The sequence below is a fragment of the Nomascus leucogenys genome, chromosome X, assembly GCF_006542625.1.
Source record: "Nomascus leucogenys isolate Asia chromosome X, Asia_NLE_v1, whole genome shotgun sequence".
NCBI classification, from domain to species: Eukaryota; Metazoa; Chordata; class Mammalia; order Primates; family Hylobatidae; genus Nomascus; species Nomascus leucogenys.
The window spans coordinates 53,035,530-53,139,080 of NC_044406.1; the positions used below are offsets into that span (position 1 = coordinate 53,035,530).

A 103,551-nucleotide genomic window follows, 5' to 3' on the forward strand; every position below is an offset into this window, starting at 1 on the left:
TTTGACAGGAATTCTCACTGGTTTACCGGAACAAGATTGGTTGGAGTTTGGTTATGCATTGCTAAACTATGGCTATGAATTATGGTGTCTAGCATATGGCATTTCATAGCTACTTGGCTTCAGTTAGTCTAGAACCCATATAGCAAGTGCCCTCAAGATGTAATTATTTAGTTCAAGTGGGAGTGAGATTTCACTGCTGTTGCATTTTAACACCTCTCTGGGCCTGATAACTGAAGAGGGCTTGCATTCGTCAGATAAAAAGTTTCTTTTCTTTCTGAAGGTCATCCTGCACTTAAGATGGGATCCCAAGTTCCAATTCTTCCAGGAGCAAGAAAGATTGGGAGGATGGAATACATTGAAAGACTAATAGGGAGGTGAATACAGAGAAGCAGAGGAAGGCAAGAATTAACAATGGAAAAATGAAGAGATAGAGTGAAGCATGAGCCAGTAAAATGGAGCTCAGAATCCTGGAGCTAGTTCTGCCAATACTGATTGTCCTCCCAGGTACCTATTTTATAAACAGATCTGTTGTACAAACTCAAAGTTGTCTTCACAGAACACTTTTGATGGATAGGTTGTGTCAGTGGCTTCCCATTGAACATAAAATAAAAACCAAACTTCTTACCATAGCCTCAAAGGCCAATATGGACTGATCCCTGCTGAACTTTTCAGATGGGTCTTGTGCTCCTCTCTCTCTTGCTCACCATACTGTAGCTATACTCTCTTCTTCCAGTCCCATGAAGAAGACAAGCCCTCTTTCATCTCAGGGCCAACCTGTGCACTATCCCCTCTAGCTGGAATATTCTTCCCCTCCATTATTCATTTAATTATGTGGAAATCAGAAATTAAATACCTTGATTTCTTTTACTGGCCTTAAAGAAATGTAATTTTTACAATTATACTTAATGAAAAGCCTTGAGGGGAGATAATCTTATTAGCATAAGCACTTTGAGAATTAATTCAAAGTGTCATGCTGGTTGTTAACTTCTTAGCAAGACAACGAAGAGAATTTCAGAGAACTCAGAATTTATCGTTCAGTGACTATGTAAAAAGACATTGTCAGAAAAAGAGCCAATTGCAGTGAAACGTTTTAAAGGTAAGGATATGTGATCAGTCCCTTGTTAATGGGATAAGTCTTTCAGAGAGATGTTCCATGGCATGGTTAGTAGATACAAAACGTCTAGTGTAACCACTCCTGCTCATAAAACACGTTTGTTATAGGAACCCCTCTAGTCGTTCACTTAAGTGATCAAATGTATTTGTAGTAAGAAATAGAAAGGGGTTAATTAAGCTATAAATAAACTTCTCAGCCCTACAGCTGAAGCACTGGCATCACCTCAGACAAATCTGATCCAAATCCAATGAAAAGCCTGTTTTTCCGAATTATTCTCATCAGTCAGGACTCAGCTTAAGGTCACCTTCTTTGAGAGGCTTGCTCTGGGAACTATATTTAAAGCAGTACTACTCGAAATTTGGAAAATCATTTGGTAAAAACACAGAGGCCCAGGCTTTCCTTACTTTGGTTAAGCCAGGACAACTGTATTCTTTATTAGCTCTCCAGTTAATTCTGATACCCATAAAAGTTTGAGAACTACCAATCCAAATGTTTATCCTTCCTTTCATCCCTTTATTTTCTATTATAGCATCCAATTTGTTTCCCACACAGCTCTTATCACAGTATCTATTTACATGTGGTTGTCAGTCTTCCCTATTAAACTATAAGCACCATGAGGGCAGTGATCATGTCTTTCTTGTCAATTACTGTATCCCCAGAACCTAACACAATGCCTGGCACACACTTGGGGCTCTAAAAATAGCTTTGTATGCATACAATTTTTTTAAAAAAACTTCAATGTGAATTGTATTCATAGTACAGTCAAGACTTGTTTTACAATAGTAAATCATAAACTTTTTATTTTCTACCAGAATGTTTTTGAGGTAACGCTAATAAACATTACAGATAAAACCAGAATGAGAGCTGGGCCTGGTGGCTCATGCTTGTAATCCCAGCACTTTGGGAGACTGAAGCAGGTGGATTACTTGAGGTCAGGAGTTTGAGACCAGTCTGGCCAACATGGCAAAACCCTGTCTCTACTAAAAATGCAAAGATTAGCCAGGCATGGTGGCAGGCACCTGTAATCCCAGCTACTCAGGAGGCTGAGGCAGGAGAATCGCTTGAACCAGGGAGGCAGACGTCGCAGTGAGCCGAGATCACACCACTGCACTCCTGTCTGGGAGACGGAGCAAGACTCCATCTCAAAAAAAAAAAAAAATCAGAATGGGGTCAGTTGTTCTTGTTTAATCAAAAATGGTTGTTCTTGTTTAATCAAAAATGGTTGTTCCAAAAATGGAAGCCAGAGTTCTGCCTTCTTGGCCTCTCTTGGATCCCTGAAGGCAGTATAGGGCCGTGCTTTACCAAGGGTGTTCCCTGGAACAGCAGCATCAGCAGATGATGCAAAAGAAATGGTGAGAAAAATTGCTGACACCTTAGCACAAATCAAAGCAGCAGAACCAAAAATCATTGTGTTCTTCACTATCACACAGAGGCACTTAACAAAAAAGCCGAATTCACTTAAGAATATCTTCGATGGCCAGGGGCAGTGGCTCACGCCTGTAATCCCAGCACTTTGGGAGGCCAAATCAGTCCAATCACTTGAGGCCAGGAGTTCGAGACCAGTCTGGCCAACATGGTGAAACCTCGTCTCTACTAAAAATACAAAAATTAGCTGGGCATGGTGGCGGGTGCCTGTAATCCCAGCTACTCGGGAGGCTGTGGCATGAGAATCACTTGAATCCAGGAGGCAGAGGTTGCAGTGAGCCGAGATCACGTCACTGCACTCCACCCTGGATGACAGAGCAAGACTCTGTCTCAAAAAAAAAAAAAAAGTCCTTGATGAAACAGTAAAAATTGTTAATATTAAATTTCAGCCCTTGAGGACACATCTTTTTAATATTCTGTGTGATGAAATGGGAGGTGAGCATTAAGTCCTTCTGTGGCATAATGAAGTATGATGGTTGTCTTGAAGAAAAGCACTTTTGCAATTCTTTGAATTGTGCATTTAACTAGCCACCTTTTATATGGGACACCAGTTTTATTTGGGAAAAAAGCAACTGACAAAATGGTCATTGAAACTTGGATATTTGGCAGACATCTTGAAAATGAACAAAGTGTACCTGTCACTTTAAGGAAAGCAGCTGGCATTATTTCTTGTCAAAGACAAAATTTGAGCTTTCAAGAGAAAACTAGAATTGTGTAAAATGTGTATTTACTTCTCAATGCTTAAGGATTTTTCTAATGAGATCAGCAGTGATATTAACAAATATGATTTTCTGATTTTATATAATGAAATGTGCCATTATTTGGAAGATCTGTATTATAACTCAGTGAACTGATATTTTCCAAATGATCAATGTGGAATCATGTGTGAGTAAAAGGTCCATTCAAAGGGCAAGATAGACATGAAATTGAATGTAACGGTGTAGAAAAGTTAATTTATATGGTTTCAGATTCCACATTGCAACTAATCTTTAAGGAGTTATAATCAGTTGTGGAGTTTTAGTGTAACAACAAAAGATATCCACAATTAGATGCAAAGACTATTAAAATAGTCACTTTTTCCAAAAACATATAACGTAAGGTGAGATATAAAACAAGGCTGGCCACTCCATTGATTAACTTTATTTTGTTGTGGAAAATGTAGGTATTTCTCATAAAATATGTTGCTTATGTTAACTTGTAATATGTTTATTATTGTTATAATAAATGAATCAATAAATAAATATTTCTAAAATTTCTGTTTTGCTTTCTAGTGTGGCTTATACCGATATATCCCACATAAATAAAAGCTTTTTAAGATCTTCATAATTTATAAGAGCATAAAGAGTTTCTGAGTCCAAAACTTTTGAGAACTGCTGCCTTAAGAACAGTGTGAAAACTTCCTCTTTTGAGCAGCGCAATTCTCAAAGATGGACAATAAACCTTGATGAGTTCTTCCTAATCTTTTTCCTCTTTTGCCAGCTAGACCTCAAGTTCAGCAATTACTAAATGCCCCTGATTTATTTCACATAAATACATATTCCTGTGATGCCTTTCTAAGCAGAGTTTAGTCACCTTGATTGGATTTTCAGACTTGTTGGCCTCCATGATTCCATTTGGCAATGAGCCAAGTCACTCCCCTGAGTTGCATATTTACAAACCAGCTCCTAGACAGAAATGACTAAATAAAGTGTCAGTTGCTGGGCTCTGCCAATTTTTGTACTTTTTTTATACTAAATATTCCACTCAATATCTTTCTGATGATGGTATATAAATTTTTACAAAGGGCTAAAGAAAAAATAGACAGTGTTAAAAACAATTGAAAAAATAAAAGGGGGCTAATATTTGTTTAGCATTTGCTCTAAGCCAAATACTATTATATATGTTACTGCATTTAATTATCCCAACAACTCTATGAGATGAGTATTATTCTCATTTTACAGATGAGAAGAGCAGGGTTGGATAACTGTTATACAGCAGAGGAGGGATGAAACCCAGGCCTCAGTGACTCCAAAGACAGAGCAATAGTCAGATAATCTGGGTTGTGTCATATACTTTATAGTGGTATTTTATGGATATGGGGAGTGAAAACCCTTCAAATAAGCCTTCAGAATTGCCTCAGACCAGTGATCTCAGTGTGGTCCCTGGATCAGCAGCATCAGTATCCCTAAGAACTTGGTAAAGTACAGATTCTTAGGCCTCACTTCAAATCTGCTAAATCAGATACTTTGCAGGTGGGGCCCAGTAATCGGTGTATTATCAAGCCCTCCAGGGGATTCTAATGCACACTTAAGTTAGAGAACCACGAAAACAAGCTTGTGCTTGTCCAACCCGTGGCCCATGGGCCGCATGAGGCCCAGGACAGCTTTGAATGCGGCCCAACACAAATTCGTAAACTTTCTTAAAACATTATGAGATTTTTTTGCAATTTTTTTATTGTTAGCTCCTCAGTTACCATTAGTATTAGTGTATTTTATGTGTGGCCCAAGATAATTCTTCCAATGTGGCCCAGAGAAGCCAAAAGATTGGACACTCTTGCACTAAAGTATGCCAACACAGCCTCAGGAAGCCAGGGCAAGGGGCAGACCAACTGAACAGCTACTGAGGTTGCCAATCTATAAGGATACTAAAATGCCACAGAAATTAATCAGAAATATTGTGGCAGTTAACTTAAATCTCCTCTTCTCTGGGGAAAGTAAATTGGTCTCATTCCTATTCCATGCGGGTAATAAATTTCCTGTTTTGAATTTGAATATGCGACAGAAAAATAGTATTTGTTATTTTTAATATTCTGCTGTCTTCTACAAAAGGTTGATCCTGGTAACTGGAAAAGTTTTTGCTTGTTGAACATGAGCTCTTCCACATTTGTCTAATAGCCTCTTAACTCTCTACTCCTCCTTGATGCCTGAAGGATGAGCAGTACAGACCCACAAAAAATCTTATTCATGGATCATCTTAGATTTTATTCCCTAAAATGTAGCCTGAGATGGGGATTCTTGTGCCAGTGATTTACTGAGGACACACTCGCAGCAGAAGGGAATCAGGTTGAGGTGTCAGAGAGGGGTGAGGGGGAGGAGTGGAGGGAAGCTAAGCAAGGACGTGGTCTCAAATGGTTACTAGCTTTGGCCTGATCCCACCCACGTGGAGTTCTGGGGCTGAAATTTCACCCACACACCTGGTCCTGCCTGGAGGGAAGGGAACCAAGTTTTTATATCCCTATATCAGTCACTCATTGACTGTGGGCTACTAGTGGCCAGGTCAGGGTGAGAGTCTGACATCCTGGGCTAATAGTAGTTCCTGGTGGCTGAGAGCAGCACTTCAAAGAAAGAGGCAGCTGTGAGGCATTAGCGCGCAACCCTGTCAGCAGCTGGGGGATGGACGAACCCAGGTGAAAGGCATCTGGATGGGGCACCACCAGCATCTACCACATGGATGTAATTTTAGGTTTCTGTTTGTATCTCTGGATATCAGTGTCCACCTCTGCCTAAGGTGTGAATTTTCCTCTCTATCCCTTGGCCTGATAGAGCCATAGCCCTGGACCAGCCAGCTTCCCATTCCCCATTCAGCCTATGGGTAAATCAAATCAAGCAGCTATACGTGTAGGATCCCAGATCATTTGCAGAGGGGCATTGAGCACATGAATTATCCCTCTCTATTGAATATATTTCTATACTAGGAAGATTGTTGTTATTTCCTAGTTTTTTCTTTTGTGAAATGAAGGGATAGACTGGATTTTTTAAAACCCTGTTCCAGTTTGAAAATTCATTTGCCTAATGACTTTGCTCCAGAAGGCAGTTGTGCTTGCATTTTCTCTGGGGATGAGTTTCACAAAAGTGTGTATTAGAGACTAAGTCTACTGTCATGGACATAAGTGAGGCATTAATAAGACTGTGAAATGTTTTAGCACATGTCAGGGAATTCAATTCCATTTTATCTGACCATGATTATTTTTATCAATAATTGATATTAATTTTTCTGAATAATTATTAGGGAAGAATTTCTTTAAAATATTAAATAACTACAGGGTTGATTCTCAAATACTTGTTTCAATGATTTGTGTCATGTGTTTGCCACACAAAATGGACAGACACTATCATTTTCACTATGGCATCTTAAGGAACCTAGCAGAAACTGAGGCAAGACACCAAAACTATCACTGCATTGTATGTGTCTCATTGCCCTCAAGTACAAGGTGATACTGAAATGTAAGTTGCTGATGGCAGGGTCTCCCCCACTAGACACTGATCCTTTGTATGATTTAAAGCAAAGCACCTATTGGGGAATATGAAATACTAAAAAGTGCCCCCTCTCCATGGACAACATACAAAAATGGCGTTCCTTCCTCCTGGCTACAAGGCCTGTAAGGAGACGCAAGGCTTGGTAATTGAAGTGCAGACTGGGTCTCAACCTTTATTCATTTCTTTCACCTGAGACCTTTACACAAACCACAACCTGCAAGGCAGTATGTGGCATTCTTGGTTATAGGAGTCTGATCATTGTGACTTGAGTGGTTTTCTGTTATTTAATATGACCCTTTATATTTGTCAAAGGATATCAACCCTACAAAATTGCCGAGCGGTACCATGTCTCAGATATGCCTCAATCATCTCCATGTAAGACATTGATGAGAGCTTCCAAGACAAAAAGGCTCAAAAGGAATGTGTTCTGAATACTTTCTTCATATGTAGTCCTCACTCATCTTTATCACATGAGAAGTCTTGCTATGGAACTTTGGCACTGGACCAAGGGGGCTCTGACATTTTAACTGAGGTTCTAGGGTCACTTGTATAGGAGATCTACGATGGCATTGCCATGCCGATTCTCTGTGGAGATCTTTCTACCCAGGGACATTACCAAAGTCAAGTAATTAGCACAATATCCAGATAGAAATATCTGATATTGAGGCCAGTTATGGCGGCCCACGCCTGTAATCCCAAGCACTTTGGGGGGTCGAGGTGAGTGGATCACTTGAGCTCAGGAGTTTGAGATCAGCCTGGCTAACATGGTGAAACCCTGTCTCTACCAAAAATACAAAAATTAGCTGGGCATGGTGGTGTGTGCCTGTAGTCCCAGCTACTCGGGAGGCTGAGGCAGGAGAATTCTTTGAACTTGGGAGGCAGAGGCTGCAGTGAGCTGAGAGCATACCACTGCACTCCAGCCTGGGTGACAAAGTGAGACCTTGCTTCAAAAAAAAAAAAAAAAGAAGAGAAAAAATAAGAAATATCTGACATTAAATTTTTTTTTTTTTGACAGAGTCTCGCTCTGTCACCTAGGCTGGAGGGCAGTGGTGTGATCTCAGCTCACTGCAGCTTTCACCTCTGGGGTTCAAGCGATTCTCCCGCCTCAGCTTCCTGAGTAGCTGGGATTACAGGTGCCCACCACCACACCCAGCTAATTTTGGTACTTTTTTAGTAGAGATGGGGAGTTTCACCATGTTGGCCAGGCTGGTCTTGAACTCCTGACCTCGGGTGATCTGCCCACCTCGGGTGATCTGCCCACCTCGGGCTCCCAAAGTGCCAGAATTACAGGCATGAGCCACCATGCCCAGCCCTGACACTGAATTACTTTTCTAAAGTACCTGGAAATTTATCACTGAAAACAAAAACTGATGACATTGAAATCATTGCAGTGTAATCACTTGTGGTTTCTACTCCCAATGTTATTGTGGAGAAATCCTGGAAGAAAAGAGCTCTTTGGCTAGTTATATTAGGTGACAGGATTTATTATGTACACCAAAGATGCAAGGGTCATTTCTAGAGTTTTCGTTAGACTTTGGAGTTGTAATAGCTATATAGGAAAAGGGGTAAGAAGAAAGAGGAGACAAAAACAGCTTTGCTAAAATTAAGGGTGAATTTTCCTCCTCTATTTTCTTTTTTCCTGACAATATAAATAATGCCTGATTAAGATGAAAAGTTAAGAAAGCAAATACATTCCTACAGAATTGGGCTGAGAATGAGGTTAAATTGTATGTACACAATAAAGAAAGCTATAGAGCTTTTTGAGGAAAACATGACTATATTTTGGCAAGAAAATTATTACAAGTTCTTTCCAATTGAGGGAAGAAGACTATACCATCCATTTAATTCAAAGAATAACCAGGAATGAGATGGGAGCTCGTTACTATGGCAGACCATTTGGCAAGTGGAAGAACACTTCTTTCTATGTAGGCAATTTGAGGGTGAGCCTTCCACAATCCATATGACACCTTGTTATACTCTCTGCTGAAAGATATTCCACTAAACTCCACTCTCTTTCTAAGTGCTTCCAATAAATTACCATGGACATGAAAGTCACCTTTGACATTTACTGGAAAATTTGATGTTTTTTTCTGTAACATTATGAGCCTCTTTCCCCCACAAAAAATGTTTTATTGCACCTTCATTGCAAATCTAATTTGTAATTCATCCCTTGCTTACTCATTTAAGTCAGAGCTGTGTGCTGAAGAATATCAGTCAACCAGCCTGGAAACATTTTTCTAATAGTAAATGTAGAATGTAAAGGAAATTACATTATTTTGTCTTCTGTAAAATGTATAATTTTTTTAAAAAACTTCACTTATGTTAACATTTTAACTAAAAAATTCAAATTATATCATAATAATTCAACAATACAAATGTTAATCACCTACAAGAGAAATCTAGTTGTAATTACATTATAATAATTCAATAATGTAAATTTTTATTACCCCAAAGAAAAATTAGAGGAAAAAGATTGGCTACAATGTTGCAAGTAGTAGATTTATGGAAATATTCAGCATATGGTGTGAGTAGATGCATGACAAGCACAGACGTGAAAAAAATTAAATTGTTCTTGTTGGAGAATTTGAACCTAAGAAAATGCTACTCTAGGTATCCATGGTTTTACCACTTGCTAACAAAAGCTTCTTATGGCTTGTAACAGTAAGTACTCATTACAGAGAAGAGATGCATGCTCTTGAAGGATTCCCCACTACCACATTCTCACAAGTTATTGGAAAACACTTCAGAGTTTGGGCACAGTAATAGCTATATTTTAAGAATTTCGTTATTTGCCTCCATAAATGAATGCCTGTCTACCTCATTGGCCTGAAAATTGTACCACATCGGCAAGATGAATCATTTGGCTTTCTAGTTGGTCCTAGGGGACAGGAACACAGCCCACAGATTTACCAGTAGCTGACTGCCTGGTACATGTTTACTTATAAATTAGCGTAGGTGATAATTTATTTAGGTAATAAGCATAGATTACACTTAATGGCTTAGACATTATACATTATGAACACAGTATTTTATGTTGAAGTAAATGTATATGATAATTAATATACCTAAATGTAACTCAGAAATTGTGTATTAGAGAGTTTAAGCAAAGTTAAGCGTGTATTACAGTGCATCAGCACTTCAATTAAAGGCTTCAGGAAAGTTTCACAATGGCAAAGCAATATCATACGGTTCACCCATACCATGTGTTAGGGATTTGTTTATTTTTTAGATTCTCTTCTCCTTTCCCCCATAAACCGACTCATTCTGTTACTGAAGAACATTGCTTCTTTCTTGACAAGTGACACAACATCAAAATTTAGGCTTCTGGAGCTGAGGTGAGTAATCTGTCAGCAGGGACACCATGACAGCCTGATGACACAACAAAGAAAGAAAGAAATGGATAAACATTAGCGACAGTCTGCTTAGGGACCTAGAGAAGGTGAATTAGGTTTCAGCTTTGCAGGGTTACAGTTAAAATGTGTTTTCTCAAGAAAATGGTAAGAGAACAGTTCTGAACTAATATTTATTTATTTATTGGAGGAGGGTATAAATGAAAGTCAACAGAGATCAGACTGATCCAAATAGACACACAAACACTGCATAATTAGGCCTAATTCCAGGACTAGTGGGTCACAGAATTGAAATGAGACGCTACAGTGGTGGCCGTGATTGAATTTTCCAGTCATAAGTAAAGTATTGGCTAGTTTTAGAGAAATATCATCTCTCCTATTCCCGATCCTTGTGTTTATACTGTGGTTTGATCTCTCACAACCTAGAGAAGTTTAGGATGAATCAGATGTAGAGTAATCTGAGCAATGTCTGCTCTCTGAAGCTGGGTATTCCTGAAAGAGTATTATCTCTATAGCCAAGAGTATACAGCTTCCCCTTGGTCTGTCAACCACAAATGATAATCTTTGCTTTTACTCTTCTCAACCTCCACAAGAATGACAATAATATCAGAAACTATGGTGAATGTTAACTGAGTGCTTACTAGGTATTAGATAGAATACTAAGTACCGTATCATGTATTGGTCAAGAAATATTTTTCAAGCACTGTGCCAGGAGCTTTGGTGAGCTAGAGGGAAATGTTCACGCATTATCTCATTTAATACAACAAAATTCTAAGGTAGCTTTTATTATTATTATCATTTATAGTTGAGGAAATCAATCCTTGAGATTGATAGTGCAGAACTGGGTTGGAACCCAGGTTTTCTCTGACTCTATTCTTTTTAAAAATTATTATTTTTTTGATTGATAAATTATAATCATATACATTTATGGAGTACAGCATGATGTTTTGAAATATGTATACAATGTGCAATGATTAAATCAAGCTAATGAACATATCCATCACCTTACTTACCTTTTTTATGGAGAGACATTTGATATTTCTTCTCTAAGTTATTTTGAGATATATATTATTATTGACTATAATCATTCTGCTGTGTAATAGATCTCAAAACCTATTCTCCCTGTCTACCTGAAACTTTGTACCCTTTGATCAACAACTCCCCATTGCCCTCTTTCCCATCCCCCATCCTCCGGTAATCATCATTCTACTCTCTACTTCTATGAGTTCAACCTTTTTAGAGTCCACATACAAGTGAGATCATATAGTATTTGTCTTTCTGTGCCTGGGTTATTTTACTTAGCATAATGTCCACCAAAAAACTGTTAGAACTGATAAGGGAATTCAGTAAAATTGCAGAAAATGAAATCAACATACATAAATCAGTAGCATTTCTAATATACTAATAATGAACTATCTGAAAAGAAAATTAAGAAATTCACATTTGCAACAGCAACAAAAAATTACTTAGGTATAAACTGTATCAAGAAGGTAAAAGACCTGTTTACTGAAAACTATAAAACACTGCTGAAAGAAAATAAAGACACAAATAAATGGAATGATATCCCATGTTCATGGATTGAAAGAATTAATGTTGTAAAAATGTCCACACCACCCAAAGTGATCTACAGATTCAATGCAACCCCTATCAAAATTCCAATGTCATTTTTCACATAAATCAAAAATACAATCCTTAAGTTTGTAGGGAACCACAAAGAACCCACATAGACAAAGTGATCTGGAACAAAAGGAAGAAAGCTGGCAGCATCACACTCCTTGGTTTTAAAACATATTATAAAGACATTTTAATAAAAACAACATAGCACTGTCATAAAAACAGACACATTAACCAACAAAACAGTAAGGAAAGCCCAGAAATGAACCCATGCATTTATGGTCAATTGCTTTTTGACAGAGGTGCCAAGAACACGTAATGGGGAAAGGACAGTCTCTTCAGCAAATGGTATTGAGAAAACTGGATATCCACATGCAGAAAAATAAAATTGGACCCTTGACTCACACCATATAAAAATCAACTCAAAATGGATTAAAGACTTAAATATAAGCTCTGAAACTGTAACACTACTAAAAGAAAACATAGGGAAAAAGCTCTGTCTTAGTCCTTTTTCACGCTGCTGATAAAGACATACCCGAGACTGGGAAATTTATAAAGAAAAAGAGGTTTAATGGACTCACAGTTCCAATGGCTAGGGAGGCCTCACAATCATTGCAAAAGGCAAAAGGCATGCCTCACATGGTGGCAGGCAAGAGAAAGAATGAGAGCCAAGCAATAGGGCTTTTCCCTTATAAAACCATCAGATCTTGTGAGACTTATTCAGTACCATGAGAACAGTATGGGGGAAACTGCCCCTATGATTCAATTATCTCCCACCAATCCCTTCCACAACACGTGGGAATTATGGGAGCTACAATTCAATATGAGATTTGGGTGGGGACACAGCCAAACCATATCAAGCTCCATGACATAAGTCTTGTAATTGTTCACATATGACCCTGAAAACACAAGCGACAGAAACAAACATAGACAAATCAAATTGCATCAAAGTTTCTGCACAGCAAAAGAAACAATAAATAAAGTGAACCGACAATCCACAGAATGGGACAAAATATTTTCAAACCATACATCTGTTAAGGGATTAATATCCAAAATATATAAGGAACTCAAACAATTAAAGAGAAAGAAAACAAATAACCTGATTAAAAAATGGGCAAAGGACCAGAACAGGCATTTTTCCAAAGAAGACATACAACTCATCAAGTTCATGAAAAAATGCTGAGTATCACTAATCATTAGGGAAATGCAAATTAAACCACAATAAGATATCACCACACACCTATTAGAGTGGCTTTTATTTTAAAAAAATGAAAGATAAGCGTTGACAGGAATGCAGAGAGGGGGGATCTCCTGTGCATTGTTGGTGGGAATCTAAATTAGTACAGTCTTTATAAAAAATGGTATAGAGGTTCCTCAAAAAACCAAAACTAGAACTCCCATATGATCCAGCAGTCCCATTTCCTAGTATATATCCAAAGGAACTGAAACCAATCTGGTGCGGGGATATCTGCACTTCCATGTTCACTGCAGCATTATTTACAATAGCTAAGATATGGAATCAACCTAAGTGTCCATCAATGGATGAATGGATAGAGAAAACGTGGTGTATATATCCAATGGAATAGTATTCATCCTTAAAAAAGGAAATCCTGTCATTTGTGACAACATGGGTGAATCTGGATGACTCTACTCTTAAAAGGTAGTTTTGTGGTCTCTCAGGTACTTGTTCTTACACTTCAACCACACTGTACATGTGTTCCTAGCCTATATCAAAAGTGCAGGTCTTATATTTCAAAGGTGTTAACTGAATATACTTATCAAAGTTATCACATGCCAGGCCCGGTGCTGAGTGCTGTATGTGCATCATACCATTTAATATCCTTTCCTACTGTATGAGATGGTAAGAGATGTAAAATAGAGATAGAGAAACTGAGATGTAGGAATTTTCCTGAGTGGTGCTGTTGAGGGGTAGATCTGCACCTACCTGTCCCTGGGTCCCGACTACAATGCTCACATGACTCTGATCTCATTGAATCCTCATAACCTTAAGAGGTTGGTTCTATTTTTTATCCTCATTTTTCATATGAATAAACTGGTCTTAGTGAAGTTAAGGTACTTGCATAAGTTGATTAGGAGCCCAAGATCACAGAGAGAGCCAGAATTTTAACCTGATTTCCAAAACTTATGTTCTAAAACCAATTCCCTATATTGCCTTTAGGCTGCAAAAATGTATTGAGTGCATCTTTAAAGTATGTGTCAGGCAAACTTCTAGGTATAATAAAGAACGTTACAGACAGGATTAATGCTTTCATAAAGAAGTTTTCATTATAGTAGGGGGACAGGCAACAAACAGACAAAAAAATATAAAAAATATCAAGTAGTGCCATTAGAAAATAAAATGTAAAAAGGAGATAAAGGAGCCTTGGGAACCACTTAAGAGTGGGTGGTGTGGGAAGATCTTGCTCAACAGTAACATTTAAGGTGATGTCTGAATGACAAGAAGGAACTAGTTTAGCCAGGGCAAACTTTGGCATAAGAATGTCTACCAGGTAAAAGACACTGTAAACTTCTTAATGGGTTCCTGGGAGCCCCTCTCATTTTTGCTTTGTTTTTAATTGTCTATGGATTGTGTCAATCTTATTTCCAAATAAAAACTTACAAATTCAACTTGGATTAGGATTGTCAGATTCAGTTAAATAAACACGGACAGACAAACAGTTAAATAAGAATTTCAGATAACAACAAATATATTTTTTACTATATGTTCTAAATAGTACATGAGACATACTTAGACAAAAAATTATTCATTGTTTATCTAAAATTCAAATTTAACTCGGTGTCCTCTATTTTATCTGGCAACTCTAACTTGGGGAGAAGTAAATGACTATAAAATATTGTGAATTACATTCGCAATGGTGTTTTGGACTTAAGAGTCATATGTGGATAACAGTGCTTTGAAGCGTCAGCCTTTTTTCTTTTTTTCAGGGTCCCTTTAGGTTATTTTAGCTCCAGTGTAAAATTTATAGGCAGAGGAAAAACATCTATCTACTTTTTGTGAGTCCTACTGCCTTATTAATCACTGAAAAATACAAAAGCAAGCTTCATGGGGAGGAAAAGGGTGATTTTTGTTTTTAAACAAAGGGATCCAAAGACCTGTGCACTATGAAGACAATGATGCGATTAGTGAAGCGTTCTGAACAGCACTACTGGAAATCTCTTAGCATGGAGGCCTTAAAAAGCTACTCTGAGTGCTTAAAGAGGGCACTTCTGCTTTAAAAAACGCTACACCATTAAAGAAAAAGCCCTTCGTCCTATTTTAGTGTATACCTTACATCAGTCATTACAGGCATCTCAGAACTGGAGGGCCACATTGTGGCTTTCCTTTCTTATTTCATCCTGATTTTAAATCAAGTTGCATGCGTGGAAATTATTCCCTAGAGTAGTGCTGTCCAATAGAGCTCTTGGCAGTGATGGAAGTGTTCGATGTCTGTGCTGTCCAATACCAATAGTGTAGCCACCAGCCACATGTGGCTATTGAGCATTTAACAACTTGGTTAGTATAACTGAGGAACTGAGGAACTGAATTTTCTCTTTTTTTTTTTTTTGTTTTGTTTTGAGACGGAGTCTTGCTCTGTCGCCCAGGCTGGAGTGCAGTGGCACGATCTTGGCTCACTGAAACTTCTGCCTCCCAGGTTCAAGCAATTCTCCCGCCTCAGCCTCCTGAGTAGCTGGGATTACAGATGTGCGCCGCCATGCCAGGCTAATATTTTTGTATTTTTAGTAGAGACAGAGTTTTACCATGTTGGCCAGGCGGTCTCAAACTCCTGACCTCAAGTAATCCCCCTGTCTCGGCCTCCCAAAGTGCTGGGATTATAGGCGTGAGCCACTGCGCCTGGCCTGAATCTTCAATTTTGTAAAATTTTAATTAGCTTAGATTTAAATTTAAAAAGTCATATGTGCCTACTGGCTACTGTATTGGATAGGGTAGTCTGGAGGAAGACAAGTATTAAAGCATCTTAGAAAAATGTATCACAGCAGTGCTGAACCTAAAGGCCATTCTAAATAAGCTGTATAAGAATAATTTATTTGCGGCCAGTTGCAGTGGCTCACACCTATAATCCCAGCACTTTGGGAGGCCGAGGCAGGCGGATTACCTGAGGTCAGGAGTTCGAGACCAGCCTGGCCAATATGGCGAAACCCTGCCTCTACTAAAAATACAAAAATTAGCCGGGCGCAGTGGTGGGCACCTGTAATCCCAGCTACTCTGGAGGCTGAGGCAGGAGAATCGCTTGAACCCAGGAAGCGGAGGTTGCAGTGAGCCGAGATCGTGCCATTGTACTCCAGCCTGGGTGACAGTGAGACTCTGTCTCAAAAAATAAAAATAAAAATAAAATAATAATAATAATTTATTTGCCTATGAAATAGGAATGTAGCGTGGATAATCTCTAAGGTCTCATCCCACTTGAAAATATTATGCTTCTGTGAACTGTACAGGCTGTGTGGTGGCTGCACACTATTCTCTTTTTTTCAATCTCCAATGCGTGGCAGAGGACCTGGCACAGAGTAGATGCTCACTATGTGGCTGCTGAAATGAACTGAACTCAAAGGGACCTCCAAATCATCTAGCTCAGAGACATAAAGAGCGCAACACATGCATCACCACCTCCTTTCTGGTGTCTGTGTAAGGCACGTTAATCAGTTATGCCACTCTTTCTGTCTCACACCATAGGCAGGCTCAAAATCCTTCTCCGCAGAATTCCTGTAGCCCGGTGATGAGATTAGGGATCTAAGAATTAAAACTCATTTGCCATCTCTATGCCTCAATCTGCTTATTTTATGGGAGAGGACACTGGGACCTAGAGAGTTAGCTAAGATGGCACACCTGACTAGTATTAAGGCCAGTTACAGAAGTCAAGTCTCATCACTCCCAGGTGAGCATTCTTTCTACTTTAGACCCTCTACTTTCATTTTAACATGATTCTGTCTCTTGGTTTCTTTAAAATACTTTCCTCTAATAATAGTGGGTAACTCAGGGGTATGGGGAATGGGGAGATGGCGGTAAGATCTAGATGGATGGAAAAATGGGTGGATGTAAGATTTCACCATAAATATTTCAACCATGTGAATATATTATGTATTTAATTTTTCAAGTAAATTGGTTTTAAAGATGTTGTTTAATAAGCTCTTTAAAAAATCAGAAGTTCAGAGCATCTCCATAATTGATGTTTTGGAAAGTTTCCCTTTAGTTTTCCCTACTGAATTTCTACAAAGGATCTACTTTGATGGATTTACTTGGTTTATCTTTGTAACTTCAATTGTCTTCTGATGAAAAACAGAGCTCAAGGAAAATGTTTTGCTGTGTCTCTTCCTGAGGTATGTGGTTGGAGAGCTCACATTTTCTTTGTCATCTAGATCTTTGCTACTCAAAATGTGGTCTGCAGGACAGTAGCACCTGCATTAACTGGGTCCTTATTAGAAGTGCCGGCCTGGCACAGTGGCTCACGCCTGTAATCCCAGCGCTTTTCAAGGCTGAGGTGGGTGGATCATTTGAGGTCAGGAGTTCGAGACCAGCCTGGGCAACATGATGAACCACCCCCCCCCACTAAAAATACAAAAATTAGCCATGCATGGTGTCACCTGCCTGTAATCCCAGCTACTCGTGAGGCTGAGGTAGGAGAATTGCTTGAACCCGGGAGGCAGAGGTTGCAGTGAGCCGAGATCACACCACTGCACTCCAGCCTGGGCAACAAAGCAAGACTCTATCTCGAAAAAAAAAAAAAAATATGTGCCAAATCTAAAGCCCCATCTTAGACCTACAGAATTCAAATCTGCACCTTAACAAGACCCCCTAGGTAATTTAAATGCACATTAAGGCTTCAGAAGTACTGGCCTAGATAACAAGGCAATTGACATTTTGGCCAAAGTTAGTGTCCTGAGGTGGCAAGCTGGAAAGATGTGGTGAAAAAAATCATCCCTGTTATTAGATATGACAAATTTAGGCCTAATATACAAACTTCTATTGAAAAGGGAGTCATGGTTGGCTGCCAAGCAGCCATAGTTGAGCTTGAACCCCTGCTTATTTTATAGGGTCTGTGTCAGATCAATAGTGAAGATGATGATAATGAGGGTAATAATTATGATAACAATATTTACCATGTGTTATGTACTATACTAAAAGCTTTACACATATTACTTTAATGTTCACAATAACCCTATTCCAATTTATAGATTAGATAAATAATTAGCAGCTAGTCCTTTCCAGCTTGCTTTTCTCTACTCCAGAGGCTGAAAGCTAAAAACTACATTTCCCAAACTCCCCTGCAGCTAGGGTACAGGCATCCCACTCAGCTGCATCTACTCCAGACTTGGATGCAGAAGTGAACAACATGCAGTGGAAGCCGTCTTCAGAGAGATTGGATCTTCTGCTACATATGCAGGTAGAGAAATCTATTTCAGCTGTGGTGGCTATAATGGAGTATCTGACATCTAGTTTCAAGGGCCTTAGGTACCAGGCTGTGTCAGTGGTGTTCTGGCTACAAAAGAACTACAGTGTCATTGGGCCATTTTTCTGCCTGTGTTGTCCCTGGCTACGTGGTGTCCAAGAATTATTCACTGCACTTCCTTTCCCAATAGATTCTGGGAGCCACTTAATGTCTCTTAATACATTACTTTCCATTTATCTACCTAGAGTGGACTCCCGTTTGCAAGTAAGATCCTGGCTGATACAGTAATTGAGACCAGTTAAGTCACTAAAAGCTAAAAAGTGGTGGAGCTAAGTTAGACATGTCAGTACTATTTTCCAGAGCAGGTGACATTTGGGATATTATAAAGTAGACATATGGTTAATATTTCCTAGAATGACAGTGATGAAGATGAAACTAGTGGCTTTATCTGAAAGAAACCATTAATTTTTAAAATAAGCTTTGCCATGAAATTTGGAAATGTTCTATACCTAAAAACGCACGTATCCCTATGGCCAAACTCAAAGAACAAAAACAAGTATCTAGTCCAGTCATAAAGTAAGGCATGTAATGAGGACAAAGAGAAGGGAAAAAGTAAGATGTTTTGAATGCCCATTTTATACAGGAACTGAATTAGGGGCTTCTCTAAACATGAACAAAGAGATTCTAAAATAAGAATTATACAACTTTTAATGGTTGACAAACTGGTGGCTGATGCTCAGGCAGATCAAGGGTGGTAAGAATTTTGGTTAAAATGGATTTATTTGAAAGGAGATTAATCTCACTCCATGCAAATACACTATAAATGCTAATAAGCACTAATGATGTATTATAAAGTTTCTGGAAAAAAATAGATGTTACATGAGCAAGTAATGTGGTTGGATAATCTCACTTGCTTATTATTTCCCCAAAGGCATGAATGACCAAGTTGGAACCACACAAAGAACGTATCCTCCATTCCTTGTTTCTTGCTTACCATGATTGTCCACTTTCTGTTTTCTGCCTCTGGGAACACTAGTGATCGTGGAGAATAAAAGACTTCATCGTCCACTTCTTCTGGCTTTCTGGGCAAGCAGTGTAAAAATGTCCAGTCAGAGGCAGCAACTTTAGCAGTCTAAAGAGATGGGGATAAGACCACTTTTTGACTATTATATGTGGCAGTCATATTTGTTTTCTTCAGTATCTAAAAACACACACGGCCTGTAGTCAGAGATCAATGCAAATGGGGAGACAAAAGAGCAGAGTGATGGTTTTATCTCAAGACACCTGGGAGAAATGTAGATGGTACTTTCAATTTTTTTTTTGAGACAGAGTCTTGCTCTGTCGCCCAGGCTGGAGTGCAGTGGTAAAATCTTGGCTGACTGCAACCTCTGCCTCCAGAGCTCAAGCAATTCTCCTGCCTCAGCTTCCTGAGTAGCTGGGACTAAAGGCATGCGCCACCATGCCCAGTTAATTTTTGTATTTTTAGTAGAGATGGGATTTCACCATACTGGCCAGGCTGGTTTTAAACTCCTGACCTCAAATGATCCGCCCGCCTTGCCTCTCAAAGTGCTGGGATTACAGGCATGAGCCACCATGCCTGGCAAGTCTTTTTTTTTTTTTTTTTTTTTTTTAATTTAGAGAGCATCACTTCAAGTTACACCAGTAACTCAGTTTTCTGGTATTCTATTTAGTGGAACAGTAGACCTTTCAGTAAAGAACTCTACTAATGTAATATGTGGCTGATAGCAAAAGTCACCAATTATAGTCTACTATATTTAAAAAGTTGCTTTGGTGTGATAATATTATATTTAGAGCTTATCTCCAAATTATTATTTTTAGCACTTGACACATACTCCATCACTAGTTAAAACAATTTAGATAAAAGTATTGAGGTAGGGGTGAATTAAACAGGATTATAAGCACTATGCATTAGATTTTTCACTCTTAATGCAAATGTACTAGCAGTTTTAATTTTCTCCAACAGTTAATTCCTGAAAGTTACATTTCCCTATACATTTCTATTGTTCACATACAGATTCAAAACTACATTCCTTCATACCTTCTTACCTCAAAATTACTGCCTTTGTACTAAAATTTTGTTTTACCTCCCACCCAAGCTCCAGGTTCAGAACATTTTGAATTCTAAAATACCAGCAAAATTACATGGAAAAAAGTAACATTTATAAATGCCATACATCAATAAAATGACTGTTCTTCAAGCCTACAGTTCCAGCACCAGAAGCACATATAAGATTGGCCAAGCAAGTGTAAGTATGAGGCGATTTATATAATTTAAAATATCTCCATGAAAATATATTCCACATGGTAAGGGATTAGCCATAATATATAAAGAGCTCCTATAACCAATAATAGAAAAGGCAAAAAAATAGAAAATGGGCAAAAAATGTAATAGCAATTTATAGAAAAAAGGGCAATGCCCAATTAACATAAAAAGATGCTTAACTTCATTAGTAATCAAGGAATTGCAAATTTTAACAAAGATGAGATGCCATTTTTCCTCCAGATTTAGAAAAATTAAAAATGTAAATAAAAGCTAAACATGGAGAGGATATGGAAAAATAACTATAATATACAGCTGCAGAAGTATATATTTTTAATCTTCTTTGGGTGAGCAATTTAGCAGCACTCTCATATTTTAAAAAATATATACCACTTCACCCAAAAATTCTTCTTCTCAGGTTCTTATTCTCCAGTAATATTTGCACAAAAAAATATGTATAAGCAAGTTCATTGCAGCATTTTTGTAATCAGCATTCTCAGAAATAGCCTAACTTATCAATAGGAAACATTTTAAGTAAATTATGGTTCCACTTATCCTTTGGAATTCTATGCAGCAACTAAAAAGAATAAAAAATATCTAAATGAATGAGCAAGAAAATCTAAGATCTGTTAAGTGGAAAAAGTAAGAATAATAATAAATAATAAATAAATAATGTCTAAAATATCATTTAAGAAAAATCAATAGTTATGTGTGTATTGAGGCATATATATGTAAATGCACAGAAAAGGTCTGCAAAGAGACACATCATCAAATTGTTAAACAGTGGCTACCTCTAGGAATAGTCTCTGTTAAAGAGATGGGAGAAAGACATTTTTACTTTTTATTTTTCAAACTTCTGTTCTATTTTATATGTAACAATAAAGAACTTGTATTTATGTATTACTTTATTAATATAATATTAATTGTACTTGCTTAATCCCTTTCTCCACCAAAGTAGATTTGTTGCTTTTCTGACAAAATCCCTGTGCATTTGGCTTTTAGGGTATTCCTCCAGAACATTGCTTCTCAAAGTGTGGCCCTGGAGGCAGCAGCATTGCATCACCTGGGAACTTGGTAGAAATGCAGATTCTCAGGTCTCAACCTGACCTACTGAATCAGAAACCCTGGGGGTGGGACCCAGCCAGATGTGTATTAACAACTCCTCTGGTGATGCTAATACCTGCTCAAGACTGAGCAGCACTGCTCCAGATCTTACTGGAAGACAGCCAAACAGATGAGTCCCCTGGGAAAGCCCTGGAGAGCATTAGCACAACTAAACTGGATTTAGAGGTCCTCGGAAAATAGAGGCAAGGACTAGCCTGAGGAGCATAGTTAAGGGGCTTTTCTTAGGGGAGAAACCATAAGAAACTGCATGCATCGGAAGTAACCTAATTTCTCTAAACACACAAAGAGTAAAACACTGCAATGCCTCGACTCTTGTGAGAGGGAAAAGCCTGCTCCTCTCTTCTCACTGGGTTTCAAATTCCTTCATCCAGCACAAAAATGCCTTTCCAAAGGACACAGCTAATCTTCGGAAGGAGAGAAGTCTCTAGGGGACACAGTCAGTGAGTCCTTTTATAGGGAATGAAAGGACAGTCTGCTCCCCCTAAAGTGAATGAGTGATTAGATGGTTCTGGCCTTTATGAATGGAATTAATGAACCTTCCGAGAGGCATCAATTTGTACCTTCATTGTAACCTGGTAACCTTGGAAAGCCTGGAGCCGCTTTTTCTTCTCCTCTTCTTGTCCCATGCTTATCCAAGTGTCTGTAATTAATACATTGCCTCCATGCGCTGCTTCCAATGGATCATTTGTCAGCAACAGCTTGGTACCATTCTAGCATACATAAGCACGCTGGTTAAATAACTTCATGGGACAGTAAAAGGCAATAATAGCTTTACATGTAAAGAGCATACCTCTTTGGCATACTGCTCTGCCAACTTGGTTACACTAGGATCTGGCTCATAACCCTACAGGAGGAAGAATTTAACTGTTATTTAGGTAATTTTACGATACATGTGTTCTTACATATATATTATTTTCTTTTCAATATCTCCTCTCTTTCCCTTTTTCAAGATGTGGTCCCACCATGTTCAGTAGAATATGGTTTTTACATCTAGAATTCCAAAACTCAGTAGTGCCTTTTGGAATTTAAAAAGACAACCAATTGCCCCATCTTTCACTGTCTCTGACTTCTTTCATCATAAAGGCAAACATAAGGCATGGTGCTTTCCAACTCTTGGAAGCACCTCTTCCGGTTTCCATAATGGCTTAAGAGGATTATATTCAGAAGTGTGCAAACGAATGCATGTTTGTCTGTCTTTGCACATGCTATCTTTTTTTGTCTGAAATTCTTTCTTCCACCCACTCCATGTGGATAACTTTTTCAGGTCTCAGTTGAAATGTCCCCTCCTCAGAAAAACCTTCCCTGACCATCCCAGCTAAATACTAACAGCTCCCCCTCCCCCATTACACACATCTCATTCTTTTGCATTCCCCAGCAAGCGTTTTGAGGGCAGGGTGCTTGTTTTGAAAGGCATTGACAGAATAAATACATTGTTTTTGCTAAGATTACATATTTGTTCAGGATGGTTTGGTGAGGGCAGAGTCGGACTCTGGAGAGGCAAGTGAGGTGCCTAGGGCAAAACATTTAAGGAGGCGCTAGAAAAAATTTAAAGAAACACACATTCTCAGGGTCATGCATGCACAAATTTTGCACCCTAGGTGACTCGCTTGCTCAGCCTAGTTCCTACTCTAGGTGAGGGGACATCATGGGAACAGCTAAAGCTCCCCAAGATATCCCAGGTTCCCACAGGCAGTCTCCCTGCCTCTACCCTCACTCTCCAACCTATTCTGTACACAACAGCAAGAACGGTTTTCTCTGAAGCCTCTGATGTTTACTACTTGCTTCTTAAGTCAAAGCTGATTAAGAGCATCAAGCCTCCCCACCTCCATCCCCTGCTTCTGTCTCTTTTAATTCTTCTCAACATCTTGCTGCAGGAAAGCCAATCTTATTGTCATCCCTGTACACATCTTGCCCTTTTCTGCCATCACAGCCTTTCACTCTTGAACACCTCCTCTCTTGTCCCCTCCTGGGCGTCTTCATCACAATGTGTCAGCTCCTCAAAACTCTAGCCCAGCCTCACCTCCAAGACCCTCCATATGGAAGTCTTGTCAGTTCAAACCCCGTAATTATCCTCACCTTCCTCTATCCTTCTCATTTTCCCAAGTTCTTAGCATTGATTATGAGTTGATTTTTATCACTTTTCACTGAGGCATTGTGGTGAACGCTGTGGTATGCTCCCCAGATCCCCCTCCATGAATAATCATGAATGAAGGACTTATTCCCCCAGCTGCTGGGAGTGCTGCCAGAAGATGGCTTTCAGCTGTCAGCCCGCTTTGGGCACTGCCTCAGCTGCAGAGAGCAGCCGCACCCAAGGTCACACACCCTTTCGGGGCAACCCACATTCAATGACTGACAGGAGGGTATGAAAACCTGACCCCCCTCTGCCCAACTCCAGACAGCTGAATGAACATCTCAGATCCAGAACTTTCCATAAGATCAGCCAAGGCTGTTGTTGGGCCTGCGTCACAACTCAGCTTCTCCCTCTTCTTACTCCTGCTTCCTTCCCTTCCTTTCCACGGTTGTTGATTTCAAGGGCACATGCTAATAAGCATCCTGCCTGTCCTGCACACTAAACTCTGAGTCTGCTTCCCAAGAAACCCAACCTGTGACAGGCATGTCTAGGTTTATTTGTGAAACTGTGTTTATTTGCACGATAGTCTACCATAGTTTCTTCTTCTATTAAAGCATTCTTGAAAGAAGAAACTACTCAGATGTTGATGAAGATGCCTGCAGATATTTTAGCAGCTTTACCACCCTCATATAGCCATGAATTCTGGAGCCTTGTTTATAGATATTTGGGGAAAGTAATTAATAAAGGCTAGCTAATTTAGCAACTAATGTTGTGAACAGCCATACTGGTAAACATAAATGAAGAGACTTGGATATTCCCCCAGATGCCTCCTACCCTGAAAATTTAGCCTTCCCTTTGGAGAGTAGGTTTTATACTCCCTAAGTATAATAATTCTTAGAAAAGGAATCAATAAGTACTTAGAGAACCAACAGAGAAGTCTGGAAATTAGAAAATCACCCAACCTTGCATGTACTGAGGCATGACTTAGAATACAGAGAGGAATTCTTTACTCACATCTCAGCTTTCAATACTAAATCACTCACTAGCCTTTACATAAATTTTAAAACCAGACGAAGAAGGTGATTAACACACCCAGTTCAGTCTAAGTATTTACTTAGAACAATGTTAAAATCATTACTATTGATAGTTTATGGAGCAATTTTACAATCATGGACAAAATTATTTTTTCTTGAATATGTAAGTTATTCTTGGTTAAAGAATGGGGAAATAGATTAATCATGTCCTTGGAAACGTTTCAGTGTTTCTAAAATTTACAATAAATCTCCTAGCTTTATCTTTAAAGGAAACAGGTCTACTAACAACTGAAGACTTACAAATTGATGGAATGACTTTTGCACTATCAGACTTTCCAGAAGACTTTGCAAAACTCTTACTCCCACCAAGGTTTAACCAGGTTTTAGTACTCTTTATCATTTAAATGAGTTTCTGCTTAAGAACAATACTGCAATTACTTTGTAATATTAGAATTTTTTCCTTTGATGTTAATAAAACATCTTTGGCATGCAATAAAATGTTTAAACCATATATTTCTTCAACAGAATAAAGCCTTCCAAAAGATCTTCATAGCAGGGAACAATTATTGTTAATGTATGTTTCATCTGTGGGAACCAAATGCAATAAGAGTTTGCATTAATACAGAGCCTTTCTTCAAACTAGCTTTGTATAGAGAGTGTACTCACCCTTCCCATAAAGTGAATAAAAGCCGCCTTAAGCACATATCGGATCTGACCCTTATTTCAGTTCACGCTGAATAAAAGAGGAGAATTATCTGTTGTAAGGGTCATCTCTCTGAGTCCCTCAAATTTACTATAATAGGATGACTTTCACTGCATGCAGTACATTTTTTCTATGGCAGGTGTACTTGGTTGAATAGTGTTCTTCAAAATTCACGCCCACCCAGAACCTCAGAATGTGACCTTATGTGGAAATAGAGTCTTTCCAGATGTAATTAGTTAAGATGAGTTCATACTGGATTAGAGTGGGCCTAAATTTAATATGGCTGGTGTCCCTATAAGAAGAGGGGGATTTGTACAGACAGACACAGACACAGAGGGAAAGTGATGGAAGCAGATATTAGAGAGATGCAGTCACAAGCCAAGGAACGCCTGGGGCTACCAGAAGCAGGAAGAGGCAAAAAAGCATCCTCCCTGAGAGGCTTCCGAGGGAGTGTGACCTGTCAACACCTTGATTTCAAACTTCTAGTCTCCAAAACTGTGAAAGAGTAACTTTGTATTGTTTTAAGCCGTGCAGTTTGTAGTAATTTGTTATGGCAGCCCTAAGAATCCAAGACAGCAAGATAAAAACACCCGGTGAAAGCATTTGGTGGTGGTTAGTTTTGTTTTGGCTGGATGCAGCAGACGATGCTGGTGCTCTACTCAGAGGCCCCCGGGGATCCCTTTTCATGGCTTCTGCTCCCTTCCCCAGTTTCAGTGTTTTTAACACCTAGTGCATGCAGTTTGTCTTCAGGGGACAGCTCTCTGGCTACCAGGCTGCTTTTCCCATCAAAAGTGCCAGGGGATTTACCACTCCACCTCTTCTGCTGCCCTTGACCAATGCTGGGATAACTTTAGGGCATAACTTACACTCCAGAGCTCACCGTGAGATCAGGCTGAAGCTACTTTCTGTGGGACTGTGCATGACATGGGACTAGGGTGACCAAATCACCTTGGTTTGCCTGGACTCTCAATTTTAGCACCCCAAACCCCATGTCCTCAGGAATCTCTTGATCTTGGGCAAATCAGGATGGTTGGTCACTGTAAATGGCAACCTTTCTTAGATTCTTCCCTTTCCCTGTCCTGCTCCCCCTAATCCCTTAGGGATCTCCCTTGGGAGTACTTCCTTAATAAATCACCTGTACACAAATCCCCACGATGGTGTGCTTGTGGGGAACCTGGCCTAAGGTTGATATTTAGTAATGGTGCTGGAATATTTATTTTTCCATGTGAAAAAATACATATAAATAAAAATACATACCATCTACATTTGTGTAAGTACACTGTATGATGTTCCCACAACGACAAAGTCATCGAAGGACCCATTTCTCAGAACGTATCCCTGTTATGAAGCCACACACGACTGTACGGTCAAAATAAAGTCTCCCTCCTACCTTTATCCTCAAACCTCCCAGTTCCTCTCCTCAGAGGCAACAATTATTACCAGTTTCTTGTGTATCAAAAGGGCTACATTGGGCCTATGAAAGAAGTCATGTATTCCATACGTGCTGTGAGAGATAGCAGCAAGGTAGGAAGTATGCAGGGGTCATTTTGATAGCCATGTGGGGCTCAAATTTTCTAAGCCAAAAGGCCCCCAGAGTTGAGTTTTGAAATACTAAGCTGGTGTAGATGCCATCACTGTGATCCTCACATTGGATTCACATTTTTCTACCAAATTGCAGCATTAGAAAAATGACAGTATCATTCCCATGGGTTGAGAATTCTATGCTGCCTGGATTTTATTGCTTTCTTCAGCCTTTGTGATGGTAATGCACGATGCCAGTCATCATAATGGCCTACAGCAGGGTATTCAAAGGGATAATTCAGACATGCTTTTAACACTAACTCATAGAATAAAAGGCATCAGCCAAGACTATCTCTTATTGTAGAGATGGGAAATTGGACTCTCAAGAGGCCAGATAGCTATTTAATAGTAGGGCTGGTAACGTAGCCTAAATTCTGTGGCCTCACCTGTGCTATACTTAAATGGAAGAGGCTTTTTTTGTCACTGGGTGATTGCATCTGAGGATGATTTAAGAGAGGGGTTAGTTTCAAGGCAAAAAGTTTCCCTACCTTTGGAGTAGCTGCCTGAAGGTGCATTCCGAATTTCGCTGCACTCATCATGATGGAGTGCAGGATATTGTTCCCATCCCCGATCCAGCTGAGGGTAAGACCTTTCAGAGAGCTATAGTGTTCCTAAAAGGCAAGGGATGAAGGAGATGAAATCCAGGAGTAAATTTGCTTATGTGTAGCGATTATTAAGGTTAAAATAAATAGTCTTAATCTCAATATTAGTGCCTTGTCAGAAGGAATGAATTCCCAATATTTTGCATTACACAGGGCAATTCAATAATATGAATGTACAATCCCAAAAACGTGGTAAAATGTCTTAATATCTTAAACCAAGACACCATAAGAACTTGAACAGAGACTAAGAGTTTCATACATTTCAAATCTGAGTCTTAGTTGTATTCATTCATTGGATACAAATGAGCACCATTAATATCCAGACACTGAGACACTGTCCTTGGCCCTGGAGATATAACAATAAACAAAGGAGATAAAAATCACTGCTTTTATGGAGCTGAAATTCTTTGGTATGAGAAAGGGGAAATACAGAATACCTGGAACAGTGTAGCATGGTGGCTCAGAGCATGTTCCCATTATATGAAGTTGACAAAGATGCTCAATAATACTGTTAGTTGGCTGGGTGCGGTGGCTCATGCCTGTAATCCCAGCACTTTGGGAGACCGAGGTGGGCGGATCACCTGAGGTCAGAAGTTCAAGACCAGCCTGGTCAACATGGTGAAACCCCATGTCTACTAAAAATACAAAAATTAGCCAGGTGTGGCACACACTTGTAATTCCAGCTACTCTGGAGGCTGAGGCACGAGAATCACTTGAACCCGGGAGGCGGAGGTTGCAGTGAGCTGAGATCATGCCACTGCACTCCAGTCTGGGTGACAGAGTGAGACTCTGTCTCAAATAATAATAATAACAAAAATAATAATAATAATACTGTTGGTTGTTTATGGCTATAGATATGTGTAAAGATACTAACATCAGGATAATAACATATTTGTGGAAGGGAAGAAATGAGATTAGGCAGAGTTACATGGTGGGTTTCAACTCTATCGTTAATGTTTTATTGAAAAACAGCAAAGAATTATAAAGTAACTTAACATCACGTTAAGAATTGACAAAACTGTGTGAACACATGAATGTTTGTTTTATTTTCTTGAAGTGTCTATAGGTTTCATATATTTTATATATTTAAAAAGATTAAAAAAGAGAAAGACTAAGCAATTTGGAGATCACAGAACTACTAGTTAGCTAAGCTAGAATTTAATTCCAGATCCATCTGATTTAGATTCCATGCTCTTAACAAGCTGCTATTTATTAATTCAGCTCCTACTTTAAGTATCTCCTATATGAAGGCATTGCACAAGGTCCTACAGGGGACATTATGATAAATAGGACAGCTCATTTTCCCTCAGTGAATTTATAATCTAGTAATGATAAAGCCCCAGGGGAAGCATTAAATTATCTGGTGTATATGTAAAGCCACACCCACAGACGGCCACTTTGGTATCTGACATAATTGTATCACCTTCTCTGCATGGATCTCATCCTCATGTCCAAAGTGTTTTATTTTGAGGTTAACCTCACATTTAAATGTGTGTAGTTTATTCAAATGTGGAAGAAGATGGGCCTATCCAGTTCATCTTGTCTCCTCAGAGTTATCCATAGACACAGAAACCATGGCTGTTAGGATTTCCAGGGGCAATATAATACAGATTGGCTGTGGCAAACCAAACAAGAGGAATCTTTCAAAGTTATTCAAGTTCCTAATTTGGGAGGACTAGAATGGCTAAATTTGAGCCCCAATTCTATAAATTCTGCATATTCTTAACCCTACTTTTAAATAACCAGTTTATTAAAATGATAGAAAGTGACCCCCTCTTCCAGAGTGACTTAGTAACCAACCTTTTTGAATATTCAAAGCACACTCCACCAGTCTTCACTCCCAAGCCACAGACTCTGATGTCTATAGAATCACATATGGCTTGTCCATTTTGTATGCTCCAGTGTTCTCTATTCATTCATTGTGTTAAATATGGCACCGAAAAATCAAAGGGATTGACAGAACAGAAGATGAGATACGGGCTAAAAGGGTTTGGGAATAGGGTTGAGTGTAGAGCGATCTTAGAGTCTGTTTTTAACAATGCCCTGTTTTCCCCAGAAAATGCACACATAAGCTGTAATTCTTTGTCAAGCTGGTATTTGAAAATAAAACACCAATACCATGATTTAAGTAAACTGCTTCACTTAAAGCAAGTCAGGAATTATTTGATTTTGCTCTTTTGTAAGACAAATAAATAAACCAACCTGGAGCGTGAGGTAATCAGCCAGGATCTGGATAGGATGGTACAAATCTGACAGCCCATTGATAATTGGGATGGATGCTTCTTTAGCCAGGGTGTCCAAATCTGATTGTTTATACACTCGAGCTAATACTGCATCTGTCATGCTAGACAATACACTGTGGCAAACCAAGAAAAAGATAATCTAAGGCAATTATGCTTAATAATGCCTTATTTAGTATAAGATCAGAAATAATAACAAGAAAAACTAATAAATAGAATTTTACTACATGTAAACAACCTACCAACATTGCAGGTTTAAAAGGTAATATTAAACATGTATTCATTACATAAGCCAGATGTTCTACCTCCCACAACGTATCCAGTGACCAGCGATTTTACATTTTTTATGGAGATAATTGTGGGCCCAGCAGATATAATGATGAGTTATAATTGATAAATGGCCATCGGTTAAAAGGGACAAGACCAAAAGCAAGATATACAGAGAAACATTAATGACCTGCCATATGGCTAATTTTCTTTCACGTCATCCAACAGAAAAAAGATACATTTTCACTGTGGAATTGCAAGTCCCAATGTGGCAGCCATGGAAGTGCACACACAGATCGCCCTACAGAAGAGAACTTGCTGTGAGGAGAGCCATTGGCTGACACTCTAGCTGCTACACCTTCGGATGCCCTGCAGCATTCCTGCCAAGGCCACCCTCCCCAGGCTGTTCCAACCTGATGACGGAACACAGTGGGGGAGAATAGCTCTGGGGCCATTCCTGCCTGACAGGGACCTCTCTGATGGGCAGTCTGTGCTCTGGGGCTCCCCATCAGCCTGGCTGAGACTTTCTCAGAGCTGCGCTACTGGCTGAGGCTCTACCTATCCACCCATCCTTCTTTCCCACAGGGGTCAGACCTGCCTCCCTGTCTGAAGGCCCTCTTGGCCCATTCCTGCTGCCTCTCTCTTTATGTTTCTTGGTGTTTCCCTCAATAAATCTCTTGCAAGTCTAATTCCTTCTTGAAATCTGCTTAGTGGACCTGAACTGACACAGAAAGCAATAAACTCTGGTGCTTACAAAATTCAAGAACTGCTTCGCCCCAGGGATTAGAGAATCAAAGATTAAAAACTATATTCCTATAACAATATTTTTCTAGACTTACGGATCAGATTTTTTCTAATTTTTAATGGATTTATCATGCCCATGGCTCCCAGATTTTTAAATTTCATGAACCAGCAAGATTTCCAAAAATAGGTGATCAACATAAGATTTGCAACTCTTTATTTACCAAATTAAGAGCATGAGAAAAGCAAATAAACAGGTATGATATGTTACTACCTTAATTAATTTAAAAAGGATATTTTAACATCAAAAAGGTGTGAAAGACAATTTCAAAGAATAATCCTTGAAATGAATTATTTGAGCTTTATGAAATTCACTATATAATTCTTATCCTTATTTTTCTTATTCTACCACTTCTGATGGAAGCTTCTCCAGACCAGGGTTAGTGGGGATAGAGATTTGTAAACCACTGCTTTGAACTATCTAAGTGCGCTGTATTTTATAGCACGAGGAGTGAATAAAAGAGCCATTTTAAAAAAATGTGATATTGGTTAACTTTTGATGGTGGACTAAGACAAGGGGTTTTCAAATTTTACTGCACATGAAAGTCACTTGGAGAGTGTTTGTTTGTTTTTGAGATGGAGTCTTGCTCTGTCTCCCAGGCTGGAGGGCAGTGGCTTGATCTCAACTCACTGCAACCCCCTCCTCCCAGGTACAATCGATTCTCCCACGTTAGCCTCCCAAGTAGCTAGGATTACAGGCTCGCCACCACACCCAGCTAATTTTTGTATTTTTAGTAGAGACAGGGTTTTGTCATGTTGGCCAGGCTGGTCTCAAACTCCTGACCTCAAGTGATCCTCCCACCTCGGCCCCCCAAAGTGCCGGGATTACAGGCGTGAGCCACCGCACCCGCCAACTTGGAGAGTTTTTTAAACTCTTGATGCCCAGGCCATATTCTCTATCAATTAAGTCAGAAAAATCAAAATCTCTAGGAGTGGGACCTAGGGATCATTATTTTAAAAAATATTCTTACTATATTCTAACACGCTGCCAAAGTTGAGAACCAAAGCTAGCACCTTGCTCCTCAGAGTAGCAACATCAGCATCATCTGAGAGCATATTAGATCTTCAGAATTTCAGGCCCCACCCAGATTTACTGAAGCAGAATCTGCATTTTAACAAGGTTTCCAGGTGATTCATTTGCATATTAAAGTTTGAGACTCCTAAGAAAGAGGGAATTGAGACCGCCCTATTTTTGAAAGCATCATCTATTATTTTCTTAAAATCCTAACCAGGCAATATATCAAGAGTAGACAAAGCTTCTGAGATGGCAGCCCACAAAAACAGAAGACTCTGTCTATAATATCCTTGGCAGGGAGGGAATTGAGGGAAAAAGGCAGCTAAACTCCTCTGAGCAAAGAATAGTTCACCACCTTCTGTTAAGGCCCTTCTCGTTAGAGAAGCAAGTACCCTTACTTATTTGATGCCCTAAGACAATGGTTCCCAGACTTGGGTGTGTATCGGAACTAAGTGAAGAACTAATACTAATAGATTACACAGAAATAGAGTAGGTCCTAGGCCTTTGTCCTCTTACTAAAACAGACATTCTGTTTTTCATACTATAAGAATGCAGGCTTCCATCATGGAAAAGTAACTTAAGTGGAGGTAGATATGTCAATAAGGTATATAATTATAATCAACTATCAATTCCCTATATCAGATGAATTGGTTAATTTTATGATGTCTAAAACCCCAAGAAAGAGAGAGAGAGAAGCAGAGGATGGGGGCAGAGGGGTGTTTAATCCTAGAGGTCATACTTCAGACTTCTTTAAACATGTAGCACTCCCTAAAGTGTGTACAGACAAATAAAAAAAGTCTGGATTAACATTGCAGTTGACCTTCTGGAATCTCATAGCCAGAAAAGCAGATTTGACTTCTATTATAGCCTCTCAAATCATTTTAGGCAGCTAGAACCTTCGGCTGCCAACCTGTTATGGTTTTCTCGAACTTTACAGTATGTTGTTGAATTTTGCTAGATTTAGTGTGTGTCACATGCAGACATTATCTTAACCTCAAAGATGAAGAAATCAAGGCCTTTTAAAACCTTGAAGTAATTAGAGCAAGGTTAGGAAAGAGTGAGGAAGATGAGACTGAAAGACAGAAATGCTAGCAGAGCAATTGGAGAAGTCAAGGACCTGTACACATGAGTCTTTCAAGAAGATTGAAAAAAGGCAGGTGTGTTTTTCTCTCTTTAACAAGTCCCCATCCCCAAAACTCCTGAAGCAAAGCAGTCAAAAGATAAGCATGCATTTAATTTTTCTGTTTATAATGTCAAGCTGGTAACCCTGGAACCTCTGTGGTGTAATTTCATGGGAGTGTGCCTGGTTGGCTTTATTCAGGTTGCAACACTTTTCTAGAACAGAGGTTCTTTACTTTGACTGCACATTAGTATCACCTATGGAGCTTTTATAAAATCCTGATGCTATATTCTGCTTTTTGGAAGGTTAAATCAGAAGCTATGATAGTGAGACCCATATCAACATTTTTAAAGCTCCCCAAGCTAATCCAATATGAAGACTAGGCTGAGAACCATTGTCCTAGAAAACAGAGAGTGAGAGAGGAGGTGGGAGGAAAGTGGGCTACTGTGCTGCTGGGTGACACAGTGGATCAATGTAGAGGAAGAAACTCTTAGTAATTGCTGAAATCTCATGCAATAAGAAAAGTAAGGGATAACGATATGATAAGCTATACTGGAAAGAACAAGATTTTACACACTTATAAAAGAAGTATTTTCTTTAAGCTCAGTCACTACCCAGAGAAGTCCCAAGGCAGCAGCAGTAGCTGTAGTCTTGCCCCACTTGACACTTGTAAACATCCCTAGTGACCAGATTTTTGTCTCTAATATTGTTCTATTTTAAAAAAAAAGAACCAGAAACCATTAGAGGATAGTCAATTTCATGTTATTGGGCAGAATAAAATCAGAATAGGTCTGTAACATTTTGTTCTTGCCAGGAAACAAGAGTGATTTGTTTTTTAAATGGCAGAGGCACTGCTGAAAGAAAAACAGTCAGCTTAAAGGAGCTCTCATTTTTCAAGTTGTGATCATTTGTAGTAATGAAAATCATGAAATGAAATAAATTATGCTTCTAAAGGGACATGATGCAGATAAGAAAAAAGTTAATGTAAATAAAATGTACAAAATTATAATAGCAATATCAAAGAAGAGTGAATATTATGTACATGTAAATTTATTTACTTAAATAAGTAGGAAAGTGTTTATATATCACTATATAGATACATATTTGTGGGGTTTTGTTAAGTATATTTCTGTTCATATAGTATAGATATGTATTGTTTTTATCTGCATAAGCCACAAATTACTAACATAATTTGTAAGCCAAACAGTCCTAGAAATAGTAGAAACTGTACCATGAATAAACAGGCCTCAGCAGCATTTGTGGTCTTATATATAAGTGAACTAGAAAAGGAGTCCAGCGGTTTGCCAGCACCAGTCGCATATGCAATTTCCAATGAGGAAAACGATAATAACCATTTACTCCAAAATACTAACTTAGTTAAATGTCCATAAAAAGAAGTCTAATTTTTTTTTTTCAGACAGAGTCTCTCTCTGTCGCCCAGGCTGGAGTGCAGTGGCATGATCTTGGCTCACTGCAACCTCTGCCTCCCAGGTTCAAGCAATTCTCCGGCCTCAGTCTGCCGAGTAGCTTGGATTACAGGCATGCGCCACTATGCCTGGCTAATTTTTGTATTATTAGTAAAGATGAGGTTTCACCATGTTGGCATGGCTGGTTTCAAACTCCTGACCTCAGGTGATCACCCGTCTCAGACTCTCAAAGTGCTGGGATTACAGGCGTGAGCCACCGCACTTGGCTAAGAAGTCTAAATTTTAAGATTCACTTTTCTGTTTCTCCGGAAATGAAATCTTTTGATGATTTAACTAATTAATTACAACACAATGCTATTAAGAAAGGTGAATGTTTTTAAATATTGAAATCAGGCCAGGTTAATATATTATTAAATATTGCAATGAGTCGTGTGCTGCCAGAGATTAAAAACAAACAAATAAAACTTAAATCTTCTAAATTTCTTTAAAAATCAGAATCCATGGCAGGGTGCAGTGGCTCACGCCTGTAATCCCGGCACTTTGGGAAGCCGAGGCAGGCGGATCACCTGAGGTCAGGAGTTGGAGACCAGCCTGGCTAACATGGTGAAACCCCATTTCTACTAAAAATACAAAAAAAAAAAAAAATTAGCCGGGCGTGGTGGCATGTGCCTGTAATCCCAGCTACTCAGGAGGCTGAGGCAGGAGAATCACTTGAATCCGGGAGGCAGAGGCTGCATTGCACTCCAGCTTGGGCAACAAGAGCAAAACTCCATCTCAAAAAAAAAAAAAAAAAAACAGAATCAATTTAAAAGACAAAATTACGACTGCTCTCTGTCATCCTCTGGCCTGCCTAAATGTTCAGGGGACAATGACAGAGTATAATTTTGATCATGGCCATTTCAAAAGCATTTGAACTGGAATTAGTTGGCCAGGTTGGGTTGGGCCACCATAACTTGCATGTCTATCTCAGGAAGACTTGGCTTTCAGAGGGGACAGCACTCAGCCCCAGGAGGAGCCTGCAATTCGTCCTTATCTCAGAGTTTGTGCCATCCATGGGGATACAGGACAGTAAGGAACGAAACAGAACCTGCTGTCTAAATGGGGGAACCTGCACGCTGGGGTGCTTTTGTGTCTGCCCTTCCTCCTATGGATGAAACTGTGAGCATGTTGTGTGCACAGAGAGCTGTGGGTCTGTGCACCATGACATCTGGCTGCCCAAGAAGCGTTCTTTGTGTAAATGCTGGCATGGCCAACCCCTCTGCTTTCCTGAGGCATTTCTACCTGGTTGTGATGGCCTTGTGATGGATGAGCACCTCATGGCTCCCAGGACTCTGGAATACTACCATCTGCATGTACCACTTTTATGCTAGCTGGCATGTGCCTTTCCATACAAAGTTACTCTTAACTGACATTTACCTATTTCCAGAAATAACAATTTTAGATATCATGCAAATTTCATGACCAGTAAAGTCTGCTGCTCCAATGTCCTAATTGAAAGAAGATCATTTGTTAGTTGCCTTAAAATAATGAATACAATTTTGGGAGTCCGAGGCAGGCAGATCACAAGGTCAGGAGTTCAAGACCAGCCTGGCCAACATAGTGAAACCCCGTATCTACTAAAAATACAAAAATTAGCCGGTTGTGGTGGCATGAGACTGTAGTCTCAGCTACTCAGGAGGCCGAGGCAGGAGAATCGCTTGAACCAGGGAGGCGGAGATTGCAGTGAGCCAAGACCATGCCATTGTACTCTAGCCTGGGTGACAGAGTGAGATTCTGTCTCAAAAAAAAAAAAAAAAAGAATGCGTTTCCATAATGGTCCCTAACACTTCCTCACTTCCTTAACGTACCAATTACTTCTTACCTCTGCCCTGCCCTCCCCTCAGAAACTACTTTCCTTTTTCAAAAGAAAGTCAGCCGTATGTATATTGTGCCCAAGTCCTGTTTTCTTGATACATGTAACTCTACCAAGGTCTTATTAACATGGTCTTTTAAACAATTGAATTATATCTTCAGATTATTAAAGGCTAATCCTAATGTGAAACTGAGGATAAAGTTTTGAGTAGAGTTGATCAAAATCAATTAAAATGGTCTCTTTCAAATGAAAGAAAGCCTCTTTAAAGGGAGGCGATGAAGGGAAGGATCAGAAAGCGCTGGGGTAATAGAAATCTGTCTGCATGTGTGCCACGGAGATGGGGTAAAAAAGAGGAAGCAAATGGGAGGGATGGACAGGAAAAGAGAAAATGAATTACTTGACTGATGATAAGGTGGATGTAGAGAAGCAAGTTAAAAGGCTAAATTGAAGGGCAATTTCCATCATCTATAGAAAGTTATATAAGACAGACTCTCCTTTTTTCTAACAGCATTGTAAAAAGAATGAAATCTCCTTGGAAAAAAATTATACCTAAATTTCCCCAACAAGATTGCTTAGTAAATTATGTTTTCTCCAAACTATGCAATTATTTTAACTGTTACAAAAGAAAATGTTCACAATATATTTAGTTGTAAACCAGGCAATAAAATTATATATTGTAAAGCCTAATTAAAAAATACATTGTGTATATGTGTATGCACAGTAAAAATGGGAAATATATTGACAAAAAGTGTCATGTGGTAGACAAAATAATGGTCCCCAAAGATGTCCATGTCCTAACCCACAGAACCAATGAATATATTGCTTTACTTGACAAAAGGAATTTTGCAGATTCGTATTCATAAGTTAATGATCTTGAGATGGGGAGATTACCCTGGGTGGGCCCAATATAACTCTAGAGAATAAGAGAGATGCAGGAGGTTAGAAATGAGAGGAGAAGCTATGAAGACACTGGGTTTGAAGATGGAGAAAGGGGGTCTCAAGCCCAAGGATATAGGCAGCCCTTGAAAGCTGGAATGGACAAGAAATTGGATTCTCCTCTGGAGCCTCCAGAAGGAACACAGCCCTGTACACTCATGTTAGACTTCTGCCCTCCAGAACTGTAAGATAATATATTTGTATTGTTTTAAGCCACTAAATGTGTGGTAATTTGTTAAAGCAGCAATGAGAAAACAATATAGATTCCATGACAAAAAAACAAAAACTATGTGATAAAAAGATATTGTCTAGTAGCCAGCAGCTTGAGTTTAAGTCACCTTGAATTTAGCAACCAGTTCCCACTAACCAATCAAAATTAAGTGGCCAGTCATCCACTTAACCTATATCCCTGACTTCCTCAGGCGATAGGTTTGTTCTTTCCAGTCTGGAAAAATTACATAAACTCTGAGAAAGTATAAAGAGTCTCTTGTAGAATTCCCAACAATCCAGCAATGTACAGAAGTTTAAATTCTAGAACCATACAAAAGTAAAAATAAAAGGAGATTTAAGAATAAAAAAATTAAATCTATGCTATTAATAGCTTTGTGCCCAGTTTTGTTGTCAAAATAATAATCGTCTCTGTAATCAATGTGGTATTTTATGTGTATTTTTTCCTTTGTAAATTGTTTAATGCAGGGAAATCTGAAATGTTAGGCTTGTGATTAAGTTAAATGTTTAGAAGCATTCCATTAAGTTTGCAATCAATGTGTAAATGGTTGAGTAGATTTGTTTCGTTCACTTAATATACATTTGATTTATTGGTTGTATAAGTAGTGTGTGAATATTTAAAGCAATGATAATTTGAACATGCATCAGAATTACCAGGAGGACTTGGTAAAACACAGCCAGCTGCTTCTGATTCAGGAGGTCTGGGTTGAGGCCTGAGAATTTGCATTTCTGAAAAGCTCCCAAGGACTATTTATGCCGTTGACTTGGTGGCTATGCTTTGAGGAACGTTTATTATTTTAAGTTTAAAAAATGCTAAATGTTTGACAAATTCATAAGGTTATGAAATTGGACTGTAAACAAAGGACGAAGAGTGCGGAATATCCCTGTAGGCACAAAAAGCCCCTTGGACATTAAAGCACCTGTGGGCAAAAGGGAGCATGACAAAGCCTGGCAGAAAATGCCACTTTAGTCCCCTTTCAGCCACAGGAGCTTCAAGTAAGGTGGAATCCAATGATATGGGGGTTGAGAGGGAGCAGCTCCTAGGTTGCTTTCACATTGGACTCACTTAGGGGAACAAAGATATTAAAGACACTTAACTAGACAGTTCATATTATTTTGTGAATGACATTGGTATCTACTTCATGCTTAAAATTGCTAGAAATCACCATTTTAATTCTTCCAGGCTACTAAAGATCTTTAAAAAAAAAAAAAAAAACCTTTTCACTGCAAACAATGACAACCCTGTAACTAGAGCTGGACTACAAGCACATTAATAGTAATCCGGGATTTATAGAGCTCTCTATCAATCTAAAACCCCAGCTTTAAACATTGTTAAGAGCTTTATTATACATGCTACAAATGAAAAGTTGATAAGTTAAAAAATTCTGTCTGGTTCTGTAATGACTTTTCATTTTGGCCTCTTTTCATTTCTATTAATATATATATATAATGTATATATTAATAGAAATGAAAAGAGGCATTCTTACAGCTCTGCAGACAATCTTTGGCATTAGCCAACAATGGTAGCAAATCCAAATTACTCAGATTTAAAGTTTCCCACATATACCAGCTTGCCCTGGAAGTTTAATGGCCAATATTAGGATTTTTCAAAAATGATTAACAAGTTAATACATGTGTTCGATCTATTTTGTCTAAATATTTAAAATGCCTAGTTTCATTCATCATCCCTTTTCCTACTGTTTAGAAAAAGGAAAGGCACGGCATGAAACTTTAAATGGAAAGATGGTTCCAGAGATAAAATGTTAACATCCATTATTTCTGGATGATGGTGGTATCAGTGGCTCTATTTTTTTAATCTTCTTTAGTATATTCTATCAAAAGGAATATTATTTTAATAATCAGACAAAATATCATTCAAGAAAGGAAATTTCTCCCAAGTGTGACTTTGAAAGTAATTGAAAATGCCCCAAGTCTTCTTAGAGCAATGGCTAATTCTTGGTCTTAATAAAGAAATGTACAAGATGAGCCTGGAACATCTTGTCACACTACAAAGCAACAGAGTTATCGAAGACTGATGGAGTTAGGTCAAAATGACCCAACTTGAACAAAGATGACATTGACCAAATATGGGACAATTTGATAATTAATAAGAATAAAAATTATAATAAATTGAAACCTTCAAATGTATTAGCATCCAATGAGTTTATAACGATACTAATAAAATGGGAGAGCAATGAGAAGAATCATAGCAAGACCAATTCTAACTCAATTTCAAAGATAATTCTCAATCAGGTTGTGTAAACTTTTGATGAGAACAGTCAGACTACACAGATATCAGACAAAATAGCTGAGTATGTAAAGAGTGCCTTAGTACTGGGTACTTTTTTTTATAGTTTAAGTTTTAGGGTACATGTGCACAACGTGCAGGTTAGTTACATATGTATACATGTGTCATGTTGGTGTGCTGCACCCATCAACTCGTCATTTAACATTAGGTATATCTCCTAATGCTATCCCTTCCCGCTTCCCCCACCCCACAACAGGCCCCAGTGTGTGATGTTCCCCTTCCTGTGTCCATGTGTTCTCATTGTTCAATTCCCACTTATGAGTGAGAACATGCGGTGTTTGGTTTTTTGTCCTTGCGATAGTTTGCTGAGAATGATGGGATGATTTATGCAGGGCTCAATGACCATTTTGAGAGAGTGATGGTCACTCTCTCCATGAAAAGGATGGTGGCTATAAATAAATCCTTTCCAACCCTTAGTTTCTGTTGTTGTTTGGTGTTTTTTCCTTTGGTATAAGATTGAAACTTATTTAGGAATTAACGAAAACACCCTGAAGGCTGAAACAAAACAAAGCAAAATGAAACAAAAAAAGACAATAAACAAAGCCTCTCATGACCCCAGGAAAAGCTGTGCAGAGTTAGTGTGATTGGGTGAACAAATACTAAAAAATAAAAAACAAGTAGTGTGCTGGGCCAGATCAAACATGGATGTTGATGAGCAAACATGGATGTTGATGAGATGGACAATCATACAGCAATCCTGGTGCTCTTAAAAGGAGTTGAGTTGTTCCTAAAGTATTGGAACATGGTGAAAGCGTCTCAAAAGCCAAAGGCAAACAGAGGTTGTATTCTCATAGGGTCCTGTTATCCATTTTCTCTTTTGTCTCCATCCTGCCTTGTTTGAATCAGACTGCATGCCCTCTAAACTCCAGTTTCTTTCACTGACAACTCTTACCAGTTGAACAGCTGACTGGGAGATAGAGGGAGGCTGTTTTGGTTGTGCATATTACATCCTTAAGAACCCTGTAATCACTTAAAAATGGATGTTTCTGATTTTATTTTTTGTCAAATTGGGCCAAGTCCCAAAAGGAGACTTAAGCAGACTTAATCTCTATCCCCAATGTAAATTGGTTATGAGATAAACCCTCTGAGTCTCCCTCTAGGAAACAGAATATTCTAGCCCTCTGACATCTCTACCCAGATGATTTTAGTTATATCAACATAAGAATGATGAGGAAATAAGATAGATAATACTCTCAGCAAACCTAGATGGGTTCTTGTCAAATGAGCTGGTGTTGGTAGAAGCCAGAGATGTTGAATAAAATTGCCGTATTCAATTTATTAATGAAGGATCTATAATGGCCAGGTTGTTTTGATTTAAATGTTAGATCCCAAGTTTGAAGACCTTAGAGAAAAATGAATGGGGTATAATGGCATTTAGAATAACTTCTTCAAAATGTGCTAATGGAAGTTCAGTTGGTCAGTGTAAGCTGTTTAGGAAAACCACAGAGATAGCCAAAATTGAGCCAGTGCTTGTCTCGAGATTGGGTTAGATCGTAACTTGATTCAACCAACATTACTTGAATTTCTTCTGTGCGCGTGTTCTTTACAAACACGATCTCATTTACCCTCATATAATGCATTAAGATAAGCATAAGTATCTCCATTTTGCAACTGAGGAAACTGAGATTCAGAAGCATCTGGCCCAAACCATAAGCGCTAGCGTGTGGTAGAGCTGTGAATTGAACCAAATTGTGACTCTGCTTTGAAGCCCCTGTCCTTGATGCTCCGGCACACTGCCTCTAAGAGAATATATCATTGTTCATGCTGTGAGAGACTGGCTTTTGTCACCATTTTTCCCAATAACATAGAATTTTCATACCTGCTGGGTTCTTGGTGTTCTCTGTAAAGATTCATGGAAGTATCATATTTCCCATTAGGTACCAATTTATTACTACCTCATGAGATATATATTTCCCATTAGGTACCAATATTTTAAAACATTTTACCAAAAATTGTAAAACATTTAACATTTTTAGTCTGGACATAATTGGTATAAATACCTGAATAACAGTATTCTAGCTTTTTTTTTTTTTAGAAATATTCCTATTAATAGGACAATGGTTCACTCCTCTTGAGGACTGGGCCTCATCCACAAATCCCTCTATAACTTTCATTATTTGAGAATAGCAATGATTGGAAACCCCTTTTATGGTGTCATAGGGACATGTGGATATGTGGTTGTACTGGGTTGAATGGTGTTTCCCCAAAATTCATGTCTACCTAGAAACTCAAAGTGTGAGCTTTTTCAGAAGGAGGATATTTGCAGATGTAATTAGTTAAGATGAAGTCATATGGAGTAGGGTAGGTCCTAAATTCAATGACAGATATTCTTATAAGAAGAGGAGAGGATACACAGAGAAGCCCAGGCAAAGATGGAGGCAGAGTTTGGGGTGATGCCAAGGAATGCCGAGGATGACTGAGAGCCACCGGAAAGGGAATTGTGGTCCTGTGGAAACACTGATTTTGGACTTCTAGCCTCCAGAACTGTGGGAAAATAAATTTCTGTTGTTCTAAGCCACATGTTTGTAGTAATTTGTTGTGGCAGCCCTAGGAAACTAATATAGTGGTCTACATTCATTTTCTTTTCTACTGGTTTTACAAATTAGCTGAACACATTTTAGCAATCACTACCATAAGTAAATTACGTCTATAGGGAAAGAAATTAGAATAGAACAATGTTACATTATTTGGTTTTATATGGAGCCTTTCATACACGTGGTTGCTGAAGCTGCATTACTAAGTACTATATTAGAAGGCAAATGACTGTGAAGCTATTATGCACTTTTCAGTAGTACACTGAGCATTAGGCATGAAAAGCTGTCATTACAGAAGAAACAGAAAGCCTTGAAACTGGAGTGATAATGCCCCACTTGCTGTTGCTAAATTCCATATGATTTAAAACTTCTAAAAAATCAGTGATCTGAGTCATGCAAAGGTGTCACTTCTGGTGTCACATCTAAAAGGACAAGCCCAGAGCAAGAAAAAAAAAAGAATATCCAGTTCATAACCCCAGTAGAGCACCTGGTAACTGACAAAATCTGAAAATACCCTCACATCTGAAGTAAACTTAACTGAATATCTATGTGTATGTTTTGTGTTTTCTGATATGTTAGGAGGTGAGAAAGAGTTCCTAAGAGAGACTCTTCAATAAAGGGAAGTGAGCAATAGGACTGATTCTATCCAGGGGAACCTAGGCCTCCAGGGATCCATACTAAAGCAAGAAAACAACTCAAATCTTAAGGCTGTCTTCCCTTGGATATAACATACACTCCCTTACCAGTTACAGTACATCTAGGTAAAAGAAATTGAGCAAAATTCAGAAGAGAGATGAGAGCCTGGATATGCAGAAAAAAGCTAACATAGTGCCTTGAGGTGGCTGTCCTCCAAAGGGCTGCTTACAAGGCTGACCCTTGGCTAGCATCTGGGAACTTGGACTTTAGGAGGGTTCCCACCATTCCCAGAAATGAGAAGGGTGGTCCACTGGGCCCAAACTGTTTGTATATGCACTATGTTTTATGCTGAACACCTGCTTTCCTTCTGGGTGTCTGGAATTTGGGATCATGCTAGGCAGAGGGCACTTTTGTAACCAGTCCCCAATAAAAGCCTTGGGAACTGGTTTGCTGGGGAAATTAAGCACATCCTGTGTGACACCACTGGGAGGGGTCTTGTGGAAACTTGTGCCTAGTCTCCCCTAGACTTTACCTCATGCACCTTTTTTCTTGGCTGATTTTGCTTTGTTTCTTTTGTTGTGATAAATCTTAGCCATGAGTATCACTGTATGCTGATCCTTGTGAGTCCTTCTAATAAATGATCAGACCAGAGTGTGGTGTTAGAGACTCCAACATATCAGCTCCTCCAAAATATCAGTGGACAGCTCCACCTCAGTGCTCCCCTTCAGTCACCTCTAGATTATACAAAATGCAACTCAGACCAAGCTAACGAGATTTCAGCCACAATATTCTGTGTAGTGAATAGGTTTTATTATTGTAACAAGGAAGAAAAGAACAATACATTTTTTTCTCTCCTTAATTGTCAGATCTTCTTTGGGATACTTGTTTATGATGATCTAATTTTTAAAATCTTACTTAACTCTAAATGTAAGACTTTTTTATTGTAATAATACTTCAAATGAGATCTAAAAAGCTTCTGCATAGCAAAAGAAACAATCAACAGAGTGAAAAGGCAACCTATGGAATGGGAGAAAATATTTGCAAACCTGTGTCTCACAAGGGGTTAATGTCCAAAATATAAGGAATGCCTACAATTTAACAGCAAAAAAAAAAGTCGAAATTAAAAAAATAGGCAAAAGACTTGAATAGATATTTCTGAAAAAAAGGGATATGAGTGGCTAAAAGGTATATGAAAATGTGCTCAATATTACTAATAATTAGGGAAATGCAAGTTAAAACCAGAGTGCAATATCACTTCACACCTGTTAGGATGACTATCATCAAAATGACAAAAGATAACAAGTTTTGACAAGGTTGTGGAAAATTGGAATTCTTCCACAGCATTGGTGGTGATGTAAGATGGTGCCACCACTATGAAAAACAGTGTGGAAGTTCCTCGAAAAATTAAACAGTATTATCATATGATTCAGCCCACTTCTGGGTATTCAGCCAAAGTAATTGAAATCAGAAACTCAAAGAGATATTTGTATTATTGTGTTCCTTGCAGCACTATTCACAATAGCCAATATGTGGAAATAACCTAAATATTCATCAACAGATGAATGGATAAAGAAAATGTGGTATATATTTACAATGAAATATCATTCAGCCTTACAAAGAAGGAAATCCCGGCATATGCAATATCACGAATGAACGCGGAGAACATTATGCTAAGTGAGATAAGCCAGTCACAGAAGGACAAATATTGCATGAGTCCACCTATGTGAAGTATTAAAATAGTCAAATACATAAAAGGAGAAAGTAGAATGGTGGTTGCCAGGGGTTGGAGGTGGGGGGCAATGAGCATTGCTGTTCAACAAGTATTTCAGTTATAGAAGATGAATGAATAAGTTACATACATATACACATATATGTATTTTTTTTTGAGATGGAGTCTCACTCTGTCACCCAGGCTGGAGTGCAATGGTGTGATTTCGGCTCACCGCAACCTCCGCCTCTTGGGTTCAAGCGATTCTCCTGCCTCAGCCTCCTGAGTAGCTGGGATTACAGGCACGCATCACCACGCCTGGCTAATTTTTGTATTTTTAGTAGAGACGGGATTTCACCATGTTGGTCAGGCTGGTCTCAAACTCCTGACCTCGTGTTCCGCCCACCTCTGCCTCCCAAGGTGCTGGGATTACAAGCATGAGCCACTGCATTGGCCTTTTTTTTTTTTTTTAACAGAGTCTTGCTCTGTTGCCCAGGCTGGAGTGCAGTGGCACGATCTGGGCTCACTGCAACCTCCGCCTCCTGGGCTCAAGCGATTCTCCTGCCTCAGCCTCCCTAGTAGCTGGGACTACAGGTGTGTGGAATTTTTTTTTAATTTTATTTTTAGTAGAGATGGAGTTTCACCATGTTGGCCAGGCTAGTCTCAAACTCCTGACCTCAGGTGATCTGTCTGCCTCGGCCTCTCCAAGTGCTGGGATTACAGGCGTGAGCCACCACACCCGGCCATAAATAAGTTCTAAAGATCTGCTGTACAATAGATTGGATTTTGAATGTGTATTTAGGATTTTTATTCCTTGTTCTGATTTTATGTTTCCTTTCTTTGGTGGGTGAGACTGAGGACCAATCTGTAAGGTGCTTTTAAAAAAAAAATCAGGTTCAAAATGTGTTTCTTTGAAGATTTTAGAACATTAATGGCTTCCCTTCTGTTCCTGAACACATCCAGCTTGTTGCTGCCTTAGGCTTATGCATCAGCAGTTCTTTCTGTGACACTCTTCCCACAACATTGCGTACCTGGCTCTGTCATTTTACTGAGCTCTTAACTTTCACCTCCTCAGAGAGGCCTTCCCTGACCACCCAATCTAAGGCAGCCCCCACCCCACCAACAAATAACCCTGCTTTAGCTTCATCGTAGCGCTTATTTCAACCTGCTCTTCTATTCATGCTTTATTTATTTGTTTAGCAAAAGCCTCCTTGCTCCAGAATGTAATTTCCACTCCAACAAGAAACTTGTTTGACTTGATCAGCATTTTATTTCATTTATTTCTTTGAGACAGAATCCCGCTCTGTTGCCCAGGCTGGAGTGCAGTGGCACAATCTCAGCTGACTGCAACCTCCGCCTCCCGGGTTCAAGCGATTCTCCTGCCTCAGCCTCCTGAGTAGCTGGGATTACAGGTGCCTGCCACCACGCCTGGCTAATTTTTGTATTTTTAGTAGAGATGGGATTTTGCCATGTTGGCCAGGCTGGTCCTGACCTCCAGTGACCCACTCCACCCCTCCAGCCCCTCGGCTTCCCAAAGTGCTGGGATTACAGACGTGAGCCACCGCACCCAGCCTTGATCAGCATTTTATTCTCAGTGCTAAAACAATGTCTGGAAGAAAAATAAGGCATTCAATAACTATTTCTGAATAAATGAATAATTAGATCATTTGAACAAATAAGTGACACTTTGGAAATTGCATTTAACAGCTTCCAAGAGACTGGCCCGGTTTTCTTTCTTTTTTTTTTTTTCTCCTTTCGGTTGCTACACTCACTATATTCTCCCTCAGGCTCTTCTTTCACCAATGTGCAGGCACTTTTTATTCGACCAGGCCCCCAAAGCAGCTGGACCAGCAATGAAGAAGCAACACCGTCAATCAATGTCAGGCATGCATGATTCTTTTGATTTGAAAGGGCCAGCAATGTCATTTAATCATCCTCCAATCCCTTTGCACCTTAAAATGTTAAACTTCTACGAAAAGCAAAGGAGGTGATTGCTGAGGGTTACAAGGTGCGTATCAGCAAGGTAGATGTCATTAAGATTTGCTTCCTTGCATCTCCTGTTCAATTGCATCTGTAGAAGGCGGTGGATTTATCTTGTCTTCTTCAATTTAGCTTTATTGAATTTCTGAGTCCTAGCATATCTTGTTTGTCAGATATTTTGGCAGATTAAGCAGTAATGAGGTACATAGAAGAAAGTCAGATTTCCACAATAGCTACTCTACTCCTTTTTCTGACATCCCCCATCTCCCATCCCAGCCTCTTCTGATATTGTACTATCCTCGTTCTCTTTGTACCCTGAGGATTTCCTCCTCCCTCTCCTTAATTGCACCTGTTCTCATGGCACAGCCTTCTGCAATTCTCCCACATTGAGACCATGGAGCTAATTTTTACCACCGAGCTTATATTTATATTTCTTCAGCTCTCAACTTCACTCAAGGTGTTTATCTCCAATGGCTTGTGAACATTTGCACTCAGAGGTTCAAACTTTAATGCAATATGTTCAGTACCTAATCTGTTACTTTCTCCACAAAGCAGAAACTCCTTTCATTTTCCTGCTTCTGTCTTTTCCCTTCATTGATTGTGCTTGGTATACTTTCATTGTAATAAATCATAACTATGTGTATGACTATATGCTGAGTCCTGTGAGCCCTCCTAGTGAATCATCAAACCTCTGGGTTGTCATGGGGACCTCTTGACATGGAAGTCAATGTTTTCTTTTCTTTTTTTTTTTTTTTTGTCTTTTCTTTTCTTTTCTTTTGAGATGGAGTTTTGCTCTTCTTGCCCAGGCTGGAGTGCAATGGCGCTATCTCAGCTCACTACAACCTCTGCCTCCCGAGTTTAAGCGATTCTCCTGCCTCAGCCTCCTGAGTAGCTGGGATTACAGGCATGCACCACCACACCCGGCTAATTTTTGTATTTTTAGTAGAGACGGGATTTCTCCATGTTGGTCAGGCTGGTCTCGAACTCCCAAACTCAGGTGATCCACCCGCCTCGGCCTCCCAAAGTGCTGGGATTATAGGCATGAGCCACCGCGCCTGGCCCAATATTTTCTATAACTTGTTTCGCTGCCCCTCTCGTGGGCTGAATAGAAGCAGCATTATGGGGTAATCAAAACAACGCGGCCTTAGAAAATAAAGACAGCTTGATTTAAACCCTGACTTAGTCAGCTTCTAAGCTCCATTAACTTCTCTGAGCCATGCTTTCCTCATCTATAAAACCAGGCCAATAATACTTACTTTGCAAGATTTTTTAAAAGATTTAGAGATAATAGCACAAGAGGTCCACGGCAGACAATCTTTAAGGAGTAGCTATTATTTTCAGTGTTTTGGATAAGATAAAATGGTCAAAATGAATTATATGGACTCCATTTCATGGACCCATGTATTCATGTAGCAATGGAGCTATAATAATTAAACGGACTCAAAATGTCCCAATCATTTTGGAACTTGTAACCAAAAAAAATCTGTAAGCAGACTGTTTTGCTCAGGATCTATGTAGAGCTCCTCTAACTAAGGACTTGCAGTGAGAATTGTGTGGAGAGCAAGCCCGGAAAAGAGCACATTTATACCCATCCTCAATTTTCAGCCCATGCTTGGCTGTTTGTCTCTTGCTCTTGGGATCCTGCCCGCTGCACTAATTTCTGGATCCTGACCTCTTTCTGACTGCCAACCTGCACTGCTCAACTCCTTTTCTGGATGCTCAGCTGTTCCTCCCACTGAACCCTCTTCCAACCGGTGCTTTACATATGACTCATTCACCATCTTTCACCTGGTCCTATATAGAGGATCCCCACTGAAACTTTGCTTGGATATGTCTCTGGCTTCAGCCCTTGATCAGCTTGTAATATTTGCTTTTGAATAAAGTATATTTCACTTTAGTGGAAGCAGAATTATTAGACAAATATAATCCCAGTCAGTGGCAGATTATCTGAAAGAAAAAATTTATGTTCCTTGATTCCTTTTGTCCCTAGAATCCAGAGGCTAATCACACTTCTTAATAGTTTCATTGTCCCATCTGAAATAATACAACTAAAAGGTTTAAAGATGAGTTATTTGAAATCTCTTCAGCAAGTCAAATGAGGTGAATTCTTTAGTATATACTAGGGTGGTTGCCATAAAAAGCAGACGGTATCTGCAAGAAATAACTTTATGGCGTATCATTTTCAGGAAAAGAATCATTAGTCTTCTCTTTTGAGGGCAAAACTTTTAACAAAGACATTTGCTCTGGATTTTTTAGCCAGACGTGATGTAGTGGTATGAGCATTGCATGAGGAGTCAGGAGGCCTATGCTTCAGTTTCATTATAATATAGTGGGGAAGAGCCTTTCCCCATCTCTCCCTTCATCTAGATGGGAGTGAGCTACTAGTACTTCATAATGAAATATAAGTGGAATTGTTTGCACTGCTTCCCCGCTAAGGTGGCTTTGAAACAAGTATGTCTTCTCCATGCTCTATTCTCCTTGGTTCTGGCTGGATGTTAACACCCAAACTGACCTTGGAGGTCACATGTTGAAGATGGTAGAATCACTCTCAGCCAGTGTCCCTGAATAACCCACATAAATTAATAACCTGTTCTTCCCTTTTACCAATCAGGAACATCTGCACTATGTTAACATATTGACATTTGAGATTTTGTGTTACAGCAGCTAGTCTGTGCCTAATTAAGTTGTTTCACTTCTTTATGACAATCTGTTTGGGTTGTTGTAAGGATTAAACAAGTTAGAAAAATACCTGGCACATAATAAATGCTCAATAAATGCTATTAATAGTTATTAATATTATTACCTAGTCTGATAGTAACTAGTTATGGGTCACTGAACGTCAGTTTCCCTGGACCTTCATTTCCTCCTCAACTGTTAAATCTAAGAGTCATACTTGATGAACTCAAAATTTCCGTAAGTTTGAAATTTTATGATCAGAAGCTTCTTCAAAAAATTGCCAAGAAAAATTATTTCAACAGATGGAAAGTGGCCATAGGATGAGGGAGAGGCATTCAGAATATCAGGGAAAGAGGGAAAATGGAGAGCAGAACAATTAGAGGGAAAACCATTATTTTAAGAGAATTAAGTTTTATTTTTGAAATTTATCCATCAGATTCTGAAATCAGCTTTGGAGAGAAGAAAATATTTACAAACCGGGCCGTGTCCGTGAGACTTTCATTCACACCCAAATGAATATCTTGTGTGGTAAGAAAACAAGGATGTCCTCCCAGAAGTGCAAAGCCTACAATAAAAAAAAAAGAAAAAAATCATTTTGAAAAAACAACTAAAGTGGAAAACAAAATTACAAAGAATTGGCATCATCTCAACTGAAAAGTCAAAATCTTTAAAGCTCTCCAACTTCTCTGATAGAGAATTCCCATGCAAAGCAAAATGAGGAATTGAGGGAAGTAGATAAAATTTTGTGCTCAAGTACTTAACTCTCCTTCACATGTGTGCCCATTTCTCCACCCTCTTATTCAAGACCTGGCAATAACGAGGCATCATTCCCTCTTTGGGGCTATGCCTGGTTTTGGTTCTCTAAAATATATAAAGCTGGCTGTGTGCAGTGGCTTATACCTATAATCCCAGCACTTTGGGAGGCTGAGGCAGGTGGATCTTCTGAGGTCAGAAGTTCAAGACCAGCCTGGCCAACATGGCAAAACCCTGTCTCTACTAAAAATACAAAAATTAGCCGGACGTGGTGGCAGGCGCCTGTAATCCCAGCTAGTCAGGAGGCTGAGGCAGGAGAATCGCTTGAACCTGGGAGGTGGGGGCTGTAGTGAGCCGAGATCATGCCACTGCACTCCAGCCTGAGCAACAGAGCAAGACTCGGTCTGAAAAAAATAAAAAAATAAAATAAAATATATGACGCTGTCTTGATTGGAAGATAAGGAAAACAGTAAAGTGGCCCTTTGACTTTTTTTCACTCTTAGTGACTTGAAACCACGATCTCAATGCTTACTTTCTTTTATTTTCAAGCCTTTCATTTTTATTTATTTATTTTTTGACACAGTCTTCCCCTGTCACCCAGGCTGGAGCCCTTCCATCACACATTCTGGGGAAAATTATGGGAGATGGTGACATCCAATCAGAACTTTACTATCTCATTTGGGACTGGTTTAATGCTCAGAATTTCTCCCACACATAAAGGCAAATACACATAATTGCAAGGTAAAGATTTGTCCAAGGAATTTTACAAACATTACTTTTCCCCTCCTTATTATGATGTGCCTGATTTATCTTTTGGGAAATAAGCAACAGTCACAATTTGCTAATCCCTTCTGTTTCCCATAAACAGGGAAGAAATCATTAATTGCACGGTGAATTGGGGAATGAGGAGTTTCAGATCCACAAAGGAGAATTTGACTCAAAATCTCACGAAACATCCCACTGAGGTCTTAACTCAGTTTGAATATGGACTGATATTAAATGATATTAAGGAATCATTATTTTTGTTCAGTGTGATCATGACATCATAGCCATATAGGACAATATCCTTATTTTTTTGAGATACAAACTGATGTATTTTGGGGTAAAATATCATTATAGCTTTAATTTACTTTAGTTCAACAACCAAAACAAATAGATGAAGAAGGCAACATATTAACAATTGTTAGACTGATGTAAAGGGTATTGGTATGCTCATTATGCTAATCTTTTTACTTTTCTGTTTATTTGAAAGTTTCATTATAAAAAATAAAAATCAGAGGCAGGTGGATCACGAGGTCAGGAGATTGAGACCATCCTGGCTAACATGGTGAAACCCCGTCTCTACTAAAAATACAAAAAATTAGCCAGGCGTGGCGGTGGGCACCTGTAGTCCCAGCTACTCCGGAAGCTGAGGCAGGAGGATGTCATGAACCCGGGAGGTGGAGCTTGCAGTGAGCCAAGATCGTGCCACTGCACTCCAGCCTGGGCGACAGAGCAAGACTCCATCTCAAAAAAGAAAAAAAAAAATTAAAAATCAAACCCACACAAAGCAATGGTCCTCATTTATGTTACTGTATATAAAATTAAATAATTATAGTCTACCTATTTTATACTCAAAAGTGTTCCCTTAAATATGCCTAGACCACATGATCTTTAACTAGAGACCACCATGTTATGACCCTAGCAATGACTCTTCACAGAGTATAATCATATGATGGCACATTATTAACATTCTTTCATTGAATCCCTTAGTCTGACAAAGTGTACAGTAGATATTACAAGAATTTTATCGAAAAGGGTTCTGGGAGGCAGAGTCTAAAAAATTGTGCAAGATTGTTTTTAAGTCTCCACAGCCCTAGGCCTTGCCATAGGGAAGCCAGCTATTGGGTCAGCTCAAAGTGTGATCTACAGAGACAGAATGACATAGTGGGACTGGACTCAGTCTTCTTCATCTGAAAAATAAGACAGTTTGCCTAGAGTTGTAAGATCCCTTGCAGATCTTATGTGCTAGGTGCCAGGTAGGATCAAAGAATGTGAAATGCCCAAACAGTCCTACTTGCTATGGGACCTGTAATGAACATTCTGACCCCATTTCTGATGTTTGACTGTCCACCTCTCCCTGCCTGACCCTTCAGCCCTACATCTGGGCAAGCTGATAAGAAAGTTCAGGTGCTCCCTCCTTTGGCACTAGCAGGAGGTTCAAAGTGCACAAGCCCTACCCTGCACATGGGAAACCTCATCCCAGCCCCATCACCAAATCACACTAGAACTCCATATCGTTTCTCTGCTCTCTGAGGCTACTTTTGGACCTGCTTGGGAACCAGACCTACCATCCCCAGAAAACCACATGATGTGAGTAATAAACTTTTTCATATCTTCCCGGTGCATGTGAGATATTCTCACTGTCAGCAATCAAACCAAATTTTAAGGAATTTGGTGGCCTTAATTCCTTAAAATTTGGTGGATGGCGCATCTCATGTCTGTGGAGTAACTACACACCACAACAAGTCCTGGCCTCACTGTATGATTCTGAAATTTATTCATTCATTCTGAAAATATGTGCCTGGTGCTATTCTAGGCACTGAAGAAAGCATTGTAAACAAAATACAAGTCTTTGACTACTTATTAGCTGTAATAATAATTGCTTTATATATCTGGGTGCTCTAGCATTGGGTTCATATATATTTATTGTTGTTATATTCTCTTGCTGAATTGGCCCTTTATAATTACATAATGGCCTTGTCTTTTTTTTTCCAGTTTTTGTCTTTCAAATGGAGAGAGACAGAGTATAAACTGAATGAGTAAATTAAATATATTGTATGTTAGATACTGATAAGTGCCATAAGAAATACAGAGCAGGGAAGGAGAATAGGAAATTCACAGGACCCGAGTTGCAATTTTAAGTAGTATGGTCAAAGAAGCCACACTGATTGTGGGACATTTGAGTAAAGACCTGAGGAAGACGGATGGGTGAACCATAGAGAACATACAAGATAGTGGGAAGAGCATGTGCAAAATGCCTGTGTAAAGGTCATGATTGGTGGGTTCAAGAGACAACAAGAGGCCGGGCGCGGTGGCTCATGCCTGTAATCCTAGCACTTTGGGAGGCCGAGGTGGGCGGATCACCTGAGGTCAGGATTTTGTGACCAGTCTGGCCAACATGGGGAAACCCCATCTCTACTAAAAATACAAAAATTAGCTGGGCATGGTGGCGGGCGCCTGTAATCCCAGCTACTCGGGAGGCCGAGGCAGGAGAATCACTTGAACTCGGGAGGTGGAGGTTGCAGTGAGCCAAGCTGCACCACTGCACTGCAGCCAGGGCGACAGAGTGAGGCTTCGTCTAAAAAAAAGAGAGAGAGAGAGACAGACAACAAGAAGGTAGTGTGGACGGTGCAGAGGTGAGGCTGCAGAAGGAAGCTGGGGAGAAGGCAACAACTTTGACTTTTCTCTGGATAAAATGGGAAGACTTTTAAGGCTTGGAGCAGAGGAGGGACATGATTTGACTTACATTTTAATTGGACATCTGTAGCAGGGCAAAAGCAGGGAGACAAGTCAGGAGACTGTTGCGAAAATCTGGGTAAGAGTTGATAGTCTGGAACAAGGTGGTAGCAGCTAACGTGGTGAGAAAATGGTTGGCTTCTTCGTATGTTTTGAAAGTGTATCTTTTCAAAAAACCAACTTTTTATTTCATTGATCTTTTACATTTTTTTAGTCTCTGTTTCGTGTATTTCTGTTCTGATCTGTATTATTTCTTTTCTTCTACAAATTTTGGGTTTGGTTTGCTCTTGCTTTTCCAGTTCTTTAAGATGCATCATTAGGTTGTTTATTTGAAGTTTTTCTATTTTTTTGATGTAGGCATTTATTGATGTACACGTCCCTCTTAGTACTGCTTTTGCTGTGTCCCACAAGTTTTAATATGCTGTGCTTCCATTTTCATTTGTTTCAAGAACTATTTACATTTTCTTCTTAATTTTGTCAATGACTTAATGGTCATTCAGGAGCATATTTTTAAATTTCCATGCGTTTATATTTTTTCCAAAATTCTTCTTGTTATTGATTTCTAGTTTTATTCCATTGTGGTCAGAAAATATATTTAATATAATTTAAGTATTTTTTAATTTGGGGTATTTGTTTTGTATCCTTGATAATGTTCCATGTGCTAAGGAAAAGAATGTGTACTCTGTACCTGTTGGGTGAAATGTTCTGTAAATATCTATTATGTCCACTTGGCCTACAGTGCAGATTAAGTCTAATGTTTCTTTGTTGATTTTCAGTCTGGATTATTTGTCCAATGCTGAAGATGGAGCGTTGAAGTCCTCAGCTATTATTGTATTAGGCTCTATCTAACATTTTAGCTCTAGTAATACTTGCTTTATATATCTGGGTGCTCTAGCATTGGGTCCATATATATTTATTGTTGTTATATTCTCTTGCTGAATTGGCCCCTTTATCATTATATAATGGCCTTGTCTTTTTTTTCCAGTTTTTGTCTTGAAATCTATTTTACCTGATGTAAGTATAGCTACTCCTGCTCTTTTGTAGTTTCCATTTGCATGAAATATCTTTTGCCATCCCTTCATTATCAGTGTATGTATGTCTTTAGAGGTGAAGTGAGCTTCTCAACTGTTCACCTTGCTTCCTACCTCACTGAAAAATTTACAGCAATAAGAGGAGAACTTCCAGACTCTACTCCATTTCCTGACTAGTCAGCATCTGTACTCATATACTCTGCTTTCCTTTCTATTAAGCATAGATGAATTTTCCATGCCCCATGTAATGCCTCCACTCGTGCACTAGAAGCCACTCCCCTTGCCTACTCAAAGACATTGCTCTAGCAATTCCTCCCTTTCTCCCTTATGTCACCAACATCTTGAATGGGTTGTTCCCATTTTTTCACACATTATTTAAAAACAGATACAGATTTTCTCTTTGTCCTAATTTCCCTGACAAGTATTCCTTTAATTGTTTGCTCCCCTTTGCAGCAAAGCTCTTTGTTCTTCTTTCTCTTTCTAGTTCCTCTCTTCTCATTTTCATCAAACCTATAAGGTTTTGTCCCCTACCACTGCTGCACCAAAACGCCTCTCACCAAAGTTATCAGTGACCTTCACGTTACTCCATCTAGTGGCCATTTCTGAGCCCTCTTCCTTCTTCACTTAGCAGTATTCAACAAAGTTGATCTTCATTTTCTACTTGATAAGTTTTCTTCACACCGTGTCCAGGACATCACACCTGTTTGCCTTTCCATCTACCTTGGTAGTTGCTCCTTCTCAGTCACCATTGTTGGTTCCTTCTATTTTTCTTGACTTCTGAATGTTGGTGTGCCCCAGGACCAGCCCTTGGTTCTCCTCTCATCCTTCAATCTACACTTACTCTCTTTATAATTGTATCCAGTCCCATGGCCTTAAATATCATCTATATGCTGGTGACACTCAAATATCTCTAGGCCAGATTTCACTCCCAAATTCCAGACTCATGTCCAACTGCTTTTTTTTTTTAACATCTTTGCTTATATGTCTAGTAGACACTTCAAACTCAATATATCTAAGACCGAATTCCCAACCTTCCCCTTTCCATTTGTTCCATCACCGGCCTTCACATTTGCTCAGGCAGAAATCTTAAAGTCATCCTTGACATCCCTCTCTTACCCAATACATCAGTAATCTTGTTGTCTCTCTCTTCAAAACATACCTAGAATCTGTTCCTCTTACCCTCTCCACTGCTGCCACCACAGCCCCAGCTTCTATAATTGATAGCTATCTATTGACAGGCTTCACTACTTCTACCTTGCTTTCACCCTGGGCCCCCCACAGTCTATTCCACAGTTTATTCTTAGTCAGAGGGATCCTTTTAAAATGCAATTAGATCATGTCCCTCCTTTGTTCAAGATCATCCAACGATTCCCCATTTCACTCAAAATAAAAGCCAAAGTCCCAATAGTGGTGCACTTGTTTTTCCCTCAGTTCCAGACACATTATTCTCCTTGCTGAGAGTACTTATCATCTTCCAGCATACTGTATCATCCACTTATTTATTATGTCTGTTGTTTATTGTCTGTGTACCCACTAGAATGTAAGCCCCATGAAGGCATGGATTTTCATCTGTTTTGTCTACTGAGGTATCGCTCCCGAGCACCTAGAATAAAACCTGGCAAATAGTAAGTGCTTAATGAATACTCATTGAATGAATAAAGGAAGAATTTGACTCTGAAGAAAGGACCCATTCTTCTCATTTGTGAACAGCCTCTCATTTTGCTAACAGAAAGAACAGAAATTTCTATTATCTATGAAGCAACGTAATGAAGTTTAGTGGTGATTATAATCACTAATCACTCTTGAGTACTTAATTTCTTTATAAACAGGCAACTTCACCTAAACACATATAAATACTGAGCATTCGTCAAAAAATTATTTATTGTGCACCTACTAAGTGCCTAGTACAGGTATGAGTACCATTGAGGGTTGAGGACTATGGATGAAGACTTCAAACAAAGTTTCGGACCTCCTGGTAGGTCTATTCCAAGTCACACTCTTTCTTTGATGATAAGTCATTTTGCTATAGCAACTCAGGATTAATCTGCTGCCCTTCTACTTCCCTGGTTGTGCTATACAGAAGATCCATACGGTGCCTGGACTTATGAAATAGGGGTAGGAAGAAGAGTAACAGAAAGTGTGTACAGGCAGGAGCCAAAGACTTCAGCAGTTCATGAAAAAGATTAAATGGGGAGGAAATACTGCCTCTGAGAAGAAATTGCCTTTGCAATTTTTGTCACAGATCAAAAAGAAGCCTCAGATCCCAGCCCAAAAGCACAAGCCAAGAATTTGCCGGTTTACCAGGTCTGGATGGTAATACGTGCTTATGAGGGACATCAGAGGTTTTGAGCAGCCACTAGAAGCTGCCATTGCCAAGGAGAAGAGGACAGAGAGATGGGCTTCCACTGTTTCTCCACTCTTTATCCAGAGAAGCCTGCTTTTAACTGTTTCATTTGTTTATGCTTTCATATCAGCTATTTTTGAACAAAGCGTTTCTTCTGTTAATTTCTTCTTCTTCTTTTTGTTTTTTGAGATGGAGTCTCTCTCTGTAGCCCAGGCTGGAAGCAGTGGCGAGTTCTCGGCTCACTGCAAGCTCTGCCTCCCAGGTTCACGCCATTCTCCTGCCTCAGCCTCTCGAGTGGCTGGGACTACAGGCGCCTGCCACCACGCCTGGCTAATTTTTTGTATTTTTAGTAGAGACGGGGTTTCACTGTGTTAACCAGGATGGTCTCAATATCCTGACCTCGTGATCCGCCCGCCTCGGACTCCCAAAGTGCTGGGATTATAGGCATGAGCCACCATGCCCAGCCTCTTCTGCTAATTTCTTAATTTCTGCTTGGGAAAACAAAAGTAAATCTTATTTTGCTCTTTCACTCCCCCATAGATCCCTGCCTGCTTTGGAAAAAAGAGTATAAATAGAATTCATTCCTTGGAAATATAAGGGATCCGAGGACTCTTGCTGGTAGAACTAAGGCAGTTATTAAGCTCTCTGTGCTTGGCTTTTATAATTGCAGAATAGTATCACAATTTTTATATGGGCATCTTTGTACAGACGATGATTTTGAAACAGCTTTAAAACGCCAGTTTCTATTTCACCTTGAAAGTGAAATACCAATGTTAAATAATGAAAAGAACCATCTCGTAGAATGCCTTTTGCATCTTTTATCAGCTACTGCATTTACTGAGATTAATAAATGTATCTGTCTATCAGCTCAATTCATTTGCTATAAAAGAATATAATCATAGGTAGACTCATAGGAGAATTGTCTGGTTTGCCAGGCAGGCACACACAAAGAGTGGATGAGGCATGAATGATCTACAACTACACACAGCTACATCGATACATCTCACAATGTTGAGCGAACGAAGTCAGACACAAAAGAGCGCATGCTGAATGATCCCATTTATATAAAGTTCAAAAATAGGCAAAATGAATCTGTGATGTTAGAAGCCAGGATAATAGTCACCCTTGGGTGGATGAGGAGTAGTGACTGGAAGGAAATGAAGGGTAGTGGGAAGTGTCTGGGGGCTACTACCATTCTGTTTCTCTATCTGCATGTTAGTTACAATGGTTTGTTCACTGTAAGAATTCATCGATCTGTACACTTAATGATTTGTGCACTTTTCTGTTTGTGTGTTACACTTTAATAAACATGTTACATAAACAATTACTATGGTAAGAGTTGGGTGGAGAATTTGATTCTGTCTCCTGAGATAAATAGGAATGTGAATGTAGCTCTGAAACTCAGACTTGGAACAGAATTGCCAAGGACTGTCCTGTGAGGATCATCTCAGGGGCTGGCACAGATTTGGGGCAGTGACAGCTATAATTACACCTATTTTAATTCTAAGCACCAAAGTAACAGGTGGTACTTGTTGAAAAATTGTACCAAAGGACAACTGTTAAGATGCACATACACACAATAGGAATGTTCTGTCATGATTTTGATTGGGGTTTACTGTTTCTGTAAACAATTCAGGCAGCTACTCGCTTTGAGTGATTCTACTGTTGAGTTTGGCAAGATGCCATATGCAATTATTGAGGATAATGACAAATGCTCCATGAACTATAAGTTTTAACAGTCATATGCTCCTTGCTTCATGTATTTGTTGTTATTATTTACAATTTGGGGCAGGTTTCTAAGGATTTCTTTATAGAAAACCATCACTTAACAAAATGCTTAATGCCACTGGTAGAAACAATTTTACTAGAATAAAACATGACTATTACATGCCATATAATTAAATTAAATCAATAGATTTAGTTTATTAAATTAGGTATTTAAAAATATATATTTAGTAATAGCTTCCAATCCTGGATCTGCCATTTATTAGCTACGTGCCTTTGAGCCATTTGCTGGCCCCATTTCAGCCTGTTTTCCTGAATGGTCTTGCTCTCACAGAGTTGTCATGAGGATTAAGTGAGATAACACACATAATTAATGTAGAACACCTGGCACAGGGTCTGCCTCCAAAAACTTATTAAATTGTCACTCTCATTTTTATTAATAGATTAACTACCACATTATTATAAATGGTGAAACCAATCATTTATTCAGAAATATTCTGGTTTCAAACATAACATTTGAACGGGGAAAAGTCATAGAAATGCCATGAACTCAGCAAAATCCCTTTTAAAAAAACTTAAATTTGAGAAATTTCTATGTATTAATCAATTATTTTGGTGACTTCAAAAAAGACCACTTCTCTTAAGTACTAATGGTAAAAACAAAAACATAATATACAAGATAAAATGAAATAAAATAAAATTCTACCCAACTCATGGAATACTAGTGTTGAAAGGGAGCAGAATTTGAGAATTGCTTACTGGTTTATTCATTTTTTCCCTACCATCTGTCAGATATCAACATGATCTCTTATAGCAGCCAGCTTTAAAGAGCAAAATGTTCTTACCTGTTTTCTTCCTAGGGCTTTAAAGATTAGCACTTTATATATTTCCCTCTTCCTCCTTCCTTCTCTTTAGGGGGAAGGAGTGTGTATTAGTAAGAATGTGGGCTTCAGATCTGAATCTTGGTGCTATTTGTATTAATTGAGTGAATTTGGCAAGTCGCTTAATCCCCCTGAACTTTCTTTTTGATATCTATTTGGTAAGCTTCATTATTGATCATTGCAAGGTAAAAATCACATGTAATAGTTGTTTGCTTCTAAGTCCTAGAAAGCTCTGATACTCGCAAGGTAGAATAATCTATTTGAAATATCAACCAATATGTTTTCGGTTGTGGTACTTCCTCCTTGACCCTGTCTGATTGCTCATTTGGGCAGTCATATTATTGATTCAAGTGAGGTCCAGTAGAGCAGAAATGTAGAGAGAAAGAAAAGAGGCAGTTTGTGGCTTACGAGTTTCAAAGTGTCCATTTTGAAACTGCAGAGATAATAGCTTGAGGAAAAAAAATATCCTTAACAGCCTAGAATTCTAGGCACAATTTGGAAGAGTCCATGGATAGTCAGAGCCAGTTTTTCCTCCTGCTTTATTTCCTGGCCTCCAACACTGGGAACTGGAAGGAGAGGAAGAGAAGCAAGAGAGGAGAAGCAACAGAAATAAAAATTGATGGACCTTTGACACTGTACTCTGCTATGTGTTCCCCAGGTCAACTTCTGAAGGATGGGGAGCATGCTGGAAAGCTCCATGAGTTTGGAGAATCCCAGAACTGAGGACAACCTGTCTTGCTTTTAAGACAGACCTCTAGAAGGCAGTAAATGTTACAGAGCTCCCTGGCACCCAGCATGAGGAAGGAACAATAGAGTAGAGGCAGCCTTGTAGTACCTCTGTGCCTAATGTGTCTTGGAGAGCTGCTAAGAGGTTGAGAGAATGAAACCAAGAGATAAATTGTTGTAATGGGGTCCTTGTCACAAAACCACGAAATATTAGGCTCACAGACACTTTGAAGGGTGAGAAGAGCAGGGTTTATAGGGTGAAAAGAAAAAAAAAGGAAAACAGGGACTCTCAGCAGAGCAAGAGTCCTGCTAGTTGTCTTCCCACCTTTCAGATTGAATCCCAGTTTCCACCTCGGAACAGGAGAGGCCAGCTCTTCCCCGTGCAAATGGTGTGAACTTCCTGAGGCTTCACCCCCGTGTGCACTCCTCCCAGTGTGCAGGCCGGTTGGAGGTTCTCCAGTGACCCCTTTATACTTGGTTGTCTCAATATGAGGTCTTTCAATGAGAGTGAAGCAAACCTTGCAGTAAGTGGGAGACAGCCAAGATCCAATGGGAATATAGAAGTCCCAACAGAACCTAGCATGGATATTTGATGATGATGTTCTAATGAGCAAGGACCAGATCCCCATACCCCTACATGTCTTGACATTCAGATACTCTCCATGATTTAACCATGACTGTGGGGAAATGGAGAAGAGACTCAAAATGGACAAAATAAACCATAAAACAACTGAGGATTGCCTAACATTACAAAGATTAAATTTCCACCATCTAGCAGAATTGAGACGCACAAGGAAATGTTCTTTACATGCTAGAAAAATAGACATATTTCTTACCCACGTGAGTTCGAGGCCTGAAAATGTGTGCCCACCTACATTTCTCTTCTGAACATGAAGAGTTATATGGAACTTCTACTCAGTTCCTTATGGAATTCTTATAGATGAAGCAATTTTTCTGCTTGCAGCTTTTATGAGAACTGGAAATCTCATTCACAGGCTTGCACTGCTGCTCCCAGTAAAAATGATTTTTTCTTTGTGGTTGCTAGAGGCAGACAAATCCCCACGCTGGGTTACCCCTCCAAAGTCTTCACCCTCGATCCCTCTCTTCAACACAAGTGTGAATTTGGCAATGGACTTACCTGTTTCTGTAGACAATCTTGTTCGAGTACTTCTTTTCTCAAAAATCATGCCTAAGGACTTCCCTTGCAATAAAGGCAAATACTATAAATCAAGGACAAGAATAGAATTAAAATATATCTTATATATAAATTATGTTTTAAAACATATTCTTTATTAGAAAATAAGTAATAACTACCCCCAAACAAGTGTTTAAAATGTTGTTTAAAAAGTGAATTTAGGCCAGATGTGGTGGCTCATGCCTGTAATCCCAGCACTTTGTGAGGCCGAGGCAGGTGGATCACCTGAGGTCAGGAGTTCGAGACCAGCCTGGCCAACATGGCAAAACCCCATCTCTACTCAAAATACCAAAAAAAAAAAAAAAAAAAATTAGCCGGGAGTGGTGGTGGGTGCCTGTAATCCCAGCTACTAGAGAGGCTGAGGCAGGAGAATTGCTTGAACCTGGGAGATGGAGGTTGTGGTGAGCCAAGATCGTGCCACTGCACTCCAGCCTGGGTGACAGAGCAATATTCCATCTCAAAAAAAAAAAAGTGAATTTAAAATGTTTTTTTATGTACTATACAAATGGGGGAAGAGAACAGTAACTCCCACAGCTTATTGACATGTAATTAGAAAGCAGTATTAATTGTTCTGGGTTCAACAGGTGAATTTTTTCCAAAATATATTAATATTTCATACTGGAACCACCTTCTTACTTAACTCCATTGAAATCCCCATTCAGTTTTCAATGACCTCGAAGGTGTTTGGTTTGGAGGTGTTTTCTCAGCTAGGAAAATGCTACTGTGTTACAATATGGGGCACTACAACTTCCACTTAGATCAATGATGAAGCCCTCGTGTTTTAGCTACACATTTGTCATGCATCCTCATGGGAATACAAAGACTTTGCTTCTGGAAGTCATTTGAAAACAATCTGGAGAGTCTGAATGTGGGGTGGGGCGCTTCCTCCTTCCTCTTCTATAGATGGGCTTCCCGATAGAAGGAGTTCTGGAACAAATAGATTCCGGCCAGCTAACCTCCCTCATCCACGAAGTGTCAAGAACATAGGCCTGGGCCTGGGGAGACCTTTTCTCTTATTTCAGGTGTTTTATAGGAACATCAACCCACAGCAGTTGCGGTCACTCCTGTCCTCAGTTTTTCTTAGGAGCTCGGAGAGCCAGCCAACTAGATAAAATCAAAGCCGTGTCAAACTTTCTCAACCTGAAACCAACTCTTTAAAAAGGTTGAACAAGCTTGGAATACGAAATGCAGTCACAATTAAGCAGTCTAAATGAAGCTACTGTATTAATTGTCTTTCAAAGATAAATTGCTCAAAATGCAGAATTATGCTTATAGCTAAGAACCATATCCCATCTCTTCTCCTACCTGGATACCATTAATTGTTTCTTTGCTAATCTAAGTGCTTTTTAAAACGCTGTCACGTCATTGTGAATTTTTTGACATTATCCTAATGATTCTATATCTGATATGCATCCGAAATTAAAATTTGTCACTGGGAAAAAAAGGATCATCTTCTTTTTGTTTAGATGGAGTTTCACTCTTATTGCCCAGGCTGGAGTGCAATGGCACGATCTCGGCTCACTGCAACCTCCGCCTCCCGGGTTCAAGCAATTCTCCTGCCTCAGCCTCCCTAGTAGCTGGAATTGCAGGCATGTGCCACCACGCCCGGCTAATTTTTTATTTTTAGTAGAGACGGGGTTTCTTCATGTTGGTCAGACTGGTCTCGAACTCCTGACCTCAGGTGATTTGCCTGCCTTGGCCTCCCGAAGTGCTGGGATTACAGGCATGAGCCACTGCTCCCGGCCTTCATTTTTGACTTGACAGAAAATACACAGAGAAAAGAAAAGGGGTATAAAAATAAAATCTTGGCCAGGCACGGTGGCTCACTCCTGTGATCCCAGCACTTTGGGATGCCAAGGTGGGCGGATCACTTGAGGTCAAGAGTTTGAGACCAGCCTGGCCAACATGGTGAAACTCCATCTCTACTAAAAATACAAAAATTAGCCAGGTGTGGTGGTATGCACCTGTAATCCCAGCTACTTGGGAGGCTGAGGCAGGAGAATTGCTTGAACCTGGGAGGCAGAAGTTGCAGTGAGCCAAGATCACGCCAGTGCACTCCAGCCTGGGCAACAGAGCAAGACTCCATCTCAATAAATAAATAAATAAATAAACGCTTTTCAGACAAATGATTTCTTAGGTTCGATCCAGTTGATAATGAATTTCAGCATTCCACATGAAAAAAGTGCAATGACTTGTCATTCAATAACTGATTTTTCTGCTTTTTTGTATGCTTGTATGCTCCATGATAATCAATTACCTTGACTGTGAGGTTTCATTACTTAGCTACTGTTTAAGAATTTTAATGTATTGTTTTCCCTCTTTCTTTGGGAAGGCTGCCTTTAAAAAGGCGGACTGGTAGTAATGGAACGTAAAAAGAAAATGTTACATACCTCTCCTTTCTGTTTTATCCTAAATTTCAGATCTGCTGATAGCCATAGCATATATTTAATTTCTTCTCCGGTAAAGTTTTTTAGAGTGAGAAGGTCACGGCCCTTCAGCTGCACTTTATTTTGTAGTGGTTGTCCACACCTATAAAAAGAGATTTAAAAGGGAGAAATATGTATTTCAGAAAAGACCCATGTACTATGGTGATTCATCGTTTTATTGTTGATAAAGCATTCTTTTCTCTTTTTTTTTTTTTTTTTTTTTTGAGACAGGTTCTCACTCTGTGGCCCAGGCTGGAGTGTGGCACAATCTCAGTTCACTGCAGCCTCTGCCTCCCAGGTTCAAGCGATTCTCCTGCCTCAGCCACCCAAGTAGCTGAAACTACAAGCACATGCCACCAAGCCTGGCTAATTTTTGTATTTTTACTAGAGATGAGGTTTCTCCATGGTGACCAGGCTGGTCTCGAACTCCTGAGCTCAAGTGATCTGCCCGCCTCGGCCTCTTGATAAAGCATAGCAAATGCTTTATCTTCTTATTCTTGATAAAGCACAGCAAATCACATATAACCTCATTGTCTCTGCAAAGTGTTAATGCGTGAAATTTGATATGGCCTTGATTTATATTTTATATGTCCAGTATTTTGGATGTTTGACAGAAAAAAAAAGAATTTGTGAAAAGAGATTGAATTCTTATTTGCTTGAAATAGCCACATGAGTGGTTTTGTTACTTACTAGTCACACAACCTAGGGCAATTTACTTACCCACTCCCTGCTTCTAAATTTCTCACCTAGAAAATTTCTATAATAATCTTATAGAGTTGTTGTGACGATAAAATTATTTAATACATGTAAAGCAGACATTGTCTGGAATATAATAAGTATTTGATAACTTTTAGCTATTATTATTAAAATCATTAGGCTGTACAAGCAGCATTTGTAATGCACAATAGAAAATAATTTCGTATTTTCCCCCTACTGCCCTTCAAATCTGTTCTTGGAGCTTGTTCTTTTTATCCCTGGATGAAAACACAATGGATGCTGTAGCTTTTCTACTAACTCAGAAAAATACAAAGAGCCCTCTGCTTATTTTACTACCTCAAAGAGTCTCAGTAAAATAACATGTAACAAAAATATTATAATAATAATAGTGATTTAAAAAAAACCTTAAGAAATTTACTGCAGGTTAACACCTTTTCCCTTCCAGCTTATGCCTGATTAAAGCTGGCCTCCTCTATGGGGAAAGAGGGGCCAGTGTGCTATTTCCTCTGTTTCCTTACTTTCGGTTCCTCTAAGTGAAGCTAAGGGAAGGTGAGGAGTTAAGAGCCAGCAAAAGCCTGGTTCTGCTCTAGCAATCTAGCATTGGTGCAGGTGTCTCAAACACCTGACTCTCTTGTGGAGTGTTTTTGGAGGTCCTTTGGAGAACCCCCCCCTTATCATTAGGAATTTCTCATAGCAGTCTTTGATGCAGACAATTACATTTCCTCTGGCATCCAAGGGAACACATCTAGCCTCTATTTTGCTGAGATTTCTCCCACCCCTCCAGGAGGTCTTTTGGTCATGATCTGAAACAATACCATGCTAGGTCTTTTTTTCTCATTCCCTATTGGTTCATGGGACGGTCTCCATGTTCTTTGCTCTAACAAGTGTCAGGTCCATCCTGGTATAGACTCCATCTTGTTCTGCTATCAGAACAGCTAACTAGCCTGTCTTTCCTACTTTAAATTTCTCAGGTATGGTCCTGACATCCGTTTACTGTGGGCCCTAGTGGAGCCATTTTCTTGGACTTGAAGTGAAGGAAGAGTATCCCCTTCATGGGGGAGGGGGCACATGATACACAATAGAAACACTCTCTATAAATTATCTTCTAATTTCCAACCCCTCTCTTGGTTTCTGCAACACATTTTATAAGCTGAAGGTGGTAACCAAGGGATTCCAAACTGAATTTTGTCTATTTCCTTTGCAATTCCATTTTTAGTGGTCTAGCATCTCACTTTAGAATGAGGGAAGAATCAGTACCTACTGGGCCTGGGCAGAAACTAAAACCGAAAAAGATCGATTTTAACATTTTGTTATATTGTGATGACAATAATTGTTATTTGCGGTAATCATTCTATAAAATGGACATCATTTTTCTCTCATCATTCCCAGTGTTATCTGTGTTTAACAATAATTGGTATTTTCTACCATTCGAAATTATAAATAGCCAAAGGCAGACTGTGGTTCACCACGTGTACTAAACATTAATTTCACTAGAAGTAAAATAACTGTCACAAAATGATCATGCTTTAATTCTAACCTAACAAGAGAGCTTGTGCTACTTGGGATGAAGAGTTAATCATCTGTTGGGATTTATGGAGGCCTTTTTGCAGTGGTGATAAGCTTATAGGTGGGAAAAGCACAAATTCACTCAATTTGTTGTTTGCTGCATGATGTCAGTAACTTAGACAAGTGAATATTGCACTACATATGTTTCTTGCAGAGTTGATTGGTTCATTTAATGCTCAGTGGGTGAATAGATATTTTTCGGTAGACATTTTGTGAGACTGAGCCCTTCAGAGGTCTAATTAGTAGGGAAGAGAATTTCCATAAGGATTGAGAGTTTGTGGGTTGGTTGGCTAATCGGTTGATTGACTGAATTTTTTTTTTTTTTTTTTTGAGATGGAGTCTTGCTCTGTCGCCCAGGCTGGAGTACAGTGATGCAATCTTGGCTCATTGCAGCCTCCACCTCCTGGGTTGAAGCAATTCTCATGCCTCAGCCTCCTGAGTAGCTGGGATTACAGGCACCTGCCACCACACCCGGTTTGAACTCCTGAGCACAAGTGATCTGCCCACCTCAACCTCCCAAAGTGCTGGGATTACAGGTGTGAGCCACTGCACCCAGCCAATTGACTGATTTAATCTAAGACATTAATGACATACTCAACTACAAATAGAAATTACTGTTTTCAGCTTATATGTAGAAACGAAATTTTAGTTAACATTCCTATTTCAAAGATGTATTATTGTCTTTGACTTTTAAAAATATGTGAGTCATGGGCTCTCCAAATGGAAATTACTTTAAAGCAGTGGTCCTCAACTTTTTATTACGTACCTCTAACAGTAAAAACTTTTAAACATGGATTCATAATGTATGTTTTATTTGTTTATATGTCCTGCTATACTAATAGATTATGTACATAACAAAACATAAACGAAAATAAAAATTTAAAAAGTTTAGACTAAGAAGAACCAAATATTTTATTATATTTATTTATTTATTTATTTATTTATTTATTTATTGAGATGGAGTTTAGCTCTGTCGCCCAGGCTGGAGTGCAGTGGTGTGATCTTGGCTCACTGCAACCTCTGCCTCCCAGGTTCAGGACATTTTCCTGCCTCAGCCTCCCGAGTAGCTGGGACTACAGGCATGTGCCACCACGCCCAGCTAATTTTTGTATTTTTAGTAGAGACGGGGTTTCACCATGTTGGCCAGGCTGGTCTTGAACTCCTGACCTCAGGTGATCCACCCACCTCGGCCTCCCAACATGCTGGGATTACAGCACATGAGCCACCATGCCTGGCAAAGAACCAAATATTTAAAAAATAAGTTTGTAGATATACAAAGACATTTTGCTGGCTAAAGAAGTTTCTAGAGAGCCCTTCATTTTCTTCCTTCTACTGAAACCCTAGTAAAATGCTTACACAACTGTGCCCAAGATCTCCATCATAGTCAGCAATTTGATAACTTTGGAAGCAAGGCATTTAGGCAGAAAATTTGTATTTACATACAAATTTTGGTTATGTGTTTTCTTCTGATAATATTAATTAGTGATAATATTAAGCAACACTTGGAATACCAAGTACTGATAATGTTAAGGAGTAAACACTGACTAATAGTCATGCATTTTTCAGGGTCAACTGAAATCTTCTTCTGGGGATTGTAAAACAGATTTACATATGTGGCCTGAAATGAAGGCACGGCAGCTTAATCTTTCTCAATTCACAGTTAGGGCAGATTTGAAAATATTTTTCTTCTGGAATAAGATCCAAGCAACATAAAATTACAGAAGATAAACCTTCTTGACTCCATGTCTTACAATAACACATTAATATTCCCTGGCTTAAGACTTCCTCTAATATTATTTTAAAAGGGGAAGAATACTTTGCTGGAAAACCCCACTCCCTCTGTTTCAAAGAATTTGAGAAACATCACTATAGCTGTTGAACTCACATCCATCAACCACAGGAAAAACCACTCATGAACTAATTTTGAGGCCTTCAATTTTTTGTCCTGAGTTCAAGCTCAGACTCCTGGCTATTTTGGAGCCCACAAAAGCTGAGTCTCCAAACTGCTATACTTAAAGGATTCAATATCGTCCCCTATTCTCAGCCTCTGCGGGATTTTGTTGTATCCTCTTACTTCTGAATGCTCACAAGACTACAGGCTTTATTTAAGAGAATGTCATAGATCTTAGAATTGTGTTGTTCTTGTTGAATCTCAGAGAAATAGAAGTGGAAATGAAAATTTTTCAAAGGACTAAATTTTTTCTCCCCAATTTCCGTAAAAGGAAACAGGAAAGAGGAGGACCAACAATATCTTACCTTTTACTACTCCAAAAGCTCCAACTTCCAGTTCTTATTATCCCCAGTAGAAGACAGACTGGAGAAAGTAACAAGTTTCTGGGGCTTCCTCAGCTTTTGTCCTACATACTTAGAAGTTTCTAAGTTGAAGGTGAAATTAAGCTTGTAGTTAGGGTTAGGGTTAATGTTCTGCTGTGGGTTTGCATTGTGAGATGCTGCTGTTTCTATTTCTCCACTGACAGAAGATTTGAATATAAAGGTAGAAAGAACACACAAACATCCTGCTTGAACCTTTCCTTTTTGTCAAGGCCTTTGATTTTCAAATGTATATAGAACAGAAACTTTATTTCAATATATTTCCCTGGACTACAAGTGATTGGAAAAATCTCTCTTTCTGACTCTAGACTTTCCATGGCAGCAGCTGATAATGCTGCCCTCACTCTTGCTGCCCTTGAATCACATCTCCAATAAATGTTAGCAGATAACCTTCCCCCACCCCAGAGTTTCCTTGTGCCCCTTTGTGTTTTTGTTTGCTGTTTGGTTTTGCAGTAAGGACGCTTAACATGAGATCTAGTCTCCTAACAAATTTTGAACTGCACAACACCATATTGTTAACCATAGGCACTATGTTGCACAGCGGATCTCCCGAATTTATTCATCTAAAATAATCAAAAGTTTAGATCCATAGAAAAACTCCCCATTTCCCCCACTCCCAACTTCTGACAACCAGTATTGTCTGATGTTTTAAATTAGAATCTATGAGTTTGGCTATTTTTGATTCTTATATAAGTGAAATCATATAGCATTTGTCCTTCATGGCTTATTTCACTTAGCATAATGTCCTCCAAAGTTGTTTTTTTTTAAACACAGGCAGTTTTTAATTTGCATGGTAGTGTGTGGGACTGTGAATAGCCATTAAATCTGAAGCCATGTAAAGTAACCTTAATATTTAGTGGGAAAATTGTAATTGTTCTGTGACTTTTAAAAAATTGTCAGAACATTAAAAACTTTTATCGTCAGTTATAATTGTGTAGGGAAGTGAAAAATAGTAAAACTGATGTATTTTTTAGTACAATGTAATTTAAAACATTAGGAGCATTGAGAATTATAGTGCTTTATTTCCTTGTAAAACTCTATCAAGAGTAATTTGAACAGTGCTTGCTTTCTCATCATAGAACTTATGATATAGAGCAAGCATCTTTTCTATGTTTTGGTAAACTGTCATTATTCTTTCTAAGTTTGAATAAACTTTCAACATTTTCCTTTGTACTTTGAACGCTGTGTAATATCTCTGAGAGTTCCTTTAATGTGAAGTGTTTTGCTGGTGTTACTTCCCCTGGGACATCTTCATCCTTTTTGTCACAACCACTTTCTGCAGTTATGTCAATAACTTTGTCTTCACTAAGTTCCTGTGGCTGTCTATCTACAGCCTCTCAAACAGCAGCAGGGTAACAATCACATAGTCAGCTGTTTCTTCCATAACTCGATTTGCATTCAATCCAAATTTAACTTCCACTGCTATCACTTTTTTTTTTTTTTAACGGAATCTCGCTCTGTCGCCCAGGCTGGAACACAGTGGCGCAATCTCAGCTCACTGCAACCTCTGTCTCCCAGGTTCAAGCGATTCTCCTGCCTAAGCCTCCCGAGTAGCTGGGATTACAGGCGTTTGCCACCACACCCGGCTAACTTTTGCATTTTTTAGTACAGACAGGGTTTCGCCATGTTGACCAGGCAGGTCTTGACCTCCTGACCTCAGCTGATCCGCCCGCCTCAGCCTCCCAAAGTCACTTTTTATTTCTCTGCTGCACTTTCATGTACTGCACTGTCATTATCCATTTTTGTAAAATGCTCATAGGTTTATCACTGGGAGAAAAGGAGGCAGCACAGCTATATACTCTTTGCTGTCTGTATGCAAACTGAATGACAAATGCACAGTGACCAATCACCAACAGACTTTGAAAGAAGTGATGTAATTGGTCACTGACCATGATGTGCTGTGTATGTGTTATTTACATGGTGATTTGTAGACTGAAGAGTTGGCAATGAAGTTTTTGCTTTATGAATTACTCATAATTAATATGCCATGTTGACTGAAATTTGAACTGTGTTCATAGTGGCCTAGTGTTATTAACTAAACTGTGGTAATTGAAACTTGTGTACATTGGGATCTCGCAAAGGAAGGGCTGCCTGTACTCCAAAAGCTTTCCCATCATAGGACTCTGATATACCATTCCCTTTGTCCAGAACACTCTCTCCTCAACTCTCAAAGCTGGCTCCTTCTCATTCTCAGGCTGTAAGCTTAAATATCACCTCCTAAGAGATTCCTTTCCTGACTCTACTGTCTAAATAGTCTTCACTTTACCTTCATTTTGTTTGTAATACTTATCACAATTTTAATATATATTTGTGTGTTTATTTATCACTTACTTTTACTCTTCTCACTGGATTACATATGATCCACAAATAGCAGGGACCTTTCCTGTTTTATTCACTAATATATACCCAGTGCTTAGTACAGTGCTTGGAATACAGTAGTCATTCAATAAATATTTCTTAAGTAAATGAATAAATGATAGTAGGTCTTTAGGGCAAAAGTAAATCAATTTGTATAAGAAAGAATTCAGGCCAGGCATAGTGGCTCACAACTGTAATCGCAGCACTTTGGGAGGCCGAGGCGGGCGGATCACCTGAGGTCAGGAGTTCTAGACCAGCCTGACCAACAAGGTGAAACCCCGTCTCTACTAAAAATATAAAAATTAGCCAGGCGTGGTGGCAGGCACCTGTAATCCCAGCTACTCCTTGGGAGGCAGAGGTTGCAGTAAGCTGAGATCGCGCCATTGCACTCTAGCCTGGGTGACAAGAGCGAAACTCCGTCTCAAAAACAAAAAATAAAAATAAAAATAAAAAAGAAAGAATGAATTCCCAGCAGATTTCTGGGATGAATATCAAAAGATTTGTCATGATGGATTTTCAACATCCTGACCAAGTTCTGATGATAAGAAAAGACATAGGCCAGGCACGGAGAAGAGAAAACAGTGCACTTTGATTATTCACAATGTCAAAACTTAAAATGAATGCCTTTTAAAGACATCACTTCAGCCGGGCACGGTGGCTCATGCCCGTAATCCCAGCACTTTGGGAGGCTGAGGAGGGCGGATCACCTGACGTCAGGAGTTCGAGACCAGCCTGACCAATATGATGAAACCCCGTCTCTACTAAAAATACAAAAAATTAGCTGGGCCTGGTGGCGAGGGCCTGTAATCCCAGCTACTTGGGAGGCTGAGGCAGGAGAATCGCTTGAACCTGGGAGGCAGAGGTTGCAGTGAACCAAGATGGTGCCATTGCACTCCAGCCTGGGCAGCAAGAGGGAAACTCCATCTCAGAAAAAAAAAAAAAAAAAAAGACAAAATTGATGTTGAGGGAAGAGCAAACATAGGGTATGGCCCAGGCTGAACACAAGGCCTGAAAATGATGGAGGATAATTGACTGTGGCCTAGTGTGTTGCTAAAGCTGAAATCCCCTAGAACCCCACCACTCTGGTATAGTATTTGCACTACTGGGAACAATGATTGGACATATGTATGTGAAACAAGAGTGGACTAATCTTGGATCCTAAGCACAGCACTACAAGTCCAGGGCCAAAACCTGGAAAACTGACAAGTACACCTTATAGGGCCAATGTTTGCTCATACCACCATGAAGGCTAAACTGGAAGTACAGTAATAGTGGACTACACTGATACTTTGGTTCTTTCTTGCCACAGACTCCTTTTGGACAGAATAAGTTGTCAGGGTTCTTGGGGACAAAAGCGGCAGAGACGTAGATACTATATATCTGGTCATACCAGCATCTGAGGGCTTGAGTGATTAACTAGAATTTCTTTTAAAATTGTACCACAGCTGGTCAGGTGCGGTGGCTCATGCTTGTAATCCTAGCACTTTCGGAGGCTGAGGCAGGTGGATCACCTGAGGTCAGGAGTTTGAGACCAGCCTGACCAACATGGTGAAACCTCATCTCTACTAAAAATGCAAAAATTAGCTGGGCATGGTGGCGGACGCCTGTAATCCCAGCTACTCGGGAGGCTGAGGCAGGAGAATCACTTGAACTCTGGAAGCAGAGGTTGTGGTGAGCTAAGATCGTGCCGTTGCACTCCAGCCTGGGCGACAAAGCAAGACTTCGTCTCAAAAAAAAAAAAAATTCCACCACAGCTAGTGGGGGGGGTTATGCTGTTTATACCACTGAAAAATCATTAGAGTAGTCACCACCTTTCTCAATTCCATCCAAGAGGTGGGGCAGGAAATGTTAGCTTGGGAAAAAGAGCTGTTTTTCATAGATATCAAGAACTAACCAGGAAAATTTATCACTGGAAGGAAAGCAAATACAATGGTCCCAGTTTAAATTCCTATCCTGTTTACTGTCTCCTCATAGACCTCCCCTTGGCTCCAAAATGGAGTTGCCACACCTCTTTCCTAAGCTACATAAAAATTAGAAGAGTTCCACAATTGTACCACATTAAAACAGTTCTGACACAGGCCTCCTTTTTTTTTTCCGGTCTGTATCAAGCATTTTCTTGCTTTTGGGTGATAAAGCCATGCTTGAATTAGCCAGGTAAGACTGCTGGCATCAATGGCTATTAAGTTCCCCTAGAGACCTCATTCTTCAATAGGAGGCAGCCTGCTCTGGTTCACAAGCACCAGAACAAGGGCCAAATGCATTATTCGAGTCTCCTGTAAAATGCTTGCTTTTCTTGTACCAAAGTGTACAAGAAGTAAATCAGAGTAAACAAGAAATCTCACACCAGACATAAACCACATTATTATTATTCAGGCTGCACATAAGAGGGAGGATACAATGTTGTGGGGAACAATGAGAAGCACGTACAAATATTCCATCAAAACTGTCGCTGCAGTCTGGTCAGAGCCAGAGCCCTTGAAAAAAGCAAGACTAGTTCCTTATATTCATTTTGTTCCTTGAAAAAATAATTACAGAGGTTTCTTAACCCCAAATCACTGAATGCTAAGAAGCTAAGCCAAGGTAATAAGAGATCCTTGTATTAACTTTACCCAAATATCTTCCTAGCTACAAAATGGAAGAGTATTTGCTACTTGCAGAATGAAGCCTTTCATTGCTAGTGTCTGCATTTTCCAACTCTGGTAAACTGGGGGGTGGGAGAGACTTGGATGTATTCCCTGGTATAATTGTATTTTATTGGAAGAGAAAGTGCTTGATTTGAGTAAAATGTGGTCAGTCAGAAACTGATTTTGCCAGAGTAGGAAAAAATTCACTGTTAAATGATACTCTGATCCCCATGGACAATTTGAGATAAAGACTTTAACTTCTGGAGACATAAGAGGGGGCCAATGGGCCTTATGGCTGAGATTTTTATGTTTCTTTAACCTCGCATTAATGCAAGAGTTAAGGCATATTTTCTTGTGTATGTTTCTCTTCTTTACTGAGATATTCTGGCTGTACCTAAAAAAGGATATTAGGCAAAGGTAGATTGGCCAACTTGATCAGTTTGAAAGGATCAAAGTAATACAAGCAATGAAATGAAAAGAGCAGTGCCTTTAAATATTTGAATTGTAGTCCTAGTTCAGCCCCGATTTAGGAATAAACAATGGCCTTGGGAAGGTTATTTGCCATCTCGAGCCTCAATTCTTCACCTGAAAATTTAAGAAAGTGAACGAAATCAGCGATTCTCTTTGTCTATGTCTTCTCCCACACTCATGAAGTTTGTAAACTGGAGCCACATGAATTTTCAGTGGCCTAACTTTAATTCTATCCCTTTCTTTCCTTCTCAAAAAGGCATATTAGAATGCATGCAAGAGAAAGGAGCTGTATTTTCACACACAAAAATCTTTGTAGTGATCCCACTGATGTGAAAAAAATTCACAAATTATTTCCAAATTTATGCTTATTAACAATAACAATGATAATGTATTAATAAAAGTTTACTTGAAACCATCCTCACCATTGCCACATACCCATATGTGATATAAATTATTGATAGAGACAGGAGGCAGCCAAGGGCCCCCGACCCCGCGACCCCCAGCGAAACCCCACGTTCAAGCCTAAAACAGCCTGTAGGCTGATGAACAGGACTGCCTGTCCTGGATGAGGCCCGCCCTTTCCCCCCACTCCCCCGACTGATTCTTTCTGAATAATGCCCACCTGCACACTGGGAGGACAGGGTGGGGCCTTGGGGAAGTTCGCACTGCATCTTTTGGAGCGGGGAGGAGCTAGGCCTCTCCTGTTCCTGTGTGGTAACCTGGCATTCAGTCTGTGAGATGGGGGCCTGTTAACAGGCACCCCTCTGGCTTTGCTGAAATTTTTTTCCTTTTCACCCAATAAATTCCGCTCCCCCTCACCCTTCAAAGTGTCTGTGAGCCTAAACTTTCCTGGTCATGTGAAAAGAACTCAGTTTTTTCTACAACATTATTATTGATCACTGAGTGACTAGTAGTTTCTAAGATACCTTAGATCATTAATATTCTAAAATTGTGAAACTTCTCCTCATCTGAAAATTGAAAAATTCAGATGAAGGCTAGCTTTCTGCAGACCTACTATTAAAGGTCTGGAAACTTGAAACTGTCAAAAATCAGTGGCTTATTTTATCTAAGTTAAATTACTCAATTACTAAAAATAAACTAGGAAACAAATTCCACTGTTGGCCAAGGAAAACATCATGACCCCATTCAACTTTTGGTCCCATCTCTTGTATGGTTTTCGGAAGTGAAGTTTTTTTTTTTTTTTTTTGAGACAGAGTCTCACTCTGTCACCCAGGTGGCTGGAGTGCATTGGCGCGATCTCGGCTCACTGCAACCTCAGCCTCCCAGGTTCAAGCGATTCTTCTGCCTCAGCCTCCTGAGCAGCTAGGACTACAGGCGCATGCCACCAGGCCCAGCTAATTTTTTTTGTGTGTGTGTATTTTTAATAGAGACAGAGTTTTGCCATGCTGGCCAAACTGGTCTCGAACTCCTGACCTCAGGTGATCCACCCACCTCAGCCTCCCAAAGTGCGGGGATTACAGGCGTAAGCCACTGCGCGCAGCTGAAGTGATGTTTTTAAAAGGCATTCATTTTAAGTTTTGACATTGTGAATAATCAAAGTGCACTGTTTTCTCTCCTCTATGCGAGAACATGAACGTCTTATAATCACGTTGTCTGGATGTCCACGTGTGTATGGATGGGCATGTGTGACAGACGAAGGGAACATAATGAGTTATGTGAGCCCTTATAGAGGTCTGGAATGAAATACCTGAAAACTCGTCACCTCTGGCTCCAATCCATAACCTCCACAGAACTGGGTAGCTTAGCTCAATATTCTCTGAAGAAATTTCTATTTGTGAGATGAAATTGAACTGCACTTACAAATTGGTCTTTTCTGATGAAGAAAGAGATTTCTTTTTTTTAGTGGTTTCTTAAAAAGCTCTAAGTGGTTTCCCTAATAGGCAACAAATCATAGGACATTCTCTATTATCCAAACACAGCAAGGCTTTAGAGCCTTATTTATGACATGGAAAGCCTGTGAATTGGGTGTTTTCAGCAGTCTTGGTTTCTGATCCTATCGATCTTGTTAAAAAAAAAAATTTAACTGACTACAAGTGATTGATCCAGGGGCTGTGTGGATGGCTTCAGCCTCACTAAAGCTATTATTTTATCATGTCCATGGCGATATGACTGCTCACTTCAAAACCATGATTCCTATTTTGTGGCACCATCAAACTCTAAGCACATATTTCCTATTATTCTGGAGTAGTAAACTCACGTGGTATGTTACATAACAAGGGCCCTCCACCTTTCCCAAGAGATGTGGGAGAAAAAAATAACTTGAATCCCTGTGAAAGGCTGAAAAAGTAAAAATATAGAACAGGCAGAGTTGACAGGGAGTTGTTCTCTGTTGTTGAGGGCTTTGTCAAAGGTTATAAGTCTTATTGGAGATCAGAAATTCTGAATTTATCTAGCTGACAGGTAGTGCAACTAACCAATACAGTAGGAAAAAAAAAATACCTATGCCACGTGAGAATCCATGATGAAACCATTTGCCACGTGAGAATGCATGATGAAACCATTTCAACATTATCTCATTTTTCAATAGAGATTCACACTATTGAGTTTCTAACAACATGGGTGACTCGAGGCTTTCACACTTTCAAATAGAAAGTTTGGATTTGGGCCGATTTAGCCATACTTTTGTGCCAGCCCCCATTCACTGTGAGAAATAGCTCACCAGGATTTTCAGAAATGTAGTCTGGCTACTGGATATAGACAGTAGTGTATTAGTAAATACAAAAAAAAAAAGTCCAACTGTTTGGAAGAGGTTTTACTTGCAAAATTTAATCCGTAATAATTATTTTTAAAATCAATTATCATTGTAATTTTCAAAGAACAGTATAAGTTTAAGTTCCAGGCTTTGATTATTCATTCAGTTGGGTGTTTTCAAGTCGGTGATGATTCCTTGTTAAAAGCTATAGAATAAAATTTCATCATATTTTTATCTGATGTAACTCAGTGTAATGGAATACTAAAATAAATAATGAACATTGGTCTGTCACTTTTTAGGTTTCATATACATTATCTCACTGATTATCACTAGACTATGAATTCATGTAGCTGGAGTGAAGTATATTTTTACGTTATTTACCACTGTATCTCCAACTCCTTGATAGGGCATGGCACAAAGTAGTTGTTCAATTAATATTTGTTGAATGAACGATTGAACCACCCTGTAATGTAGGCAGAACAGGTATTATCCTTTTACCCATTTTATAGGTGAAACAACATTGCAGAAAAGTTTAGTGACTTGTTCAAGGTCATATAGCCAGCAAGGGTGGTGCTAGGCCTTGAACCTGGTTCTTCAGACTTTTCTCCAAGTTGTTATCTGATCTAACTCTGGCACTAATTGGTAAACCCCATAATCATTCTGGGCTTTTTTTACCTTATACTTAAAATAAGAGAAATGAAATAATTTCAGTTGAATATTTGAGCTGTTTAAGAAATAAAAATCACATTTCCTCCCAAAATAAAATAAGGGAAGGCATTATTTCATGGCTCTGAGGTCTCAACTAGGTCTAATATTATGGGCTTAATTTACAATATTATTTACGGTATCATTCTGACTTCTGAGAGCCTTATATTCACTAAAGAAGTAGTGCTAATGGTGGAGTCCAGAGATCCTAGAACTGTCAGCTGCTCCAGAGAAGGGATGCCCAGGGCCACTATCACAGGTCCACTTACTAATAATAAAAGAAAACTTCAGACCAAAAGCTTCTTCCTTAAGGAAGTTGTGAAGGTTGCTTTAGGTTATAAAGAAGCTCTGAAGAAATTCTATCTCATTATTAACATGAAACTGTTCTAGAAGCTTTCTGGTAGTGATGTCTCCACCTGATGGCCTTGTTTACCTAGCTAACTCATCTCCCCTGTTCCCTTCCCCTTTCCCTTCCCCACAGACACACTCCATGCCATCTTCAACCACATGCACAATGGTTGTAAGCAGGATGTAAACTTTTATAATGAATTCACTGGAGACAGCCTGCTTTGCACATGCCAGCAAGAATTTCAGGGATGGTTTTCAAACTTGTATTTTATTTAAAAATGTCTTTATCCCCATCACATATAAGGCTTCTTTGCAGCAGCTTTGTCAGTATTTATTAGTTGCTACTTGGAGTCTGTTTTTTCAAAAGAACTGATTAGTCTCAACATCTTAGAGTGATATACTGTTTTATAGCAAGCCCAAATACAAGCTGAAGGCCCTGTGTAAATTACTTCCCCTAATTTCCTTCAGCCACTTGCTTGTTTAGAATGTACACAAACGAAAGACGTCAAGAACGTTTAGTCTGTTATATCTGCCATGGGTGGCTTCCCCTACAGCACACGGTGAAGTCTGATTACAGAAGGACTGAGAAATGAAAGCTCTGCTGGAATTAGAGGCAGTTGTCTCAAATAAGAGTAAAGCAGAGCCTGGCACTACACTCTGCAGAAAGAGGCCTTACTGCAGAATATAGTTTTATGCATCACCATGATTCCTAAATCAAACCCAAGTCTCTGACCATCACTTACCGAAAATTTCGAACCACGAAGTTGTGACCATTTCTAAAAGCTGCATTGTTCAACAGGATCCTCAGATTAAACAGCATCTTCTTTTAATAGTGAAAAGGATGATTCTATGCCCTTGAAAACTCCACAGCAAGTTAGCCAGCGGGGGCCACCTAAAAACTAAGAAATGTGTTCAGTTGCAGTGAGGGAGCAAAGGTAATATCACCCTTCAGCTTCCTTATCAAAGTCCCCTGGTTAGAGATACTGCAGGGCAGGGTGCAGGAGCATTTGAACTTTATGCCAAGCTCTACCACTGTGTATTTTTTTGGGAAGAAATCCTGACTCTTTTATTGCCTGGCCTCCTCATTTTTCATAATATATTTATACTGTCACATGCATGCACAAAATCAATTGACAAGTACTCATTGAGGATATAATATATGCAAGGCACTGCAGTACTGGCGGCTGCTGTGAAGGTGAGTAGAAGTAACTCACTCAGAAAATGCAAATTGGCACTGCAAAAACACAGATGTAGTTGTGACAGCCCTGAGTAGTACTATTTCCATTTATTTCACTTTTCTACCTCTAATTGCCAGTCTTTCCACAAAAACAAATAGAAAGAAGTGCCCTGGAAGCTATTTTGGGGGTGCAAGATGATAGAGAAGGTATAGTAAAAATATCTCAGTCCTGGAGCTCCCTCTGTGCCTCGCACATAAGTCTTCAATAAAGAAATAATTGCTGGCCGGGCACGGTGGCTCACGCCTATAATCCCAGCACTTTAGGAGGCTGAGGTGGGCGGATCACTTGAGCCCAGGAGATCGAGACCAGCCTGGCCAATATGGTGAATCCCCATCTCCACTAAAAATACAAAAATTAGCTAGACATGGTGGTGCACACCTGTAATCCCAGCTATTTGGGAGGCTGAGGCATGAGAGTCGCTTGAACCCAGGAGATAGAGGTTGCGGTGAGCCCAGACTGCACCACTGTACTCCAGCCTGGGTGGCAGAGTGAGACTCTGTCTCAAAAAAAGAAAGAAAGAAAAAGAAAAGAAATAGTTGCCTATTGATTCTAACAGGAGCCCACAGTCAGTACAAGTGGGAAGTGGGGATACTATATGCTCTTCCCCTAGCAGCCTATTTAGATCACTAAGGGGCCATCTGCAACTTCACATTTATTCATTTATCCTCAGTTAGAAATCAGGTGATTCAAAGTCAATTCTGTATCAGATACCGGGCTACACTGAAGTTTCAGAGAGGGAAGATGACATCACCTTTGCAGAGTTCACAGTTCAGTAACGGTGGTATGATTTATAAACAAATATCCATAATACAAGCCCATAGGAGAGGTCCAGGCAAAGTTGTCTGGCTTCAAAGAAGCGGGAGCCCTCTAAGGTAGGAAGGGTAGGAGGAAGGAGAGGAGGGGCAGAGGTAGGGCTGCGTCTTCTGGTCAATTTATATGACTTTAGCAAACCCAAGTAAATATTTTCCAGAAGTTTGTGGAATAGCAAAAAGTGTTATTTAAATATCAACTATGGCCACCTCAGGAGCCGAGATGTTTGTGATGTCATAATTAATACTAGTAGAGAAATAAATATTAACACCATTTCCTTCCACTTACAGAGAATGATGTGAGATAAAGTGAGAGGAAAGACTGACATTTCCCAGCCTCTACCAAATCTTCCATTCTGGAAAGGATATTCCAGGCAAAAGCAACTGCTTGCAAAGGCACAGAGGTGAGAAGGGAGAGAGTGAATTTGAAAACATAATAAAGCATCTTTGAAGAGGCAAACAAGGCCAGTTATTGAATAGGTTTCAGAGAGCAAAAGCGCTCCACATAATACAGGAGTGAAATTGAATGTTTGCATGGAGCCTGAGGGAGATGAGGCCAAACCACAGGCTAATATAAGGCCCATAGCTTGACCCCATATCTTCACTGAACTGTGCTAGCCATACGCACAACTCATATTGGTAATGCTTGGGAAGAAATCAAGAAGTGTCTGCAGTTCCATGCTAGAGAGTACAGGCAGCATTTTTGACATGCCAAAGCAACTCACAAACCCTCCTAATGCTACAGATGCAGGAGCTCAAAGCCAGAGGGAACTAAAAAAAAGTTAAGATACCAATAACTCCCAGAGAAATTGCAAAAGGGGAGCTGCACCAAAAGTGGGATGAAGTTAAAAGCAATTTCACTGAATCTCAAAAGGCAGGGCATCTCAATGAACTTGTTGAGGGGTAGATTTCAACTACCCAGCTTCTGCTGATTGTGTCACATGTGGAGTCTGTTTTACTTTACAGGCTTTGATGTTCATCCTCAGAATTCATCCAGGGGCTCTTGTTGACCCCATGATTCCTCTAATTCAATTTTAACTTTCTTGTTTGGCTACATATCTAGTTCTCTTTGTTCACCTGGCCTTTCATTCATCCATTTTTCTCTGCCACCATCAACAATTGTGCAGCCATCATAAGCCAATCCTCTGTGCTGTGTGGGTTCTGAGAGACAGAATGATAAAACAGGAATGATAAGTTCCTTCCAATATTCACCGTTTGGAATGACTCCAGAATACAATTTCTGTCTCCGCTCTCTGAGCCCAAACATCTTAACCAGGGGGAGGGGCTTGCTACCTGCTCCCTTGCTTCAAGCCACAGGAGACCTCCAGCTTGACTTGACCCTCTTCTAACTTCTATCATCAGGGGGTGGGGATTAGATGGGGTTCCTGAAAAAGGTGGCACTGATTTTTGATGAATTGCAAGAATCAGAAAATAGTCAAAACTGGAGGGAGCTACAAACGATATTGTAGCAAAAAAAGGAACCTGTGAGTAGACCTAAAGGAAGGAACAAATAGAGTGTGTAGGGTAACAGCAAATGATATATAACTGGAAAAATACATTCCATCATTGGCCATTGAAATGAAGGCCCACCACCACCAAGCACGCTATGAAAACAAAAAACTATGAGTGTCTGTGTCTTGTTTATATCCCCTTGGCATTCGGTCTTCCCCTACATACCTGCCACTTCTTAATGCAAATACCCACTGCTGTCTTCTTGAGGATAAACTTCTCATATTCCTCACTCTTCGTGTGGGTGGCTTAGTCCATTTTGTGTTGCTGTAACAGAATACCACAGACTGGGTAATTTATAAAGAAAAGTTGATTTGGCTTACACTTCTGGAGCTGGGAAGTCCAACAGAATGGTTCTGGCATCTGCAGAGGGCCTTTGTGCATTGCCATTCCATGGCAGAAGGTAGAAGGGCAAGAGAAGGTGAGAGTGAGAGACAGAGAGGACTGAACTTGCTTTTATAACAACCTATTCTCTTGATAACAAACCCACTCCTGTGATAACCGCATTAATCTATTCATGAGGACAGAGCCCTCATGTTCTAAACATCTCTTAACAGTCCCACCTCTTACTACCATCACAATGCCACTTAAATTTCAACATAACCTTTTCAGTTGACATTCAAACCATAGCAGTGGCAACTATGAAGCACATTCTACATGCTCCCCAAAAGGTCCCCAGTGGAATTGAACCTCAGTTGCCCACAGTAATAACCTGTTCATCAATCTACCCTGTATTAGCCATCTTCCCTTCCCTGTCTCATTTCCCTCACTACCCTGCCAGTGCTTCCTGGGACTACCTCCCAAATCAACTACTTGAACCCAAATCCCTTTCTCGATGTCTGCTTCTATGGAAACTCAACTTTTGCCCAGATCTACCTTCTCAACAGTTTTGCAGCACAGCTTCTTGTTCTTTTCCCCCTGGCCCTCCTATCTTTGAGTTGGTACCTGAGCTTTCTGTGTCAACAACTTGGTCCCCAATACCATATTGCACCCTCACTCTCAAGTTTAGTCCCAGTTAGCCTGTAAATAGTGGTATGCTGGTAAATGTTTAATAACTAGCTCTTCAAACAAACAAACAAAAGCTCTGAATTGTAGCAGTCTGACTTGTAAGGTGTAAATATTCCCACCACAGCCAATTTCAAGCTACTAATGTGACATCACTGAACACAGAGATGAAGAGAGGTATAAAAATAGTTCTTAGGAGATCGAGACCATCCTGGCTAACACAGTGAAACCCCATCTCTACTAAAAATACAAAAAAATTAGCCGGGCATGGTGGCGGGTGCCTGTAGTCCCAGCTACTTGGGAGGCTGAGGCAGGAGAATGGCATGAACCCGGGAGGCGGAGCTTGCAGTGAGCAGAGATCCTACCACTGCACTCCAGCCTGAGCGACTGAGCAAGACTCCGTCTCAAAAAAAAAAAGAAAAAAAAAGTTCCTGCAAGCTACTGTGAGCTGGCTCCAGTATACCACTGTCTACTACTCCCATCCAGAAAGGAGGATTTTCTCAAGGTTTGTAGAGAAATATTGAAGCCAGATTGCTGAGGGCCTTGAAAGCCAGATTATAGAGTTGAGAATTTAATCTGTAGTCAAAGGAAGATTATTAAAGTTTTGGAGCTGGGGCAGACAAGAAGACATATGTCATAATTTGCATTGGGTTTTGAAACCATTAACATGGGACCATTGTGTGAGAAGTACAATGTGAAGAAAATAGAGGCAAAGAGACAAAGAGGTTATTGTGTGACAAATATAAGGCCTGAACACATATTAGGGCTGCGGAAATAGAAAACAGGAGATGGATGCAAGAGAGATTTAGAAATTAGAATTCGCCTATCATGAAAATTGATTGGATGTTGAGAGAAGGGAGACGAAGAAGTTAATGAGATGCTAGGATTTCACATTTATCCTATTACTGAGAGTAAAATTCCAAATAGCCAAATGTTGCTATTGGGGATATAAAGAACGTTAGTTCTCTGACATTTTGAGCTTTTAAGTATCTGTATAAACCTGAAATATTTCTTTGAAATTGCCAGTGTGCTTCCCTAGTGAAATCCAAGCACTGAGGACGGAATCAATGTGATATAAAGGAAAGAATGATGAGAACGATGTTTGAAGATCAAATGTGACCTCTGGCTCAGTCACTCACTCATGGTGAATTTGGCTAAGTCATTTGGTACCCTCAGAGTCCTCACCTGTCCAACTAAATAAAATGAGTTATTATGGTGCTGTGGAAATTTTAACATGCTAATCAAACATGAGGTATAGTGTCTAAGAGCCCGGGCATAGATAGCTATTATCCAAAAAATACTGCAAATTTGAGACCCATACAAACAAGACAGATGGCGATTACTGCAGTGCGAAGCTCTGATTTGTTTCAGAGTGTTACTAGTTACATAAATAATTTTTATAGCTGGTTGCCTAGAATCTTTAAGATCCTAAGAAGCCACAGCATTTGCATGCAGTACACACTAGTTAAGTCTTCCGAGTTCTGTGGGATTGTTGCTGGTGAGCTATTTTCCACTGGATATGGACAAAGAAGCTTGTATCCTTGTCTGAGACCAGTAGCCACCCTGTGACAATGAGGGGAAGTAGCCTTAGAAGGAAGCTGTGGTTGGCTGAGTGGAAGAAGGAAGCAATCTTAGTCATTTAGGACATCACTGAGTTGCAAAATCAACCAGCCTCATGAGCCTCCCTACCACTTACCACTTCATTATGTGAAATAGCAAATGTCCTCATAGAAGAACAATCCCTCTGGATTGGGGTTTTCGTTACTTGCAATCAAATGCATGCTAACTAATACACAATTTGGCTTACATATTTGAAGGTTTGTTTCTTATATAACAACAGGAAAAAAAAATAATGTTCTAGAAGTGGATTCTAGTTCAGAACCTATTTATTGGTTGAATAACCTTGGGGAAGTCAGTTTCCTTATTTGCAAATGGAAATCAATACTCTCTTACAATTTTTCTTTTGTTAAATGAATGTACTTGATATGTTTTATTATTTAAAAAATGCTTACATCAGTATGTATGTAATAAACTTAACATTTTTTAGCCTACAGTGCTATGAGTTGTAACACGTGTAGATTTGTATAACCACCACCACAATCAGAATACACAATGGTTGTATCACTCCAGAAAACTCCCTTTTAAATTCCTTTGTAATCACATCCTCTTCTTTTCTAATCCCTGGTATACCGATCTTCTCCTCTCTCCCTTATGATTTTGCCTTTTCCAGAATGTGACATAATTGGAACCATACACTATGTAGTATTTTTGGACTTGCTCCTTAGCATAATGTCTTTGAGATTTACCCATGTTGTGTGTATCACTAATATGTTCCATTTTATTGTTGAGTAGTATTCCATTGTATCATTATATCACAGTTTATTTATCCATTCCCCCATTAGAGGACAATTGAGTTGTTTCCTGCTTGAGGAGTTTGTAAATAGAGCTACTACAAACATTTGCATATAGGTTTTTGTGTGAACATAAGTTTTATTTATCTAGGGTAACTATCTAGGAGTAGAATAGATGTATATCTGGTAGTTATATGTTATGTTTAACTGTTGAAGAAACTGTCACGCAGTTTTGCAGCGTTAATATACCATTTTGCAATCTCAGCAGTAATGCATGAGAGGTCCGTTTGTTTCACAACCTTTCCAGCATTTGGTATTGCAAATATTTTTCATTGTCACCCTAACAGTTATGTAGTACAAATTGTGGTTTTAATTTGCATTTCCCTAAAGGCTAATGATGTTGAGCATCTTTTTGTGTCCTTATTTGCCATCCATTTATCTTTCTTGGTAAAATATCTGTTAAATATTTTACCTACCTTTTCTTTTCTTTTGAAGATAGAGTCTTACTATGTCACCCATGCTAGAATGCAATTGAAACCACTTTTGCAAAATTAAGACTGAGACAGTGAAAGAGATCTAACTTAACCGAGTCCATCTTGCTTCTAACCTCCAAGCTGTCTTCGTTCATTCCTGGGCAGAGGCTGAACTAACTTTGGGAGAAACTTAGTTCATAGTTTATGGTTTAAACAAAGACGATAATGGCCCTTTCCTAAAGCAGACCTCCTTCCTGCTTGGGGACTAGATTGCCTTTGTAGTAGAAATTATGGTTTAGGGTCGGGCACGGTGGCTCATGCCTGTAATCCCAGCACTTTGGGAGGCCAAGGTGGGCAGATCACTTAAGGTCAGGAGTTCGAGACCAGCCTGGCTAACATGGTGAAACTCTGTCTCTACTAAAGATACAAAAATTAGCCAGGTGTTGTGGCACACACCTGTAATTCCAGCTACTCGGGAGGCTGAGGCAGGAGAATCACTGGAATCCAGGAGGCAGAGGTTGCAGTGAGCTGAGTTCGCACCACTGCACTCCAGCCTGAGTGACAGAAAAAGGCTTCGCCTCAAAAAAAAAAAAAAATATGGTTTAGGAGTTGTGCAGCTGGAGGCTACAAAATTCTGAACCTCCCTAAACTGCTCCTAAAATCAGTGCTTGGGGTATCAGTACTGCACTTGATGGATCAGCTGGCACCACCAGATCAATAAACTGGCTCATCTGATCTTGTGGCTAATGTTAGTCCTACAAAAGAAGTCTAGTCCCCAGGCAGGAAGGAGGTCGCTTTGGGAAAGGGGCGTTACTGTCTTTGTTTAAACCATAAACTATAAACTAAGTTTCTCCCAAAATTAGTTCAGCCTACGCCCAGGAATGAACAAGGACAGCTTGAAGGTTAGAAGCAAGATGGATTCGGTCAAGTCAGATCTCTTTCACTGTCTGTTATAATTTTGCAAAGGCGGTTTCACAATGGTGTGATCATAGATCACTGTAACCTTTACCTCCTGGGCTCAAGCGATCCTCCAACCTCAGCCTCCCAAATAGCTAGGAGTATAGGTGTGTGCCACCACACCAAACTAAATTTTTTGGTAGGTACAGAGTCTCACTATGTTGCCCAGGGTGGTCTCACATTCCTGGTCTTGAACAGTCCTCCAGCCTTAGACTCCCAAAGCACTGGGATTACAAGAGTGAGCCACTGAGCCTGCCTGACCCCCATTCTTCTTCTTCTTTTTTTTTTTTACTTGAATTGTTTGTTTTCTTAACGTTTCGTTTTGAATGTTCTACATATATATTCTGGATACAACACTTTTATTGGATATGTAACTTGCAAATGTGTTTTCCCAGTCTGTTGCTTGTCTTTTCAGTCTCCTGACTATGTTTTTCACAAAGCAAAATTTTTAAATTTTGATCAAGTTGAATTTACCATTTGTTTCCTTTCTCTGGATCATGCTGTTGAACTCTTTGCATAACCCAGGGTAACAAAGATTCTCTCCCTATGTCTTCTGAAAGTGTTGTAGCCTTACATTTTCCATTCAGATCTGTGATCCATTATGAGTTTTGTCTAAGGCTTGAGGTTGAGATGGAGTTTTTTTTTCCACATGTGGATGCCCAATTTCTCTTTTCTTAAGAGTCCTCTATGTCCCAGGTCATATCTAATGTGCTGAAGGACCCAAAAATCTTCACGTGTTAATATTCTAATATTCCCAGAATGTTTTATAAGCTGTAAAGCTCTGCTCTGTTGTGAGACTGTATTGTTTTGTGGCTTGGACCTGTGTGGAAACTGGCAATAAGAAATAAATTAGAATTATTATAGTAAAGGAAATCACCCATCAGCTGGCTCCTTTTTTTCTCTCCACGTGTGTGTGTGTGTGTGTGTGTATATATATATATATATATATATATATATATATCAAAAGATATATATATATATCAAAAGATATATATATATATATCACCAAAAGAGCTCCTGATTTACAGATAATCTAAGAATTACTTTATTTTTTATTTTTTATGTTTTTGTTTGTTTGTTTTTTTGAGACAGAGTCTCACTCTGTCACCCAGGCTGGAATGCAGTGGCACAACCTCAGCTCACAGCAACCTCTGCCTCCTGGGTTCAAGCGATCTGAGAGTTACTTTCTAATTAACAGATGGTAATGATAATGGTAATGGTAGTTTGTCTAAAAATATTGATTCAGGGGTGTTTTCTTGTTACATCACCACTATGTATTTATTCAAACAGGTGGGCCCTAGGGGAAATTGTGAAATCAGTGAAGATTATCTCTGACCCCCTCTCCATCCCTTTTCCTGCCATACCCTTTCAATTGAGGCATTTGAAGAAGGTAGACAGGGTCCCTCATAAAGGCTAAAATTCTGAACAGAGTGTGAAATGCCAATCATCAAATTCAAGTATAATCTCGCTTCTCTCTTATCATATAGACCACATTTCCATTGAAATCATTATTCTGTTAATCATTTGCCCTGGAAGTTATTGATTTTAAGCAGAATCCAGAATTTCTCGAGCTTAGATATGGACAAAAGTCTCAAGTTTCCATACCTGGTTCTTTTTATTTTGTGATCTGGTAAATTTCTGCATAGAAGACAAGATTAGGAAATGCACAACACAATTTATGAGGTAAGAAAGGGGTAAATAAATATGGTTAATGACCCAACCTTGTGTCAGAGGCAGTTGAGATGCAAAGGGCGAGGTTCTCTTTCAAGGATGCCCTTTTATCTCTTCAAGTTCCCACACAGAATCCTAGAGCTATCTCTTCTCCCATAGGCTGATTCCAATTCCTCCCCATTGGAAGTTCAGAGGTCAAACTGCATGAAGGAGATTTGTTAGCAGACTGAAAGCTATCAGGCACTGAGCAAACAGGGAAATCACAGAGGTTCAAAGTTCACCAGTGTCTCAACAATCAGCCCTAATGCTGCCTGTGACTGCCAGACACTCCCAGGGCCTGAGTGATGGGGACCCCATGAGATCATTTTCATTGCTTTGTACTGACCAGGGCTTGGTCTAGGAGCACTGTCCCAGTAATAATTTTCATGGCAATATTCTCCCCTTGAGCACAGGAAACATGTCTTGGATGGCTTCAAAAGTCACTGCTAGGTGAATGCCTTCTCTGCCCATTTCTAGTTTTTGGTGAAGCTTGAAACCATCTTTGTAGTTGGTGCCTCTCTTCAGACCCTACTTGGGAGGTGCTCTTGACCTGCTATTGATTGCTTTATTGGGCTATATCTACTAAGCAGGGGCTCTGCCCTCACCTTAAGCTAATGATTAAACACAGCCTTCTTCTCTCAAGGCTGCTCCACTGGTAACAACTCTGTGGCCTGTAAAGATGGGACCTATTTAGGATCTGGAAGATAGACCATGGGAATCTTGTCTTCAAGATTCAAGAGAAACAAGCCCTTTTTATGGGGCTTTGTTGAGTGTTTGGAGCCTAGGTCATAGGTGCTACATATTCACCGTTATTGATTTATTTCTCCAGAATTTTTCAACTGGAGTTCACCGTTTCTTCCAGGGAACCAAGGAATTCATGGATTTCCAGGTCACCTTCATTGTTATGCAATGTATTACCATTAAGAAGTAAGCAAATCATCTGGCAAGCAGTACTAGCAGCTCCTACTCATAGCTTTGTTGTGAGGATGAAATGTAATAATGGATAGAGAGTACTGTAGCACAGTACCTAGCTCAGTGTTCAATAAATGTTAGCTTTTGTTAACTACTACCATTGGCACATGTGGTGAGAGGCCCCATCCCTGGCTCAGTTCTTGGCTTATTCTAATCACTTTCCTAGAAATAAAAGTGTTGACGTGTCCGTCTTTCTTTCATGCCCCCACCCCACCCCAGAGCTGTATTAAAACTGAAATTCAGGCTGGGCATGGTGGCTCATGCCTGTAATCCCAGCACTTTGAGGCGGGCGGATCACGAGGTCAGGAGTTCGAGACTAGCCTGACCAACATGGTGAAACCCCGGCTCTACTAAAAATACAAAAATTAGCCAGGCATGGTGGCGGACGCCTGTAATCCCAGCTACGCATCAAGAGGCTGAGGCAGGATAATTGCTTGAACCCAGGAGGCGGAGGTTGCAGTGAGCCAAGATAGTGCCACTGCTCTCCAGCCTGGGCAACAGAGCGAGACACCGTCTCCATAAAACGACACACACAAAAAAGTGAAATTTAAGAAAATAATAAATTTAAATAAAATAAAATAAAGAATAAAAAAGACAAAAAACAACAAACAAAGAAATCACACTCTTGTCCTCTAAACTAGTGGAAAATAAAAAAGAAACAGTGTTTCTCACTGAAGACCTATGATGTGTTTTCTTCTTTCTTCTTTTCTCTTCTTGCCTAAATAATGTGAAAGCCAGGAACTTTGTTCTCCCTCAGTACAACTGTCTAACATTACAAGTTTCTAATCTTTTATTGCCCTTCTGTGACCCTGTTATGCCAACCAGCCTATCCCATTTAAGATGAAAATAAGATAAAACAATAAATGATTGTTAAGTACTTCAAAAATACAAAAGACTCTATAAATGCCAAGAGTGATTATTGCCTTCCGGTGTAATGAAGATGTATAATAAAAATGGATCATAAAATTCCTTCACTACCACGGCCACTACTCTTTTTGCCAGTTAAAATTTACAATTACAGTCTGTTTATTCAAAGCAACAGGGGACATGGAAACAACTCAGTCATTTTCTAAAGTAGGTTCCCCCAATCACTTGAACACAGAATGACTCTAGAGACATCAGTGATACATTTTTCAAAATCCATATGAAAATAACACATCAAGATCATCTTCAGTTTCTAATAATGTCACTGAAACCTCCCCACCCCCATACTCTTTTTCTCCAATGCATATGTTGTTCACATATCATCTTCTATATGTATTGGTTAGTTTATATTACTACGAGGGTTTTTTTCTTATGTGCATCACGGCAATAGGACACTAGACAGAGAGAATAAATAATCCAGATAATTTTGAGTTAGGAAGGGAGCAAAACAATATGAACAATTTCACAGACATAACATTGAGTGAAAAAACTAGATATAAAAAATAAAGTGTGTTTTTCATTTACAGAAAATTCAGAAACTGGCTGGGCGCAGTGGTTCACACCTGTAGTCCTAACACTTTGGGAGGCCGAGGCGGGCGGATCACTTGAGGTCAGGAGTTCAAAACCTGCCTGGCCAACATGGTAAAACCCCGTCTCTACTAAAAATACAAAAAATTAGTGGGGCATGGTGGCAGGCGCCTGTAATCCCAGCTACTCAGAAGGCTGAGGCAGGAAAATTGCTTGAACCCGGGAGGCAGAGGTTGCAGTGAGTCGAGATCTTGCCACTGTACTCTAGCTTGGGTGACAGAGCAAGACACTATCTCAAAAAAGAAAAAAAAAATCAGAAACTGACAAAACCAATCTATGGTGATAAGAGGATACAAGAGTGGTTAGATTTATAATGGAATGTTCATTAAGAGGGCACAAAGGAGGCCTTACTTTTACTTTAAAGAACCATATTATCTGCGTATTATAACTTTGATTCTTATTTGTTTCATAACGTTTTATATATGTTATTATTCTACCAAAAAATTAAATACTATGGGGGGGAATAAGCATTTTTGCCTTCTATCTAATTTTAAAAAGAATATCCTGGTTTATAATTTCTCTTGTTTAAAAAGAAACATGCTTGATCTTGTTTGCAAAAAAAAAAAAAAGAAGAAGAAAAAAAGAAACAAATAAAAAAAAACAAGGAAGGGGACAAAGTGTGAATGTATTCTTTAGTTTAGAAGAAACTATTTGATCAACTTAAACTTAAAGCTATTTGCTAATATTCCCATTATAATTTCAAGTGGAAAAGCATTTTAAACCTGCCAGATGTAACTGCCATTCCTGGAAACCCACTTATTTCTTTGGGTCTGGGGAAGCTTGGGGACTTTAGTAGAATTCTACAAGTAATTAAGATGTGTGGAGGGATGCAAAAAGTGGGGTTTTCATTGGAGGGTCCGAACATATTCTCGACCTAGGATTCAGAGTTATTTTCAACCAAATTCATATAATAGTGTTTCACAATTTTGAAATTTACCACAATTTTCAACACATTCTGTGCTATTTTCTTCTTTTTCATCCCAACACTGCCCTTTGATTTGACAAAGTGATGCTGGCACCTGACACTATTCCTTAACTTTATTAAGTGAGTATAATTAAAAGTTATTTGCGTTCAATTATTTGCTTATCTGCTTTTTTGATTGTGCTTTCTCTTTTCATCAATACCAATTTTAGCTTCATTTAATCAAACTGGTGAAATAATTAGATAGATAAGAAATTTAAAGTAAAACTGATGCATCAACCTTGATAAGACCCTAAGGTCTCCTAGAATATCAACTTCCTTTATCACCATTCTCCCTAAGGTTCACCTTGATTTTTATATGCATTTTAACTTTTGTGGGCTGGGGTGGAGTGGTTACTGAGGGGTCCATTAAAATAAACATAAAATGTTAAAGGGTAAGTAAGGTAAAAATGCTTTAATATCAACTATTATAGGGGAATTCTATAAATACGTAGAATCTGACATATGTAAAAGTTTCATATTCAGTAAGAAACTGGGTCAAAATGATCATTAAAAACTACCCATTAGTAGGAGGAGGGAGAGGAGCAAAAAAAAAAATAACTATTGGGTACTAGGCTTAGTACCTAGGTGGTGAAATAATTTGTAAAACAAACCCCTGTGACAGGAGTTTACCCATATAACAAACCTGAACATGTACCTCCGAACCTAAAATAAACATTAAAAAAAAAAGCTACTACTTAGACAAAGGCAACGATCTTGGACTATGTATGCATTTATTAAACTCCTCATGTAAGCATAGTACCTTCTTATTAGATTTGTGAGAGGTCTAAGATGATAGAGCATTAGACATAAATGGATTAGATACAGATGGACCCTGAATATCTTAGTTTAACTCTCTCCTCCAGAGGACCAGAAAGGTACAGTGATTTCCTTAAGATTAGCTAAAGGTGGGAGAAACAGAAAGAAAGCAAGTGTTGAAGTGAGAAATAGAAAACAACTTCCGGACTCCTAATGAAAGCACTTTCTACTACTAATTCAGAGAGAATAAGTTTTCATTGCCTGGCATCCGAACCTGCCCCCAAACTAGTTCCCATTGTGTGAGTCTTAGTGTAAAGTATTACTCCCATTCTCCACCCGCTGCTAAGCCAGGTCATGGGCACATGATCCAGTCTGGAATGCTCCCCACCTGGGGCTTTGGATCTTGAAGGACTAAAGTAAAAGAGGCAGTGAGATGAGATTTACCAACTAATGTTGGTAAATGTGTCCCGTGGCTAGCAAGGCCTTGCCATGGTGTTTAGGTCCAGTAGTGGTTGTGGACTACAGCAAAGTCAGCAGCAACATCCTAACCCAATTTCCTGCTGCCTCTCTTCCCTAGTTTCTCACCTTTGCCCAAGCATTTCTCTCCAGACTTTCCATAAACTCTATGTGTTCCCTGATGGTTTTTTGCCTTCTACCTAATTTTTCAAAGAATATCCTGGTTTATAATTTCTCTTGTTTAAAAATAAACATGCTTGATCTTGTTTGCAAAAAACAAATAAACAAAAAAAGGAAGGGGGCAAAGTGTGGATGTATTATTTATTTAGAAGAAACAATTTGATCAACTTAAAGTGACCCCACTAAATCCTTTTTATTTCTCAAGAACTCTGACTGATTCAGAAACCGGTGTCACAAAATAAGCCACAGGTAACTGACTCTCAGGGAAAATTAAAAATCAGGACTTGTTGACTGACAGTAAACTGAACCTTAGAAACACAGCTGCAAAACTTAAACAGTTGCCTATGGTCACCTGGAATGCCCATTGAGAGTATGATTCAAGAATAGTATAAAGGGCATGAGGAGTTCAATGACAGCTGACGAGGTGGCTGTTTCTTATAACAAATAGCTTAATGGTGAAAAAAGTCATTTGCCTCAGCAGATCTGAGGTGGTCAAAGATAAATTCAGACTTTGGTTTGATCCTGCGTGCTGATCAATTACAATGTCAGTAGTACTCACAGCCCTGACAGGTTTCTTAGGTGCATATTGTGGTATTATCTGAGTTAGACTGAAAGCTGGAAAATTGACATGGAAATACATGAGAGGATTTAGAAGACCCCATGAATGCTGAAACCTTAATTCTCATTAAATCTCTTTGCCAGCTTCAGAAATCTCTCTTGCTTTGTCTGATGAAACTGTTCTTCCCTTGATTGAAGAAGCTTTTTTTTTTTTAACCTGAGGGAGTTACTTGCAAGAGAAAGCCAGTTCTCATCATCCTCCTGTCTTCTCTATCATTTCCCAAGATTGTCAGATTTCAGCATGACCCTTGGAGGATGGTAGCAATAACAAAGTCAAAAGCCAGACAAGGCCAAAGAGCTTCCAGATTTCTAGTTTATAATGGAAAAAATTCAGGGAATTGTGTATGGGAATAGAGTGTAAGGATGATTGATGAAGGTTGAGAAATGTAATTATAGATTGGTCTGGATCCAACAATTCAAGATTCATTGTAGGTTGAGCATCTGTACTGAATCCAAGGGGTGAATACGGCAAATGCTCCCAGTGAACAAACCTTCAAGCAGTGCCTCTCACTGCATTTTACGTGGAGGGACAGAAGACCAGAGGCATAGACCTATACCAAATCATGATCAGGGGTTAATGGTTTGGCCAGATATTTAGGGACATGGAAGGAACAAGATTAGAGACTGGAGGCAAGGAAATTTGGAGAAAAATGTAGATGGACTTTTCAGAGAGTGAGAGTATTTGTTGTCCCTTGTGAACACATACCAGAAGGCACACAGTGCAGAGGAGTCTGTTATGTGTATCTCATCTTTTACTCTGTTAAAAAATGTTACATTGCATTTTAAGGATATAAATATAAATGTTTCCTACATAAATAGCAGCCAAGAAAAACACAACAGTGTATTGAGAGACATGCATCTTCAATGAAAGTTAGGTATCAACAAACCAAGAGGTTTCTACCAGGAAAATGTTGACTAAGGCATGCTATTTGGTGGGCCTGTATATGTTTTTTTGACGGCCCAGCATTTGAACTCACAACTAGATTTGGTGATCTTAATGCTGCTCTCTCATACAAAGATCTGGAGAGATAAAGGGGCTTTCCAAAGATCAGGAAATGGAGGAAGGAAGGAAATTAGGGAGAAAAGATAGAGAAGAGAACTGGAAAGAAAAACACAGATCTCTGTACTCTTGTCTGCTAGTTTCCTGTTGCAGATTAATAAAGATTTAGGAGGTCATTGTTAGTGGAGACTTATCTTTTTTTAGAGGAGAGAGAACTACCTTGTTTCTGAGCTGTTTCTTAATATCTACAAATCTCTAATTGTGTGAGTCTTGAAAAAAAGCAGAAGCGCAGTTCCTACCAGGGAGGGCAAAGGCAAGCAATATTCTTTCTTCCCACCCCTTGGCAAAGAGGGTGCGGGCAGGTGAACTAGCCTCAGCCAATTGAATGCTCCCACCTAGGACTTTGCTCTGGAGACTGTGACTGAAAAATAAAGGGACAATAAAATAAAAAGTATGGTGAAAGCGGTACCTGCATCCAGCAGTGGTGTCCTAGCCAGATTGCTCCTGCTGGGTTGCTTTTCTTGATCTCTCTCTTTTTTTATTTTTATTTTTTTATTTTTGAGCTTCATTTCCCACTGATTGTGTGCACCAGCTGACAGCCTCAAATACTAGATATCTATGTATGAAAGCTGATTTGAAAGCTCGTTTGCATGGCTACATCAATGAGCTCTCATATCTTCTAGCTTCTGGTTGGGTTTGAATGAAATCCCAGCAGGAGAATGGAGGGAGGGAGTAGAGTAAAGTCAGAATTTTTATTCTCCCCTTTCTGTAAGGACGTCTTGGGTTGGCTTGCTCCTTAATAGAAATTCACTGTTTCTCTCAAGGTATACTACTCTACACAACTCTCTTTCCTTCCAAGTTCTAATAAACTCTCCATCCGTTTCTCTCTTTGGGCCAAAGAATAGTAACAACTCTAATGCTGTTATCCCTGGATCTTCTGCACTATGCCTCGTGGTTGCCCTACTCTCCTTCTAACCCCTCAAAATTAGTTCCTTTATAAATAAATCCTTCTCAAATTATCCTAACAAGAGGGTGTAATCTGTTAGTTGGAAACCTCATTGATATGCCTTCAAGGACATTTCTTTTCTGGTTAACTTTGTGCCAAAGAAACCCAACAGACTTAACACTCTAAAAGGGGGTTAAAGAAGGAAAAAAATAACTCAGAGTTGGGATCAAAGGTGAAATTTTTAGTGAATGGTAGTAAATGAGACTGAATGTTTTCAAGGGACCCTGTTAGGAAAAAGTCGCCCACAGAAAGGCATAGATAAAAATGGCTCAAAATACACTCAGAATTTTCAAGCCTGATTCCCAATCACAAAGGGCAGTGACTAACAGCTGATGTAAAAGGGAGCTTCTGTTCACAGATATACAATTGCTGAACAGTTGGGCCATTCATTTTTAAGTGTCTGACAGTCAGTGAGTCCTCCCTTTCTCCCTCCCTCCCAATTCCTATAGTGCTTTGCACAAAGTAAAATGCACATAGGTTTTTCCAGATGTCTCCTCCTCAATTTTCTTTTCTGTCAGACACAGCTGCGCCATATTTGCAATAATGCAGCATGAAAAAGCTATTAATCTGGCTCCATCTAGATGCACCATGTCTAACTGCAGGGCTGCCTGCAGCTTAATTATAGGAGTGGGTAGGAAGTAATGAAATTTTAAAAACACAGACCATGAAACACAAATAATAGAAATTAAAACTCTGGGAGAAAATAAGTAATAAGTAAAGAGCTTGCTGAAAACCAGACACTGCAGGTTTTGTACACATCATATCATTTAAACCACACAACAATCTGCAAATTAGGAGGTGTTATCCTGATTTACCAGATGAAGAATCACAGACAGAGAGTAAGCAGCTTGCCCAGATTACTAAAGTAGTAAGTGATAAAGCCTATAGTCAAAACCGTGCTATCCCAAGCCTATTCAGCCTATTCTCTAAACTGGGGTGCATGTCCCTAGGGCAGCAGCCCCCAGCCTTTTTGGCACCAGGGATCAGTTTCCTGGAATACAATTTTTCCATGGACCAGAGGGTGGGGAATGTTGGGAGGATGGGGATGGTTTTGGGATGAAGCTGTTCCACCTCAGATCATCAAGCATTAGTTAGAGTCTCATAAGGAGCAGGCAACCTAGATCCCTCACATGCACAGTTCACTATGGGGTTTGTGCTCCTATGAGAATCTAATGCCTTCATTCATCTGACAGGAGGTGAAGCTCAGGCGGTAATGCTCTACCGCTGCTCACCTCCTGCTGTGTGGCTCAGTTCCTAAGAGGCCATGGACTAGACCGGCAGGTCTGCAGCCCCGGGGGTTGGGGACCCCTGCCCTAGGGAATGCTCAAGACAATCCATCTTGGTGGAACAAAACAAATAATATAACTTTTAATTATGTTTGTTTATCACACCCTTTAAAATCTTTTGTTTTTTTGTGTATGCTTTACAATATACACGATATAGTAGTACAGTAGCACATGCATACAAATATATAAATACACATGTATTGCTTCTGCTGAGTAATCTTCCTTGATCTCTTGCTTTTTTTCTCAGCCTCATTCCTCAATCTTCTGACTTGAGTCTGTGCACCAGCTGATCATCTCTAGTGCTAGATATCTACCCAGGAAAGCTGATTAGCATGGGCTACATTAATGAGCTCTCATGTCTTCTGGCTTTTGGTTGATTATAAATGAAGATGTGTAAGCTAAAAGGTCTGAAGACTACTGTTCTGTGCTCTTTCAAGAAGCAGTAGAGTGTAGTTATTAGGAACATAGATTCTGGAACCAGGCTTCCTGTGTTCAAATCCCAGCCCCTACCATGTTTTCACTGAGAGACCATGGGCAACTTAACTTCTCTGCATGCCAGTTTTCTCTTCTGTAATATGGGAATTTAAAGAGTTAATACATAGAGTGCTTAGAACAATATCTGGCAGTAATAAGAGATATTAACCTAAGCCATTATCATCATAGTACATGGTCCTTCAAAGTAGTTATTCAGCACATTACCTATTCATACAACTACTGTCACAGATACCTCAAAATTCTTCTTTTGAAACTCTACCCTGAGGAAGGAAAGTGCAAAATTTCTTCTCTGGCATAATAAAATGTGCAATAGACTGTACCTGCCTTCTGTTTCTTGTTCATGAATAAAACTCCCTGGCTTTGGACCTATGAGTCCTTGAATCATATATCCTAGAACTGCACTAAAAAAGTTTAGAAATCAAAGTAATTAGAATCTGTTTTGTAAATTTATATGTTTATGGGATTTCCCAGTGGAGTTTGTAGAGACATACCTGTTTATCTGATTCCACATAGAGAAATAAACAGCGATGGCAGCTGCATTGTAACGTAACTCAAAATTGCAAGCCTTGGACTTTGGAGTTTTGTTGAATGCTGTGGAGAAAGAAACAAATACAGCTAGGAAGCATAATCCATCAAACGTCTTCCTTGTTCATACATGCCTCTATTTCTAGTTGACATACAATGCTCCAGAAATGAATAACAACTTGAATTAATAGAGAATTAATAGAGGAAATTGCTAAGACTTGTGCATGTTGTCAGATGTGTCATGACTTCTGTGTATCAACATGATTTCCTAAGGAGCAGAGGAATATTTGGCTGTGTATGAAGGGGACACCAAAAGCATGCATGACTGTTGAGAGACATAAAATTATACCTGCCTTCTCCAACATGAGGAAGGTGGCTCCACAGGCTTAAACCATCTGACTGCAGGGATTGTGGCAGAGGTGTTTACTACTCACTGAATGTCCACTGGCTCTCCCACATTTCCCAGCCTCTCTGCAGTGCACAGAGGCACTTGGCACTAAATCCAGCCAATGGGTTGTGAGAAGGAGAAACATGTTACTTGTGGCCTGAAACATTTCAGTTTATTTCTTTTTTTTTTTTTTTTTTTTTTGAGACAGAGTTTTCTCCTTGTTGCCCAGGCTGGAGTGCAGTGGTGCGATCTCGGCTCACTGCAACCTCCACCTCCTGAGTTCAAGTGACTCTCCTGCCTCAGCCTCCCGAGTAGCTGGGATTACAGGCACCCACCACCACACCTGGCTAATTTTTTGTATTTTTAGTAGAGACAGGGTTTCACCATGTTGGTCAGGCTGGTCTTGAACTCCTGACCTCTAGTGATCCACCCACCTCAGCCTCCCAAAGTTCTGGGATTACAGGCATGAGCCACCACACCCAGCCTGAAACATTTCATTTCTAACTTCCTCTCTCTCTTGCCCTGCTACAGCAACCAAAGAGGTCATGTGTTGTATATGGTGTTGCTACAAGGTAGTTAAACTTCCACCTGTAGCCTGAGCCCCTCCTTGAGCAGGTGGAGCAGATCCTCCAACTGACCCACACTGGAAATGTAGCATTAGTGAGAAAGAAACTTCTTTGTGTTAAGCCACTGAGATTTGGGTGTTGTTTGAGCTGCAGCATAGCATGGGTTATGCTGACTAATACAGTGAGCTGCCTTTGCCTTATTAATAGCTAACACTGTTGAGGTGCTCTATGGGGGACCGGCCCCAATAATCACGTAGGTTCTTTTCTATTTTCCTAAGCATCGGCTGGCTTGAGAAATAAAGGGACAGAGTACAAAAGAGAGAAATTTTGAAGCTGGGCGTCCGGGGGAGACATCACACGTTGGTAGGATCCGTGATGCCCCACAAGCCACAAAAAACAGCAAGTTTTTATTAGGGATTTTCAAAAGGGGAGGGAGTGCGCGAATAGGTGTGGGTGACAGACATCAAGTACTTAACAGGGTAATAGAATATCACAAGGCAGGAGGAGGCAGGGCGAGATCACAGGACCACAGGACTGAGGCGAAATTAAAATTGCTAATGAAGTTTCCGGCACCATTGTCATTGATGACATCTTATCAGGAGACAGAGTTTTGAGATCAACCGGTCTGACCAAAATTTATTAGGCGGGAATTTCCTCTTCCTAATAAGCCTGGGAGCGCTATGAGAGACTGGAGTTTATTTCACCTCTGCAATCTCGACCACAAGTGACAGGTACGCCCCGGGGGGGGGCCAGTTCAGAGACCTACCCCTAGGTGCGCATTCTCTTTCTCAGGGACGTTCCATGCTGAGAAAAAGAATTCAGCGATATTTCTCCCATTTGCTTTTGAAAGAAGAGAAATATGACTCTGTTCTGCCTGGCTCACTGGAGGTCAGAGTTGAAGGTTATCTCTCTTATTCCCTGAACAATTGCTGTTATCCTGTTCTTTTTTCAGGGTGCCCACATTTCATACTGCTCAAACACACATGCTGTACAATTTTTTTAGTTAACGCAATTATTACAGGGTCCTGGAACGATATATATCCTCCTCAACTGACAGGATTAAGAGATTAAAGTAAAGACAGGCATAGGAAATCACAAGGGTATTGATTGGGGAAGTGATAAGTGTCCATGAAATCTTCACAATTTATGTTTAGTGATTGCAGTAAAGACAGGCATAAGAAATTACAAAAGTATTAATTTGGGGAACTAATAAATGCCCATAAAATCTTCACAATCCACGTTCTTCTGCCATGGCTTTAGCCAGTCCCTCCGTTTGGGGTCCCTGACTTCCCGCAACAGTGCTCCACTATTCCAGGCACCAAGCTATAAGTTTTGCATGCATTACCTAATATTTCACAACCACCTTCTGAGATAGACTATAGTATTATGTTATATTATATATATATATATATATAATCTAGGGCTACAGCATATCTATATATACACATCATATATATCAGTGGTCCACAACCTTTTTGACACCAGAGACCAGTATTGTGGAAAACAAGTTTTCCACTGACAGGGGATGGGGGGGTGAGGGGAGGGGCGGGGATGTTTTTGGGATGATTCAAGCACATTACATTCATTGTGCACTTTATTTCTATTATTATTACATTGTAATATATAACGAAATATACAAATTTATGTTGGTATACATTATGTTATATACAAATATACAACATACTGTAGAATCAGTGGGAGCCCTGAACTTGTTTTCCTGCAACTAGAGGGTTCCCATCTGGGGGTGATGGGAAACAATGACAGATCATCAGGCATTAGATTATCACAAAGAGCACACAATCTAGATCCCTCCCATGTGCACTTCACAACAGGGTTCACACTCCTATAAGAATCTAATGCCACCACTGATCTGACAGGGGGTGGAGCTTGGGTGGTGGGGAGTGGCTGTATATACAGATGAAGTTTCACTTGCTCTGCAGCCCTGTTCCTAACAGGCCGTGAACCAGTACTATATATAGCTCTGGATCATATATATGAATAGTAGAGATGGCCAGGCACAGTGGCTCATACCTGTAATCCCAGCAGTTTGGGAGGCTGAGGTAGGCGGATTGCTTGAGCTCAGAAGTTCAAGACCAGCCTGGGCAATGTGGCAAAACCCCATCTCTACAAAAAATACAAAAATTATCTGGGTGTGGTGGTGTGTACCTGTGGTCCCAGCTATTTGGGAGGCTGAGATGGGAGGACTGGTTGAGCCCAGGAGGCAGAGGTTGCAGTGAGCTGAGATTGCGCCACTGCACTTCAGCCTGGGTGACAGAGTGAGACCCTGCCTCAAAAAAAATAGTATATAGGACAGGCATGGTGGCTCACGCCTGTAATCCCAGCACTTTGGGAGGCCGAGGTGGGCGGATCACCTGAGTTCAGGAGCTCTAGACCAGCCTGACCAATATTGTGAAACTCCGTCTCTAAAAAAAAAAAAAAAAAATTAGCTGGGTGTAGTGGCAGGTGCCTGTAATCCCAGCTACTCAGGAGGCTGAGGCAGGAGAATTGCTTGAACCCGGGAGGTGTTGCAGTGAGCCGAGATCATGCCCCTGCACTCCAGCCTGGGCAACAGAGGGAAACTCTGTCTCAAAAAAAATAGTATATAGATAACATTTATATCTTGTTATGCTAGAAATGTATCTCCTCCTAGCTAAGGCCAGCCCCTCTATATGGGGTCAGGATGACACCTCCTCCTGCCTTAAATTATTATTTTTATAGGTTTATTGACCCTCAGCCTCTGCGTATGTGAGAACTTGCTATTTATTAATTCTGCAATTCAACAGATATTTATTGTGTAGCTATTATGGGCCAGGTACTAGTCTGGCACTGGAGTACAACAACAATGGACAAACTTCCCTGCCCTCATAGAACTTGCATTTTAGTAAGCTATGTGCCAGACATAGCGCTATGTTCTGGCCAAAGAGAGGTAGTTCTGGCAATGCAGGAAATGAAAGAACTCAGTGTAGTGGAAAGACAGCCACAAAATCACATCACACTGTATAACAAGTGCTGTGATGAGGCATGTGAATGTCCTTGATGCATGAAGGGGTCATGTGGCCTCATTGCAAATTTGGAGAGGGCTCCCAAGAAAACACAACACAGCCTCAGAATTGAATGATGATGAAGCAGAGATTGCTAGGGGGCTCTTTGGAGGAGGCAAGAGCATCCTTGAAGACATGTGTGCATTGCTGCATGGACTTGTAGGGGACCCTCAAGGGTCCACACAGAGTTTCATACTGTAGAGCTCATGTGAATTTGCAGTACAAATGTGGCTCTGGAACTGATGGTTCAATCCTGCATCTACCACTTGATAAATATGGGAACTTGCAAAATTACGTGATCTCAACCTCAGATTCTTCTTCCCAAAAATGAGACTGAAGTTAGTACTTCATTTAGGGTTCCTGTGAAGATTTGATGAGATCAACTATAGTGTGCTAGTTTTCTCTTGCTGTTGTCACAAATTACCATCAACTGGGTGGTAACCTTGATGGTCACCCAGCTAATTTTTTTTTTTTTTTTTTAGAGACGGAGTTTCACAATATTGGTCAGGCTGGTCTAGAGCTCCTGACCTCAGGATACCTTGGTGGTACAATACCCATTTATTATCGTACACTATTGTAGTTCTGAAGTGTGAAATGAGTCTCACTGGACTAAAATCAAGGTGTCAGTAGAGTTGCATTCCCTTCTGGAGACTCTTCAGGAGCATCCACTTCCTTGCCTTTCCTGGCTTTCAGAGGCTGCTTGCATTCCTCCACTCATGGCCCTTACCTTCATCTTCACAGCCAGTGCTGTTGTATCTCTCTGACCACTCCTGCATCTTCACATCCTTTTGTGACCACAGCCTGGAAAGGCTCTTCACTTTTAAGATTTCATAGGATTTAATTGGGCTTACCTGGTTAATCTAGAATAATTTCTCCATCTCAAAGTCCTGAACCCAGCATCTCACAACTGCAAAGTCCCTTTTGCCATGTAAAGCAATAGACTCACAGATGCTGGAGATGATGGCATGGGCATCTTTGGGGAACCATTATTCTACCTATCATACATTATATTAATTAGTACAATGCCTGGATTATAGTATGTGCTTAATATTTTCTAGTTGTTATGGTATTACCAATGTTATTATTCCAACTGATTCAAGTGTATGAGAAGGAAATGCCAAATCTTCTGGTGCCAATACTACCTTACCTTACCCATTATTCCCTCACTCTCCTGGATCTGCATTCTCTCCCCATCTATTGTTAGACCCTTCAGCATTCTCAAGTCTCTCCAAGCTTGACAAAGTCCTCCATCTGTCTCACCTCTCTAGCCAAATGCTGTCTCCCTGCCCCTCCTATTCTGTCTCTACCCACTATCTCCAAAGGTTTCACCCTCACATCTATCCCTCAGCTTCTCCCACTCTCTAACGATGGAAGTATCGTTTCTTCTTCCATCACTCCATCAAACATCTCTTTTCAACACTGATAATGATAGCTGCATTGCTAAATTCAATGGGCATTTTAGTTTTCACCTTATTGAATTTCTCCACATTCTGAGATCCAATTGATCACACCCTCCTTGTTGAAACGCTGTTCCATAGGCTCTCCCTCTCTGGTCATTATCTCTTTTTCAGCTTCTTTTGCTGGACCATTACATTTTGGCATTCTTCACCACCTATCCTTGCCTCTTTTTTTTTCTTCTCATTCTGTTACCAGTGGAAGGTGTCCAGGTTCTTGGTGTTTTAAACAAAGAATTGGACAAAACACACAAACAAAGCAAGGAAAGAATGAAGCAACGAAGGAGAGATGTATTGAAAACGAAAGTACAGGGTGGGAGCAGGCCCTAGCACAGGGGCTCAAGAGCCCCTTTACAGAATTTTCTGGGGTTTTATTACCCTCTAGAGGTTTCCCATTGGTTACTTGGTGCCATTCCCAAGTAACCATTGGTACATTTCCCATTGGTTACTATGTAAATGAAGTAGTGGCCTTGCAACCAATCAGAGGCTGAAGTGTAGTTACAAAGGTTACGCCCTATTCAAGCATCTGATTGGTTGTGGAAAGAACCAATCAGAGGCTAAAGTTAAGTTACAAAGTTACACTCTTATGCAAATGTCTGAT

At 39.7% G+C, this 103,551-nt stretch overlaps 1 protein-coding gene across 1 annotated transcript; it reads right to left on the reverse strand.

The window, feature by feature from the left end:
* Positions 1-9,720: 9,720 nt before the first annotated feature.
* On the reverse strand, positions 9,721-78,713 carry OTC (ornithine carbamoyltransferase). The gene is made up of 10 exons (XM_003270993.4): positions 78,423-78,713; positions 63,811-63,949; positions 61,364-61,445; positions 49,745-49,832; positions 29,742-29,895; positions 27,426-27,548; positions 22,339-22,392; positions 22,109-22,258; positions 19,137-19,274; positions 9,721-10,143 (listed from the first exon to the last, which is right to left on the reverse strand). The coding sequence occupies exons 1-10, from the start codon at positions 78,497-78,499 to the stop codon at positions 10,084-10,086; spliced, it is 1,065 nt and encodes a 354-aa protein (XP_003271041.1). The 5' UTR covers positions 78,500-78,713; the 3' UTR covers positions 9,721-10,083.
* Positions 78,714-103,551: the final 24,838 nt, after the last annotated feature.

Bases quoted from the DNA above. Each gene is read 5' to 3' on its own strand.
- OTC (XM_003270993.4), bottom strand. From the start codon at position 78,499: ATGCTGTTTAATCTGAGGATCCTGTTGAACAATGCAGCTTTTAGAAAT. The intron at 22,259-22,338 runs GTATGCTCTTTA...TATGTATGCTAG, and splicing joins CAGAGCAGTATGCCAAAGAG to AATGGTACCAAGCTGTTGCT. The intron at 10,144-19,136 runs GTAAGCAAGAAA...TTGTGTCATCAG, and splicing joins ACAGAAAGTGGACAATCATG to GCTGTCATGGTGTCCCTGCT.